Source organism: Amblyomma maculatum, chromosome 5, assembly GCF_055883805.1.
Source record: "Amblyomma maculatum isolate TAMU_Amacu chromosome 5, ASM5588380v1, whole genome shotgun sequence".
Classification (NCBI taxonomy): Eukaryota; Metazoa; Arthropoda; class Arachnida; order Ixodida; family Ixodidae; genus Amblyomma; species Amblyomma maculatum.
This window is the reverse complement of record NC_139348.1, coordinates 46,753,336-46,897,165: the sequence shown is the minus strand read 5'-3', so window position 1 is coordinate 46,897,165 and position 143,830 is coordinate 46,753,336. Positions and strand designations below refer to the sequence as shown.

The following is a 143,830-nucleotide window of genomic DNA, read 5'->3' as shown; positions in this document are numbered from 1 at the left end:
GAGACAGCCTGGTCATTATTGGCCACCCAGCTACAATGGTATGCCAATATCTCCCACACCATGGTATAACCTGGTAAATATTGTCCGGTCAATAACAACGCTTCTCAATATTGAATATATCTAGACATACAGTGGTCAATAATGTCCAACCAACTTTGGCGGCTTCCTAACATTGTAATATCTTGGTTTCTACTGCTCGATATTGTGTAATGAGCCTTGATGGCTGACCAGCATTGCACATATCATGGCATAGGTAGGGCAATAATGTTTTGCCAATATGGCTGTCTTGTCAACATTGAATATATGTTGGCATGCATTGGACAATATTGTTCTGACAGTCATGGTGGCCTGCCAACAATGTATACAGATCGGCTTATAGTGGTCAATATTGTTTGATGGACTGTGATGGCTGACCAGCATTGGACATATCATGGCATAGCTTGGTTAATATTGTCCGGCCATTATGGTTGTCTTGATAACATTGAATATATCTTGGCATGCATTGGTCAATATTGCCCCACCAGCTTTGGTGGCATACCAACATTGCATGTATCTTGGTTTATAGGGGTCAATATTGTCTAATGAGCTTTGATGGCTGGCCAGGATTGCACATATAATGGCATAAATTGGTTAATATTGTCCGGCCATTATGGCTGTCTTGTCAGCTACAAATAAAGCTTGGCATTATTGGTCAATAGTGACCCGCCTGTCATGGCGGCCTGCCAACAATGTATACATATTGCATTTTATATTGTTCAATATTGTTCGATGGACTCGGATGGCTAGCCAGCATTGCATCCTAATGACATAGGTTGGGCAATAATGTTCTGCCATATGGATGGCTTGTCTACATGGAATATATATTGACATAGATTGGTCAATAGTGTCCCATCAGATTTGGTGGCATCCCAATATTGTATATATCGTGGTTTCTAGTAGTCGATATTGTCTAACGAGCTTTGATGGCTGGTCACCATTGCACATTTCAGGCTGCGGCGGCGCTAAAAAAACAGTAGAAGCAGCTCTGACTGACACAGACATTTTTCAATGTGCATGTATCCTAATATGACAGTGTTTTGGGGCTAATTTCGTCCCAACTAGATTTTTCGCTGGCCTGGACATCAGTTTACGTTCACCTGTAGAAGATATTTATACGCCATACGTAATTTGGGCTACCATATATATAAAGGTTTTGGGGATTAATGTACAGATTATCTTAAAATTGTTTGACTGAGCTGACCACACAAAATGCACAGAAGCACCCATCACGGAAAATGTAGGATATATTTTTTGAATATATTTTCCGTGATTTACTAATTGTTACGGATGACCTGCGATTACATTTGACGATTTTGGTAGAGTACTCTTTTATTTACGATTTTTGGCACAATTAATTGTTATGTAAAATTCTGCATATAATATCTTCGACACAATTCCTGCAGACTAGAGGACCGGATGTCGATCACGCGTGGACGTAGCTAACACAGATAGTGTTCCAAACTTTAGCCAAGTGTTGAAAAAATTCTGACAGCGCATGGAATCTACACTGCAGATATTTGCGAAGGCGAGATTAATGATGCTGCACACGGTGCATCACGTGTCATTATCGTTCTCAACCAAACGCAGCGTCATTACCATTGATACTGTCATCATTGTCATTACCACTAATTGCGGCGTCATTCTTGTCGCTATCATCACGGTAGACAAGGAGAATTATTTATGCTGCTTGTTTCTCGATCCAGGGTTTAGCGCAGTTGGTTAAAGCGCTAGCTAGGCTAGGAGTCCGATTCCCGGTGGAGACGATTTGTTTTTCTGGTCTCGTCAAACCAGGATGATTGAAAGGGATAGACACATCAGTGCGCAGATCCTGAACACATCTCGGCAACAACTCTCGCGCATGGCCTATATATACGCATACGAGTGCACAAGCATACGCACACGCCCGAGCACACATCTGACAAGCAAACGTTTAATAGATGCGTGTCCGCGAAAAAACTCCTGCGCAGTCAAGAAACGCAAGGCACTCAAGTGCAAAGAACGCTACAGAACGTGTGGGTCGCTTGAACAAACACCAGTGGCTACGTTTGGATAGTAAACGCAGAAACGATCGAATATATCCGGTGAATCCACATCCTGTAAACGTTTGCCTATGATTGGAAACATGCACGCGTAGCATCATTATTTCCGTCTTTTTTACGCGTTACAAAGAAACCCTACGTATGTTCAAGCGATAGCAGAGGTGGGAGAGATTGATCGTGCTAGCCAATCGAACACTCACTGCATGATTCGCCATTACGCTAGCTGTTTCCGGCATTCAGCATCAGCACCGACTATACCACGCCTCAGTACTAGTTGTTCTTATAGACAGATATGTCGGGCTGCTTTCAAGGCCTTCGAGATATAATACCTACTAAGAACAAATTTGCATCTTATTCCTGTACTCTTTAGCGCTCGCTGTGAGCTTCAGCAACAGACAGATAAAGACTGAACGACTTTAGCCATCGGTGTAGCAGCGCATAAAATATTTCAGCTCAAAGAAAAAATACAAGTAACATATATTCTACGCTATGTCTAGCTAATTCACTTGACAAGAAAAGAGATCTGAACTGTACTGGAATGGTTCGTATTCTAATGCGACGTAAATCGCACACTGGCAAAACGTTGTGTGCATGTGGAAGATAAAAAAAATCAACAGCACTACATGTGGCAAGGCAAGCGAAAAAAGAAAAATTTAAAACAATTACCTACAGTGCAATGAATGCGCGCTCATGTGTCGCCAGCATATATGGTAACAAAATTGAAATTGCATAATAACGATGCTCTCTATGGAAGTTATTTTTGTTCGAAAGCTGCAATACAGGGCTCATAATGATGCATTTGACTACAGCTTTTGACAGCGTTCTCCTAAGCACTGATCAGAAACTATTCTTCAGGCATTCTATGCCTTATTATCCAACCATATAATCACCGCACCGAAGGCGTTTCCCTCCAGAGAACTAAACAATTCTATTCCATCGTGTCAACCAGGTAGCTAATGGCAATTCATATAAATTAAAAGTAATGCGAGTGCGTTATTTGGACAGTTTTGGGGCATTTTTAGAGAACACCACTCTCGATGAATTTAGCACATGATTGAGGATTAGGTTTCCTCTCTGTCATATTCTGCCGCTTTGACAAGCGCAGCTTCCGCAGGCTGAAAGATGATTTTCCCGCGCAAGTTTCCGAGGACTACACCTTGTCCCAAGTTCGTAGATATAGTTTCAATGTTGACCCCTGCTTTCTTTCTATTCTTTCTTTACTGCCAATTTAGTTCTTCAGATCTTAGCTCGTCGAGTATTTTGTATTTCTTGCTGCTTTATATGCCCACGCTTAGTTCTATGAGGATTTTTTCTTGCTCTAAATGTTGACTTGATTTGAAAAAAATAATTAATAACATGGGAATTTTAACCTTGAAGTACCCGTAGTTATGGTCGTTTTCGGTTTTCTTTTCCTTAATAGGAATACAGCAAGTATACGGGCTTCTGCATCGCTCAGGTGCGCGTCATGATGTTTCAAGAGCACTCCGTCATGAACCTGTGTGCCATCTTTAGTAAAAAAATATGTCCATTTGTGTGAACCGAGAACGATTCCGTGAAAACTGAAGATTGTTTTACGTATGTGATTATTACTGAAACACATAGGTAACGCATATTGCATTAACAAAAAAAAATGTAGCGAAATTATCGTGCCACTGAAAACGTCACCGAGCCAACAGTCGAGGCGACCAAAGAGATACGAACGCACTTCTCGTTGTTTTAGCGAAACCGAGGGCAAAACTTTGCGCATTCCTCCTCACTAGCTTGGCGCCAAGAACATATGGTTTCCATTCTCTCGTCCTTTCGTCGCCTCTCCGCCCGAGGGCCTTGACTAAAGCAATTTTCCAAACAGCTTTCAACTTCACGTCTTGTAGCCTTTTCTCCCCGTGAAGCAGTCATCGCAGAAGGGCAGCGACTTTGACTCCCTTTCTTTCTTCCCGGCTAGGCATGCGTTATTCACAATGCCTCCCACTCTACTCCCCCGCACTCTTCCTTTCCTTCCCGCCAACTCCTTCTTCTAGGATCTGTGGGATATTCTTGAGTGGGGGTGGGGGGGGGGATACCGGACGCGGATTATACAGGCCTAATGTCGTGGTGGCACTCTTGGCGTCCGGGGGAAGGGGAGATGGGACGTGGGGAAGGGTGGGGGGAGCCAACTTTCTTGGCCGGCAGCCTTCTGGGCTCGCGCGGTCCTACGGGTCCTCTTTCATTTCTCTCACCGCCTTTCAAGCTTTATGCCTCCTCTTTCGACAGATCTCAAGCAAAAGAGAGAGAGAGAGAGAGAGAGTGTGAAAAAACAACGACCCTTCTGCCCCCTTCCAACCGTGCCTCGAAACTCGACACAAGCGGCTGATTCAGAGGCGTCTGGCCGGCCACACAATCCCCACCCGCTCGAGCTGCTCGAGCTCCCGCAGCTTTGGACAGAAAAACCGAAAAACCAAGCATTGTGAATGTTCCAATTCGTTTTAATGGCCATGCCTGAAAGAGGATATCTGTGAGTACCACCAGCATTTTAAGTTGTTTGTTCATAACTGAGCTTTCTGAGATTATTTCTTGCTTTGTCTCGTCGTAAGATCGCTACTTTTTCTTACCAGGTTAATAAAGCATCAGATTCCTGGGATGTACTTTGCGTGGCAGCATTCATTTTGGATTGTTGCAACTGAGATCTGGGAATCTGCGCTAGCCGTACGGTAAGATACCTTTTTTGCATGATTTGGTGCTGTATGTTGTCAGCCTTGATCATCATGTCAATAACAGATATGCTTGCGAAAACGGAAAGCCATTTATTTCGACCGCACCACGCCAGTCAATTCTGAACTGTATTTTCAGCGCCCCAGAGTTTATGCATACAATATATTGTATGCATAGACTCTGGTCACAAAGACAAAATTTACGGCGCAGAGGTGGCCAATTTGTATTGCAAAAGAAAAATGTGGCCCTGTAAAACATGATGCATGTTTTGTGTGATTTTCAGGTTACAACTTCATCGCGCGTGTTGTGTGACTGAAGTGATCAATTTCTTTTACATACTTTATTCAAAACTCATGGTTAAGTTGAGCTTTCTGGAACATGATTGTTAGTTGTGAGCGAATATTTAATATTGTAATTTGCCGTTATGAATGCGCGTTTGGAATGGTCTAAACGACGTGTAGCTTATTCACGTGTTTGATCTTTCTCCTGCGCTACTCCCGAGTAGTAGAAGTGCCATAAAATATCCAGCAGGTGCAGTTTTACTATCAATAGTAAAAAACTAAAAGCGTCCGGAAAAAAGATCCGCCGACGCACTTATTCTTATTGCTAAATTTGGTTATTTGCGGAAATAATGGAAAAAAAGTTTTTGTTCAAAAATGCTCTTATCCACAATTATAGATTGTTATATCGCGCAGAAAAAAGGGGCTTGCCTGAAACATGACACTTTTTCTTCTACATGCAAGAGCTTCTACTGTCCGCGCGAAGAACTGTATGAAAAAAAAAATTCTGAAAAGGGAATTCTTATTTACAGTTGCTACCATAGTTCTTATACTTTACCACACGTACAAACTTGTTCCCACAACAAACGTGATGCTAAGCTATGAATTTCTTTATTTTTGAATTTGAGTATATCATATAAACCCCAAAGCATCTGTGTCGTACGTTGTTTTGGCTGCAGCTTTGACAAATTTTAAAATGTTCTGTTTGCAGTGATGATGCGATGTACACTAATTTTAGCAGCCGCGATTGGAGTGCGACTGCCATTTTTGCGTCTCTTTTTTCGTTTGTACTTTCTTTTAGTTCTTGCGGCAATCTATCCTAACGAAAACTATTCAAAGGAAAGCTATTGATTTGAAGCATGCAGTTATGACGAAGTCTTTCTTCTACAGGTGTTCGATCACAAAGGCACTACAAGTAGAAGGGGGCAAGCACTGACTACCGTTTAACGAATCGATAACAGCAAATATTTTGTTTTATGTTTCCAGCATCAACAACACATCCACATGGGAAGCCGTGCACTGCCAAACGTCGCAACCAATGTAACCAAGTTAATATGGCCGGTCTCACCGAGTATGCAGCTTATTTCAACCTGAGTAAACCAGACAAGAAAGTTGTCTGAGGGCCAACAGGTGGTGCTTTATTTTGCATTTTTACTCAACGGTCTAGCGGTACTTCCAATTACCAAAAGTTTTCTCTCCTAATGGGATTTATGAATGTTGCTTTTATTTCCAGGTGCCATCTGCGAAAGGAAATACATTGTTATGCACGCTGCTCAAGTCCATATCTTTAAAGGCTGCTAACAGCTGCTGCCCCTACAACCGACCACAAAAGAAGCTGCGATGAACTCAGCGCCTTCCTCCAACCTGGGACCTGAGAACACCTTGCCAAGGGACGCAAAAACAGGAGGAGCACTGAAGTCTAAAAGTTCTGCCTAAATATTTCCATGCCCTGTAACCCATTCACACCTAATGAATCACCATGCATGAACCTTTCAGCTGTATTATTTTCTGTGCATGGATATTCTCAGCATGCTTTATTTCAATAAAAAGCTACATGAAAAATATCAGCACTGCATACGCATGGGATGGCTTTGTAGTTGCCTATTAGCCATAGCACGAAATAGCAACTAGCCGTAGTACTGATTATTGAAGCATTCAGCACTCTAATGTGCCGGATTGCCAATTGCTGTGGCTGGATGCCGATTATGCAAAACCACTGGGCAAGATTGGATTGGAAATATTGGGTAGCCGATAAATCTGGCTGGATGCCAGTTGTAAATATCCAGTGAATAACCATGGAAACAAGATATTGGATGGCCAGTGAGCTTGGCGGGATAGCCGTGATACAACAACCAGTGAGTGAGCTTGGGTGGAAGATATTGAGTAGCCATTGAGTGCCATTGAATGCCAGTAAATACGGTAGTATGCCAAAACTGGTTTTGATAGGAGAGCCAATCAAATTGGTTGGCATATATCTTGGCTCTTCGTGCGCCCCAATCAGACGCCAATATTGACCAATATTGGGACCAATATATTGCAATATTGCACCAGTGGCGGTCCATTGACGGCGTGCTGCCGGGGGGTAAGATAGATAGGAGCGCCGACTCTGACGCACTGCAACGCATTCGGCGTAGGCCGATTTTGCTACATGAACGCCGAGCCCGCATCCGGCGCTCAGCTTTGGACTACGCTATTCCTCCGCTCCCCTTTCCTCGCCAACGGGGCTTTGGTCACGCTTTCCTCCTCTCCCTATCCTCCTTGCAGAAAGAGACAAATTGGTGGGTGGGCCACCTCTCGAGAGTGTAGCGAAACAAAATACCTCCGAGCTCGATCCAGGCGACCGCGCGAGAACAGATGGAGTGGTAGCTTTGCGCGTCGTTTGCTAGCCTGAAAACGCACAAGTGAAATCGTGGCCCTCGTTGAGCGTACGCCAACCTGTATCTTTATTAAGATAAAACTTTAAGATATAAAGCTCCGCCAGTGTCATTTTTATGTTGACAGGGGCATGCAGACGACAAACCACGCAGTGAGATAAGCAGTACGTGGACGGACGTGGGAGGAGTGCATACTGTGCACCGATGTTTTTATATATGCGGATGGTAGGGTAGGCGATGAAGTGTTTTGTCATTGGTTGTAACTCCGGGTACGGCGAAGAAAACGAAAAAGTCCCCTTGTTTCGGCTGCCATCTAATTCCAAGCTTTTCGAGCTGTGGAAGCGGACCATTTCCAGACTGGCCGAGAATTGACTGAAAAACACAGGGTGTGTGCGTGGCATTTCAAGGATGAATTTCTTTCCCTAAAACACTACAGAAGCTATAAAGTAAATGTATTACTTGATGAAGATAAACTAGTCAAGAGCGCAATTCCCACCGTATTTCACCAAAATCAAGAACTCAAAGCTCTTGTGCACTCAGCATCAAGGGAAAACATGAAATGGCGCTTATAGTGCACAACACAATATTAGTGTCTTAGCTACTCGCTGTTCTTATATGATAGGTGAACGTCAGTGCACACTGCTGTGGCCGGTTTCTTTTTTTATTTCTGGAATAAACAGTGATGGATCTGCATTACAGTACTTTTGCCCCGATGTGTGTTTACATGGCCTTGGCTACATGGTCGAAAGACTGCTCACTCTTATATTACAAGACTTACCTTCAGTCCTTTACAGCCATACTAAGTTGTTTGCTCCGCACTGAACTATAATTCTGCTACAGATGGTGCATCTAGGTACAATGTTGAGGCGCGGGAATTTAATAAACACGCATCTGCAATGTCATTCAAAGCCCTAGGTGGCCGCATTTGTCGAAATTGATCCAGAATCATCCTCTTCGTTCACTGTTCGTCTATGCGGACACACTTTGTAAACTACGTGAACTTGCACATCACGTATCATTTTTCGTATCGTAATACAACGTTTCCATCTGCAAAACGCCAGAGAAAACGAGACGCGAAACACGCTGTCCGCATTGGGATCTTCGCGTCAAGGAAGGAGTCAGCGGAACGCAGCAGCTGACTTGTATGAAGCGGGCGAGCGCAACGCGACTGAACGAGATGTATGCCAGCAATGAAGCAGGCAACAGACGACACCTGACTGCAGATTTAAGATGCAGACAACGCGATTTCAAGGGATCACCCGCGTATCACCCGCGTCAATGCAGGTGATACGCGAGTGCAGCTACAGGAAGCAGACAACAGGCACAGCTGCCGCACAGAACCACCGGAGCGGTGGTTCTACGGCGGCACGTGCCCAGGTAGCACATGCGACCGGCCCGATATTGGAAATTGTTGGCGATGTCTGGTCCACCAGTGGCCTGGCGTTGCAAATGCGCTACCAATGGTGGTACAGCCATGCGATAACATTGACCACTCTTGGACCAGTGATTTACATGTTCCTCCCATGATTGGCATTCGTGGGCTATCATCGGGCAATAATGACCTTGCGTATAGAATTGCTTGCCAACATTGCATACACAATGATATATGATGGCCAATATTACCCAGCCATCAGCAATGTCTTGCCCATAATTCGCGAATCATGGCATACATTGGTAAATGATTTCCTGGCAGTATATATGGCTTGTCGACATTGAATACAGCTTGGCATTCATTGGTCGATATAATCCCGGCGGTCTTACTGGCTTGCCAACATTGTATGCATCTTCAGTTCCAGTGGTCAATATTGCCCGAGTGGCGGCCACTGGCCTACATTGCATTGGTAAATATTATCCAGCCAGCAATGGCGGCTTGTGAACATCGACTATATCTTGGCAAACATTAGTCAATATCCCCTTGCCAATCGTGACGGCTTCCCAACATTGTATATGTTTGCAGATAAAATGGTCGATGATGGCATACAATGGTGAATATTGTCCTGCCAGTTAGCTGGCTTGTCGACATTTATTATAGCTTGACATATATTGGTTAATGTCATCCCTAAGGTTTAAGTGGCTTCCCAACATTTGGTTAAAGTGGGCAATATTGCCCAATAAGCTATGGAAACTGGCCAGTATTGCAGATATGATGGCATACATTAATGAATATTGCAATGCAAGTATTGATTCCTTGTCAGCATCGAATTTATCATGGCATACGATGTTGCCTGACGAAGTGTAATGGCTTTCCAAAATACCATACATCTTTACTAAGGTTAATATTTCTTGCCATCATTGATGGGGTGTCAACATGATATATTTACTGCCATGTGATTGTCAATATTTTACTACTAGTTGAGATGGTTTCCCAATATTGTATCCATCATGGGTTATAGTGGTCAATATTTTATGGGTAGCTGCGATGGCCTGACAAAATTGCACGCATCATTGTATGCATTAATTAATATGATCCTGTTAGTATAGCTGGCTTATCTACATTGCATACATTTTGGCATACAGTGGTCCATGCGGCCGCGCAAGTTTTGGGGTCTTCACAACAATGAATATGACTGGGTTATAGTGGTCAATATTGTCCACTGAGTTTTGACGGCTGGAAAAACATTGCACATAACATGACGTGCTGGCCGGAATTGGCTTGCAGGTATTGATCTATTCTCAACCTCCCCTGATATATTTTTAACGTCCTGACCAATACTGTCATGGCCTTAGCGATGGCTTTTAGGTATGTTTTATACATCATCAACAATATAGTAACATAACATTTATTCAAGAAAAATTGCTTAGGCGGTAAGGCATGGTTGGTATAGGGTCCTCCCCCATTGCTCTGGTGGCTTACCCCTGCCAGCGTAAGGCTTCAGTTTCTTGACAAACCCATGCCATGAGATAAAGACAGAGATTCTTTAGCCAAAACATTTAGAAAGCCCCGAAACGATTGATTGGTTGCACTACGCATGCAAGCAGGGCATGCTTCGTGCAATGTTGCCATCGAGTCGGACGCATGGCTTATGCCGTCTACGAAGCGCTTAGAAATGCCCGATTGTTGCGCTGTTCTCAACTGTGAAGACGTTTAGTACAGAGGTGGAACGCGCAGCAGTTACAGGCTCTACCATTCCTTCTATACGTCTTCAGTGTGATGCGTGAGGACACTCATACGTAAATTGTAAGAATACTTCGTCGCCCTCTTCGATAACATCGCAACAAAACAGACGCATATTTTTTTTAAGCTGACAACGGTCGCTGCCTATGTATAGAAACACAATACGGCGCAGTATACAAGCACATACACTTCTGCAATATGCAGTAGGCCAGTAAGACGTAGCACCTTCGAAATCATATATACTATAGGTTGTTAGCCCGGCTTAATTTGCTGCGATGAGGTTTTACATCCATATCCTGAAAACTTTTGTCCATAACTGGAAATAGACACAAATGTTTATTAATGCACTATTTCATTTGCGTGGTGAAAGAAAAGATCAAATTCTGGAAAACAGAGGTCGAAGAGATTGTGCTAGTGAAGGCAAATGCCTCACCGCACCGCTGACTCCTCAACAAGGCGCCAGCACCGACTGTATTCCGCCGTAGGTGGTTTTGTAAGCACAGAAGATGGGCTAGCTGAAGCATATTTTGTGTTGTAATTTACATCAGCCGTAAACTTGCACTTGATTCCTATATACCGGTGTGCTCTGCTTTGAGTGCTTCAGCAAGAGAATGATAAACAAACCCTCTAGGCTGTTGATGCTGCATAGATTATAGTCAAAAGGTACATCCGCCCACATAAAAAATAAAAGTATTATTTTCTATACGTTCTCTACCTTCTCCTCGCACAGAAAAAAATCTAGCTTTCTCAGATGTTCTGGAATGATGCGTATTTAAATTCAATAGCATTGCATGCTGCCCAACTTTTTACTACAATTTGTGTACTTGCTGTGGCAGCTGCTAACTAGTTCGGATTTAACATTTCCCGGTAAAGACTTAAAAAGAACATGTTGAAGAAGCTTGAAGCATAGCAACCCCACAATTGGAGACTGGAAATAAGTGTCAATGAATATTTTTGTTTTACAGAAACAAAAAAGAAACATGACTGCGTGCTCACCACCGAAATATTTGTCATACAATTATTGTTGCCTGGTCATGCTGCTCTTCAAGAAAACTAGTTTGTCCGAAAGCTGTATAAGCGCGTGTATAACTCTTATGACCTGCCTTGGAATATTTTCGCAAAGTCGGCTTACCGTCACGCGTTTAAATGTTTGTTTCTAGCGGGAAGATTCTCCATGCTTTTTAGGAATATTATCAAAACACATTGCAACCAGACCGAGGGTATTTCAATCTAGAAATTACGTTCGTTCACTCTTCACGTCTTCCCCAGGACGGGACGAGCAGGCTGTATCTGGAGATGTACCCTAAGGCATCGGGCCTTGCGTGCACGTGCTTTTTCGGCGCTCGGCAGTTCTACCGTAGTTTTTATTTTCTACTCAATGCGTCGAAATGAGCGGTGACTTGTGACGGTGCAGTGCGCGGAATAACAGCCATAGCTGAGCAAGCTCCGCAGCGCGTGCTGTTCGGGGGATTTCGGGCGATCGAGAATGTTGAGACTTAATTTAAGAATAACTGCTTGGTGCACGCTCAGAAACTGTACGAAGCCAGCACGTGTATGGAGTGCGCGGGGAACTTCCCAGTGCAGAAGGGCCCTCGGATATCTTCAGAAAATGCGCTGCCGAAATGAAAACCACCTTCTACAACGTCAGCTTGGAGGTAAGTTTTATTCGGCCCTTTCGGCGTCTCCTCGCCACTTATGTAATTCGTTTTCTTTTTATGTAGTTGTTGGCAAACCCACGCAATATCACGGATGCCAGTTGCATCTGCAAGGCCGGGTGCCACTGTTAAAGATGCGACACATCGCTCTCGTATGATTTTTTAAGGAAACCGCAAAAAAAAAAAAACTTGATTTTCGATTGCTGCCAGACGGTTTCATTTTATAGCTATTATGACACCCATAAACACAGCAGCATATCGAGATATTAGTTTAAAAGGACGTTTTCTCTTTGTGGGGAGCCATGAACGCGTGGCAAGTCAGAAAGCGCGCACTCCTACAATGTGCTTCGCTCTCCATGTCGTGCTTCTACGTCAGGCTAGCTTCCTAAAAGCGAGCGCCGAGAACAGCTGGAAACTATCATTAGGAAGTCGTTAAAAAAAAAAAAATCCTGCTGGGCAGGAAGGCTCCGCGCTCTCTACAGCACAGGCCATGTTTGAAAATCTGCCGAGTGCTGGTTACAACAACTTTAGGAGCTCGAGTTGGGTCCAGAAGTAAAAAAAAAAAAAAGAAACCCGTTTTTTCTGTGCGTTTTTCACGTGCAGTGCACTCGATACAAACAAGCGATCGCTCGTGCATGCTTGAAAGAAACCTAGCGTGAAGTACTGTACAAAATAAAAAGAAAACGTGGGAAATGTGCAGCCGAAATGAAAAGCAATGGGTGCGATATGAGATTCGAAACGACTAAGTAAGTACAGGCCCTTGTTTCAGTCGGCGTTTATTTTTTTATTCTTACGGGGAACGAAGAAGAAATCGGAACACAGCGTCAGCGCTACTCACGGTATAGTGCTCTAGAAAGAGCACTATACCCACGGTTGCAGATCCAGACAGCCGCCTTTTAGAGCGGCGCCTCCCAGACGGCGCCACATGTTCGGCCGCTGCAGTGGCTGCAGCTCACCAGGCCCATAGGAAGGGGAGCTGCGTGATACGTATCCCCGATGGAAGTTACGTGTAGGCGGTCAAGTATAAGGCGACCATACCTGGTGCGTGAGAGGCGATGAATTTGGGCAATTTTATGTGCTTCGATGAGTTCTGCAAAAGTTTTATAGACACCCAGGTGCAGCAGTTGCTGTGTACTAGCATAGTGGGGCTGCCTTATACGCGGAACGGATTATGCTGTCCACTGATTCCACATCCTTCTGGCGTAGGTGGTAGTAAGAGAAGGAATAAACAATGCGGCTAATTAGAAAAGCCTGGGTTATTCTTCATAGTTCCTCCTCTTTCATGCCTAGGCGGCGAGTGGCAATGCGCCGAATGAGGCCGTTAATCTGATGGGCTGTAGCACGGAGACGTTTGATAGCCTCCGTGTTTTGGGTGTTATTCTGCACCATCACACCGAGGGCACGGATGGTCGGGACTGAAGGTATGGGAATCTTAGCCAGGTGGAGCGCGATCGGTTCAAGTCTTGGACGGGCCGGCGCACCCTCCTGTCTCTGCTTATCTGTAATTTTGATTTCGTGGATGAGCAAGAAGGACCATTGGCTTGGACAAAGGCCTGGACAGGGTCAATTGCCATTTGAAGAGATGTCCATATGTCCCCGTCCGATCCGGAGTTTGTCCAGATGGTAATATCGTCTGCATACAGCGAGTGTTTGACATGTGGTATTTCATCGAGGCGCGGTGGGAGGCCTCGCATTGTTGTATTGAAGAGGAATGGGGATAATACTGCTCCCTGCGGTGTACTACGAGTGCATCGTGATTTTATCGCTACGGAGGTCTCCAATATGAAGCTCAGCAGTGCAATTGTGGACAAAATTCGCAATGTAATTATTGGTGCGGGTGCCGACATTCATTTCTGAGAGGTTGATTAATATGGATGCATGTGACACGTTGTCGAACGCTTTGCTTCGCTGACGTCGAGGCCTAAGATGGTGCGTGTAGGTACCCGATGCTCATCAGCCAAGTAATAATAATAATAATAATAATAATAATAATAATAATAATAATAATAATAATAATTGGTTCACTGGAAGGGAATTAAGGCGCAGTATCTGTCATACTTGCTCTGTGGAGACCTGAACCGCGCCGTAAGGGAAGCGAGGAAGGTGGTAGTGAAACTGGAAATAGAGAAAGGGGAGCCGTAGCGGAGGGCTACGGAGTAATTTCGACTACCTGGGAATCTTCAACGTGCGCTGACATCGCACAGCACACGGACGCCACTTCGTTTCGCCCCCATCGAAACGCAGCCGCCGTGGTCGGGTTCGAACCCGAGAACTCCAGCACAGTAGTCAGGCGTGGGGTTCGAACCCGTTCATTCATTCATTCATTCATAAACCTTTATTCATGAGGATGACCTGAGGCCTAGAGGGGAAGGGGGTGGGTTAGGTGAGGTTGAGGGCGCCAGACTCCGACATGAAGTCTAGCAGGGCACTAAGCTTGCGCTTGGCGTTGGTATTGGGGGCTGTCCAGTCTTCGTAGCTCTGAATGTGGTGAGCAGATGTGTAGCGTGCGCGGAGGCCAGCCGTGCCAGGACAGGTCCAGACCAAGTGCTGCAGGTCAACGGAGTCAGCAGGGCAGTTGGGGCAGCTGATCTTGGTTCGGCGCCATTGACTCAGGATGTCCGGTGTGTACGCTGCACCGGCTCGCGCCTTGTGAGTTAGAACTTGGGCTGGACGAGAGAGGCCGGAAGGGATCGGAGGATTAATACCGGGGACAAGGTCCCGCAACAAACCCCTCCGCTCATGTTTAAGCCGCGTGATGACAGAGTCCGGTATGATGAAGGAGACGGGAGAACAGTAAGGGTGGTCCGAGTTGGACGGGCCCACATCAAGGCTATGCCGGCGGTCTTCCTCTAGCTGCGCGCCAGCGGCCTCATGGGCCATTCTGTCCCCAGTTCCTTGTGCGTGATGTCCAGGTGTCCAATGTATTCGTACCGAGACTTGTGAGGTCTCTCGCAGGTATCGGCAGCGCTCTTTGATGCTGTGTTGTACCGAGGTCTTGTAAGAACGGGCTTTCAGGGTTTTTATAGCCTATTGACTGTCGGTGTAGATGTGGATGAAACGATCTGTTCCTTTGGTGCAGTGTTGAAGGGCCTCGTCGATGGCTGTTAATTCGAGTTCAGTTGCGGACCAGTACCTGCGACCACTGTGGCTAGTGGCGTGCAGCTGTGAACCCTCTTGGTAGTAAGCAGTGGTTGCAAACGTGATGGCGGTGTCATCGTCATGATATAGGGCGGCGTCGGTATAAATGCGGAGACCGATGTGCTGGTCTTGTGTATCAATTATGTGGCGTTGTCGGTGATCTCTTCCTGGTCCTTTGGTGTTGGTTGGAATGGGTTTTGGATCTGTTACCAATGTTTCTGTCCATGGTGCTGTAAGGTGGTCCAATATGGGCAAGTGTAGGTTAGCTTCGTCAAAGATTCGAGTGAGGAGGCGATGCCCGTTGGGTGTGTGACGCAGGCGAGTTTCATGATTGGCTCGATGCGTAGCAATAAGTGCATCCACTGGTGGGAGCTGAGCGAATCTGTGGAGCTCCGTGATGCGCGTGTGTACGGGTAGACCAGTTATAACCCTCAAGGCAGAGTTATAAAGTAAGCCAAGTGTCTTGTAATTGGCTGCGGCCAAGTGAAAGTAAGGGGCACCGTAGCGGAACTTAGCGAGCAGAATAGCGACGGTGAGGCGACGCGCTACCTCCGTCCCTGCGCCCCCACTCTTGCTGCTGAGCCGTTTGATTAAGTGGAGCGTTGGCCTCCATTGAGATTTTAGCTGAAGGATCCAATCCTTAGCAGTACCATGCTGATTAATGGGAACGCCAAGTATCCGGAGATAACTTTCGGGGGGTTGTGCGATGTTTTGACCGCCGAAGTGAAGGTTGACGTCCACGCCGCCAGGCGGTGGATGTATGACCAGAAATTTAGTTTTTTCTGGGGATGGACGCATGCCTGTAGAATGAAGTTCAATCTCGATTGTATCTAGTGCTAGTTGCAGCGTCTCCGTCTGTTGTCGAGCCGTATTACGGTACGTGGTCAAGAGCGTGATGTCGTCCGCATATATTGTGAACCATAGGCCATCGATTTTGTCTAGTTGCCATGCGATTTTCGCCATGACGATGGTAAATAAGGTGGGGGAAATGACTGAGCCCTGAGGCACACCCGTGCGGTTTGTAAAATGTTGTGCCGTGTGATTGGTATCGATTTGAATTTCATAGGTTCTATTACTCAGGAAGGATTTCACAAAGTTGATGACGCGGGCTCCAACTCCAGTGTGGATTAGCGCGTCGACAATGGCTTGATGGCTGATGGTATCGAACGCCTTGTGTAAATCGACAGCTACGAGTATGTCAGGACGGTCTTTGCACCATCGGCGTGCTCTGTTCAGGTTGGTGTGTATAAGAGCTGTCCTGTGTTCCTAGCTGAGAGCGGAAGCCAGTCTGGAACGGGTGAAAGTAATTTGAGGTCTCAAGGTAATGTGTAAGTCGATTGGTGACCATGCGTTCCATTAGCTTACAGACGGTTGATGTTAGAGAGATCGGTCGCAAGTTGGCAAGTTGCGTGGGGTGTTTTCCAGGCTTGGGAATGGGGACGACTACCGAGTGTTTCCAATGTGGTGGTAGGCAGCCCGTATCCCAGTGCTGGTTGATGAGGTCAAGCAATTTTTCCTTAGTAGGTGTGCTGAGGGTTCCGGAGCATGCTCCAAGTGATGCCATCTTTGCCGGGAGCGCTGTTCTTTTTAACTTGTGAAAGAGCATATTCGAATTCAAATGTGTTAAAGGGGGCGTTAATGCCAGTAGAGTCTGTGGATGGAACAGGTGCATAGGTGTCAGGTGGGGGTGGTGAGGCGGGTTGCGGAAAGAAAGTGCGGGCTGCCTTCTGTTCACGAGTACCCCGGCACAGTAGTTGGGCATCTTACCACTGCAGCACCCTGGCGGAGCGAGCCACCTCCGCTTAAAGTCCCTTGATAATTTGAAAGTAGCCACACTCTCCTCCGCGCCGCGCTTTCCTCCTCGATTCTCCTCGCGCGGCGGCGGCAAGCGCTGCGCACGACACGCTTTTTCTCCTTGTCACCCGCCGGCCGGCCGCAGCAGTGAGTGATGTGGTGGTGGTGACAAACGTTTATTGATCCAAAAGGGGTGGATGTATACATCCGCCGGATCTATGAACATCCAGCCCTTACAGATACTGGATGGGGTCCCTAATACTGGACCTCAGTGGCATCGGCCGCTGCCCGGGCGCGCTCGACCAAGGCCTTTTGGGCCTGCAGGTCATAGCAGCCGAGCAGGGTCGCCTCCCAGTCCTCCCGAGTGGGGTTGGGGTGAGGAGGAACAGCTGGGTTGGATGGGCAAGCCCACACCATGTGGGAGATGTCCGAAGACTTCTCCGCACAGTGCGGACAACTGCCCGTGAAGGAGGGATTAAAATGTTTTAGTGCTGCCGGGCACAGCAGAGTGTTGGTATAAAGACGGAGTAGAAGCCGCTCCTCCGTCTTAGACCTTTACTCGGGCGAGGGTAAAGGCTATGACAAGATTGATAATAAAGAACAATGTCTTTAAAAGCGCGAGCTTTTGGGCCAGGTCTGCGCTCCAGGAGTGCACAAAATATTTGAAAAATTGCGAGCAAAGCATTGAGAATGCCGAAAGTAAAGTTCACGAATTGATTGGTTTCTTCTTTGAACTGTTTGAATGGGGAATACTGATAAACAAAGTTTTCGGGCGAGTTCTGTGCTGCAGACACTTTTTAAGTCACATGATAAGGTTTTACTTTGTGCACCTAATCTAGTACTGCCTCTGACTTTGTGTTTTTTTAGAGCGTGAAATCTTTCACGGCGGTAAAACGATCCAGGCTGGTGCTTTGAACTTCAAGATCAGAGAAGGTCAAAGCAGGACTTAGTCTATTTCGCTACTGTCAAGCTATCTCTCTAAGCATAGTATATGTCACGTGATTAACCATGAAATTTGATTATTGGTTAATTGTACATGTATTTTGATCAATTATTGGACCAAATTAATTGATATTTAGTAAATTGCAATTGAAATCTAAATTTTAGCTGCAACATCGAACCACATACCGTTGGCAAGCTTAGACCAAGTGTAATGGCACTGGGCTAGTTAGCGATCCACGATAATCTGCGTTAATTAGTTAATTTTGTATAAAACCAAATTTTGAGCTGTTCCTTGCCGCTTCGAGGTAAGGAACAGGTTTGCCACGGCAGTCTTGATATGATGCTGATGTAGGAATTAAATAATTTTATGAGTACGCGGCCACTCACTGATTTCGCGTGTGGTTAAAAGACAGCAGGGTGCACTGGGAGAAGTGGTGGGCCCTATTGCCGACACACTGAACTTCTGGGGCAAGCATGTTGCGGCCTCATGCGCTATGTAAAAGAGCGTGATTTCATTGAACGCAACAATAAAAAAAATTACAGGGTGTACATAGGTCTTCAACATGCGGAAATGAGAAAGCATATAACTGCCAATTCATTAACTATCGCTATCCTATCTATCACTATATCTACTAATGCCAGTGACCTATCGTAACTGTCACTATCCGCAACAAACACTATCACCTCACTATCCGGGCCTATTACTATCATTTACTATTATTATCCGTAACAGCCACCATCATTACCTATCACTATTCATAACCATCACTATTTAATCTGATGCCGTCCCATGACCCATTGATATACTTCCATTTTCATTGACTTACGTTGTCAGTCATATCTCTATTATCTCATAATATCTGACTAGACAACTATACATTGACTTTTAATTCTTATACTTTCTTGTTTTCTCATAAATGGAGGTGGGAAAAGAACAAGCCACTGAAATAACTGACTACTATCAGCGCGAGGTTCATGTCTCTGTCGAGGAGGCTTCCTTTACTTCAGGACAGGTCGGTGAGGGAAAATTGATGGAACTGCGTTGGGCCTCAGTTTTTTTTCGAGTTCGTGTAATATTGGCGACTCAAACTGGTCTTCAGTGAAATGTAGCTAGAACATAGAGAGCGATGAGTTAATCACTCAGGCAAGGTGAAAAAAAATCTTCTTGCATACAATTGAAATGAGTAATATGTTACAGTGCTATGAAATTGTTGCTCGCAAAATGTTGCCCTATTTTTTACATCATAACTATAATCATTATTGATTGTTTAAATTTCGTGAATATAGAAAATTGATGCAATGATTCCGGCTTATTTGACATCAATGGGAAAACTTTTCTCGCAGTAAATGAATACGCGGAATCGCGGTTTTAGAGCTCCAGCTTTCAAAGCGAAGCTAACCTGCCAACGCCTAGTAGTCATGGTTAAAGTAAAGTGTGTGTGATCATGTGAACACCTCCTGAACATTGGCCGTATCCCTGATAAAACGAACGCATACTTTTTAACCCACGCGTGCGTCGAAGCATGGTAAGACACATTCAAGAATTGAAAAAAAAAATGCCGTACGACGTAACTAGTGCAGATTACCCGCAATACCTCGGGTTTACTTGCCAAAGAGTTTTTCAGGGCCAGCATTCATTGCTCCCGAGTAACCGACGCACACTACTAGTACAAGCTGGAAAGACTAGCTCCTCTACAAGCCCGAATTTTGATTTTTAGTGAAAGAGGTCAGGGATCCTAGCATAATCGCGACAAATGCAATCGTGAGACTAATTTTCCAGTTATCTCTGACAGCAAAAAGCAGATTATAGTGCCCTATTTCTGACTGTACTGAAGTCGACAGCGTGTTAAAGGATGTAGCCTTGGAGCCTCGCAGAATATTCAGCATGCTGCAGAGGACAACCTTATTTTTATACAATGAACACGTTGCCGCCGCAAAAATATTGAGGAGCAAGCAGGAATAAAAAACGCAGCGTCAGGTGACGCGTTATTACGGGGAGTGAGAAAGGCACCTTATGTCGCAAACAACTCTGTTCTTTCTACGAATAAACTTCTTTCGACTAATCTTGTGAATCCATTGACTCGTGCGCAAGCCGTCATGCTTGCCTTGAGGTATCATGAATACCGCATAACCATCTTCAGGCCGCTTGCTGCAGTTGTACGCGCAACAGCACGGTATTCGCCGCGAGATCGACCTAGAGGTGGCGCCACCGTCACTCCGGTAGTGTGGATTGGCAGCCGGCGGCACTAGCAGAAACGCACGCTGCGTAGGTCTGCTTCCGAGTTTACGGCGGGTTTGTTGGCGATGAAAACGTGTCTTCTGCAGTATTTCTGCAATATTGCAGAAAACGATCCAATGATTTCGCCAATGCAGCAGAAGAAGAGCGGATTTTAGGAAAACAAAGCACGCAACCATCAGACTTCAGGATTTACTTTGCACGTTTCTTGCGCTGTACCGCGCTCACGCGCCTAATGCTTGGGCCTGCCTAATGACAGCTTTGTTTTTCTTATCGACTTTTAAACAGTTTGCGCGTGTCTCATGCGAGTGAGACAGGCAAATTTAGTGTCAAGCCCACGCAGATACCTGCAATACTTTAGATTGAATTGAGAAAGCCTGGTTCATATTATATCGTACTTGACTCGAGGATTAAGCGGGTTAAATATAGCATTGGCAGCGCACTGCATGGCGAGTTGCTTTAGACTGAGTGCACATTAACTATGGCCCCAGACAACCACGCACAAGTATTCCCAAAAAATGAGATCACGCCGACACTCCACAGGAAACCTCGCCGCACAGGAAAGCTGATTGTTCACGTGTACAGCGCTGAGTGGATTGAATTTACCGAGATGCTTTTTGCGGCCACTGTCATAGAAGGTGATAGTGTATTACTGCATGCGTCAATAACTGTAAATGATTTCCTGAAACCGAGGAAAGTATAAGGGATTTCTGATATGTGTGATGTTAATATATAACGGTAAATTAGTAGTGTAACTATTTTGTTTTGCAATGCCAATAAATTTCACCGTGTGAGAGAACTTTTACACACTTGACAAAATTTACAATAATCAGCGATTAATTTTCGGTAACGTTAAAGTACAAGCTACGAATTACTCGCTGCGAAGACATCCTTATAAACTGCGCATGGGCACTGTCATGTTCTAGGAAGCAATTATACAGGCTGAAAATTTCTTTATCACTAATTATTTAGCAGTGACTAAATCTTATGCGAAGTAAAATATTAGGGTTGCTTCCAAAACAGATGTCAGATATTCCGAAAGAAATAGAGGTCATCTTATCATGCGACTATAAAGATGTATTTATTCCCGAACTAAACACTGATATTTAAGCCCGCATGAAGCTGTTTTACTCCCCTTGTCAGAAACGACGAGTTTGCTCGGAAGACAGCACTTGGACGAAAAGTGATTATAATGATTATAATAGGCTACCAGTAAAGTACATTAATCTAGGTGTATTATGTAATATTTAGGGTAACAATTAGGTGCAGGGAATATGTTTCTCGAACGTTCGAGCATTTCTCTAAAGCAAAATGCGCTCACTAAAACTTTTACGGATGCACAGAAGCCTTCAACAACAACAAAAAAAGAAAAGAAATATTGGCCCGCGTTTAACGCATAGCGGCATCAGCTATGACGGATGATTAAATTAAATTGGTTCACAGGAAGGGAAAGGCGCAGTAACTGTCACACTTGCTCTGTGGACACCCGAACCGCGCCGTAAGGGAAGGGAGGAAGGTGGGAATGAAAGTGGAAAGAGAGAAAGAGGAGTCGTAGTGGAGGGCTACGGAGTAATTTCGACCACCTGGGGATCTTTAACGTGCGCTGACATCGCACAGCACACGGACGCCACTTCGTTTCGCCTCCATCGAAACGCAGCCGCCGAGGTCGGGTTCGAACCCGGGAACTCCGGCACAGTAGTCGGGCGTCTTACCACTGCACCACCCCGGCGGGGCGACGGATGATTGCAGAGGCTGGTTTTGGTGTCGTTTGTTCTTTTTACATTATTAACACCACATTTACCACGTGGGATTGTTTATTGTGCAGTCAAATCTCGCAGCAGAGGAGCGCCTTTCGAAACGGTTGTGATTGAATCCCCCGTTCTCGAAACCAGCAGTTGAGCGGCCTAACCATTGAGACACCGCGACAGAAATTTAAAAGAAAAAAAAAAAGTACTCACACAACTCTATCGTGAATACAGAAGGCATAGTAGACATAGAGTGGTCTGTTCAAACTGCATTCTGCTATATGAAGCAGTCTGTGGTTGCATATGTTTCAGTAGCTGCGGTATTCCAAACAGAAACGGGAATATGCGATTTCTGAGCGTTTGCATTAATTTTTATTGACGGCAGCGACCTGTTTTGCTTTGACACGGCGGTAACGACAGTACCACTTCGTTTGAGACATTGCATGTCAAAGGATCTCAAGCGCCGAAGACCGCGATGGATGATGTCCTTATCCAAGCATGACATGCTCGATACGGACAAATATTTTTTTTTAATGAAGCGTGGGGTTATAGAGTGTTCATATTTATTTTGCAAGATGCATATAGGTAAGCAAAAGCTCACAGGAACTGCGAAACAAACAAAAACACTCCTGTACACGCCGCACGCGCGCGTAAATCACTGCGGGCTAGCACGCGACGCGAAAACGCATCCACACTGAGTAGGTTTTGCCGCTGAGCCGCAAGGTGGCGACTCTGCTCGATCTCGAGGCCAATAGAGCTTGCACGCTGCAATAAAAGCACAGCGCGCAATATTCGCTCGCCGAGAATAGGAGAAAAATAGCGCAAAGGAAAAAGAAAACAGAAGGAAAACGCCGGACGCGCGTTGGTTTCCAAGGGCAACGGCAGTGACACCAATCGTCGCTCAGGAAATCGGGCGGAGAGCCGGCCTTCAGCGAAGGGGCGCGCAAGGGGCGAGGAGGTAGCGCGGCGGCGGCAAAGTTCAATCGTTGGCGTAACTTTCAAAGTATCAAGGGGTTTTACCTCCGCTGCCTCGTGCGGACAGAAGAGAAAATGGAAAAGAAAGAAAAAGAAGAGGGGGGGAAAGACGCGCGCCGCGACGACAGCCGTCGTCCACCACCGAAGCAGTGGCGGGTGCAATGACGACCTACAACAGATAAAATTCGGTGGCAGGCTAGCCCCCGCCACAAGCGGTGGTGACCTACCTGTCCCAGCCCCATCAGGTCCAGGATCAGCAACCCTTCACCACCTCCCTCAAGAGGAAAATGGCGAAAGCCTACCCTTCCTAACCTATAATTTACCTCCCATCGTTAGCCTCTTGTCGGCATTCGTTGCAGTGCTACATATAATTGGTTTACAGGAAAGGAAAGGCGCAGTATCTGTCACACTATCTCCGGCAAGTGTGAGTATTTAAAAATTGGTTCACAGGAAGGGAAAGGCGCAGTAACTGTCACACTTGCTCTGTGGACACCCGAACCGCGCCGTAAGGGAAGGGAGGAAGGTGGGAGTGAAAGTGGATAGAGAGAAAGAGGAGCCGTAGTGGAGGGCTACGGAGTAATTTCGACCACCTGGGGATCTTTAACGTGCGCTGACATCGCACAGCACACGGACGCCTCTTCGTTTCGCCTCCATCGAAACGCGGCCGCCGCGGTCGGGTTCGAACCCGGGAACTCCGGCACAGTAGTCGGGCGTCTTACCACTGCACCACCCCGGCGGGGCATTGTGAGTTTAGACCGTATTAATAATTAATAATTGGTTCACTGGAAGGGAAAGGCGCGGTAACTGTCTCACTCGTTTTCTGTGGACACCTGAACCGCGCCATGAGGGTAGGGAGGAAGGTGGGAGTTAAAGTGGAAAGAGAAAGAGGAGCCGTAGTGGAGGGCTACGGAGTAATTTCGACCACCTGGGGATCTTTAACGTGCGCTGACATCGCACAGCACACGGACGCCTCTTGTTTCGCCTCCATCAAAACGCAGCCGCCGAGGTCGGATTAGTTTAGACCGTAATATTCGATATTCGATGCGCGTACAAGAAGAGAGTGAGAAGTTTGGGCTTAAACTGAACATTAAAAAGACAAAGATCATGGCGTCTTGCCCTATCAAGTCCTGGAGCATCAATGGACAAGAAGTGGAAGCTGTGACAGATTTTCTCTTCTTGGGCTCCAAGATTACCTCAGAAGGAGACTGCAGCCATGAAATTAGGAGACGCATGCTTCTGGGAAAGAGAGCAATTGTTAGCCTTGACCGCCTAGTAAAGAGCAGAGACATTAGTCTGCCAACCAAGATCCGTATAACTCGTGCTATGGTCTTTCCAGTTGTGATGTATGGATGCGAGAGTTGGACTGTGAAAAAGGCTGACCCCCGAAGAATTGACGCGTTTGAATTGTGGTGCTGGCGAAGACTCTTGAGAGTTTCTTGGACTGCCAGAAGATCAAATCAGTCGATATTGTTACGATACGGCAAGCCGATGAAGACAGGAGACAGAACATGACCGATGACGATGGTAGATGACGTTTCATGAATGTTCGCGGGCCTAGCGCGAGCGCTCCTGCCCGCGCCACTGCCCGCTTCTTCTTCCTTATCGTCCGTAACATGACCCGGGGCAACCGAGCGATCGTCCCGATCGTGGACGAGGAAGTTTAGCGATGTTAATGATTTTATGGCATGATGATGGGCGTGTCTGGATGCTCTAAAAAGAAGAGGAAGAAGGAAGAATAGAACTGCTTGCCGATACGATGTCTGATGCGTGGGTGATCCTCCTCCCTTGGAGCTGTCAACCATCTGTCACTAGAGTCCATGGGACCGATGGCTCGAGGTCACGTCGGGCAGCTTGGGCGGGGGTTGCGTGTTCGTGTCCATCGGTTCCTTCGGCTCTTTCGGGTCCGTCATCTCGGTTCTGATTGGTATGTCTGTACTCCTTGTCTTCAGGTCCGGGCTGGGGGCTGGGCGGTGGTAGTTGTTCAGGTCTGGGCTTGAAGGGCTGGGGTGAAGCTGCTCGGCGATGTCCCTGGGCCCTCGGTGATGGCCCCGGCTTGAAGATGGCGTCGATGCTCCAAGGTGAGGATGGGGATGCCGTACGCCGCACCTCCAACCAAATGTTACGAAGCGGCAAGCCGATGAAGATAGGAGACAGAACATGACCGATGACGATGGTAGATGATGTTTAATGAATGTTCGCGGGCCTAGCGCGAGCGCTCCTGCCCGCGCCACTGCCCGCTTCTTCTTCCTTGTCGTCCGTAACAATATTGTCGACCATAAACCCTGGCTGCTCATTGGAGGGTCAAATTCTAAAGTTAAAGCTCAGCTGCTTTGGTCATCTGATGAGAAGAGAGGAGTCGCTGGAGAACGATTTGATGTTGGGAAAAGTTGAGGGTCGCCGGAGAAGGGGTAGGCAGCGAACGCGATAGTTAGATGGCATCCTCGAGGCACTGCAGATGAAGTTATGCAATGTTAGGAAGATAGTGAGAGACCGGAAAGCGTGGCGTGACATGGTCCATAGGGTCACGAAGAGTCGGACACGACTGAACGACTGAACTGAACTATTCTTGCATCATGGTTTAGGCTATAGTCGAATATTGTTCTAGTGGCGCGAACAGAGAGGTGCAGGCGTGACCTTGGCGTAGAAACCACGAGATGGCGCCACTGCAATTTCTTCTAGCGACTGCTTCAGACACTTGTGCGTGTTTCTCTGTGTCGTTGCCCCATTGTGGTGCATTTATGCTTCTTTAGTAAATAATCCTGCATGCCGCTGTATTAACTAGCTTCAGTGTAATCATGTAAGCATTTTTTTTCGTACCTTGCCTTTCTGAGCAGTTTAGCAGTGGTGAAAAATTGCGTCGTTTAGGGTTGTCTGCTGCCATGAAGGGGCGGTACGAAATGCTTGATTTGTTGCTGGATGTCAGTTATCATGCACCTCTCAGGCTAAATTTGTCTACCTGCGGATAATATTCTAATTCAGTATACCTGCGTATATGGTGAGCTATATGATTCATCTGTCCGTGCACCTACGCTCATGTACATATACAGATTTTTTTTTCTGAAACGGCTCAGCGGCCTCTGAAGCGCATTTGATTCAATTTTACCCAGGATTGAAAATAACAATAATAATAATAATAATAATAATAATAATAATAATAATAATAATAATAATAATAATAATAATAATAATAATAATAATAATAATAATAATAATAATAATAATAATAATAATAATAATTGGTGCACAGGAAGGGAAAGGCGCAGTATGTCATACTTGTTTCTGTGGACACCTGAACCACGCTGTAAGGGAAGGGAGGAAAGAGGGAGTGAAAGTGGATAGAGTGTTCTCAATTTTCAGCAAGTCAAACTTGCCGCGTGTGCGTGACGTTACCAGGCTAACAAATCCATATGGAGACGAGGAATTTCTTTTTTTTATTTTAAGATATAAGAAATTCAAAGTGGAACATTAAACCTAATCTTGGTTTCAAAACAGGTAGATTTTTGGTGTAACAATTGCTTAAATATGGTAATATGAAAGTTTCATGCATTGAAACAATGATGGGGCTCTAGCCACCCAAACAATGCGCTTTGCAAATCTAAGCGTGTCCTCAGGCCGAGTCCGCAAGCAGGCCGCGTCTGCAGACCACGCCTAGCCACCCTGAAACGCAGTGGCCGCCATGGCCGTCCGAAGTACGCGGTCCCAGAGCCGTTCCGACTGCCCTCAGGCCATTTTCTTCCTCCATGCTTCAGGCCCTCAGCAACACGGAGGCAGCGGTACTGTAGCAGCGGTGCGGGGCTAGTAAAAGGCGCGGCAGCACCCCCTGCAGGAGGCGAGCCGTTTTGCTTCAGCCGTATTGCTGGCGCGCGCCTCGGTTCGCGCCACTAGATAAGTATTCTAGTTCACTATAGTTTAGACAGTACACCATTGCTCCTGTCGCGTGGCGTTCGTTGGCGCGCGTTCAAGTGTGGCATTGCAGATGGTAACACATCCCGCCTCGGCCAATCAGAACGCCGCAAAAGCGGGACACAGTTTGTTCACAACAGCATGAGCCGTTAAAGGCTTTCGCCTTAATAATAATAATAATGATAATTGGTTCACAGGAAGGGAAAGACGCAGTATCTGTCACATTTGCTTTGTGGACACATGACCCGCGCCGTAAGGGAAGGGAGAAAGGGGGGAGGGAAAGTGGAAAGAGAGAAAGGGGGGTCGTACGTGTGGGGCTACGGTGCAATTTCGACCATCTGGGGATCGGGGGGGTAGGGTGGCTGGCCCCGGCCCTGATGGGTCTAGGATAGGTACGTCACCGCCGCTTGCGGCGGGGGCTAGCCTGCCACCAATTTTTATCCGTTTTAGACCGTCATTGCACCGTGGACGACGGCTGTTGCGGCGCGCGTCTTTCTCTCACTCTTCTTTTTCTTTTCTATTTTCTCTTCTGTCCGCACGAGGCTGCAGAGGTGGCTCAGCTACAGAGCTAGTAGTAGGCCCGTGCATTTTTTCCTTCTTCCTACAGCTACAACAACGCTGACATCGCACAGCACATGGACGCCACTTCGTCTCCATCGAAACTCAGCCGCCGCGGTCGGGATCGAACCCGGGAACTCCGGCGCAGTAGTCGGGTGTCTTACCGCTGCACCACCGCGGCGGGGCGCACCTGAACAGCACCATAAGGAAATGGAGGGAGGCGAGAGTGAAAGCGAAAAGAGAGGAGGGCTCCGGAGATTACATATGATTCGACCACCCGGAGATCATTATCGTACACTCACATCGCGCAGCACACGGGAGTGAAACAAAAAGCCGTCCATATGCTGTACGATGCCAATGCACGTTAAAAGATCCCTAGGTGATCAAAATTGCTCTGGGTTACTCCAATATGGCACTAAAGCCCCTTTAGTATGACACACCTTTCTCTGTTTTCCCAAATTTCACTCTCATCTTTCTCTCTCCCCTTACGGCGCGGCTCAGTTATCTCCCCTTTCTCTCTTTCCACTTTAACTCCTACTTTCCTCCCTTCGATTACGGCGCGGTTCAGGTGTCCACAGAGCAAGTGTGACAGATACTGCGCCTTTCCCTTCCTGTGAGCCAGTCCTCAGCAATGCCCCGCCGGGGTGGTGCAGTGGTAGGTGGTACAAACTTTATTCAGTGAAGGCCAAAAAAAAATAAAAAAGTAAAATTATGTTGCCGTCGTTCCGTGGGTGGCCCTCCGGCTGCTGGTCGTGGCCTCCAGGTCACGCCTGGCGGCGACTTCCGCTGCCCAGGTCGTAAGCCACTGTTGAATATGCGGCTCCGAGCTGGCCAAAGCAGCCTCCCACAGCTGCGGGCTGTTTATATGCCAGAAGACGGGGGGAAAGTGCGCCGGACAAGAGTAAAGAATGTGAGCATAGTCTGTTCGGGGAGAGCTCCAAAGCGTGCATTGGGGCGAGAAGGCACCGGGGTGAATAAGGGCAAGGCGTGCAGGGAAGAGGAAAGTGTGGGCCTGTAAATGGCGCCACGTATTCTGTTCGATTTTAGATAGGGACTTGTGAGGGGGAGGGAGGGATAATCGGGAGTTGCGGTAGTGGACGGTGTTGTCATGGAAGGTGAGGAGGGAGTCACGCGTGTCCATCCCGGGGTGGTGGGGGTCAGCTCGGTCGGTCATTTCGCGAGCGATAGAATTTGCCACCTCATTTCCAGGGTGCCCCGCGTGAGCCGGAACCCAAAACAGTTGGATAATCGGGAAGGGGGGGAGGTGTACTTAAGGATATTGAGCGCAGAGGAAGAGATTCTACCCTTTGCAAAGTTGCGGACTGCGGTCTTAGAGTCGCTAAATATGAAAAGGGCTGGTGTGCTGGCAATGGCGAGGGCGATGACTGCTTCCTCTGCGGCAGTGGAAGTGAGAGCATGGATAGCGGCGACGGAGAGGGGGGCTCGTGTATTTGAGACAGTGGCCCGGGCATAGGCGCGATGCGAGAGGTAGGGTGCCGCATCAACATACACGGCGTCAGACCGTGTACCGTACCGGCACCAGAGGGTGGAGGCGCGGGCAGATCGGCGAGCGGCATGATGCTCAGGGTGCATGTTCTTGGGAAGACGCTTGACAGTGAGCATGGAGAAGAGGGAGCTGGGCAAGGGATGGGTGACACAGATAGGGGAGACAGGGGTCAAGCGAAGGGAAGTAAGAAGGGCTCTGCCAGGGGTGGTGCGAGATCGATCGAGTTGTGCCACGCGATGGGCCTCCACAAGTTCTGAAAGAGTATTGTGGACGCCCATCGCCAGTAGACGAGAAGTGGGGGTGGAAGTGGGAAGCCCGAGAGCCGATTTATAGGTTTGGCGGATGAGACAGTTGATCTTGTCTTCCTCGGTACGAGACAGAAAGAGGTAGGGGAGGGAGTAAACAAGGCGGCTTAGCACAAAGGCCTGAACAAGACGACGGAGGACGTGCTCGCGCGTGCCGTAGTGTCGATTAGCGACCCACCAGGTAAGCCGTACCGTCTGCTAGAAGGACAGCAGTGTGTTTGCCATTGGATTGGAGAAAGAGACCGAGAATACTAATGCAAGAAACAGAAGGGATGGGATGTCCGTCGATAGTGACGTTAAGGTTAGATGAGGTTGGAATTATGCCTCGAGCCAGGAGGAGCAGAAGCTCCGACTTGGACGGGGAACAAGCTAGCCCGACCGTGCGAGCATAATCGGCGACCGTTTTAGCGCCCGCCTGGAGAGCGGCTTCCATCTCACCAAGATTACCGGTAGTCACCCAGAGGGTGATATCAGCGTAGAAAGCATGGGAGAGGTTAGGAATGCCAGCTAGAGCACGTGCCATAGGAAAAAGGGTGATGTTGAAGAGAAGGGGAGAGAGAACAGAACCCTGGAGGGTGCCTCGATTTCCAAGAGGGAAAGCGGGAGAGGAGAGGGCGCCGAATGAGATCTCAGCCGTGCGATGGGCAAGAAAAGCCTTGATGTAACTATGGATCCGGGAACCCACGTTAAGGGTAGAAAGGGCGTCTAGGATGGCGGTATGGAAGACATTATCAAATGCTTTCGTCAAGTCCAGTGCCATGATCGCGCGAGTGTGCTTGGCGTGAACAGGGTGAAGGACCTCTTCGGATAGCTGGAGCATGACATCCTGTGTAGAGAGGGATGGCCGAAAGCAGAACATCGAATCGGGGAAAAGATGGTTGTCCTGGAGGAAGCTCTGTAAGCGGTCTAGAACGACGTGCTCAAAGAGCTTACCGAGACAAGAGGTGAGGGAAATAGGACGGAGATTCTGAATGTCTATGGGTTTGCCGGGCTTGGGGATGAAGGTCACCTTAGCGTGGGTCCACTCAGAAGGCAGAGTGCCTTCGTGCCAATGTTTGTTAAAGAGGTCCGTAATGGCCTCTAGGGATGATGTGTCCAGGTTACGGAGGGTCTTGTTAGAAATTTGGTCTGCTCCTGGTGCGGAAGTGGTGCGGAGCTTATGTAGCGCCGCACAAACCTCCCCCAAAGTGATATCTGCGTCAAGCGCAGAATTAGGTGCCGATGTAAGGGAGGGGGGACGGAGGGGAAGTGCAGAGATAGCGATCTCGGAGTGCAAGAAGGAAATCGGAATCGGATAGCGGTGAGGATTGTAGGAGGCGCGTCACATCCCTGCGTTGCATGGCCTTGGTATGCGACGGGTCAAGGGGGACACGTAGGAGCGCCCACGTATCCCTCAGCCTGAGGTTACCGACCATGCGGTCGCATGTCTGGCCCCACTGCTGCCTGGTGAGGTATGAGCAGTGCTCCTCAATTTCCATACCCAGGCGGGCAAGGCGGAGGCGTAGTGAGCGATTGTGTTTTTGTGAAAGCCAGCGGCGGTGCAGGGAATGATGCGCCTCCCATAGGTGAAGGATGCGGCTGTCAGCCGTGGAGGAGTGAGGAGGGGTAGGGACGGTAGAGGTGGCGGATGAAACATCTTTGAGCAAAGTGGCAGTCCATTGAGAAAGGTCTGAGATGGAGGTGGGGGCATGTTGCCGTGAGTGGCGAAACCGATCCCAGTCGACTACCTGGCTCAGACGCTGGCGGGAGGATAGGCTAGGAAGAGAGAGAGAGAGATGGACAGGATATAGTGGTCGCTGCCGAGAAAGAGCCAGGTGTTCGACCACGCTACGTCGACGACGTTTTTGCAGATGGAAAGGTCCGGATTAGTGTTGCGTTGGACGCTGGAACCGATGCGGGTTGGGTCAGAAAATCATTAGGGACGGATAACTTCGTTCTGGATGAATGTCCACAGCGCGAGACCTTTCCTACTGTTGCCGGGATAACCCCAGCTGACGTGATGTGCATTGAAATCCCCAAGAATGAGGAGCGCGTTGCGATGTGCGCGAGAAAGGGCTTTGCATAGAAGGAGGAGGAGAGGAGCTGAAGGTGTGCGAGGAGGGCTGTAGACATTAAGAACAAAGAGACTGGCATCCTGTCGCCGCCGGGGGAGGAGTTCTAGGAAAAGGTGCGTGCACTCTGGAACATCGAGAGGAGGCTCTATCGCCGTGTAGTTGCGGTGAACCAGAGTGGCAATGTTCAGGGGGGATGCGGAAGGAGGATGGAAAGCAGTGAAGTCGCGCAGCTTAACTGGGGAGAAAGTTTCTTGGAGGGCGATTAAAGCGGGGAGCTCAGAGGGAGGGATGCTCTGGAGGTGGAGCTGCAGCGCGTTCCGCTTTCTGCGGAAACCACGGCAGTTTCACTGCCAGAAATTAAGGCGTGAGGGGTGTCTGGCCATCACGAGGCCTGGGTGCCCCTGCTGGTGCAGGGGGATTGGGAGATGAGGAGGAGCTGTGAGGAGGGATGACACCATTAGGGTCGTCTGGGCAAGTTCGGCTTCGTGGGCACCCTGGCGGGCCTCAATTCTGGCTACGCGTTCGTTAATTTGTTCCATCCATTTCTGTGTGTCGGTACGCAGCGTAGAAATTGCGGCCATGAGGCGTTGTTCATGGGCATCAAGAAACGAGGCTGTGTGGCTGATGACGGCCTCCACCTCCGGGGTGGATGTGGGCTGGTTGGTGGATCGCCTCTTTCCTGGAGGGGTGCGGGATGGGGAGGTGGCGCAGGAGGAAGCATTGGAGGAGATGGACATGGGGGCGGGTAGGGGCGGCTGGGGCTTTTGAGTGACAGGTGGTGGGGGGCATTGTGGAGAAGGGCTGGGGAGTTGTGGGTGCCCCAACAACGCCTGCAACTGTTGTTTTAGCAGGGTAATCTCCCTGTTTTGGGCAGCGACTTGAGCTTTGGGCTCTTCTTTTTCGGGGTCGGGGGTGGGAGGCTGCAAAGGCCGGCTCACCTGGGAAGAAGTCGATGAGGTGTCTTGACTCGGCAGTGGCGGAAAAGAGACGGAGCGGCGGCGGGGGCTGCGTTCTTGGCGGGTCCGAGAGTTGGACCGCTGGCGGGGTCTAGATGGGCGGGAGTCTTCGGTGGAAGGTTTTGATTGCGGTGGGGTGGATGACGTTGACTTAAGGCTGGAGTGGGTTGGAGAGGGACCGGTCCGCGCGTAGCGAAGTTCACATGGGCGGGATCCCGTGACATGTGTGCCTTGGCACAAGATGCATTTAGGTGTGCATTCGGGGGGGCTCCCGAATCTCGTGCACGGCTCCGCAGCGAGTGCAGCGTCCGGATCTGGGCTGGGTGCATACGTCGGAGCGATGGCCGCATACTCCAACAATTGGTGCAGGCTTCGGCCTTGCGGCGGAAAGGGTGGCAGATAAAAAGTCCGCAGTTGAATATCACGGTGCGGGGTAGTTCTTTTGTGCCGACGAAGGTGATCAGGATGGACCGCGTACGTCCCATCTGTTTTGCATCGGCAATGGCGTAGGTGTTGAGCTTGAAGGTCTGCTATGATCTCCTCTTGGCTCTGTTTGTCCACGGCGTTGTAGATTACGCCGCGGAGAGCGTTGTCAGGAGCGGCAACATACCCAGTCAAAAAAAGTCAATGGGTCCAATTGGGAATTTCCCAATTGAAATGAATGGGTCAAAAACCAATTGTGTTTTCGCCACCCATTGGGCCTGACCATTTGATATGAATTGGTGCTCCCAATTGAAAATAATAGGTCACCCATGAAGACCAAATGGTTCATCATTGAACTCAAATGGCATACCCATTGAACCCAAATGGTTTGAACTCACATAGCTGAAAAAAAAAGAATGGAAATGCAATTTCAATGTTTTGTGTCCAGAAGTTATAGGGGAGCCGACTTCTATACAAGTGGAATGAAATTACAATTTTTTACAGAAATCATATATGAGACAAGCAAGCATTACACACACATGGAACTAATACAGATTCAATGTATATGTCCACAGGTTGCAGACTTATATACTCCATTCTTTGAACAGTGCTGCTGGGACCAGTGACACATTTTTGTTATTCCGAGTTAACTTATTTAATTATGCCTGCACTTAGAGTGAACATGAAATAATCAATTAATAAGATTAAGCGGCATATACTTTTTATAAGAACTTAAATTTTTCACTGTTGTCTTTTAATAGAGGTATGTATATCTGTGCACATCTCAGTCAAGGATATCACTGACTTGACTTTCCCAATTGGGAATGTTTGCTTAGGACCAATTAGAACCAATGGGAAGCCCAATTCGTTTCAAATGGGCATCCCAATTGGGAGCAAAGGAATCCCAATTGGGATTGAAGTAACCCATTGGGCTTCCCAATGGGTTTATTCAATCCCAATTGGGACCCCCAAATGATTTCTTCATTCCCAATTGGGAGTCATGAAACCAACTGGGCGTCCCAATTGGGAGTGAGGAAACCAACCGGGCTTCCCAATTGGGAGTGGAGAAACCATTTGTGTTGGACAGTACCCATTGGACAAACCATTTGGGATTAGCAGAACCAATTCAATCTGACTGGTCTTCCCAATTGGACCCATTGATTTTTTTTTTTTTACTGGGTAAGCGCGCAAGAGGTACGAATTGGTTGCGAGACGCAGCTCAGGGGTTCGGACATATAACCGGGTGCGTTGATCTGAGGGTGAACTATACAGTGACTGAGTTGTATGGGTTGATACGTACGCGATCCTTGGCACGGGTGGTGGCATAGTCAACTTTGGCGGTGGCACAAAGTGAGGTCAGGAGGGCCCCATTGGTAGTGGTGCGGAGGTCGAGGCCGCCGCCGGGGCGGTTGGTTGGTTGGTTCATAGGAAGGGAAAGGCGCAGTATCTGTCACACTTGCTCTGTGGACACCTGAACCGCGCCGTAAGGGAAGGGATGAAGGTGGGATTGAAAGTGGATAGAGAGAAAGGGGGGCCGTAGTGGAGGGCTACGGAGTAATTTCGACCACCTGGGGATCTTTAACGTGCGCTGACATCGCACAGCACACGGACGCCACTTCGTTTCGCCTCCATCTAAACGCAGCCGCCGAGGCCGGGATTCGATCCCGGGAACTCCGGCACAGTAGTCGGGCGTCTTACCACTGCACCACCCCGGCGGGCGGAACACGATCTTGTAGTCTTCTTGTGGAAGTCGAGGTAGAGGAACATGGTGACGTAATCTGGGAGTCTTCAGTGATGGCGGGAGTGCTATGGCGGACTTGAGGGGGTCGCTTTGAGGAGTAGCGTCTCCTCTAGGGTAGGCCGAACGCTGGGCCTTAATTGGGGTCCAGCGGGGGTCGTCGTCAAATTCTTCTGGAGTGATGGGCGTACCGTCGACTTGGTTCTCCATGTCGACGTCTTCGAGGCTACAGCAGCTGCGGCGATGGCTCAGCGGCCGCAGGGGCGGCGTGAGACGCAGCTCTGCGCTGCGGACGAAGCGGTGCCACGCCGAGCGTTAGGCTTAGCTCGGTTGCTTCGTGGCGGGTCAAAGATTAGGTCCTAGTCAACCGGCGGCCGGTCGAATGAAGGCAAATAAGGTGTCAGGTGAATCCTTACACATTGACGGGCTTGCTCACAAAAATGGGTGAGTATCCGAGGCGAAATATGAAATGCAGGCGCTGAAAAATACGGATCCCATGCGAGACACGTTCGCACGCGTTCCGAGCTGTCACGTGATCGGTGCAGTGGTAAGACGCCCGGGTTCGAACCCGCCCTCGGCGGCTGCGTTTCGATGTAGGCGAAACGAAGAGGCGTCCGTGTGCTGTGCGATGTCAGCGCACGTTAATCCCCAGGTGGTCGAAATTACTCCGCAGCCCTCCACTACGGCTCCTCTTTCTCTCTTTCCACTTTCACTCCCACCTTACTCCCTTCCCTTACGGCGTGGTTGAGGTGTCCACAGAGAACAAGTGAGACAGTTACCGCGCCTTTCCCTTCCTATAAATCAATCAGTTCATAGCAAGTGGCTGCGTTTCGATGGAGGCGAAACGAAGAGGCGTCCGTGTGCTGTGCGATGTCAGCGTTAAAGATCACCAGGTGGTCGAAATTACTCCGCAGCCCTCCACTACGGCTCCTCTTTCTGTCTTTCCACTTTCACTCCCACCTTCCTCCCTTCCCTTGCGCCGTCCACAGAAAACAAGTGAGACAGTTACCGCGCCTTTCCTTTCCTATAAATGAATCAGTCCACAGCAAGTGTGGCATATCACGCCTGTAATTACCTGCAAAGCACATTATTATGAAATAGACAATTTGGGTTCATATTTTATCATTTTTAATGGGGCATAAGACATCGCTGTACATGGATCACGACGTGACATTTGCCTAAGATCGCTGAACAATTTATAGTGGAATTTCTTCTAATAATAATAATTGGTTCACAGGAAGGGAAAGACACAGCATCTGTCACACTTGTGTCTGTGGACATCTGAACCGCGCCGTAAGGGAAGGGAGGAAGGTGGCAGTGAAAGGGGAGAGAAAGATGAGCTGTAGTGGAGGACTACGGAGTAATTTTGACCACCTGGGGATCTTAAATGTGCTGGCATGAATCTAAGAAAGAATGCCAAATAAATCATGACATGAATGCCACGGGCTCAGTGTATGATGTTCACCCTAACCCGTAGAAAAAGATATATGGGTCAGACAGGCCGGTGCATGAATACTCGCATAAGTGAGCACAATGCTTCTTTGGATGGGGCCCCTTCCTCTAACTTGGCTTTGCACTACAGGAAATGCCGCCGTAACCCTCCTAGTTCTAACTCAGATCCATGAAGTCCGCTCTTTAATGATACCAGGATTCTTTACAAACACCATGATAAATTACCCAGGGAAATCAGAAAGGCATTTCACATTCATAAAAACCACGACACGTGTTAGCACCCCATCTGTTTTCATTCCTGATTGTGAACTGCGCTATCTTGATTGTTAAGTGTCACGTTTTCAGGTATCAGTGCTGTTCTGCCCATGTGTGCTCTTGGTTGTGAATGGAGTATATATTTGTGTTCTTTTCAATAAAATCTTCAGTTGCTAGTCAGCGATGGTCCCGTCTTCTTTCTACTCTCTTGACTCCGTTGTTGCGCTGTTTTTTGCTTAATTTTGTACAAACTCGCTCAACTTGCCGTTTTAGTGAAGTTTATACAAAATTATTTGCATATTTCTGCTCAGTGCTTTAGCACTAACACATTAAAAATCTCTCATGTGACATCCGCCACTAAGTGTTGAGGAAGAATGTCCTTAATAGTGAGTCAGTTACAGAACATCCGTAACAGTATCTTAACTACTTTAGGATTATGTAGTGTAGCATTGTGGTTCACTATTAGCACTGTGCATAAGCCATACTCTGACATGTTTCCACAGCAGCAAAAAAAGCGAAACTGAAGAGGACCACAATGCATAGCGTAATTTGCCTCATCAACTCTGCTTTGGGCTGAATATAGAATTTCCTAAAAGCCTGCCAGCAACAATGTAGCAAACCAGGGCTTCTTCCCTAGCACAAAGGCTGGCCATTACACAAAAGCCTGGAGTGACTTGTGCTACAGAATTTCAAGCAAGACAGACCATGAGCACAAAATTGCAAGGCAACGTAAACTTTATTCTCAACACACAAGCACTGCCTTCACATCAGAGCAAACACATCTGTACACAGCGGCAGTAATGCTGCAACTTGGCAAATGTTCATGCCTGGCAGTAATAAGGGGCCGCTTCCTAGCATGTTACGAGCACCAAGGAACAACATTCCAGCAATTCTAGTGGCCTGGGAAAACGACACAAGCCTCTCTTACCGTTCATGCACAAAACAGAAGACGAGTATCGTATCAAAACTTCCACATAAAACTCTGCATTCACTTCATTCGATAATTGGGGCCATTGCATTCTAGTTAGACATTTTACCAAGAACAGCAATTCAGGCATTGATTGCTGCCTACTCCTGTGAAGGTAACAGTGTGAAGTTCAAAGCCCTTCTTTCTTACTCAACACCGACCCATGCAACATTTTTTGCGCAAACATTACACCACAGTGGCGACATTTGAAAAACTACCTAAACAGATGTATGATGTTTCAGGTATTTACTTCAAATCAACATTCATTTTAAAGGCGTGATTATGCCAGCCACTGGAAGACTTAATTTTCACATGCAATCCTCCCGCACTTCTCGTCTTGTAGCTTTGTCTTTGGTTAAGAGGCTCCAGCAGGAGCATTTTACACGACACTTTTTTACATCGAAGTGTTATGAAAGCATCAACTCGACCACCAAGTAACACACAAAATCTGGCATTGCACATTGTAGTTCACACATCATGCCACTGAAACTACCTCCAAGGGCATCCCATACTTTTCTGTCGCTCTTCTCATGACTGCTCCCCAACTTCATCCCTCTATTCAATTTATCATTATTTGAAATCTAGCCTCCACCTTTCTTTTTATCCTCTGTATGGCAGCTTCATAAGACGGACCGAATAGCAACTCTAGTAGGCTGACTGCATATTGTGTGACAAGGTGAACTCAAAATGTGTAGCCCTGTATGCATGTGGAACATCGGTACATGAAAGTCATGTGACCGGCACCGACACCGCACGCTGTGGTTGGCTGAGTTGCAGCAGTTCAGTCATGCACAGAACAGGTTCTATGCCACAACTACAGGTACGCTGCATAGACAAACGACGTGGAGTTGACGGCACAAATCGCAGCTTGCCGCAGAGTGGTACAGCACGGTGCTGTGGGTGCCCTTGGATGGAGGCTTGTTGGCTACTATGAGACGGCCACTTGGAGCAGGGGCCCCTCTAGGTACTCAACCAGGGCTCGGGCCTTGGCACGCAGTAGTCCCTGACCAACGCTGGTCTTGGCGTGAAGGCACAAAAGAAGGTTGGCAACCTGGGTGATGGCCACCTGGCCGTCCTGGGCGAAGTGTGCGCAAAGAGCAATCTTTATTATAAATTTATGAACTACTTTATTATTATGAATTTGCGTGTCTGCACTTGAGAGAGAGAGAAACGAATCACCTCCTTTAAGAAGCACAGGCACCAAATTTTTGCTCGCGTGTTTTCTTCATTAGAATGATGCGCAAGACAGGTTCGTACGAGAATCACCCAGCAATATTTGCCTAAAGCAAAAAAGATTATTAGTATTGAATTTCTTCTTTCATTGTTGAAATTTCAAAAGCTGAATGGGGTGGGAGTGATGAAATTAACTGTGGTTGCAATGTGGTATAGAAGCACTGCAAAATTGACCCTTTCTCATTTTCATTTGTTGCTACCCTTGTACACTCTGTTAAAAATATACAGCCCAAAGGGCTTCATTCTAAGTTCCGTAACGTGCCTCTTGGACGCATTCAAGGCATACAAGAGCCTCCTGCAAGGCTGCTTTGCTCAGGAGTGACAGCAGGCTACTCTGTACCAAGAGCCTCGAGGTGGTAACGACATCCTGCTTTTAAAATACCTTGATAGCAACACAGAATGCGGGGAGAGAGTGCGAGGATTGCGGCTTCGGCGGCCTCCAGACATCGAAATCAAGATTTTGCGTCTAGTTCCGAGATTATTAAACCATTTGTGACATAATTGTGCCACCACGAGCAGGAGTTCTTGCCTCTAGGTAACCACGCTCCGTGGTCCTGGCTACAGTCTGAAAAATAAATTCTAGAAAAGCCCAGCCTACCAAGAAAACAGAGAACACGCTGACGGAATCCAACAACAATAGCCTTTGCTGGCACAGAACCTGAAATCTCGTAACAAGGGTATACAGTCAGCTCTCGATAATCTCAACTAGGTGGGGAATGAAAATCAAATTCATCTGGGGTTCAAAGTAATGGAAGTCTGTAATAAAGGCAATCTGAATAAAAGAAACCTAAAGTTCGGTTTAAGTGACAGTGTTATCCATGGCTACACATTACCTCTTCCTTTCGGTTAGTGAAGCGGAAGGGTACCCAGTCAAGTCAAATTAACAACACAGGAGGTTGAAGGACTTTTTCTTTTTTTTTTTTACCTACATCAGTGTAGTAAAACTCCAATACCTACACTGGAGTTTTTCTACATCGCTATAGCAATGGTCCTCAGCGCTAGAAAGGAAGATGGGCGTGGTACCTCGCACTCCACAATGATGAGCCTCAGCTGACCCTCGTTGATGGCGGCATGGGCATTCTTCTCGTTTGCAAGCCAGATGCTGCTGGCTATGGCGGCCGTCATCTTGGCATCCTTGTCTGCATAGCCAGAGTAGGCCAGCAGTGTGCCCTCACGATTCAATAGCCTGTGAACAGGAAAAAAAATATGATAAGGCCCAAGCTAATTGGACCTCTGTTGACTTTATTCTCTGCGCTAAGCAAGTAGGACAAGGCTACTGGTGCCAATGCCAAGGCTACAAGATGCTGCAATGTTAAAGCTGTCATCACACATCAGGAATTTGACAGAATTTACACCAATGATGCAATTAAGAACCAGCTTGTGAGAATAAGTGGAACCAAAAGGAGATATCGACAACCCTCTGTTGATAAATTTATGCCCAATACAAATGATATGTGCTGGAAGACGCAGTTTCTTTAGAATTTCCTAGACAAATTTTAACATGCATTTTAACATATTTCGCTAGCAAATGTTACGCTTGGTTTGGTTTCTGGGGTTTAACGTCCCAAAGCGAATCAGGCTATGAGAGATGCCACAGTGGAGGGCTCCGGGAATTTCGACCACCTGCGGTTCTTTAACGTACTATGCCATCGCAGAGCACATGGGCGCCTTGCTTTTCGCCTCCATCGAAAAGCAGTCACTGAGACCAGGATTTGATCCTGCATCCTTGGGCACAGTAGTCGAGTGCCCTAACCACTGCGTCACCCAGGCAGGGTAGCAGATGTGTTTTGGCAAACTTTTCTGTACCTCTGAATTGAGTTATGTTTTATCACGGCAGGAAATGTGCCTACCTCTCATTGAGTATTACCTGAATTTCATGAACTCTGTAGCTAGTGTGATAAGAAATGTGCTGATTTCAAGCGCTGTAAAGATGCTCACCGGTGTTCACAAACTTCGTAAAATGCACAAATCTGCCATGCCTTTGCATTTCTTGTGCTCCAATGAAAACTTCACAAAATGTGCCACCGCTGCTGTTGCAACTATAATCTGACACCTTGCAGAAAACCTGCCGTCGAAGTCAGAGTGTTTGCAAAATGCCTCTCACAAGAGCACCATATCTTTTATGCCACATTTACCTTCTCTGCAGTGACGAGGCCAGTATGCTGTGTGATCAGAAGAAACAACACAACTACCCTGCCAACTGAAATCCCCTTCACTATTACTCAACTTGACTCTGCAAAACAAGCCACAAACCCGTAACTGTAAAGTCTGTCTTTAAATTCTCAGCAGTCAGTTATGTGCTTCCCTCCAGTGGCAACAAGCAGAGCTGGTAAATGCACTCTAGAGGGATTATGACCAGATGGCGCTACATGTTTATCAAAAAAAAAAAAACAGCTAGGAGCTGAAACATTATTTAAGACTGAAATGTCTTCATAGATGCTACCCAACGCTTTACTCTAAAATCACCTCTACAATGCTCAGTCAATGACAGCTAAGGGCTTCTACATCTAACATTGCATGCAGATTTCAACAAATGTCTTATACCGGCTGCGTTTAGTGTTTTCATGCGGTGGTGGTAGTAGTAGTAGTAGTAATAGTAGTACTAGTTGTGGTTATTTAATAAAATAATAACAAAAGTAAGTCAAAAGGTTTTTCCCGCCCCGGGATCTGCTATCTCAATTCCTGAAGCACCTAAACTGAGGCAGCGGACATAATGAGATAGCGAAGAGAAAGGGAGAAGAAATGAAAGAGGTCAGTGACGGAGAAAGGACAGGATGGAATAAATATTAGAATATAAAACTATAATACAGTAGGTTGCAGTTTCTGTGTGGCACCATGCAAATGGACCACACTGCAGCCTTGCGATATCGACAAAAATATATGACCATGACTACACCATACCAGCAGCTACTCATTGCAAGTGATAGCAACGTTGACAAATACTTCATTTTATATATATTTGTTTCATCATCATCATCAGCCTGACTATACCCACTGCAGGGCGAAGGCCTCTCTCATATTTCTCCAATTAACCCGGTTCTGTGCTAGCTGCATCCATTTGACCCCTGCGAACTTCTTAACCTCATCTGCCCACTGAACTTTCTACCGCCCCCTGCTACGCTTTCCTTCCCTTGGAATCCAGTTTGTTACCCTAATCGACCATCGGTTATCTTCTCTTCGCACTACATGTCCTGCCCATGCCTATTTCTTCTTCTTAATTTTCACTAGAATGCCAGTAACTTGAGTTTTTTCTCTGACCCACTCTGCACGCTTCCTATCTCTTAATGTTACCCCTACCATTTTTCGCTCCATAGCCCTCTAAGTTGTCCTCAACTTAAGTACAACTTTCTTGGTTAGCCTCCACGTTTCAGCCTCATAGGCTAATACAGGTAAGATGCAACTGTTGTATACTTTCCTCTTGAGCGATACCGGTAAGTTGCCAGTCATAACCTGCGAGTGCTTGCCAAATGCGCTCTATCCCAATCTTATTCTTCTTGTTATTACCTTTTCATAGTCCGGATCTGCGGTTACTACCTGTCCTAAGTAGACATATTCGTCTACTACTTCCAGTGCTTCGCTACTTAACGTAAACTGCTGTTCCTTCCCGAGGCTGTTGAACATTATCTTAGTCTTCTGCATATTGATTTTTAAGCCTACCTTTCTACTTTTCCTGTCTAGGTCATCAATCATTATTTGCAGTTCATCCCCCGAGTTACTTAGCAAGGCAATGTCATCTGCAAATCGCAGATTACTGAGGTATTCTCCATCTACCATTATCCCTAACTGCTCCCATTCCAAGTCTGAATACATCATCTAAGCAAGCTGTGAATAGTACTGGGGAGATTGTGTCTCCTTGCCTAACACCTTTCTTTATGGGAATTTTGTTACTTTCTTTATGCAGAACTATGGTTGCTGTGCAGCCACTATATATATCTTCCAGCACTATCAGGTACAGCTCGTCTACCCCCTGATTTCGCAATGCCTGCATCACCGCCGAGGTTTCAACTGAATCAAATGCTTTTTCGTAATCAATGAATGCTATGTATAAGGGCTGCTTATTTTCCGAGCATTTTTCTATCACCTAGTTGATGGTATGGATATGATCTTGATCCTTTGCTTGATTGCATTCTAAGGTTGTCCTGATTCTATTAGAGATTACCTTAGTAAATACCTGATATGTAACAGACATTAAGCTGATTGGAATATAATTTTTAAGGTCCTTAGGGTCCCATCTAGTTTTTGCCTATGCCCAATTTCTTCTTTACCGCTTTGAGGCTTCCCCCATTCTTTACAGCACGCTCAATTTTCTCCATGTTATACTTCCTTATATCGGCCACCTTGCGCTTATTGATTAGCTTTGATATCTCGGCCAATTCTATCTGGTCTTTTGGATTGGAAGCTTTCATATTCTGATATTTCTTAATCAAATCTTTCGTCTCCTCGGACAGCTTACCGGTATCCTAACTATCCTGCCGCCTACTTTTACAGCGCACTCAGTAATGATATCTCAGAAATTATTGTTCATTGCTTCAAGGGTAATGTCGCCATCCTCGGTTATAGCTGAATACCTATTCTGTAGCGAGATCCTGAACTCTTCTGCCCTCCCTCCCCCTCACCGCTAATTCGTTGATGGGTTTCTTTCTTACTAATCTGTTGCGTTCCTTCCTCAGATTTAGGCTAATTCGGGACCTCACCATCCTGTGGTCACTGCATCGCACTTTCGCGATTACCTCTACATCTTGCACAATGGCTGGGGTTGAACACAGTATGAAGTCAATTTCATTTTTAGTCTCCGCGTTAGGACTTTTCCATGTCCATTTCAGATTCTCCCGTTTGCTGAAGAAGGTATTCATGATTCTTGAGTTAAAGTGCTTTGCAAACTCAGCTAGTCGCTCCCCTCTGCAATTCCTAGAGCCAATGCCATAGTCACCTACTGCCTGGTCTCCTGCCTGCTTTTTCCCTACCTTGGCATTGAAGTCGCCCATTAGTACAGTATACTGCGTCTTTACTTTTCTCATTGCCGATTCTACATCTTCGTAGAAGCTTTCAACTTCCTGGTCATCATAACTACATGTAGGTGCATAGGCCTGTACAACCTTCAGTTTATACCGCTTATTAAGCCTAATTACAATGCCTGCCACCCTCTCATTAATACTATAGAATTCATCTATATTACCCGTTATATACTTATTGACAAGGAAACCTACTCCTAGTTCTCGCCTCTCCGGTAAACCTCGATAACACAGTACATGCTCATCTTTAGTACAGTATATGCCTCATTTGGCCTCCTAACCTCACTAAGCCCTATGACATCCCATTTCAGCTGCTTGTGACTGAGGGCCGGGGTTTTATGGAGTTAATCATGAGTGGCCAACTCCTCTTCTGGTGAGGGAGTGCATTGCTGGAGGTGTTCACCGGCATCAGGTCGCACCCCAAACCTTGTTTATGCAATTCCATCAAGAAGCATTTTTTTTTTTTTATCCGGTGGAGAATTGCGCGGCACCGGGATTTGAACCCCGGTCCTCTTGCATGCAAGGCGGATGTTCTACCGCTATGCCGCCGCTGCTCCCTTATATATTTTAGTGCTGCACAATTGGTTGCGGTTCAAAGACTGCTTTTTCGGTAAGCTTTAAGAGGATCTTGAACAGATCAAACTTAGCAAACAGTTATTAAGTATAAGTTGGCATTATAAATAACCTGTACAAGAAATAGCATATTCTGCGACTGCTCACGAATATAAATCTTGGACTGCAATATAATGAATACAGTACTTCGAGATCGTACCAGACAAGTGTAGCAGGAGTGAGGAATTCAGCAGGGTAGCAAATTAGAATTTCCTTACCAAACAATGACAACTTACAAAAGCTCTAGTAGATGCAGTGCATGAACATGGTAGTGATGGACATGCTAGTGTTTAAATGTCCTACTTCAAAGTTCATGCCCTCCCAAGTGGCTCAAAAAGTTTACCAGACCCAACCTAAAGTGTCAATCTTTTTCATGTGCAGCAAAATAAACAAACTGTGTACTAATCTGACAATAACATACAGGTAAAAAGAAAAGAAATCCCGTCCAGTCACTCTGTATAGTCCCCCCCTATCCAAGTTCTGAATCCCGTCACAATGCATATGTATGTTATCTGATCATGCACTCCTGGTGTCGAGATGCAGTGCCCCATCTGTAAGTTCAGTGCCTTCTGTTTGTTTCGGAATGCATGGTGAGATGGTGAGTGCATACAGTACAGCAGAGTTTGCAACTTGGAAGTGTGTGTGTGTAGGGGGGGGGGGGGGGGGCAGAGCTTCTTTCATTTTTTTTTTTCTGAAGACAGCTCCTTAGATCGTTACAAAATATATATAATATATATATATATATATATATATATATATATATTTTTTTTTTTTTTTGCAGAGACCAAAAATGATTACTGCTTCTTCTCTATCCTCACAGACTCTCCCCCCTGCCATTTAAGAAGTTTAGACACCCCTCTCTAACTGCAATGTATGTGAAATTATTGCATTGAATGTGAAAATGAGATACTGCAGACAAAGGAACATGGTGCGGCTTAGGAGCAGAGGTAGAAGCTTCAATTGCTTAGTTCACCCAAATGCTCTGTCTCAATAATAACTGGCAAGCATGCTTTAATAGGGCAATGGCAACTCCCAAGAATCTAACCATACAGTGCGCAACATGCCACAGCAAGACACATTTTAAATGTGTTTGTGAATAATCATGAAATAAGCAAAGTATGGTCAGTAATACTGCATGATGAATAGCAAAGGAAGCCACCCATCTGGGGTTAAACAGGCGCAATGATGAGTCCCCCTTTTAAAGCTTCTACAGAGCAATGTTGCCTGCTCAGGACCGAAGTACTGATATGTCATGGCAGAGTACGGCTTCATTCAAGCAATTTGCTTTTTCATTTAAAAGGCACCAAAAGACCGGAGGGTGCACAAAGGGAGATATCACCTTTCATGCTGTTTAATTTTTTTGCTTGCTTTAAAGTCAATAATAAATCACAACTATCCAAACAAGTTGTTTTAAGAAAATAATTTCCGTAGCATTTCTCTACGATTTATCACAAGTTGCTAATGGAGCACATCAAACATAGCCCTTAGCTCATGCTACACCTCTACACTTTTTTTTTTTTTTTTTAAATCTTAATCTGGTTTGTAGTAGCTCAATGGAGCAAGTATTTTAGTTGGAGAAAACACTACGAAGTTTTTTCAGCAAATTGGAAAAGTTAAGCTCAGTTTAAGGCGACGATATCTGATGTCAAATAAGCGCGCTAATCGGCTGATGCGAAGCGTAACGAGCGAAAAAAAAAAAAAAAAAATACTCAAACGTGGTCATTCCTTAGCTGCTGCACCAAAGGGCATGTGCACCAGAGTATTAGCTGATAACCCTGATTAACAATTAATATTAGGCGATTGCACCGAAAGTGGTCTTCAAGTCCCCAACAATCGTGAGTAGCACTTAAAAATTCCGATGGCTAACTTGTCGACGGGACTACACGGTACGCGATGAGAAAATGCGACCGAGAGTGACCAAGAGCCCACAACGTCCGTGGTTCACATCGAGGGATAACCGACATCACTGAAAACACCAGTCGCTGACGGTGCGAAGGATTCGAGAACTCCGCAGAGACGTTCGGTTGGAGAGAAGCTTTTTTCCGGCGCAGTTGTTTTCAACTCGGAGGCAGCACAACCACCCACAACTCAACTCACAAGGTGCATAGCACTCCACTGGTGTTGGCCTGGGAGAGAACTTGCGTCAGTGCCCGCGGCTTCAGCATGTTGCACTGTCGCACAATTTGAGAGGTGCAGGAGACACTAACCACCTAATAACTGGCGGCAAATTAATCACCAACGTCAACAAGGAATCATATGACAAGAAATCGTCAGCGGGACTGATTCAGCCTGACGATTTCCAGCGGCCAAAAAGCTGCGATACGGTCGAGCGGAAATCAAGAAGTGACATTCGCCTTTTACCACTGAAAGTAATTTGTTTAAATTATTTCATAAAAAAGCGTTTAACATGACTTTGGTCGCTTCGGCATACATCTATGAATTTACGCTAATCAAAGTGAGGCTGTTTCACAAGTTTCGCATTCGAGTATGGCGGCGGCCAGGCGCGTCGCGGACGACACTGTCCGGTATTATTTGTTTCCCAAGCTCGAAAACCCGACAAAGAAAAAGCTAGAGCTCGAGAAAAAGGCTGAGCTTTACACCGCCAAGCTTCTGCCAGCCATTACCAGCTACATTTGGCAAGACGAACAGTTTAGCCTGTGCGTCGTCGATGCACAAAGAGGTGAGGCTACGTCACTGGAGCGTCAGTTTCGATCGGAAAGGCGCCAAGCAAAGGCGTGTCTCCGGCTCGACTAAATTGCACATTGCTTTGCAGACGGCGTTCCACCACATCTGGAAGGGAGCACATACTTCGGCGACAACGTCGAGGACGAGTGGTTCATTGTGTACTTGCTCTTTGAGCTTACGAAGGAAGACAAAGATCTAGTCATCAAGTAAGAACACGGCACTGATCGACTGCGCCGCTACCTGCTTCCATGTCACGTAATGCAGCCGTGTCACGTACAGCTGCTTGTCTAGCGCGCCCAGATGGCTCTCAGCGAGGTAGCGTCTGTGTCTAGCTTCGTTAGTTTTGTTATGTAGCTTCGTTGCCATAGGAGCAAATTAAGCAACTTACATGCATTAATCGTGCCGTGTAAATGTCTTCTAGCAAGGCGAGAGAGGATGGTAACGGTTAAATAATTTGTTTCCGGGCTGTGGTCACAGAACGCTTCGGTGGCAGCATTCGGCTATGCATTCGTCTTACATCCTGGAGATGTCCTTAAAATGTATTTTCAATTGCGATAGCTGTGTACTCGAGGTGTTACTACATGTTCACACTTTTCCGACTTTGCATCCTCTGAAATCGTCTGGTGACATCTGAGCTATACTCATCAAGTGACAGCCACTTTATATTACAAAACTCTCGTCAAGAATATATGTTGTGAATGCGCTGTTAATAATATACATGCTGAGTTTTTGTGGGTATTCCAGAGCTATGTTATATATTCAAACTGTGGATATCCTAGGGATGGATTGTGTGGGTTATCGGAGGAATAACCTGTGCGGCTGCTCATACACAGTCTTTCTCAATATACAGCCCAAGGTGTTGCAATTCTAAGACTTGTATCGAGGCTCTAGGAAGCACTCCTTGGTACGTATTCTAAGTTTGCATTGTCTTAGAAGTGTCATCATCTCCCCGACCTTGAATCCGACCAAAGTCCTGGCGTTTCCACCAATCGGATGACTCGAGGTCAGGGAGATAATGACACTTCTGAAGACAATGCAAACTCCGCTAAGCTTGAGAACTGTGAGAATGAAATTTCTCGTTACCCGCAGGATTACACAGGCTGGAGGTGCACAAAGAGCTTGGTTACAGGACTCTAAGCAAACCCTTTGCGTGGTATACTTTTAATGTGAAAGTACTCACCTCCTGACCACCACTGATCAAGACTCCTGTCCTCCGATCTTGTTTGTGCCATTGCTCTGATTGCCTAAGCTGTTTCATATGGTCGTGGCCTTGTGCAGTTAATTCACGCCAAGTCCAGTATAGTGCCTGAAATGCGCGTCTCCCCGACAGGTCTTTTAAGTTCTCCAGCCAATGTAGAGAGTGACGGAGTCTAGAACTGACCGATGACTGACCATGACCTTTCCCAGCGCTTTCTCTCTCTCTCTCTCTCTCTCTCTCTCTCTCTCTCTCTCTCTCTCTCTCTCTCTCTCTCTCTCTCTCTCTCTCTCTCTCTCTCTCTCTCTCTCTCTCTCTCTCTCTCTCTCTCTCTCTCTCTCTCACACACACACACACACACACACACACACACACACACACACACACACACACACACACACAATTTTTTACAACAAAGTCTGTACATTTTAATATCGCACAGGGTCACAGCATCACTTGTCTTTAATGTTTGCTTATATTCAGGTTTACCGCGAATCTTTTTTGCTCCCCTAGAAAAAGAATTAGTTGATGGTACTGGAATTGTAGTGACATAAGGTATTGCTTTGTTTCATACCAGATGTTGGCTTGACAGGTGAATGCATCAGCTCTCGTATCAACATTGTGTGCATATTGTCTTTACTAGTTTGATCTCATGCATCTTGAAAACATTTGTTACTGGTTCTGCTATGTAGACATATCTTGGAATTAAAAACAAGAAACAAAAATGAAGCAGAAATTATGCTGATTCCAAGGAGCAGTGTGGAAGGTGCGAGAATTATTGTATAAACTTGCATTTGTTGATGTCAGCATGTTCTCCTTGCCCAGGGTTGAGGACAGCGATGGTGAATTCCTTCTCATTGAAGCTGCTGAGCACCTTCCGAGGTGGCTGAACCCAGAGATAAGCGAGAATCGGGTGAGTTGCCATTCGGGAAAGAGACTATATGGTCTGATCATGCTTGGCTGGCTCTTGTAGCTTTCCTCAGACATTGATAAGGCAGTACTACTTGCTTTTATGATTGCTAAGTTACTCTGGTAACTTTGCATCCTTTGCGTGGCAGTGAGGTCAGGAAAAACTCTTTTGGCAAGGTCAGCCGCTTTTAGAGGGGTCACGGCACCAATTTCGGAATATAAACAGTTTATTGCACCTTATTCCTGATGTGCCAAACGACTAAACCTCAAAGTTTCAGCTGCATCGGAGCTGCGGGTACTTTTAAACCTAGTATTTTCGTTTCTTTGTGAACAGCATACTGATCTGACAACTGGCACAGCCAGGGGCTACATAGGCCGACGCCGTGTCATCTGCTGCATGTTCTGTGCACGAGCAGCGCATCAACCGCAGTTACGTAAAGCCGCGGCAAGCCGATGCGGCGGACCAAACAGCTGTCTTGCTGCTAACAACGGTTACCGCCAACTGAGCTTTTCGATCTCTGCTAGCGCTTTTAATCCAGGAAATAATGACGTCTATGGGTGGGATGCAGGTGCTCGTCGGCACCCGAGTACGAAAGGGGCACGAGCTGGCCTGCTCGAACCATGTACACAATGTACACTGAAACACGTCTAAAAAGCAAAACATAAAATGTGCAGTGTATAGAGTGCCGTCCGACGGTGCTTTAGTACAGTCTTTGAGACCACCCGGCAGCACAGCAGCAGGCTGCTGTATCGAGCCACCCAAAACCCCCTTCCTGTCTGAGGTTTACACTGCTCGTTGTCAGGCCCAAGTCTGGCCCCGGCCCCATCATGAAAGTAGACGATAAGCTCATGAGGCTTACAGCATTGAATGCCCATACTGCAACGGTGCCACCCACAAGCACTGCGGACGACGGCGCTGTGGTCTTGTGCTTCTCCCTAATCATCCCTAGGCCTATATAGATTGCTTTGTATCGAAGCCACTGTCGTGTTAGCCCAGGCAGGGGGGGCGCCGTTGCACCCGCGCCGGAACGCTGCCAGAGAAAGCAGTCCAGACACCGAGCTCCCAAGCGACGAAATGAACCCCCGTTTATTCTCGCACTCCGCTTTTATACACTTGCGCCACAGATACACTAGCGCCACTATCGCAGTCGCAGCTGCCAGCCAAGCCGAGCCAAACCAAAACAGATGATAACAGCACATCCCCCTTTTCAAGCACTATTAACTTTACATGCATACACTTCAAAATAACATTGGAACACACCCAAGAAAGCACGACAGACCACAGTCACTCCAGCATCAGTCGTCCACGCCCAGCCTTATGGGTTTGCGAACAACTCTTCCAAATCTGGTCGTAGTTACAATTCTAGCTTGAGAATCGCCACCGTCAGTCTCCGTCTGAGTTAGAGGCACCAAAGCTTCCGGAGCTTCGTCAAATTGGTTGTCTACTCCAGTTACCAATCCGGCCCTGCTGGGCTGTTCCTGACTATCCGGAAATTCGTAGTTCCCGCTATCTACCCTGTCTTTTGGGAGACGGTTAAGCATTCTCCTGTTTCAACGGACTTCAACCCCGTTTTCCGTTTGCACACGGTATGAACGCGGCTGTGGTGCTGCTCCGAGCACTGTACCTTTGGTACGGAGATCAGTCACCCACACCACATCACCTGCTTCCAGCTTTGGGAGATTTTTAGACCGGTGACGTCGGTCGAAGTGGCGGCTTTGCTCCTTTCTGACTTTACGGTCCTTGGCTGCCGCTTCTTGCAGACAGCATTGTCCCGGATTGCGGTGCAAAGGCAGCATTGGGACTCTCGTCCTAAGCCTTCTACCCATCAGTATCTCCGCTGGGCTGACATTCAGAACACCAGGTGTGGCCCTATAAGCCAGCAAGGCTAAGTAAGGGTCGTCCGATTTTAGAATGAGATTCTTAACCGTCTTTACCATACGTTCGACTTCCCCGTTTCCCTGGGGGTGCCTCGGACTCGAGGTGACATGACGGAAGCCATACAGTTTTGCAAATTTCTCGAACTCGGCACTGACAAATTGGGGACCATTGTCGGTCACCACACACTCGGGAATGCCATGTCTCGCAAAAATGCTTTTCATTCGGCTTATCACGGTAGCAGACTTTGTTGACGGAAGAATGGCAATCTCTGGGTATCGCGAAAGATAGTCTACTACGACAAGATATTGCTGTCCCTGAATTTGAAACAGATCGACCCCTACTCTCTCCCAAGGAAAAGAGAGCGTTGGCGATGCAATCATCGGTTCGATCTGTTCTGGCGCATGCCTCGCGCAAACGCTGCACTGTTTCACGAATGACGCTATCTCAGTGCTAAGTCCCGGCCACCAGACAGAACCTTTAGCCACACTGCGGCATCGCGAGATGCCTTGGTGACCGTCATGCAGTTTGCTTAGCGCTTCCTTGCGAAGGGTCTGAGGAATGATAAGCCTCATACCTTTGAGCAGAAACCCGTTCACCAAAGTAATGCATGCACGTTCCTGCCAGTACGGCAGAAGATAACAGGGAACATTTTGTTTCCTGGGCCCCCCTTTTTTGCACACTGTGCGCAAGCTTCGACACACTTCGTCTTTTGCTTGACCTTCTTTTACTCTTTTCAAGAAATCGTCGCCTGTTTCTAAACCCAGTAAACAAGCTTTCGAGTAAGCGGTTACCTCTGAGACAGTTAAACAGCTTTCCACTTTCGTACGAGCTAACGGCGAATGTGAAAGAGTATCAGCAGTGGTTAGCGATTTGCCTGGTACATATAATACAGAAAAACTGTATCGCATCAGGCGCAGACGAAAACGTTGAATTCTTGGGGGCATAGCGTCGATTGCCATGTGACCCAACAGCGACACCAAGGGCTTGTGGTCAGTTTCAAAAACAACTTCCAGACCACGTATATACTCATCAAACCTTTCCGCTGCCCACGTCAACGCCAGCGCCTCCTTTTCGATCTGGGAGTACCGTTGCTCGGTTTTGGTGAGCGAACGAGAAGCGAATGCAACTGGTCTACGTCGCCCGTCTTTTTGCTTTTGAAACAAAACTGCTCCCAGACCGAAAGACGATGCGTCAGCTGAAAGAGTGGTTTGTAGCGAAGCGTCGTACAAAGCCATGCATTGCGCTGAACAAATGAGCTCTTTGAGTTCTTGGAACGCTTTTTCCTGTTTGCTGTCCCAGACCCAGTCCCTATCCTTGTGCAAAAGAACACGCATGGGAGCAGTCACTTGGGCTAAATGTGGCAGGAAGCGGCCCAAATGATTCGCCATGCCCAAAATGCTTCTAAGCTCAGTAACGTTTCTGGGTGCTCTCAAATCTTTTATAGCACTGACCTTCGCTGGATCAGGATGAATACCTTCCTCATTCAAAATGTGACCCAAAAAACGCACTTGCCTAACCCCGAATAAGCATTTCTTTTTGTTTAATGTCACATTTGCCCTTGCTAGGCGTGTGATCACGTTATTTAAACGCTCATCGTGTTGAGCTTTGCTTTCGCCAAACACTAGGACATCGTCCATGAAATTAACGACCCCCGGCAGGCCACCTAGTATCTCAGACATTCTCTTTTGGAAGTATTCCGGAGCGGAGGTAATTCCAAAGGGTAGTCGCGTGAAACAGTATCTACCGAAGGGTGTTAAGAACGTGGTTAGCTCTTCCGAGTCTTTACTGAGTCGCACCTGGTGGAAGCCTGAGTTGGCATCGAGCTTTGAAAACCATTTCGCTCCCGACAGTGACCCTAGAGCTTGATCCACAGTTGGTAACGTAAATCGCTCTCGAACTACGCATTTGTTCAATTTAGTGAGGTCTACGCAAACTCTCAGGTCGCCTGAGGGTTTCACTACCGGAACTATTCCGGCGCACCATTCGGTGGGCCCATCGACTTTCCTGATTATGCCTAACCGCTCCATTTTATCTATTTCGCGCTTCAGGGACTCCCTCAGGGGAATTGGTACCCTGCGTGGAGCGCTTATGGCATGCGGGATAGCGCCAGCTTGTAGCCTGATGGTGTACTGCCCTGGCATCGTACCTAGACCGCGGAACATTTCTGGAAAACGCGTCTCGTACTGCAGGTTTCCCGACTCGACCGCGTCTGCAAATTTCACGATACCTAAGACCTCAAGTGCAGGTAATCCTAGAAGGACGTCGCGTAACGGACTGACAACGTAGCATGTTTGATACACAGTTTTCTCTTTCCATGCGATCTCTGCTACGAATTTGCCTAGTACGTTAAGCTTACTGCCTCCTGCACCTAGCAAGATTTCATCGGTTTTTACCAGTCGGGACGGTAATCCCGGAAACGTTGCTGGTAATACTGACACTTCAGCACCTGAGTCAACCTTTGCAAAAATGGGCACAGAATTAATGCACACCTGAACGAATCGCGCTTTTCTGCATGCAACTATTGATCCCACGAAAGTCTCTCCAGTTTCCTGGTTGACCGCTGAGACGCGTACCTTTCGTTGAGCGGAAGCCGTTGCTTTCTTCAAGCAGGCCTTTGCGAAATGTCCCTTCTTGCCACAGTGAAGACACTTGGCAGCTCTGGCTGGGCACATTGTCCTGGGGTGGGCGTCGCCACTGCAGAAAGGACACCGCACCTCCGGCGTTCGTTGCCCATGCAGACGTCCCTTGTGCCTCTGTTGAACCACCGCGTCCACATTGGGGTCCTGGTCACGAATTTCCGATGACTGATGGCTGTGCTGTCCTCGTAGAGTACTTTGCTGCTGTTGGACGCTTTTCTTTAAGCGAGCCTTCGACAACGCCGAAGCCAGCGTGAGCTGAGAATCCATTTGCAAAGCTTCCGAGAGCTTTGCGTCGCGGAGCCCGACAACCAGTCTGTCTCGGATCATTCGTTCTTTTAGTTCACCGTAGTCGCAACGTTCCACCAAGCCGTGTAGCGCAGTGACGAACTGGTCTACCGACTCTCCTGGCATTTGTACGCGTCTGTGAAAACAGGCGCTTTCGTACACGATGTTCCTCTCTTTTACAAAGTGCCCGTCGAACTTTTTCTTTACGGTTTCATAGTTCTTGGCGTCTTCGTCAGATAGTGAAAACGTCTTGAATATGTCACGAGCTCGCCTCCCCATTGTGTACAACAGCGTTCGTACCTGAGCCTCCCCGGAGCATTCGTTGAGTCCCGTTGCATATCGGAAGTCGTCGGAATGTTCGATCCACGCCGGCCACTCTGACGTGCGGTCAAAGTCCAGCGGTGGCGGTTGCTGCAGTCCATGCAGCCGTATTGAAGGCGTCTTCGACATCGTGGATGGAAGGTGCCTGGCTCAGTGCGAAGATTCTTGACCATCTGACACCATGTCGTAGACGGCCACTTCTGACACCATGTCGTGTTAGCCCAGGCAGGGGGGGCGCCGTTGCACCCGCGCCGGAACGCTGCCAGAGAAAGCAGTCCAGACACCGAGCTCCCAAGCGACGAAATGAACCCCCGTTTATTCTCGCACTCCGCTTTTATACACTTGCGCCACACTTGCGCCACAGATACACTAGCGCCACTATCGCAGTCGCAGCTGCCAGCCAAGCCGAGCCAAACCAAAACAGATGATAACAGCACAGCCACAGCAGATGGCATTTTGTAATTGATCATTGATGCGTTGTAGTAAATGGGCCACTCGATCATGAAACTTCCTTACTCTCAACCCCACTGCTTCGTAGTAAAATGAGTATTTTTTGTGACGTTTAAGCAGCGGAACTAGCATACTAGAACATGTGCATCGCACCGGTGGAAGCTGCTATGCAGTTGTGAGCAAAAACACCTACCGTATGGGCCAGCATCTCTCAAAAAGCATTCATGTTTGAAATTATTTTTGTCCAGAGCCTATTATGATTAAAAAAACAAATTTTAGCAGCATTTCTGACTCTGCCTCAAGGCATCTGGCGTCAGCGAGGGTGGATATGTGGGCAAGATCCTAAATTGCACTTCCCTGCAATCTGCGTTCTGTTTTCAAAAACATGCAAAGTACACCCATTGGGAGTCATGCTGGTCTTTGAGCTAATACGAACATAGTGCAGCGTGTTGACAGCTTATCGGCGTCGGCACAGCAGCAGATGACACGGTGGCCAGCGTCAGTCTATGACATCACCAAGCGTTTCAACATGGCGGTTGCTGTTAGTGGGAGAAGCTTCGTGGTCTCAACTTAAGTCACTTATTTCAGAATAAAGAATGTGTCTAGGGCACTCACATTTCGAAAATAAAACACGGTCCAGTATTATCAGCCAGACTGCAAACTAATATATTGGATGACCATGGCATGACTCCTTTAAAGGTGTTTAGCACATTGAGGGACTTGAGCTCAACTTGCGTTGCCCAGTATAGGTGTATAATAAAACCCTGTCGAACAAGGTTACCAATATATTGAGTAAACTTGTTTTTGATGTGTGCAGCATAGAGTTAATACAATTAAGACTAGAGTGAAAGCAACGGAGGCCAGTGTTGTCACCTCTGTTGTCTAGCAAACTAGTCTCAAAATCCGCTAAATATTTAAAAAAACCCACCAAAATAACAGCTAATATGTACTGCGGTGCCGGATGTAAAAATATCTGCACTACAACCTCTGCATGGCTTGAAAATGAAAGGAAATTTATCATTCGATATCACAGCCTTCAACAGAATATAGGTTAAGCAAAAATGAAACCACAATTTCGAGTTCCGTCGGAAGTAGCCTCTGCTCGTGCATGCTTCATAAGCAGCCTCAAGCAGAAAAGGGGGCAAATCGTATCCCATATATCTGTGGCTGATATAAGAGAACGGTTTCTTCGAGTGTTCATTCGCACTATTTTAGCACATCATTCACTGCCAGTGTGTAGGGCAGTTCACACTACACAGTACTGTTCGTGCCTTTCGACGAGCATTCTTCCCTGTAATTTAGTTATCATGCAAGAAAAACTGGCAAAAATAGGCCGTCAGGCAATTCTACTGTTCTTAAGCATAGCGCGAAATAAATTGTTTAAAAGAGCAGTGGACAATATTTTACATATTTATTTTAAGCATTCAGAAATAGCAATTACAAGAATACTGATCACACTGCTAGGTAACTGCAGCAAGTTAATCAGCTGGCTAAACAATCAACTTCGGTGTAGAGTCGCCTAGCTATTGCCGCGCGCCTCGTAGGTTCGACGGACGGGCCAGTAGATGGATTATTTGACACCCTAGAGCAGCCACGTACAGAACGGCACCAGCTGTGAAATCACCGTGGTCAGTACCTCATATTGTATCATATATATAACTGTCCGCACCAACGCCAACGCAATTAACCGCATCGTGGACGACCAGATGGCTGTCTCTGTGTGAGATCACCCCCACAATTCTTTGCACATAACCTGCAGTCATCTTTTGAGCAGAGATGAATGGCAGAACTTAATATCCACTAAAAAAACCTGAAATCCACCATAACAACGGGGCCCGCCAAATGAAGATTCGTAATCCGCTGAAAAAACCGCTAGCCGCAAATTTTTCCCGTTAAAACATAAAAAAAGCCGCTAAGTTTAGCGGGAAATCCGCTAAAATGACAGCACTGACGGCGGCACTCCCATGTAAACCCTCTTCACTCCTTTGCTAATGATGTTCGCAGCCATCATGGTACTTTTCGTATACTACAGCTGCATACAGCCTTGCGCCCTCTAGTTCAGTGTACAGCAGACGAGATGGTACGAAACCATCGTAAGTGCGCTTTTATCAGCCTTTATATCACCTAAATTTCACAACTGTATGCAAATAAAATGTAAAAACATTTTTTGTGAACTTTAATGCTGTATAGACCTACTTTTTAGAGTTTTTTGTGCGAGTAAAGCAAAGATAAATAATGGGAGTACCATCATGGCGCTACACGAGTGTAGCACGACCTCCTTGCTGCGCTTTACCCCCCTGGTGTGCAGTGCTCATGTGGACATCTTTTTTTTCTGGCATACAGTGCTGTTAGCACTTATAGGACTTGTGAACATACTCAGTCGAGCACAACTGTGTGCCGTGCTTGGGCATAAATGTTAAAAATTGGTATGGTGAAAAAAATCGTGTAAAAGGAAATTTTCGCAATTTTTTTTCATCATGAGTCAACTTTCGGCGCTGCCTAAAGGTGACACCTTGAATCTCATGTGTGCAAGCAGTCAACTGCATCTATGCAGACACCTTTTAAGTCAGAAATATGAAGTTGCTACTCTTGGGCAAGAGATGCTGTGCACAGGGAATTCGTAATATATTGTTATTCAGCATTGGTGTCTCCATGTTGGCCCTCCCCTTCTGAACTCTCTCCCGTGGTTTCTATGCCCTCTTTGTGCAGGTGTACATATATCGCAACAGTCTGCACATTGTCCCCCTGGAGAATGGGAAGGCTGCAGAGAATGCCCAGCTGCTGAAAGTCACAGATGCCATCGCACAGATCAGGTCTCCCATCGCAAAGACCAAGTAAGGGCCACATTTTTCTTACAAGGGAAAAAACTATTTGTCATCATGAGGTCAACCATACGGTTCTAAGTGCTCTGAACAGGGCTTGGTCATAAAAAAATGCTGGTTGTATGCAAGGTCTCCACTGTTGTGGTCTAGGAACTGACCACATTGCACTCGTCCTCAGAATTAATGGCATCTTGAAAGTTTCTGAAATGAGAGCTGATAGCAGCCTCGTGATTTGAGACTAGGTGATTGTCATGTCAGTGCATTAAGCATTGAGGCTGGCATGTCTTTTTTTCACTACTAGCCGCAATCACAGATTTCGCCAATGTCTGTCCGAAGCCGCTCACTCTCTCTCTTTATGAACTTGAAATGGAGAAAGAAAAATTGGCGACAGCCGCGTCGCGCGGCTCGGCATTGAGGAGGCAGAGTGAATCTGGCCTCTCTCTCTCTCTCTCTCTGTCTCGCCGTGAACTTAAGGGAAAGAGAATGTGGCAACGCCCGCATTATGCAACTTAACAGTGAGGGGGCGGAGCAGCCACACAGATCCAACCAGTGAAAGAGTGGGGCGTGTCACAGTTGCGGACTTTGCGGCCTTCACCGGGCAATGTACAAGCGTGTGTTACTCCGAAGTGAGCAGTCGTGTGTCGTTCGCGCATCCTCAAATTCGGCATCTCTCCTCTCGCATCAGTCACTCCTCAGCCTTCACGGGCAGCAAACGTGCACGCGCGGTGCTCCCTAGTGCACGGCTCCTAGCCGCTCACCACGTCGTGAAGCAGCTTCTACTTACCTCCTCACCTTCGAGCGCATTTCCCTGCTCTTGGATTACCTTCCTTCGTCCTGGAGACCTTCCTTCATGCTCGGAATGTGTTGATGCAGAAACTCTGGAGCATCAGTCTTGCTCATTCCCTACATTCTCTTCAAATCTCTCTTTCTCTTCCCCTTTGATCCCACCCCAGACCTTTAAGGCTCAGAGTAGTGCATTCCAAAGAGGGACTACATTGTGCTTATTTTTGCTCGTTTGTAATAAGAACCACTGAACATGGTGTAAGGAAAGCGGAGGACGCGGCTGCGTCGTGCGTTTGCTTCGTGTCGCAATGGATAAAGCCGGGCCATCTGGCACTGTGGTGCAGGTTTGCCATGCTCGACGTGCTGAAGTACAACGGTTACGAAGACTGCGGAAACGCGACTCTACTGATTCTGATATTGCAGCTAAACGGCACAAGAAACTAAACGCAAAAATAATGAGGAAACGTGCCGAGCGTGCTCATGCAAAATGAAGCATAAGAAAGGGTAAAATGCATGAAAAATATAGCAGAGACAAGCAGTGCTACGCACCTACTTCGCATTTGATTAACTATACAAATCGGGTGTAACTTTTTTCCTCCTTGTCGCATTCAAAGCAGGCCCTCAGTTTTCCTTTTGCCTTACGTTTAGAATTTTGGCAGCGTAGTGTACATAGTTGTAGCCACTGCCAAACGGATGTGTTTCAGTGATTTCTCTTCATAAGTAAGAGCAAAGACTTGTAAACATAAGAAAGCACTGAAGCCTGAAAACATGGTGACTGAATGCAGTGCAAGATGACAGGTGAAGGGCATACACATCGTAAATACGTCGTGTGTGTGTTCATTTTCCTGCGTCCTTTGTCTTATTACCTTGCACTGCATTCACTAGCCACTTTAAACATGCCTAGTTGGTTGCCTCAGCTCAGAATATAAGATTTGTTTTCTTTTCCATTATAATTTTGTGTGAGCAATGTTTTGTGCCACGACTGAACAGGAAGTGAATAAAAAACAAACTTGTTCATTGATTTATTTGTTTGAAACTTGTGGTGGAGTTGCAATTGGTCTTCACTCAAAATTCGACCTGTGCTTCGTGCAGTTGGGCACTAAAGCAGCATAGAAAGGGGGACTTGGGTACAGGGAATTACTAATAGTTTTTTTATTTAAAATGTTTTCTTTCGCAAAAAGACAGTGAGGGCCATTTGTATGCAGGGCAGCACCAGCTGTGCAAACATCACTAGCATCCAAGTGCACAGCGTGTTCGCCGTAGTCCTCAGACGTATCCATCGCAGTAGCAAAAATTATAAATTGTTTTATAGGAAATGAAAGGTGTAATCATTCATCTCGGCAGATACCTAAACCGTGTCATGAGGGTTCCGGAGGAAGGTAGAAGGGGGACTTGGGTACAGTGAATTACTAATAGTTTTTTTATTTAAAATGTTTTCTTTCGCAAAAAGACAGTGAGGGCCATTTGTATGCAGGGCAGCACCAGCTGTGCAAAAGTCACTAGCAGCTCGCTACCACGACGCGCCAGCGCGGCATCGCGCCAACCATCATCGAGCGCACTGCTACCTGCCGGCAGCAGCGGTGGCTCTGCTGCAGCAAGACCCCAGCCTGCTGGGTCCAGCCGTGGGTGCATTCGTGTCCCGTGACCCCCTCGACGTGAGAGTCCTGAGGGCCATGAGGTGTGTGTGTGTGTGGAGGGCTGCTGTCTTTGGGACGACTTCTTTGGAGATGCTTGGATGCCTGCTTGTAGAAAGTGCCTTTGTGACCCACTACTACTGTCAGCTTACAGCCTGGTGTGAAATCATGAAGGATGTTGAGTAAAGGAACTCATCACTGCATCTAGTACATCGCAGTGACCACATCACTTCTAGGCACTACATATGCTATTTCGTGCCTAGCGTACCCTCAGCTGTTTCTCAGAGTAGTGATTTCTTAGTTTCACAGTAATTTACTACTCATAATATCACAACAGGAGTGCTCCTTCATGCCAGGTATCATTCCTTTCTGGCTGAAACATTTAGAGAGTCATATTCGTTATCTGAAACGGGTGGTAAAGGTAACATTGACTTTGGCTGTGTGCTGTTTCCTTTGTGGCGCTGGTTAATGCAGACTTTGACATCACCTGTGTTAGTTACTTTCTGTGTGTAAGTATTTTTTTCCTTGCAGCTGCACAAAACTACAGCTTTTTTTGTTGGACTCTGTTGGCGTGACCAGCCAAAGTGTCATTGGTAAGTTCTTGGTGCAGGCTGAGCCAGCACCGAAGCAGGCAGGTGGCCCCTGTCACGCTGAACTCCTCCTCCTAGCTTTCCTGCATGGTGGATGCTAGCTTAATGGGGGACAGGGCTCTTTGAACATTATTCTTTATTTCTGAGCTAAATGCAGTAAAAATCTTAACTAGCTTTCTGTGCTGATTTCAAATGTGTAATTATTTTTTTGATTGTCAGTTAGTTTTGACATTATTTGACATTTTCACTCCTGAGTTTATAGAAACAATGGGCAATAATCCAGTGATCAGAAATGTATTGTTAACATGTGGCTAGAAGGAATAGAATGTAGGAAAAAAATTTTTTTGATCAAGGCAATATTAGTCATTTTACAGTTTGCTGAAGTTCGATGTATGAAAAAGCGGTTGGCGAGCCATTTAAATTTGAGCACGGAAAAAAATTCACATGCATAAAATGAGAAACATGTTCCCAACATGGTATACTATAGTCACTTAGGAACATGCTGCAATAATAATTACTCCTTTATCTGCTCTTGACGCAAAGATGGCCTCCTTTTAAACTAACAAACCATCAGAAATTTGTGTTTTGAAAAAACGAGAAAAAATGAATGGATGTTGGATTTATATATGGCTCATCTGCACCTTTTAAAGGGGAATTAATGACTCGGAGAATGAATAAATTGGTTTGTATGTAGGAGGTGGGCTGTAGATTTGCAAAATGTAATTTACAAAAAGTTGCTTTTTTGTGATTTTTGGTCCTTCAAGAGCGCAGTGCCCTCTTAAATATTTTCGAAGTGCCATGAGTGGTAAAATTGAGGAAGACATCACCAGTTATGCTTAGAGTGCGAGCAGGACTGGCAACCACACTCCGGTGGCGCTTCACATGAACAGGATGCAAAGAGAGAGACCCTGAATTCCAGCTTCTGGTTGTGGCTAGACAGGAAGGTGCCTTTTTTTAGAAAAGCATTGGACGAGCGACGTGCAACGAGATCACGGGCAGAGTGGCGTTTGAAAGGGGTTGCCCGCAAGCCAATGTCTCAACACGGAAACTCTGCGATTGGAAGAGAAACTTCTCATGGTTTTGAATGTAATGCATTTTTATGTGCCGAAGAAACACTGGTGGCTTTTTAGGCACACTGTAGTAAACAGCCCCATAGTTATTTTGGCTGCCTAGGGTATATTATTGTGTGCAGAAATCTTTCAAAGTGGCTTGTTGGGCGAGTTGGTTGGGCATAGCTACATGCTGGTTTTAACAGAAATCTTGGTTCAGTGGTGGTTCAGAGAGCAGGATGGTACTAGCTCTTGGCAACTGTGACGGAAAATGTGCGGGCCTACTTGCATCCCTGATGGGCCGTGAATAGTAGGTCTTAATTTTTCAAGACGTTCACAAATTTTTCAAGCCTGTTTCAAGACGTTAACAGAGCTTGGTGTCACTGTATGAAAGTTCAGAAAAAAACACCAAACGCATTCTACTCCAGCCCTGCGTTAGCTCCTCCAGGAAATAGGGGCTATCTGGGGATTGTTCAGGACTGCAGGACAAGGATTACCATATTTGTTCATTGTAGCACAATGGCAGTTGTTAAGCAGTGACAGTGGTAAAGCAGTCACAACTGTTTACACTTAGGTTGGCTTCATTTGGCTCGGAGCAGGAAAAAATTAACCCAGGTACCTAATGATGTTGACAGGGTGTACAGTCGAGTCCACTTATAACGATACCGGTTTGAACATTATATCGGTTTCACCGTCCACTTTTGTATGATTTCTATGGTAAAATAACTCGCTTACTACAATGATCCCATGGCGCATTGTTGGTTATAACAATGAGGTCTGGCTCCTGAGTGCTCGTGTCAAAAAGTAGTGGAATGCAAAATTCTTGAAAAGAAAAAAAAAAAAAAACAAATTCCGGCCACTGCACCCTCCCCGCTGCACGCTCATACAATAGAACCTGTTTTCTGGCCTTCTCCGCATTGCCAGCTTCGCACACCTTTCACCCGCCGTCCTTCCACCTCTCCGAACACAAATGGGCTGCGTCCATAGCTATACGCCGCGCCACCTTTCGAAACAAAGTGCTGATCTGCTCGCTCGCCCCTCATTCTGAGCAGTTCTGCTGGTTCTGCCAATGGATTTGGTTGTTTGTGCAAGTTGATTGTGTCGAAGTTGCTTCTGGCCACGTGATTTCTCAGTCTCGTTTAAATCGCCACCGAAACGGAAGATGGCTGATCCGCCCGCTGATTATCGGATGACGTTGCCGGTGAAAAAGTGCACGGCTATCGATTTGGAGATAAAGTGCAGTAGCGTGAAGGACTACAAAGAGGGTAAGAAAAATTGTGACTTGGTTAAGACGTAGGCACTATCGCAACCGACGGCGTTGGTGATCATCCGCTGCGTTGAGTAGTTCAACAAAGAAAAGTCCTCGCTTGACAGTGGGCGCAAACGCATTCGACAAGGTGCCTATAAAGAGGCGGAGGAGGCCCTCTACGAGTGGTTTCTTGGTGCCTGTGCCCAGAACTTGCCTATCACCAGGCCGATTCTGGCCGCAAGGCGAAGCAGTTTGCCCTGCTAATTAACAACGTGTACTTCAAGCCAGGTGGTGGCTTTTAAATAAAGGTTTTGTCTCTCTTTTCACCCCAGCGTTACTTCGGGATTTCTTAAGCTGAGAGGCGGCCATGGCAACCTTCTCGTATTTTTTACAACGCCCCTTTCGGGGCCGCCAATATGATGCCTCGGCGGAGCTCGCGTGTCACTTGCCGTCCATGACCCCTCTTTGCAGTTGTTATGCTTTTTTCGTGCAAACCGTTTATAACAATTATCGGTTATAACAATGGAATTTTCGTGGCACTTGAATACAGTCGAACCCGGATATATCGAACTCGAAGGGGATCGCGAAATAGTTCGATATATTTATTATTTGATATACATTAATCGGCTTTTGTCGGCACTTACGATGCGAAAAAATGATACCGTATTTGTCATGTTATCAACCCACTCCATAATGAACCCATCCTCCACTTTTGCACCTGAGAATTTTGAAAAAAAAAAAAAAAAAAAGCGTTAAGGTCAGCTCGCTCACATGCAAGCGATTGAGCGATCTCAGCGACGAGCGGCAGCGACAGAGCGAGAAATTTCAAACTTGTTGGAACTGCGTCCCTCTCGCCGCTCGAGCGACCGCGGCAGCTCAAAACAAGGTTTCTGTGTCGCCGCGGCAGAAACCGCGAGTGTTTTCGCTTGCATGTCGATGGCACGCGTCACTCCCGTTTCGGTGGTCTCATCCATAGCTCATTTCTTGGCAGCGTGTTAAGGTGCTGCGCAGTGATAACGCCGGGGCGCGTTTATCTTTTGATAGCTCCTGCGATAGCAGGGAGCAAACTTGGCAGGCACTTGCCCGTGATGGCTTGATTGCACAAGCCTTGTTCGATTTATCATGCCGCACTTGAGGCGGGCGTCATGATCGCAGCAACTGACCACATGCTTTTGTTGATTCATACACGCAAGGATAAACAACTTCAGCAAAAAAAAAAAACAAACCTGCTGCTTCTTAACGTTCGCAGCCGCCGTATCTTACGTTACACCGTGTGTACAGCAGAACGATAAAAATGGATGACTCTCACAAAAAAAAAAAAAGAGAGAGGGAGAGAGAGAGGAGATCTGCCGCTTCCTACGTCTGCATGCGCCATAGCCATGTCAGCCGCCGCGCGCAGAGGGTTCGCAACACGCTGGAGAAAACGTAGGTGGTGTTGGCTGAGCTGGCTTGGCGCATGCGTAGTGCGTGCTGGAGGAGAGATAGCTCGGCAAAAGAATGGGCACACCCACGCACATGGCTTGCAAACGTCATGTGCTGGTGTGCGGGGAACGATAACTGCAGATGTGCGCCCCTTTGGGGAATGGGCACGGTGCTGCCCAGACCAGCCGTCGCCGAACTGTCCCCTCTCATTCCTTCCGCGCGTAGCTTGAAAACGTCACGCGGCAAACGGCCAAGGGTGTTACGATCGTTTTGGGGAAGGCACACTTTCCAGTGCATAGTGCAGAGTTCAACGACCCGTGAAATTGAGTTCGATATATGACGCGGCTTTCCTATACTTTTACATGGGTTTTTCAAAGGGATATTCCGTAAGTTCGATATAACCTAAATTCGATATCTCGGGTTCGATATAACCGGGTTTGACTGCATTGTTATAAGTGGACTCGACTGTATATGCGTCCTTGAAACTCTTGAATTTGAAAGTTCCATTTTCTGGGCTCTTGAAAGTACTTGGTATTTTTTAAATCCTTAAAAGTAATTCGAAAATCTTGCTCTATAAATGGAAATTACAGTTTGCTCTCAGAAAATTTGATGCAATTCTTGAATGGAAAGTTATTCTCTTTGTGCATAATTGTACTCATTGGGTAAACATTTTTCGTCAAAGTTTTTGTATGTTTTGTGTGTGCATGTGAGGCGGCTGGCCATGTTGAAGCCATGGTTGTTTTTGATTGTTTAAAGCCCATAAAATTTGGTACTGGCTGCTGCCATCTTGTCATGCCGTGGCACATGTGCATTGGCACTTGACGTGACGTGCAATTGTGCTGCAGTGGTAGAGAATGACGGAGAGTAAATTTCCGAGTGCGTGGTTTGGCAACAGTGATTACAAGGATTGGGTGGCACTGCACGCTATAAATACGCATTAGGGCCGATGCAAAATGTGTGTTCGGTGCAATGACCTTGCTGTGCTGTGCTGGGCTAGTCTGCTTAAAAACTTTGTGAAAAAATGAAAACAAAAACAAAATGCCAATGCGCTGCAGGTTAGATGAGTGTCTTGCAGGCCGTAAGGAGTTGTTAATGTGCTCATTGCTGCAGGAACGTTGACTAACTGATAGTGAGACACTGCAGTTACGGAGTGCATGCCCCTTTCTTCCGCTTCTTCCAGTCAGGCTGTGTTGTACACTGTGGTGTTATCGGTCATTGATTTGTGCCAACTTGCCCGGTTCTCCTTTGTCCAGTCTGTGAACAGGCATCATTGGAGGAACGTACCTTCAGCGGTAATGTTTTGAGAAATGTACCAGGCCAAGCATGCTTCTTTCTTTAGTGAGCCTTAGCAGGGCTGTGGAAAATGATAAAAATCATTGCTTCTTCTCCTGGGCCATGAACAGTGAGTAAACAAAGGAGGATTCTGTACAAGAGGACACTTCAGGGTTCAGTCTTAGTAGACTACACAGACTGGCTTTGAACAAAAATAGTATACTTCTACTTCTGTGTGGAAGCTGGCCTGGCGACAATTTCGATATAACAAGCTCCGCAGCAGATCCTTAATTATAATCTCGAATGGCCTTGGAAGTCCTTGCTAATCCTTTAATTTCTTTCATTGCCTGTACAAACCCTGCATTGCTAAGTCAGAATGCGAGGGGCAACTTCTTTCCTGTATTTACAATTAAAGACACTCAGATTACGCTTCAGTAAACGTAGTCTGTTCAGGGCCAGAAAAAAAAAAAATTAAAGAGGAATAGAAGGCCCACCCATGTGACATGGGCCTAGTGAAGATCAGGGATTAGAGTGCTTGATCTCAAGGCAACTGAGAGGATGCTGGTGATAATTGTGGACATGTGGCACTGTTTCTTTTTTTTTTTTTTTTTTCCACTTTGTGAATTGATTTCTCACTCAGTTTACTTCCTTCTGGCACAACCAGGGGGTACTGTAGCCGTGCTGAACAGGTAAGGTCTCACCTGTCCGTTTCCACCTATTGCTGTTGATTGCAGGCACTTCCCTCCCGAGACGTGTGTGATGGCGGAAGTGCGCTTCACCCGCTGCCTGTATGCGCAGCTGAGGCAGCAGCGCTTCGTTCCCGACCGCTGTGTTGGCTGGCGTCTTCCACCACCGCACGCTCCCGAATTTGTGGCCCACGACGTTGGACTGAAGCTGGTAAGCTTGGAAACGGACACCAAAGTGGACAACTTACAGTTTTAGCTGTTGTTGTGGTGTTGGTTGACATTAACAGCTTTGTGACTATGTCTCAGCTGAAAAAGATGTTCTTGTGGCTCAGAAAATTGGATTTAAAGAGGGAGCCTTTTATTTATTTATTTTTTGGTCATTTGATGTGAACTCATGGCACCAGTGGCGAAATGAACTCCATGATTGCCTGTTAGGAAGTGCACGGCCTCAGATATCTTTATCGCTTTTGGAAATCTTTAACCAGTTAAGCTGGTTTATGGAGCAGTCACTATTGGGTCCCACTTGGAATGAAACCAGTGGGCACACCAGGTGCGTTCATCCCATCTGATTTCAGCAAGAACTGACTGGAAATTGTTCCCAAAAACTGTCCCTTTTTCGGAACTAAACCATAGACAGTTGCTCAATGAGGGTTTTTGATGCGCTCGCGAACCCAAATTTTCTTGTATTGGAGCACGTGTCTTGGCAGATAGTAAGGCAACTGTAGTTTTGGTTTTTTTATTTGGTTCACATTTTACCTGTAGGCAGCAACATAGGAGAAACATTTATTCGGAGTGGAGTAGTCTCAAGTGCCGACAAAAATGGCATCATACTCGCTTCAAAACATGCTATGAATTTGGTGCTATTCTCGTGATTCCGCTACTTCTACACAGGATTTTTGGATGACAGCAGTATTGAAGGGTCCGAAGAGGACTACACGAGCTGTGACCAGCTCGGATGTTAAATCGGGAAAATATTCGCTGGCAATTCAACCAAGGCCCCAAGGAAGCATACTTTCCACTTTAGCTCCCTCTTGAGCAGTTGCACATCCTCACTCTGCGTGCCTGAAACTATTTCCACTCGTTAGTGGGTCTGATATGATTTCAGCGACAAAGAACGCTCAAGCTCATGAGGGGGCTCAGCCAGAACCTCAGCAAGTGTGAAGCTCTCTCAACAGCATTAAGGAGGTTTGAGTAAGGGGGGACGCGACCTTTGAAAACCGAAAAATCGCTAAACAATCGATTTTTGGAAGAATATATATGCCGGTAGTATGTCTTATAAACTACCATTTCTGTAATTATCAATGGCCAACTCGCCGTAGGAATACTCGAAATTAATTATATAACAAGCGGCGGCAGCCGCGGAGCAGTGAGCAAGCGCCGAAAATTCCCAAACTTCGCGCGCGTGCCATTCCTCTCCCGCTGAACTGAGCTTCGCAATCTTTGTCTTGTTTTGTTTGTGAATTCTTGCGCTTTCTTCTGCCACCCTCGACGACGGTGGCGCGGTCGAGGCGTGGCTTGCTTCCGATTGGGAGCCTCGTGGTGGCTTTCGAGTTTCCGCACTCAAATTCAATGCTGCGATTGGGCAAAGCGCGTGCTCCTCGAGAATGCGGGGGATCGGGTGACTATTATTGGCTGCTGCGGCCGCTGACGCGTTGGTCTCCGCCGACTACCTCCCCGCGTCGTCTGCTCCGGCTCTTTGCTTGCTGTCGTTGTTGGCTGTCTTTGTACTTCGTGCGTTCTGTTCGCCTTTGGCCCGTTTCACATGATGCGATTTTTTCTCTGCGACGCTGCGATTCTCGTCGATCTAGCCGCAGAGCGAGCGTCGCTCCAGCCGCAGAGGCGTTTCCAGCAGGTTGGAATTCAGTCGCAGCGTCGGCGCGGTCATTCTGTGACTGACCAATGAGGAGCTGAGGAGCGTCGCGATGTCATGTGACATACGGTGACGTGAAACGGGCTGGCACTCCCAGTATTGAAGGAGAGCGCGCGCCCCTGTAAAACGCGTTTTCACGTCCGAGTGGTTTCATTCGGCGCAGCTAGGCGCTTTTTGTACGCTAAAAGACTGCACATTTTTATAAATACGCTCCTCGTTCCTCCCATAAAGAAAGAGATTGGTAAAGAGTGGACACTCCCATAGGGTCCAGCGGCCCATTTGACTGTAGCACACCAAGCGGCCGGCAACTACTTCCGGTCTTGCTGAAAGGCGCGCGATTTGAATGCTAGCATGCGCTGCGCCCTTCCCTGCCCTTTAGGCGCATTATTTTGGTTTTACATGGTATGCTAGTGTTCGTATTTATTTTCAGCATGCATAACAACAGGAAAAATAGATTTCCAATTATCTAAACTGGCCATCAACGTAGCTGCGCCACAGCATTTGCAAAACACTGTTGCAGAAAAGATGCCAAATGCTTTGTCAGATGAACATTTATTATGCTGCATATAAAACACATAAGCGATGCAACAGATATAGACGGATGCATTGACAACATTTGGCACTCATTAGGTGATGTGCACAGTACAGAAAAATAAAAATGCACAAGGCAAGAAACAGCACTTAGGTAGAGACAAAAAATAGCATAATGTTTATTTTCGAATTATGTCAAATGATATGTAACAAAACAGGCATTATACATAAACTACACAGTCCCATTCGCGGCTACCTTAGCAAGGGTAACGTATTGTTCAGGGCAGAGAGGAGTACTGACGCTTGGGGGAAGGCCACATCGTTCACTCGTCGCATCTGCCGTACTTGGCTGCAGTCCGTGGGTCCGTGCAGTGCTGTTGGAAAAGGAATGAACATGATGCAGAAGGTTGCAATGAAATTTAAGGCCATTGCACCGCGCACACATCTGTGCACGTGGGTGCGTACTGAAGACTTGGTGAGCAGCAGTTATGGTCCAGAACAGAAAAGCTGTCATTCGTAAAATTGATACAAAAGCTACTCTTGCAACGTAGAGGTCAGGAAATGCAGGCTAACCCAACCTATCTGAAAATGCATTTCTACAGTGAGTGAAATAACAACCGCTAAACTAACAATATTCCTCAAAAGCACTGAACAGCTGAAGGAATGAAGCTTGCAGCATAATAAAACATTTTTCACTTTAACATTGTCCCGTTAAATGCAACGCGACACCACGTAAAACTAGCCGTTCGCAAAACCGTGGCCTGGCCTCACCACGGCTGGCGAGCACGCCTTGTTGGCTTGCCCTTCATATGCGACTTTGTGAAGTGCAGACCACCGTGCTGAGCTAAACTGCCCGAAATGCCTCGCAGTTTGACAAGCATAAAACATTTCTCACCTTGCGGTTGCCCTGTTAAACGCAACACCATGCAAAACTAGCCATACGCAAAACCGCCTCACTCCATGTTACGTCACTGCGGCGGCCAGCACCCCTTGTCATGCCTATTAGCTTGCCCTTCATACGCAACTTTGTGAAGCGCAGTCGCCGCCGTACTGAGCTAAACTGCCTGAAATACTACGCAGTTTGACAAGAAATTCAAGAATGCAGCATTTCTCACTTTACTGTTGCCCTGTTAAACGCGACACTTAGGAAAACCAGCCGTTCGGCAAACCGCGTCAGGCCTGGCTGCACCGGCCGGCTAATACGCCATGTTGGCGCAACGGCGTGCCTTGGTGCCTTCACATGCCACTTTGTGCAGCGTGCTGAGATAAACTGTTCGAAATGCAGCTCAGTTTCGCAGGAACACATTATATTAAACCTCACCGCGGTTGGAAACTGCCGGAGCGTCACGAACTGCGCCTGAACTTCTCTATGCCGGCGCGTTGTTCACGAGCTGCGAAATCTAATTGGCACCGGCCGGCGGGGTCATGGTAAACTGCTTCAAATGCAGCGTAGTTCAGCAAAAAACGTTGCTCACCTTGACGTCGTTCCAAACCACAGTTGTTCCGCGTAGCAGCCCACGAGAGATAAAAATATGCGGTCTGTGCCGCACAGGCGCGGCGAGGCACGAGCAGACAACCGCTCGCTCTTTTCGATAACTTCCTGTCGTCTGCTCCGGTGGGCTACCGCTGCAGCGAGTGCTGTCGCGCGCGCGTCCGCGCATGTCCGCGCTGGTGCCGCCATCCATCAATCGGCGGCAGCGCAACAAGTCGCGCATCATTTCCTGGGGCCAGCTTTCGCCGAGTGTCCGCTCTTTACCAAACTCTTTCTCTATGTTCCTCCGGCGAGATGCCGCGAGAGATAAGCTGGGAAGCCGCTTGCTGCGTCTGCGCCGCCCATCATGCCTCGGGCAAAATGCCGCGGGGGAATCTCGAATGCTGATTGTCGCTGCTTGCAGAGCACAGGATCGACGAACCTCAGCATGTGGAAAGTGGTCTGCGGCACCAAGGCGTTCGCTGTAGCCGATCGGCTAGTCGCACAGGTGCTCGTAGTAGCCGAGACAGAGTGCTATGCTATTTTTCAGCAAGAAAATTTAGAAAAAGGGCTTTGTCTTGCCCTGAGGAACCTATCTAGGAATCAGCATGACGAATTGCACATGCCAGTGCCTTTCGCAATTCCTCCAGGCCCGATATAAAGGACCTATTCGAGTCAATTTGATATGCTTCTGTAACTTGAGAACTAGCATGCACAATTTTATGAAACTTGGTGGTTTTTGATTTGTTAATGTCATGAGCCTGTCCTGAAAATTTCATCATGATAACTTGAGAAACAAACAAGTTATTGTTTTCAACCTTTGAGAGCTGTTTTCTCAGAATAAATTTTTTGCATGGTGTGGCTGCTAGGGAAAGTCATATCTCAAGATCCGCTCACTGGATTATCATGAGGTTTTTTTTGTTACATACCTAAGTAAATTTCTGAGGGCAAGACAATTCGTTTTTTTTTTTTTTTTTCCAAAATATTTTATGTGTAATTAGGGACAGTCATTTAAAATATCAAGTCAAGTGTAAATTTTAACTCTAAATTTGGGGCTGTACTAAAATTTTTCAGAGAGGAAATTTGGAAAAAGGGAATTGTCTTGCCCTGGGGAAACTATCCAGGAATGACCATAAAAAAGTTTACACTGCTAGCGCATTTTACAAATTCTCCAGGCCTGCCCCTAGGGACCCATGTAAACAATCTTGATATACTCCTCTAATGTGAGAACCGATGAGCCCAGCTCCATGAAACTTGGTAGTTCTTCAAATGTGTGTACTATGAGCATACCCTGAACATTTCATTCAAATATCTCAAGAAATAAAAATGTTGGTGTTCAAGGGTTTAGGGGGGACCCTGGTCTTAACACAATATTTTTTATTTACTGGTAGATTTTGATGAAAATTGCACCATTTATGCAGCTTTTTGTCTGATTTCAAATATGCACATTAATTTTATGTAAGCCATTTAGTTCTGAAGATATTGAGCAATTTATGTTATTTGTTTGGAGGTGAGCTGGTCAGTAAAACTACAGGAGTTATAATAAAAACTGATGTGTATAATCTCATTACAACAGACCTTGAAAGTGATGAAGATTTTGGTCTGTTGTAAAAGAAGTATGTAGTAAGAGACTTTTATGTAGACGCTAAATGAGTCTGTTATAACCAGAGTGAATTACAAGCGACAAATATAGTCAAAGAATAGATTTATTTGTCTCTAAGCCTTCTTAAAAAAGCTAGTCACCTTTGACTGTACTGTACATTTAACAGCTTTGGACACTATACGTGTCTCCATCATCACAAGGCTGTTAACTTCATCTGCCGCCATACCCTCTTGCTCAGAATATTTCTCCAGGCATTGGATGGGATTCCAAGGCTTGAGAAGTTGTTATTTTCTCAGCTGCAACTCCTCCGCTACCTTCCTCCTCTTCATCTTCTATGTCAAGATCTGCAGTGGGCACTCTGCGGACTTGAGCGACAATTTCTTCATCTGTTAATTGTTCCGTGTTCACCAGGTCATCATCTGCAGTTACATAGTCCGAGAATTGTTGGTTCCCGAAGGCCTCTTCAGCAGCTGCCCAGAGACCTGGATCTGGTTGGTCTTCCTGCGGCAATATGGGGTCTGAACAGTCACTGTCACTGACTGGAAAACCTGCTTTCCTAAAGCAGTTTTATATTATAGTTGGCTGAATCTGCGCCCACACAGAAGAAAGAACCTGGACTGCAAATCTCAGGTCAATTACTGAGTCTCGCTTGTCTTGCATGTCAAAAAGCAAACGCTCAGCAAGGCGTGTGCAGTACCTGGACTTCACTGAGTGCACAATGCCCTGGTAGGCTGCGCTTTTGACGTTGTGTAGGGTGGAAAATACGCCACCTTTGTGGCCTGAAGCTGTGGAAGCTGCATGTGGCTTGAGCAATTAACGAGGAAGAGCAGCACATTCCTCTTCTGCTTCTGCATTTTACTGTCAAAATCCAGCAGCCACCTGTTGAATATGCTTTGCGTCATCCAGGCGCTTTTATTATAATCCCAGTCAACGGGAAGGTGCACATTCCGCATGCATAGCGGTCTTCGAGACTTGCCTATTACCAGCAGCCTCTCTTTTGGCTCCCGTCCATGTTGCAGCAGAAGAGAACACTAACCCGCTCCTTCGACTTCTTGCCGCCATGGCACGCGTCTCCGGAAAAACAGAGCGTCTTTCCTGGCCTCAACTTATAAAATATGCCGCTTTCGTCGGCATTGAAAATGTCGCGTGGTGCGTAGCCTTCGAGGTACGTTGGGAGGACCTCGGCTTTCCAATCAGCCACAACAGTGTAGTCAACGCTGGCCGACTCGCCGGAGAGGCACTTGAAGGCGATTCCATGTCTTACTTTAAATCGGTTGAACCAACCTTCACTGCACTTGTCTTCCCGGTTGAGAACAACAGCTAGTTGCTCTGCACGTTTCTACAGAAGCACGCCGTTCACGGGTATGTTTCGCGAACGGGCGTCGCAAAGCCACACCAGCAGGGCCTCCTCGACGTCGGGGGATAAAGCCTCGCGGAGTCGAAACCTCTTGGGCTGCAAGTCACCCGAGACTTTCTTTGCCAGGATTGCCTCCTTGGTGCTCATGATAGAGTTCACAGTTCGCTTCGATAAGCCGAAAGCCATGGCAAAGTCCACCTGCTTCTTGCCTTTCTCGACCTGCTTGATGATGTCAAGCTTGTCCTTCAGGGAAATCTGCTTGCGCTTCGTCGTTTCTGGTGGTTTAGAATGCACGGCACTGGCTGATGCAATCGGCTCCATCACGCTAACGTCCCGACGCACAGGCTGGCAGAATAAACTAAGCACACGCCGCGCTGAAAAACGTTGGCGCTGAACGTAACGTCCGCACGCACAGGGGCTGACAGGACAAAGAAAACGACAGGACGACAGGCCGCTCAGAACAAACGTTGCCAGTGGGAGTCATCCGTTAACATGGCGCTGAACGTAAACGCCGCAAAACATTTTATTCCGAGAGGGGACGCTATCAAACGACATTTTTTTTTTCTGAACAGTATTTTGGAATTATAAGTTCTAAGTAATCGTTGCCATAGAGCTAATACACATCATGGCAAATCATCCCTCCTTCTATCAAAAACATGATCAAAAATGGTCAAAGCCAGTCCAATTTCAATCCGGCCGAATCCAAGCCAAGTACGGCCGCATCATAATGGCCGCCAGCTGTGTTGATCCTGCTGGCCATGGAGGCTGCTGGCGCTGTTCCCCCCCGAAAGTTTCCCAAGCGATGTTTGAAGTTGGAAGGCATTGAATTTGAAATATCCGCGAGTAACGAAGTCCGCTGTAAAAATTGTATAGGAGGGAAATTATACCCAAAATTTAGTCTATTGTATCCGAATGTCCGCTGTAGCCGAGTCTGCAGTAAGCGAAGTTTAGTCAATTGAATAGATAGGAAAACCAACCAAACATCGCAAATCGGTGTGTTATAACCGAATATCCATTGAAACCGGATCCGTTGTAACGAGATTATACTGTACAGTCGAACCCGGATATATTGAACCCAGATACATCGAATTTTGGTTATATCTAACTCACGAAATATCCCCTTGAAAATCTCATGTGAAAGTATAGGAAAGCCGCGTCATATATCGAACTCGATTTCACCGGTCGTTCGATATATCGAACTCTGCACCACGCACTGGAAAGTGTGCCTTTTCCAAAGACGATTGCATCACCCTTGGCCGTTTTCCGCGTGACGTTTTCAAGCCACGCGCGGAAGTAATGAGAGGGGACAGCAGCGCCGCGCCCATTCCCTAAATACGCGCACACTTGCAGTTATCGTTTCCCACGCGCCAGCAAGTGACGTTTGCAAGCCATGTGTGTGAATGAACCAGAGAACCGGTGGGAACGAGAGGGGAAAAACGCAACAGAGCGAAGCGCAAGGGTGTGCCCATAGTGTGCCCATTCTTTTGCCGAGCTTTTTTTTTTTTTTTGCAAGAGTCTTCTATTTTTATCGTGCTGTACGCGTTGTGCTGTAGATATGGCGTTACTAAGCGGCTTTTCTTCTTCTTTTTTTTTTTTTTTTTGTGCGAGAGTCGTTTATCTTTGCATGTATGAATCAACTAAAGCATGCGGTCAGCTGCGATCATGACACTGGCTTTTAGCATTTTTCGCTTCAAACAGCATTTGCAGCTACTGTATCACGCTTTCCAATGATTTTGTGGCAGTAGACTACGCCCGCCCCAAGCGCGGCGTGATAAATCGAACCAGGCTTGTGCAATCAAGCCATCACAGGCAGTCTGCCAAGTTCGCTCCCCGCGGCGCAGGAGCTATCAAAAGATAAACACGCCGCGACGTTATAGCTGCGCAGCATCTTGGCACGCTGCCAAGAAATGAGCAGTGGATGAGACGACCCAAACGGAGTGCGACATGCAAGCGAAAACGCTGGTGATTTCTGGATTTCTGCCGGCGACACAGAAACCTTGTTTTGAGCTGCCGCAGTGGCTCGAAGGGCAGAGGGACGCAGTTCCAACAAGTTGGAAATTTTTTGCTCTGTGCTGCTTCTCGTCGCTGAGATCACTTAATCGCTTGCATGTGAGCGAGCTGGCTTTATCGCTTTTTTTTTTCTTTTTTTCCAAATTCTTGAGTGCAAAAGTGGAGGGTAGGTTCATTATGCGAGTGAGTTGATTACGCGACAAATACGGTATCGTTTTTTCGCATCGTAAGTGCCTGCCCAAGCCGATTTCTGTATATCGAATTATCAATATATCGAACTATTTCGCGATCCCCTTCGAGTTCGATATATCCGGGTTCGACTGTATCGAACGACCGGTGAAATTGAGTTCGATATATGATGCAGTTTTCCTATACTTTTACATGGGATTTCCAAGGGGATATTGTGTGAGTTCGATATAACCAAAGTTAGAATATCTGGGTTCGATATACTCGGGTTCGACTGTATTCATGTGTAAGAAGGTTAAACAGCTGCAGTTCACTATACAGTAGAACCCCGTTCATATGTTTTTCACCGGTACGAGAAAAAAAAACGTAACAGCCGGGAAAACGCAACAGTGAGGAAGGGTCCGAAAAGGAACAAGAACGGTGCAGCTTTCACTTCAAACAATTTATTTCCGCAAAGTGACGTTTGGACTTAAAAAAATTAAGAATAGTGGACTGCCATTTCTTTCGCTCGCAAGAAAACACCAGGCGCTTCTCAATAGCCTGGAAAGCCGCATTGCTGTGTGCGTCGCTTTGAGGTGCGACATACCTACGGAGGAGGTCCAGAGCCGCGACCGCTTCTCCAAAACTCGGATCTAACAAATCCTCGGAATCGTGTGGCTCTAGCTCGTCATCACAATCTGCGGCTTCACTCGCGACCGAGCTCGCAACAATATCACCGATACTCTGGCACTCCGATGTCACGACGGCAGCATCCACTGTGACGTAGTCGTCGTATGTGAGTCCCGTGGCACCCAGTGCATCCATCGCCTCAGTGAGCTCTTGATTGCAAGAGGCTGCTTCCGACTCCCCAGCGTCTGTGCCAGGAAATTCTCTTTTCCGTCTGTGCGAAGGCCACACTGTGCGAAGCAGTGCTGTGCATTTGATGCGGCCACTGCAGCCCACGCTGAAGCGACATAGTGCATAGCGTCAAGCACCGAAATGGTCATAGGCTGCTGTCCACGATCAATACACGCAAGACAACGCTTCACAACACACTTTCGGTAGGAATGCTTCAGGTTATTTATGACGCCGGCATCCAGCGGCTGCAGATGGCTTGTAGTGTTCGGTGGGAAGAACATAAGTTTGACGTTCCGAAGAAACTGCGGGTCTCCTGGGTGGGCAGCACAATTGTCTAGAAAAAGGAGAACACTAATGCACTGGGATCCCATCTTGTTGTTGAAGTAGCGAAGAAATTATTCGAACAACGAACACGTCATCCACGCATGACTGTTACTTCTGTAGCAACATGGCAGCAGGCGAGTGTTCTTCAAGCACCGCGGGTTCCGATATTTGCCGATTACCCATGGCGTTAACTTATCGGAACCTCCATGTTGCACCAAAGGAGCACCGTCAATCGCTCTTTGCTGTTTTTGCCGCTGTGACACGCTTCTCCTTTCAGGCTTAGGGACTTCGACGGCTGCACCCGAAGAAAAGGCCTGTTTCATCGGCGTTGTAGATGTCACGAGGTGCATAGCCCTCAATTAGTATAGCAGATAGTGTGGCCTTCCAATCGTCGACTGTTGCCAAGTTCACACTTGCTGATTCACCGCTTACTGTCTTGTATGCGATGCCGTGCCTCTTCGGGAAACGGTCGATCCAGCCATTCGACGCTGCAAAGTCCGTGATGCCCAGTTTGTCGGCGATGTCCACTGCCTTTTCGCGCAACATGCTGCCATCAAAGTTGACGCCGGCAGCGCGAGCTTGCTTGAACCAGGTCAGAAGAGCCTCGTCGAGGTTTCTATACTTGGCCCCACGAGCCTGCTTAGCTTTCGGGCTGAAAAGCGCTGCATTGCCTTCAATCTCTGCAGGCTTTGAGACAATGCTGTTAAGCGTCGATGGTGGCAGACCAAGGTCTTTGGCAATATCAATTCTTTTCCGCGCTGGCTGCCTGTCGACAGCGTTGAGTGCATCCAGCTTTTCCTGGAGGGAAAGCGCCTTCCGCTTGCGCGACGCTATCGAAGAATGTCAAATCACGATCGTCGGATACAAAGGACAAGGGTTAGTTCGACAGGTTCCCGTCCTGCTTTGTCGTGGACTGGTTCGACGGATGGATGGATGGATGAAGCTAAACCCTTTGAATTGGGCGGTGGCGGTGCACGCCTCCTAGCCGACGTTCACTAGGCAGATGGCCATCTAGTGGCGGCCTCTGCAACTTGCATGCGGCTTCTTGAAGTTAGTTCCATAGCCAAGCCTAGTCAAGACTCTTCAAAAGTCAAAATGGTGGTCGGCGCGCGTTGCCTCAGGCGGGTTTGCGGTGACCAGTTGCGACGTATTATGTGGGAACGTTTTCACAGCTACAACGTAACAACGAGGATCCCAATACATTGAATCCTATGGGAGCAGTGCCGGGACAGGATGAAAGTGAGGTAACAGCCGGGAAAACGCAGCAGTGAGGAACGTAATAACGGGGTTCTACTGTACATTGTAAAAACATTTTTCCAGGTACTCTCAAAATCGTTTGTTTTGTGGCTGTCCCGAAAGTGTTACCTGGTCATGGTTTCCACCAGGGTAGCAGAGAAAAGTTGCACAGCTTTATTAATGGTAAACCTGGTATAGCATGTAAAAGCACTAAACTGTTTCTTCTGCCCTTCTCTACAGCGTCCATCTTATCCTGAATAGCTTTGGGATTTTAAATCCCATGAACGAGACTATTTTGTGATTCTCACTTTCCTGTGCAGAATGACAAAGCAGTGTATAGACATGTTGTAATATTAGCAACTGAAGTATTGGTCTGCTGAAGATGTGTGGTTTGGTTTGGTTTGTAGGGTTTAACTTCCAAAGTGACTCAGAGGTGCTCCTCAAATTCAACCACCAGAGGTTCTTTCACGTGCACTGAGAGCGGCCGCCGTGGCCAGGATTCCATCCCGTGTCCTTAGGCCCAGAAGATGAGCGCCCTGACCACTGAGCCACTGTGGCAGGGTGAAGTGTGCTTTCACTGTTGGATTGAATGTGTAAGCAGCCGTCATAAACATCATGTAACACATGACATGTACAGTATAAACCGTATTACAGGTCGAGTGGGAATATAGGTTCACTCCCTTACTTTGAAGTGAAAAATAAAAATAAAGCAAGAAAAAAAGTGGAGAAGTGCATATATTTAAATCAGCTGTGTCTCTGCATCACCGGAGCTACGATCTCACCCCAAACTTCCAAACGATCCAAACGATATCAGCAGCTTTGCAGCTAACCACCTCCGAGAGTGTGTCATCAAGTTCCATCAAGCGTGTTTCTTACGCAGCATTTCTTAAAAGGCTGCATGTGAATAGCTGGTCTTGTCCGCGGCACAGCACGCCGAACCGTCGCTGACAGAGCGGCCATGTTGCCGTTCACTTAGCGAACATCACTTTTTCTGAAAAGCCACTGTAAACTGCCTCCACATGCTGTTATTAATTGCTAAAGAGGCATTTTAGCTTGCCTTTTTTTAGAAAAAATTTCGACCTATATTCTGGTTTATACTGTACGAAAGACAAATAAATCTGAGTCTGTGGTAGTCACTGTCGAGTTGCAGCACCCACGCTACTTCACTGTGTGTTGCAGGCCTGCGGTCTGGAAATCCTGGCTGCCGGATCAGATGGCAAGGCTGCAACCAATGGCGAGCCTGACCTTGCAGAGCTTGGCGGTGATGTGCGATGGAAGCGCTTCCTCAAGAGCCTCACGGCCAAGGGCTACTTTCAGGTGGGGATAGCTGCGGAAACAAAAAGCTGGGTCAATCCTCCAGTTTCATGTTGTGTGCATGCAGTGATGTTTGTGATGTGAATGCTGATAATATAGCTGAACATCTTTTGGTGAAGTCTTCTTCAGTGAAAGTTTTGCAGCAACAGAGTTGTCTCGCTTTGTGATCAATGCTGTATACAGTAGCCTGACGATATTTTGGACTAATAATTCGGACTTGCGCAGTATTTCGGACTTTGTTTGGGAAATGTCACACATCCAGTAGAAACATGTATTGTACTTATTCGCACCTGATATTTTTGGACTCTGTGGAGTCCAAAAGGTGTTAGGCAAGGAGACACGATCTCCCCAGTACTACTACAGTAGAATCTTGGTGATACGAACTCGGCTGATACGAAATTTGGTGTGATACGAATTCATAAAAGTCCCCGGCCGAATTGCATTGCGTTCAGTGGGCAAAAAATCGGATGTTCCGAACACTTTTTCTTTTTGCTACGGGTGATACGAACTTCGGTATCACGACCGGTCGAGGCCCACACACACACGCACAGCGAGAAAAGCGTGCGCAGCGGCACAGCACTGATAGCACGGATCACGCACACGCGCGCGAAAGAAGAAAAAAAAAATACAGCGGGAAAAAACCGGCTTGGCAACCCGCGGCAGCAGCGAAGTTGGCGAAGGAAGGCGGCGATATCTTGCCCCCCCCCCTCCCGCTCTCTTTCTTTCTCACCTCCCCCCCCCCCCCCCCATTTTTTTTTTTTTATCTCGTTGCTTTCTGCTATTGGTGTTGTGCGCACGGCCTAGCGGCCCTCTCCACATTTCTCCGCCGCCCCGCAGGCCACGCTCTTCCGCTTTCCGGAGTCTCCGCTGCAGCGGCAATACGTTGATTCATTTTCTCGTTTGTTGAGGCTGACAGCGTGTTGATAGCGCGTCGTTTGTGATCATCTCGGCAACGCGAAAAGATACATCATACTGCAATGTCACGGAAGAGAAAGGCGCTGACCTTTAAAGACAAATTGAAAATTTTAAATAAGGTGGACAAAGAGCCCAAGAAAAGGCGCACTGACATGGCCAAGGAGCTAGGCCTGCCGCTGTCAACGTTGTCAACGATCGTTGGTCAGCGCGACCAAATTATGCAGAATGTGCAGCACTTCGTGATGAATTCTAAAGAAGCCAAAACTGCCCACCATGTGAAGTTGGAAGAGGTTCTTCTAACGTGGTTCAGAGAGGTCACGGCGGCCGGCGTCAACATCGACGGAAAAGTGCTTCGTCAGAAGGCAGCGGACATCGCACTCACACTTGGAATTGATGACTTTCAGGCCTCCGGTGGATGGATTCACCGGTTCAAGGTGCGTCATAATCTTTCCTACAAGACCGTTTGTGGCGAAGGAAAAAAAGTCGACACCTCCACCGTGGAAGACTGGATGACAACCCCACTGCCGTCTTACATAGCGGGACATGAGGCACGTGATGTTTTTAATGTAGATGAAGCAGGGCTGTTTTACAATCTCCAGCTCGAAAAAAGTTTGTGCTTTAAAGGCGATGCCTGCCGGGGCGGACAAAAGAGCAAACAGCGGATCACAGTTTTGTTTTGTTGCAACGCCGACGGATTGGAAAAGATGCCACTGACAGTCATTGGCAAATGTCAAAAGCCCCGATGCTTTAAGGCAGCCGGTCGATTGCCCTGCGAACAAGGCGAACAAAAAAGCATGGATGATGTCCTCTTTGTTTATGGAATTCGTCACGTACCTCGACCGCAAGATGTCTTGCCACAACAGAAAAATAGTTTTGCTGCTGGACCAGTGCACCGCCCATCCAAAACAAATGACACTACAGAGTGTTAAGGTGGTGTTCCTGCCCCCGAACGCAACAAGTCATTTGCAACCACTGGATGCTGGGATTATAAGGAATGCTAAGCACCATTTCAAAGCTTTGTTGGTGTGCCGCCTCCTCGCGAAGATTGAAAGGAAGGACGCGAATCTCCAGATCACTCTTCTAGACGCTGTGCATTTTCTTGCAATTGCCTGTAATCATGTCGTTCCTACGACCATCGCCAATTGTTTCGCAAAGTGTGGGGTTTTCAAATCCGCTGTGGCTACTGCCTCGCAAGTGCCAGACCCGATTCCCATCGATGTCTGGAATCAACTTGACATCGACTGTTGCGTCGACGATTTCGTCACCGCGGACAACGACTTCGCCACCTGTGGTCTCCGCACGGTTGAAGATATTGCGGAGGAAGCGTCATCACAGCCTGGCATTCCATGCAGTGACGAAGATGACGACGACCAAAGCGTTGATGACCCACCGCCGACGGCAGCAGAAACGATGCACGCCATCGATGTTCTGCGGCGCGCTATGACCTCCGAGTTTGTGTGGGAGAAGACAGCAGCCCAATTTTTCAGTTTTCAAAACTCTCTGTTATCAGATCTCGCGGAAAAGAAGGTGCAGAAGGATATACGCGATTTCTTTCAACGAAAATAAATATTTCGTACCTGTTCGAAGGCTTGAAAACGGATTTTGCTCGTTTTTTGGTGATACGAAATTTCGGGTGTTCGTCTCCCTTTGAATTTCGTATCACCGAGATTCTACTGTATTCAGAGCTTTCTTAGAGGAAGTATTCAGAGACTTGGAATGGGAACAGCTAGGGGTTAGGGTAGATGGAGAATAGCTCAGTAGTCTGTGATTTGCTAATGACATTGCCTTGCTAAGTAGCTCAGGGGATGAACGGCAAACAAGGATCGATGACCTGAACAGGAAAAGTAGAAAGGTAGGCTTGAAAATCCATATGCAGAAGACTAAGGTAATGTTCAACAGTCTTGGGAAGGAACAGCAGTTTACGTTAGGTAGCGAAGCACTGGAAGTAATAGGCGAATATGTCTACTTAGGGCACGTAGTAACTGCAGATCCGGACTAGGAAAGGGGAATAGCAAGGAGAATGAAGATTGGGATGGAGTGCATTTTGCAAGTATTTTCAGATTATGACTAGCAGCCTACTCAAGAGGAGAGTATACAACAGTTGCATCTTACCTGTACTCACCTATGGGGCTGAAACATGAAGGCTAACGAAAAGTTTTCTACTTATGTTGAGGACAACGCAGAGGGCTGTGGAACGAAAAATGGTGTGCAGAGTGGGTCAGAGAAATAGGTCAAGTTACTGACATTCTAGTGGAAACCAAGAAGAAGAAATGGGCATGGGCAGGCCATGTAGTGCGAAGAAAGGACAACCGACGGTCGCTTAGAGTAACAAACTGTATACCAAGGGAAGGAAAGCCTAGCAGGGGGCGGCAGAAAGTTAGGTGGGCGGATGTGGTTAAGAAGTATGCCGGGGTCAAGTGGATGCAGCTAGTACAGGACGGGGTTGATTGGAGAAGTATGGGAGAGGCCTTTGCCCTGCAGGGGACATAGTCAGGCTGATGATGATGATGGTGGTGGTGGAGTCCAAAAGGTCGGACCGAAAAGGTCAGCTATACTGTGGAGATCGTTTTTTGGCAATGAGGTTTTTTTTTTTTTTTTTTGAGTGATATAGACTCAAGCGGCATGCTGTAACCTGTCTTCGTGTCTGTGAAAGGTGCCATCTTGGATTTAAACAGGTACATTCGCATGGACTAGCTTGGCTATTTGTTCATAGTTGTCATTGGAGGTAGCAGCAACAATGATGCACACTTAGTTATCATAGAGGTGGCCTACAAGCAACGCGCGATCGCTTTGAAATTGGAGTAGCTGCAGCGGCTGCTGTGGTTTCGACGCCACCATCTCCTGCAGGGCAAGGAGAGGGATGGGTGAGAGGGTAAAATTTGGAGGTGCTTGCATGTTCCTCTCACTTTCTTCTCGTAAGTTCCAATTTGCTGTCTTCACGACCGTCGTTACCCATGGCATACCTGTCAACTTGATGTAAGTCCACCCCTCATGTAATGCCTCTCGTGGGCCTTTGAGGTACTAATAAATAAAAATAAAAATAAAAACTCTTCCGAATTTTTTGTAAAATGTACGAATATTGACCAGCCTTACGATTTTATGAATCTTGCGGGAAATTTTACGGAAAATGTTTTATTTTCGGAAAAAAAAAAAAGTGCGGACATCTATTAATATCATGGCCTCCGAGATAACACCACACGCGCGGAAGGGTAATCTCGGTGGCCATGTTAACACTGTTATGGTACCTTTGGCAGCCACGAGAGGGCAACACATATTTGTGATATCATCATCAGCAGCTGCAAACGTTGTAGTGACTTCTATCGTCTACTCGGGGGAACATGAATCCATATCCAAAACTCGATACCGCCTCTGCCAGGCTAGTGGCTGTTCCTTTGTTCACGTGTTTGGACAACTTTGGTGTTGGCCTCTGTTTTTGCGTGATCTGCGGCCGCGTCCGACTCAGTGTGACTCTGAAGTTTTAGTAGTAACGGTTTTTCAGTGCAATGGCGCAGTGTAATCTCAATGGTTATGCTGGGCATACTCTCCATTCCCCACAGTAACGCTGAATGTGAGAGAATATTCAGCTCTGTTAACAAAACTCGAATGGAGTTTTGCTCATCTGTTTACTCTAGAAAGTTTACTGATGGTGAAAGGACACCAGAGTGGCACCTGCTTTGAGCAAGCCTACACAGAGAAGTTTTTGAAGCAGGCGAAGTCAGCAACTGCAAGAGTGTTGCAAAAAGAAATCATGACACAATGGAGTTTTCGCTCATTACTCTACGGGACACGAATTTTGCTTGTGGGTGAGTGAGCAAGGGTGTCGCTAAAGATAACCTTGCTCTACGGGACACGAATTTTGCTTGTGGGTGAGTGAGCAAGGGTGTCGCTAAAGATAACCCTTGCTCCCCCCCCCTGGTCGCTGAGGTTTTACGAATTTTAAGATCTTCAGGTTGGCAGGTATGCCATGGAAACAAAGCGTTATAGCTTCGTGTCCTGCGCGCATTCATATGCCCACTTTTTTGGGGCCAATCGGATTGCATTAGTGCATGTGCATGAAGGCAGATCACGGTAGCAGATCATGCTGTCTTGTAACTCTCTATTGTTAGCTTGCAGACAAAATGTGGGAAGCAGTGCAGTTCGGCATTTTTAAAGCCAATTTTTGCAGAAACGTTTATTTCTTAAAGTTCTCAGATTTTTCAGACTGTTCGATTATTCAGACCATTCCCCAAGTCCCACTTTGTCTGAACTATTGGTTGGTGACTGTACAGTCTATGCACAATGCTCCTGATATCAAAAGTTGCCAGCGACTTCTTATGCAGTCACACTGGTACTCACCATGACTCAACAGGGGCGAGACAATGAACACAGGACGGGTACTCACTGTCAACACAAGACAAAAAGCGCGCTGAATATTTTTGTTGTTCACATTTGTTTCTTTTCTGCTGCGTTCCTGAAGCTCATGCTAACAGAAGAATGGCTAACACAGTGCAGTTGTTCAGTTCAGCTGGATGCATTAGCTGAGCCATTCGACGGAGACAGGTAGACACACAAGTGCTGATCTTCCAACTGACGTTTATTGGGTGTAACTTCGTATTGAAATGGCAATTTTGAAACGTCAGAAGCACAAATTTTGTGGCGAATCATTTCTTCAAAAACTGCAACTCTGTACTTGTCAGAGCAAACGAAGGCACACCAATACATTTGTTATGTAGCTTAGCTATCTCGATGGCTGTTGATTGTAGGCAGAAGTTTCACTCAATAAATGTCGATTGGACGTTGGGCGCGTGAGTGTCTACCTGTCTTCGTTGTGTGTTTTGCTTGCTGCACTGGTATGTGTCATCAACACTTTAGCAATCTTGGAGAAAATAAGCACACCATTCAATCATACCACCCTGAACTCTTCTTCGCCCCATCCATTTGTCCCCGAGCAAAATTCAGCTGTCCATCATCTGTACTCCAACTAAGGCACGTGTGTACCATCAGTGGGCCTCAAGCTGCTCGGTAAAGTGTATTCCCTGGCACACGCAGTTAAACATTTTGCTAAGGTGTATCTTTGTCCAGTGTCGCACTTCTGTATGGTTTTTGCTACTCAAAAGCAAGTGTCAGCCCTTACCAATTGTATAAGTGTAGTTCTGGCAGCCATTTTGAAAGCACTTTGCTCTCTACGCATGCACCTGACCAGCATGAGTTGCCATGTTGACATTGATAGAATTCCTCGAGTTCCTCATTGTGTTGCTTGTCACTACATCCAGGGGGCACGCACGAGATGAAATATTTCAAAGGGGGCAGCTACTTCTAAATGTGCTGCCTTTTCATTGCACATGCCGGTTTTAACTTTTCTTTTTTTTTCTCTCTTTAGGGTGAACTGGAAGGATCCAAGCTGTACCAGAGCCTGCTTCAGCGTGCCCAAGAGCACTTTGTGCAGACGGTCTTGGCAGCAGGGGGCGATGGCGAGAGCCGGGAAAGGCATTCGGCCAGCGTGCGGGTTGCTAGATTGCTGCGAGGCCTCGATGTCAACGTCGAGAAACTGCGCGAGGAGGCCAAGAAGCTTGGGGAGCCCGACGGTGAGTGCTGGCCCTCGTCTGTGCTGCTCGCTGGTGATGTGGTACTAATCAGGGGGCACTATAATAACAATAATGGTTAGTAATAGACTTTTAACATATTTATTTGATCATTCTTATCTCTTTTGTTGCACTTGAGCATGTTGGGCTTTTGGATAAGGAGTTGAGTCAGCAGAGAGAAGGACCACATGTTCCAGTTGCCAGGTTGCTGTCTTCAACATTCATCTGAATAACTTGATTTGTAGCTCTTCGGTAATTGCAAATTGAGTTGAAACCGGTCTTGAAATATGTCTTTCTCTGCCAGGATCACCCCAATCTACGCTTTGAGTAGGGCTTACGTCTCGCAAAGGAGCCGTTTTTCTGCCGATGGCTGTGTAGCTAACCAGCGCTTTGTAAGCCAGTTTTACCTGTATTGGTGAAGTGACGGTGGTGTGTTACTTGATACGTTGGCTGACAGGACAAAATCCAAAAAGCGTGGTGAAGGTGGCAGCCGTATTGCGTGATTTATCTTCTTAAGTTTTTTCCTGTAGAATTCCACTGTTAGGTTTGTCACGGTGCCACAAAAAAGAACTTGCTAACCAGGAAACGTAGTTACGAAACGTATGTGAAAAAATAAAGGCATCGCTGGCTGCCATTTTTTTTGGTTTGTTTTACTTGTACGTTTTACTTCCAGTATGGGCAGCATGCCTCTTCTGTGCAATTTGCAAGCTGTTTTAGATTCCGCTATTGTTTGCACGTGCAGAAAGCCCAAAATTTTTTGTGATAACTTTCCCACGGCCTGAGCAGACGTTGGTGGATGGAAGGCTGCAGTGAAGAGAAGGGGCGCACGGAGTGGACAATGTTCAGGCTTAACGATCCCATTTTTTGTACTGCGTTTATGGCAGCGGCCTTAACCTAAACAGTCCTCATCTATTGGGATTTTTAAGCTGCAGACGATGGGGAAAATTTGGACAGCAGAAACATGCCTTCGAGTCAACCCATGTTGAGTCTGAACTGTACAGTCTGTGTTGCCAACACTTATGCTTTGGCCGGTGTGTTGATGCCATATCGCCATGGAAACATGGGAAATCAGTGTTGCCAGAACTGCTTCCCTCTATGTGCTACGTTGCTTGAGCTGATTGGGGGGAAGTCAAGCACAAGAGGCATAAGGTGACACTTGTTTCATATCAGATTAGGGCAGATTTAAAGGACACTTCATTTTTGAGTTCGTGTTGTATCTTCTGTAATGATGCGTAAGACATTACTGTACATGAATTGTTTCATGACATTAGCCTATAACCACTGAATAATTTATAATCGAATTTCTTTGTCACTAGTTTTGGTTTCGATTTCAACAGTCGAGCGACGACTGACATCAAAGTCAAGTCTAGGTCTCGTGAGGGATGTAATATAATCCTTCCTGTGTTGTTTTAATTCACCAGAACACCAAAGTCAGCCTGCCTCAAAGACAAGAATTACAAAAGCTGTAGAGTCACTGATTATATCGCTGTTTCTTCATGCCGCGCTTGACCTAGACTTGATTGTGACATCACAGCCATCTCTCTGCTGCTGAAACCGAAGCCGTAACTGGTGAGAAAAGAAAATTCAATTACAAATTACTTAGCAGTCGAAGGCAAAGACCGAGTGGCGATCCATATATAGGAATGGGTTACGCATCATTGCCGAAAAGAAAAATGACAACAAAATTTGGTGTCTATAGTCCTTTAAGGGGCGACACGGAAATCAAATTGCGAAAAAGCAGATTTTAGAAATCAGATTCGGAATCTGAAAAGCCTGTTCGACCACATTACGAAAAAAACACGAAGGCCTTGAAGAGCCACTTGTAGGCGCTGATTGGTTGCGCCAGTCACGTGTCGCTCAGCACGCTCTCCGAGTGGCTGCTGGAAAGCGCGCCAATGTTCGCGGTCTGCGTCGCACACGCTTTTGTCAACTGCTCGGTAGTTTGTGAGTCCGCGGCTGCCGTTCTGCATTTTTCGTCACCCCCGCTGTTATGCGAGGCTTCGTCTGTGTGCCAGTGATGCAGTGGCGCGCGGTGCATAAGTATAGGACGAAGTATGCGTGCGGGAAGCACGAACGCAAGCCTCCTATCCAGAAAATGAAGCGATCGGCGGCAAATCGGACAAAGCGAGGAACGGGTCGGCAAAAACGCTTCTTGAAAAGTATCAACGCACCGTGCGGTCCGTCCGAAAGGCAAAGAAACGGAGGTGGTGGTGAAAGCGACAAGGATATCGCACTTATGTTTCGACGTGGTACGGCGCCAATGAACGGAAGTCTCCAGACGTGCGGCAAGCTCGGCTGATGCAACCGCGCAGCGGCACGGATATGCCCCGACGCACTCGACGGAGATATGTCGCGAAAGGCCGACCTGCCCTTGGAATCAATGCTAGGAAGTGAACCCGAAGACCCGGCGCCGTCAACCAATGTCGCAGTGCAGTGCCGACACGGGGAAAGTTCCGTTTTCGCGACGGTGGGTGACGTCAATGCGGCGCGAGCTCTCGAGTACGACTGCGAACGTTTGTGCAACCGGAATAGCACCATTCCATGGCGCCTAGGCTCGAAATCGATTCCCAGCAGTTAATCCGAGGTCCCAGCTCCAACGACTAGCCACGACATCGCGATGCGCGATGCAGTTCTGATACGGTTAGACTTCCGTTTTTTTTTTGTTGCGAGTGATGCGCTGCCAGGCTTACGGCAAAATTTTGCCTAATCCAATTCGCGCCATTCAGGTGCCTGGAACCGCGTTCTGTGCCCTCGGAAACAACCCAGAAGGAAGCGTGCAGCGTAGCGATACAGTATTTCAAGGCAGAGGTGTGTTGATGGGTGAAAAGTAGTTGTGCAACTTTAATTTCAGTTTTCTCAAAAGTGCCTTTTGACCCAATTGTCCTGCTTGCAGAAAGCACGGCAATGGCTTGATGGATTTTCATGAGCTTTGTTGCATTATATTTCTTGGTAATTTCTTTATGCACTGACATTCCCATGTATTCAAATATGGTGTCATTCTTTTATTTTTTAGCTATTTTGAAATGGTGAAAATGAGTGCATTTTGCAAGCATGGAAGTAATGTTCTGTGTAAAAAATATCAAGCTGATAAAAATATTTGAGGAATGTCACTGCATGAACCACTCATATAGCTAAAATATAAGACCAACTATGGGCTTCTACTACGTCTTTTTGTCACGCCAGGCTTTCTGCAAGTTTGGTAAACAATGAAGCAAATATAAATTTCTAATGTCAAACCTACTGGAAATATCTTAATGAAACTTTGTAATTAGCCATTCAGCAGTTTCCAGTAAGCATGCCATGTTTCATTGCTCTACTACAAAAATTAAAGAATTTCACTTCGATCCTCATGTCCCCCCTTAAGGCAAAATGTATGGAGCACATACAGTTCAGGAGGAAACTCTGCAGATTCGTCGCAGAACTGCTGAAACCTAGAAGGCTGGACATTATGGGTCCTCAGAAATCAGTAATTGTATTCTTTAGCCTTTTCTGTTTTTCTTTGGTGGGATTTCTGTCAGATGTGTACGAAATTGAGAGCGAAGTAGTCTAATGCTTCTGTGGTTCCTTGTCCTTCCCTCGTTCATTATGACAGATGAGAAGTGGATGGAGGTCACCCCGCAAGACTTGGACCAGCTGCTCGAGGAGTACTCTTCACGTGGGGCTGGCAACCAGCAGAGAGCAGGGTGCGTATCACTTCCCTGGCAATGCCAGGGGTCACATCATTGTGAGGGATCAATACCGGTCACAGGCAACATCCGGTGATCAAGTATCGCATCTTTCTTTACGAATTCTTTGAGCACACCTGTGTATTTGGCTTGTCTATTGTGCCTTTGTGTTTTCTTTTTTCATGCCATAGTGCTCTTATTGTGCACAAAGAATCCCCGTGACCACTGTAGGTAGAGGTGCCCAATGTAATGTAGAGAAACAGATAATAAGGGGGCCACAGAAGTGCATTTAAAATTTGGTTTCTCAAAACTGTCTTCAGGCAAATCAGATGTGTCGAAAGATTCCAAATGTTGCAAACCGTGCCTACAGGGCTTGCTATTTTTTTTTCCTTAACACTGTGTCACTAAGCTTTCCAACTTCGTCGTCTGCACAGTTCATATTCTTTTCCTGCCGCTGGCAGAAGTCGGCCTGTCGTCATTGTTTTGAACTGTTTTTAATAATACTCTGTTGCTAAGCTTTCCAATTTCAATGTCATCTGCATACTTCATATTCTTTTCCTGGCATTAGCAGAAGTCGCCCTGCCATTGCTCGTTTTACTCGCATATTGGTTGCCATGCATCTGCCCTTAAGGGGAGACACGGGGGTTTGCGGCCGAAAAATGACAAAAAAATTGACTTTTCAAAGTATTTTTTTTCCGAATCTAGATGTTCTGAGGAACCCATACATAAAATATTATAACTGTCAGTTAAGTATTTATTGACTTATTGCTCTTCAAAGTCATCAATGTGACAGTTTTCCTCGCGAAAATGACTGAAAAAACGGTCAAATTCAAAAGCGTGCCATACAAGAACGCCGCTGCGGAGCGCCACCATTTTGGTTTCGTTTGAAGCATGAAGCTCTCTGCTATCCGTTTTTAGTGGGAAACCGTGCATGCGTCTGGCAACAGCAGAGCCACAAGCCAGTAAAAAAATAAAGAATACTCGCACCGCATTGGCGCTTTTGTGTCACGTGCTACGAATCCTGCCTCCCTATTGGACACTGCGAAATCGTCTGCTAAAAAGATACAAAAAAACGGCATCGCGTCCGCCATTTTGGATTGAGCTTTCTCGAACACGCTACAACGCTACGATGGCTGGTGGTAATAGAAAGTTCCGCACTGCGCACGCATTCGGAAAGAAGAAAAAACGACGGCAACCGCGCCCGCAACGGCTGCAGTCACGCGAAATGCTGCCGGATGCACCGACATCGGAGACCGCCGACACTTCGAGCCCTGCTGCGGCGTCGTCTCAAGATGCTGCAACAACCGACGGAGCCGGGAGAGCCGTCCGTGTAGACACGCCTTTTCTGTCCGACGCCGATAGAACAGAACTAGAACATCGCGCGACGGAGGCACAGCGTGAACTTTCGTCAGTTTCAGGCACTCGGCGAAAGCGGTCTCTTTTGGGATCAACGATCGAAGATGCGCCCGCGTCAGGAACGCCGTTCACTGTGCTAACCCTAACCTCCGTGAACGAGCTACTTGAGTGCGTGAAATGCAAAGTGTGCGGCGGTTCCGTAAGCATTGCAAAAGGTGAGCTGGAATTTGGGCTTGCTGTTAAGCTCGCGCTCAATTGTGAAGTCTGTGGGCAGGTGAAAACCACTTGGAGCTCGCCTAGGGTAGGCACGAACGCAACCTGCAAGCCTTTCGAAGTCGACGTTCTCGCCGCGCATGCTGCTGCAAGCACGGGGAACGGGCAGACCGCGTTGAATGACATTTTCTTCGCGCTCAATATTTCGCGGCGTGGTATGCACTGTAAAACATACCAAGACTACTTGAAAGGCAAGTTAAACCCTGCTGCTCTGAACGCTGCCGCACAAGTGATGATTGACTGTGCTGATACTGTGAAACTTACCTACCGAAACCTGAACTTTGGACACACGGGAAATATAGCTGTGTCGTTCGATGGAACGTGGCTCACTCGGGGCCATTCCTCACATGTATGTGTTGGGACTGTAATTGAGCTTTTTACGGGCTATGTTCTCGATTTTGTGGTTTTGTGTAATTTCTGCCTGGGATGCCGCTTTGGTCCTAAGGAGGGCGAACCAAACTTTGAAGCGTGGCAAGCGGGCCACAAATGCCAGAAAAACACCTCCAGCAAGCCAGGTGAGATGGAAGTTGAAGCAGCCAAGATTCTGTTCAGCCGGTCAATTGAAAAGTATGGACTGCGCTATGTAACCATGCTTTGTGATGGTGACAGCCGCGCCTTCAACAGTCTTCAAGACGCGAATGTGTACGGATATGTGCAGATTCAAAAAGAAGACTGCACCAACCACGTCAGCAAGAGGATGGGAACAGCACTTAGAAACCTAGTGCATAAAAGGAAGGGAGAAAATGGACCAAGCCTCAGCGGGAAAGGAAAGTTGACTGGTGAGCTCATTACAAAGCTCACCATGTACTATGGCTGGGCACTGAAAACGCACCAGGGTGACATTGACAAAATGCACAATGCGGTGCTTGCTACATATAGCCATGTGACATCAACGGATGCAGAGCCAAACCATAGTCTCTGCCCTCAAGGGCAAGAATCCTGGTGCAAGTATAACCAGGCTTTGGCTAAAGATGAGCCACCACCAAAGCACCGCTATAATTTGCCAGAGTATGTCGCAGCTGCACTGAGGCCTGTTTTCATCCGCCTCTCCGACAAGAAGTTGCTGCAGCGCTGCCAAAGGGGAAAGACCCAAAACTCAAATGAGTCTCCATTCCATCATTTGGTCCCTGGTGCCCAAGACTAAGCATGCCTCATTGTTTGCAGTGCAATCTGCTGTGGCCGAAGCAGTCATTAGATTCAATGCCGGCAAGGAATGCGCTACCAAAGCCATTTTGCAGCAGCTGAGCGTGAACCATGGCACTATAGCCATTGATAGGTCAGCCGAGAAGGATAGGCGTCGGCTTGCGGCATCTGATGCAAAGCATGCACGCGCAGAAAGCTTCCGCAGCGCAATGAAAAGAAAGCGCACAGTTGTAAAAGACAGTGATTACATGCCTGGTGCATTCTAGAGGTCAGCCCTTTCGTATCCATGGTTGCTTTTGGCCATAATAAAGTTTTATGGTGTTCTAAAACTTATTTTCTTGTTTTCTCAAAATGGACTTTTTTTCCACGCTGACAACCCTTGCCCACAATATCTTGAGATCTACTGGCCCAATTTGCATCATTTTTGTTGCATTTGAAAGCTTATGAGATGCTTTCTGCAATCATACTAATATATTTACATATTTTTGTGCATAAATATAAATAGCAGCCAATTTATCTGTTTCAAGAAAATCTCATTTCCAGACTAGAAATTTCCAAAGTCTGTAACTTTTTTGGGGATTGGTTTAAAATTATGCCTATGCTATGGTTGCATTCCCTGGTCCTTCTAGAGCATGTAAATGCAAAATATAGGCCAGTATTTGCATTGCAAGTTGCCTTAATTTTGGGCAAGGTGGTCCAACATGACACATTGAATATCTTCACATCTATATAAGTTAGGTAAAATCCAATTACATATTTGTTATCAGCAGAAAAATCTACATCAGCAATAAAAATTTCAACCTTGTAACTTAAGAAATAAGGAAAAAAGGTCAAACCCCAGTGTCTCCCCTTAAAGGGGGAGGCTACCTTTGAATACCAACTTTGTTGTTTCTTGAGATAATTGAATGAAATTTTCAGGGTAGACTCATGGCGTAGCCATTTGAATAACTGCAAAGTTTCATGGAGCTGCGCACATTGGTACTCAAATTAGAGAAGTATATCAGAATGGTTCACATGGGTTCCTTGTTCCATGCCTGGTGAACTTGCAAAATGTGTTGGTACTATGAAATTCATTATGAAGGTTCCTGAATAGGTACCACAGGGCAAGACAGAGCCCTTTTTTTTAATTTCCCTGCCGAAAACTTTTAGCAGTGCATTGAAGTTAGTGCCACTAATTGGACTTGCATTAGCCTAATTTTGATTGTTTATTATAAATTCCAGACTCAATAATTTGAAAAAATGAGCTTGTCTTGCCCTCGGAAATTTATTCAGGCACACAATAAAAAAAACCAGGTGGGAATCCGATGAGCGGTTCCAGAAATATTGCGGGAATAAGCAACCATACCATGAAAAAAATTCATTCTGAGAAAATGGCCCTTGAAGTTTAAAACAGCATTTTCAAGTCTAAAGTTTGATTTTCACTGCAGCACGTTGTGCCTCCATCTCCCCGATTCCCTCGGAAAGTGCATTTTCATGCGAACAGCGGACGACGCGTTATCGCTTGCGATGACAGACGCGATACGGGAGGCCGAGATCGCCGAGGTTGATAAGGTCGGTACAGCAGGCACGCTTCAAACGCCGGCTCCTTACGTTGACGCGAAAGATACGCAGTTGGAAGTGGCAGCGCAGTCGGTCTAGTAGTGATGTAGCAGAAGCAGCACTAATAGAAGCGTCTCTGTGCCCGTTGACAACGCTTTTCGCTAACTTCGTGATTCGAACGGCATTCACAGAACAGCGACGTATGCAGTGTTTTGAACTTCTTAGCGCGCATCGTGGCCGACCGTGCAATAATCCACAAAGTGCACATAACCGTTCAAAACACGCCACCAGAATTCGTAACGAGCGATGATCACGGCGATCTCAAAATGGTGAAACGTGGAGCTATTCAGCGAGCGTACAAAGAACGCCAGCTCAGTAGCAAGCCGGAGCAGACGACGCGCCGGGGAGGGGCTACCGCGTCAGCGCGCGCAGCAGCCAATAGCAGTCGCGCGATCCCCCGCGTTCTCACGGAGCGCGCGCTTTGTCCAATCACAGCCCGAATTCGAGACGCGGGAAGCTCAACAATCCCTGTGAGGCCCCCAATCACAAGCGAGCCACGCTTCTGCTACGCCGCGGATGCCGCCGGCAAAGGCAATATGGAAAAGGGCAAGCATTCACAAACAAAACAAGACCAAGATGGCGGCGCTCGGTTCAGCGGCAGAGAAATGGCGCGCGCGCGAAGTTTGGGTACTTTTGCCGTTCGCTCGCGACTCTGGGGCTGCCGCGCCCAGTTGTATATTTAATTTAAAGCAGTTCCACGATGAATTAGGCGTTTATAATTATAGGAAAGGTAGTTTATAACATATACAACCGAGATATGTACTTTTTGAAAAGCCGACTTTTTCGCGATTTTTCGACTTTTAAAGCCCGCGTCCCCCCTTAAGGGGGGACGAGGGTCTTAAAACTAACTTTTTTAGTTATGGCTAGAATCTCACGAAACTTTGCACACAGATGTAGTTTTCTCTCCTGATTTCAAAAATGTAATTATAATTGAGCTGGTGGTCTTAGATCAAAAGTTATCTAACAAAGTCCAGAGCATAATTAGTGAATTTCTTACTCAGCTTTGATGAACTTTCTCATTGCACTTTGTTGCTTTTAATTACATGGATTGATAGCCAAAGTCTTCCCATACCCGATGACATCCTTCGTTTTTCTCAAAAAGGCACGTTATCCTCACATATTATGGTGAGAGTAAAAGGCTGCATTATTTGAAACGAACTCATTAAGCTAATCTCAAATTGACATTTATCCATTGCCTAATCTAAAAAATTAAAAATGTCATCGGGTACTTCATTTCTCTCTGAAGAAAATGGTACCAAAGTTATTTGTGTGAACTAAAAAGAAGTTATCAAAACCCTGCGCAAGACTGTAGAGATCGACCAAAAATATGAAACTGAGAAAACGGCATTTGAAGTTTGACCACATATTATAACTTGAACAATCAGTAGCCTCACTGCGATATTTCTCACCAAAAATGTCATGCTCTTTCCATTTCCAAAACTGTCTTTGGATTTTGAATATGTCAACTAAAACTGAATCTATCACCAGTACTCGTGGCCAAGGTAGTGTATGCCATTAGGAAATCAGCAAAATTTTTGACATGCAATTTTATTTTAATGGCAATTTGAAAAAATCTCGATAGAGTAATGTAAGTGTTGGATCACCCCCTGATCTTTTCAATATGACTGCAGTGATGCTAAATTTGTCATTGTCACTCGGCAACAATGTAGAGAAAAAGCACAGTAAGACTGAGTGCAGTGTCCAGAAACAGCACTGAGAAAAACTTATTTGCTTTTGAGACCTTTAATTTTGCTACACTGCAGCTATGGTAATATAAATGGAATCGTTGTGAGGCTTTGTTTCTTATGAGAAAGGCTATATACTAAACATATAATAGTACCCTCCCCAAATACTGGTAAAAGCTTGCCACAAAGTCTAAATATACCGCCACTAGAACCAGCGTCAGAAGCTTAATTTACCACTTCAAATGCCTGTGGCAGTGCCCTTTAAGGCAAACAAATACTCAAAGTTACGATAAAACAGTCTTGCAATATTAATAAACTTGCACAAAGTTGAAGGCTAGAACACAGCGGCATACTAGAATGACCTAATAAATTGGCTAATGTTCCAGAATGAAACTTTGCTACTTTGCTGTACAGCGCATGCAGGGCCGCACGCGGGGTCCCTTGCTGGAGCTAAAGCTCGAACTTTCACACCCCTTGATCGCAGCGACGCGATTACTTCGGCACTGTACACAAAAAAAAAAAAAGAAAAGAAAAAACGAAACCGTCCGCGGAAGAGGAATGCGGGCGACGGCATGTCAGGCTCGCCTGTCGTCTGAAGCGACGCGATAAAAAAGCAACGAAGTGGTAGCGTTGGTGGGGACCATGAGTATCAGCCGAACAGTTAAATCTATCGATGTTATCTTTGATGCCTCTGAACCGCTCGCACACGATTATATGCCGCCGGACGTGCTGCAGCTAGGTCGAGAACACGACGCGCGACCCTGGCAGCGCAGCCGCCGTACTCGTTCTTCGACGCGCACTCGCTAGGCGCTTCCGTTTTCAATACACTCCTGATACGGCTACGTCCACCAAGCTACGTCTAAAGACCAGCACCGGCTGCGGGAACGACTGATAAGATTGCGAAAGCGCATCATAAACGAGCGAAGCAGCAGCCGCGACGAAGAACGTTAAAAACAAACAAACAAAAAATGGCAGGTCGGTCGCGCTGGCCAATGAGAAGCGCGAGACGAGGGGCTCGCTTCGCGAGCGCGTGCTCCAGCCAATCAGCGGACCGGAAACGGCTTTCGGAAAACCCGTGACAGCGGTCGTTCTGTTTGAGCGACGTCATTTGGAGATGCCGCAAAATGCGCACGAAGAAACAAGCTTCAGAACAAGTCCAAGATGGCGGCGACCTGCCGGCTGCTTCACCCGCGGCGCGCGCGGGAAGTTCGAACAATTTTCACCTCTTTTTGGCCATTTCGAGGCTCCCGTGGCGTTTTAAAAGTCGATTTAATCGTATTTCCCGACCGAATTCAGTGTTGATATTTTGAAGGCTAGTGCTCAAGGGTACAAACATTCCGAAAATGCGTTTTTCTCAAAATCAATTTTTCGCCCATTTTTGACCAGTTTAACGCCCGTATTCACAAATGCGCCTCGACTCGACGCTCCACCTCCACTCCGTGGAGGAGAGATATCAGCCGCTCCTCCACTCAAGAGGCATTTCGGTTTCAAGAACCCCGCTCGGCTTTCACTCCGACGAGGCGCCCTCGAGAAACCATCCTCCACTCCACCTCCATCGAGCTGGCGAAAAGGAAGTATGGAGACGAGATTAAGAGCAAATTTTTTCGTACAAACTGTGTGCTGTCATGTGTAACATGCGCAATTTCTAGCAAGGCGTGCTTCTGAATTAACTTCTGAAGGAAGATCGACGGTTACAATAGAAAAAACGCGCTTTCCGCACTGCGAGTAATGGCGCGGCCGGAAACGCGTTCGCATCTGGCAACACTCGCGCGAACAACATGCGCGAAACATCTGCGAGGGGCCAGCGGCGGATGCGCTGTAAAGTCGTCTGCTGCCAGTGCTTCTCGGCGCTTTGTAATGCTTGGACAAGCAAGCAAGGCATTCAAAGGCGTACTTGCTACGGCGCTTCTTTTCTGCGTACGTCTCAAAAAAAGAAAGAAAGAAAGAAAGAAAGAAAGAAAGAAAGAAAGAAAGAAGAAAAAAAAAAACGCTGGTCGGTCTCGGCCAAGCAGTCGCGACTGCGTTTCATTAGCCGACGCCTTGGGCGGCATGCCCACAGCTCTCGCGCGGCACTTTCGGGGACCAATAAGTCTTCTTCCTATCTGACAAGTTTCTTCATTTTTTAGCGCTGTTTCGTTTCAGAGGTTCGGCTAGCAGCGACTCTGTTGTGAATGGTGAAGCGAAAATAGAAAAACCTAGCAGAGCGTACACTGCTCTGTTACTTTCGGGTGGTCGCTCGTGCAACACTCCGCTGAAGCAAACGCTGCTTGCGTTTGGAAGAACAGCTGGGATCTGTATTCAGCAATGCGCAAAGCATGCCCGGAAACGCAGATTGGGGTTCGAACGCGCACCCTGAGGCGCTGGGCTACGCACTGATATGCGTACGACACAGATGGGCCGCGTACTTGGTCCGCGAGCGCCCACTTTGGTCGTCGTTCGCGCATATGGAATAGCAAAGTGATTGATAGTCTTTTTTCACTGTCCTTTGAACAGAACTGTGAGTGCAAGGAAAAGAGGGGTGCGCGGAAAGATAAGAAAGCAAAAAAAAAAAAAAATTCTACGCCATGCCGCCGAGAACCACAGCCGAAGAGTTTTGCTAGCGTAGTCGATCGCTTCGGACGTCTCTACGTCGGTGCTTTATCGAAATGTCCTCATCAGCCGAGAGCCAAAGTATTCAGCCTTCCCAAGAGGCTGCGCGGTTTATTTACACAAAGGAGGAACGCGAAGTGCTCAGAGCGCTTGTCGGGAAATATACAAGAACCATTGAAAATAAGCGCACAAATAGCGCTTCGATAGAAGCGAAAAACAAGGCATGGGAGAAGTTGTGCCTGGAGTACAACAGCCAGCCCAACATGCGGCCAAGAACTGCGAAGCAGCTGCGCAAACTATGGGATAATGAAAAGTCAAGATGGAAAAAAACTGACTCCAAGGAGAAGCGTGATCTATATGCAACTGGTAAGTACCATTTTTTACACCTTCGTAAATTTTCGACAATTCGATTTCTGTGGCCTGTGCTGAGAAACACGCGCCTGCTTGATTGCAACAATGTATGCATGCTGCATGCAGGATCCTTGACCAGGTCATTTATAATTTCCCAGTGCCGCGAACCCGTTATCATATTTGATGCATGTTTATTTTTTGTTCTATGGAGCTTGGGTAGAATATACTTTGATGCGCCAAAATTTTAAGAAAACTGCCTTCCGCTAAAAATGTTTGGTGTGTAATGGTGTGCGACTTCTGTCAGACAATTCCTAATCTCTCTCTTGTTTTTTTTTAGAATATTTGTGGGCTTAAATACAGGAATATGTATTAAGGCCAACGAATCGTTTTGAGATATTATATGGTCCACACCACTCAGAATGTGAAATATACACACCAGCTTCTCGAAGTTTAATTGCACTAACAGCAATTTTTATTGATGGCTTATTATGTTAAGCTGAAAACTATGCATATTCAAAAGGCATACATGCGGGTTGGCACACTGGGGTAGAAATTATTCCCTTTTGATCCAAACGTTGGGCATAAAGGGTCAGATCTACCCTTTCATTGACTGTGCATACATTAAGTTGTTATACATGCAGGTTTCGCATATGTACCATTTTGATTTCAGGAGGTGGATCACGAGGATGCCGTCCAATGAGCCCATCATTGGAGCTTGTAGGAGCATTGGCATCACATATGTCAACGCGGGCGGAAAATCCATACGACAGCGATGGCATTCACATGGGCGAGCCAGTTTTAGCACTTCCACCGGCTGCCATGCTCAACGCGATGGTGGACCCAGATCTTGACTGGACTGACATGCCTGGTAATTAGCCTTTTTTGTTGTTTCTACAGACTTGCAGCAATTGCTTTCAAGCATCCTTTTGAGAGACGTTGTTTTGTATAGCATGCAGAGTAATCTGTATAAAAGGCTGAAAATATATATTATACAGTTGCTTGTGCATGACAGAGCGACCTTGCGGCTGCATTCTTATGTAGCATCAGTGCAATTTTCAGGGCCATAGATCAAAGCAAAATGGCTGCATGATGACGCCAAAAAGCACCTTCATGTCATTGTTTACCTGGGATACTTGACATGCCGAATGAAATGACTCGTGTGTTCACCCTGGAGTGGCGGCCACCTTTTGCATATTCATCCCTTAATAAGCAAGACAGCATAAAGTGCAGGACGAAGAGACAAACAAAGGGAATTAACAACTCAGCTCTTTATTTCTAAAAACACAGGTGATATCGAAGAATGGATGCATCATTTTGCCTATCTATTGGCCAGTTTTCATTCAAGCTTTAATTTTATCTTTCAGCCAAGAAAAACACTATACCCTAGCATACATGACATTCATTCACTGAACAATGTTTCTATGCAGACGTCCTTAAAGATGTTGAATCAGCTGTGAATATATCCAATGATATTAAGTGATTTCATAAAGTGGTTACATCTTCGCTATTATTTTCAATACCATGTACTCACTAAATTTTTAGCACATGCCTTGCAGCTTCGCTCCTGTGATATATGATTTTGAATATCTGTGGTGTTGCTGATTGCTGCTGCTCTTTTATATTTGTTTATTAATTCATCTTTATTCAACATTTTTCTCTCATGACACAACAGAAAAAAAAATTCTAAATCAACTAACTAAAAATGATGTAAATTCCTAATGAGAACCGTTGTATTCAAAGCACGCAAAACTGCCTGCAAGTGTGAAGCTCTGCTGTGGACTTGTTTATGAGAATTGTTTCATTAACAGCTGCAGAAAGTTTTGCTAAAAAAAAAAAAAGATGCGTGGTGCTAGAGCAATATACCAGATAAGCAAACAGAGCTATCCTGCAATCACATGTCCCTTAAGCAATCTATGTATAGTATCATGCTACGATGACTAAACAGTTGTGCTGTAGCCATTCTCGAAGATCCTGGTAAAGCAATGCCTGATTTATATTCGTTCGCAGGCACAGGTAATCAACTATCAGACAGCATATATTGAATGAACAAACTTATAAAAAAGCTTCCTCTATTTTTTGCTTGCTATGCATTAAGTGAAGCTGGAAATCAGTATTTGTAATGTTTTGAAGTGTTCTTGTACTCACACTTTACTTTTTGTTGATATTTATGTGCAAGTTTGAACTCTTTTATTAGGCCCATCATGCCGAAACAGGACGCCATCCCCTGTGATGCCCATGTCACCAGCTCGAAGGCCGGAAACACCACCTTCTGCCAGTGTGGGGACCACAGGCACCAATGGGGTAACATCTGTAGAAGGCAGTCAAGCTGGGGGCCGGATTGCAGCTATAAAAAGCATGTTAGCTCCCGAGACCGAAGCCCGCTACAAAAGCTTTGAGGAAGCGGAAGAAAGAAAGCGTCAGTTACACACACTCCGAAGGAAACTGCTGCGGGGAAAATTAATAATTCAGACTCGGCAATGGAAACATGAAGATAAAAAAAACAAAATGGATCTAGAATTCGAAAGACAGAAAAGAAAAATGGAACTGGAACACCAAGAAAAAAAGAGCAAATTAGAGATTGAACTGCTCGAAATGGAGAAAAAAGTAAAGGAGCAGAAACTTGCAATGTTAGCATCACGCAGCGATTCGCAACAGCAATAATAGAGGGGCACCTATTTTTTTATGGTTCTGCATAATGATGCAAAATGAGTATTTGGAACCCGCCTTTTGTCAGTGCTCTTGATTGCTTAGGTCTTTCATAATCTTTTTTTAAATCAATGTAAAGGAATTAACATCCAGCTCTTGGATGTAGGCCTCTCTTCCACTCTGAGTGATTATTTTTATACAAATATCTAGATTACTTGCCGTAAGAATCAAGACAGGATAATTTAAATGAATGCTTCTTGTTCCCTTTCATTTCAGTTCCTCTTTGTGCCTTTCATACGTATGTTTTAAAAAGCGCCTGTCGTTTTTCATACTACTGTGTTTTTCATAATCTAATCAATTATGTGACAGATCATGTACAGCCCTTTCCTTTATTATTGTGTGGAAAACTTGATGTAAGGGTGCCACAAAATGATGAATTTGTATTGTGTATTCTAATTATTATTTTTTATATAACATTCTGCTAATAGTTTGTGAAAGTAGATATAGCATGCCAATTGGGTGTTGCAGTTCAGATATTAGCAAGCAGGAACCGTGGTAACGAGAGGAATTACAGAAGCAGCATCGGCATCATAAAAGGACGTGGGGATGGATTGGCAGAGTCTTTAAATTTTCCAAATTTTTTCATTGCATTAGCTTAAAGTAGAAAATCAAAATGTGGGTAGTATAGATTATTCAGGCTATTATTATTGGCATGATGACAGCACGGACGACACAAATGATAAGCACGACAGGGACGCGAAAATGAAGAAGTTACTGAAAGCACCTCGCGATCACACGAGCCCGTGCACGACTGCCATTGATTGTATCAACAGGTGCAGGGTGTGGCAAATGGGGTTGCTGCCTCGTCCTTTGGGGTAGATGGACAGCAGGAATGGGCACAGCAGGTGGGCAAGGTTCGTTCCGCATGCAGGCGATATTATGCAGTGCAGCACAAGCTGTGGTTATAAGTACTGAATGCTCCAACTTGTGCTGCATCCGCATGTCAAGGCATGGGAACCGCCTTTTCCACACACCGAACGCCCGCTCCACTGTATTTCTCGTTTTGATGTGGGCAGTCTGATACCTGCATAAGAAGAACAGGTCTTAAAGACATCTTAAACACAACATATGACACTGATGGATTTGAAACTCAAGAAGTAAGCTTGTTGCTGTATGTTGTTTCACAATTTTACGTACCTCGATTCTGGGCTGTTTGGGGCTCCAGGATTTGCTAGTGGTGTCATCAGGAATGACATGCAGGCATATCCTGCATCTCCGAGCAGCATTCCAGGAAGTCTCTCGGTTTCATATAGGACCCGTGCACGACTATTGTCGAAGATTCGACTGTCATGCACGGAGCCAGGCCAGCCAACAACAACGTCATAAAATTGCAGCTGGGGTCCCGTGATGGCCTAGAAAGAGAGGCAAATTTAAATAGGTTGAATAGATTGCAGCAATGAAAAAAGTAATGAGTGCTGCTAGAAGTTTCTACAAGTGCAGCATGATTGCTCCTTGTAAGAATGCACTTGAGTCATTCCAAAGTATTTCGTAAGTTATTCTTTGGTGAGATCAATTGAATTCGAAAGTGCTGAAATCTGTATAAGCATCAATACATATTGGCAATGGGCAGCAATTGATTGAAGCTGTATTTGAAATAAGAATCTAAAATTGTGATGTGCATAATTACAAACTGAAAACTCGAGTCAAGTATCAAGTATAGTTTTTGTCATTGGTGTCTACATATATAGACGTGCATGCAGAATCCTGGCATGTCAATTTTTGCATGCAGCAGAGTTTTCATGTCAACTGGGAGAATGTGATCTTTTTTCCTACACTTCTGCAATCAATGTATCATGCTGTGTGCTTCGAAATGTTAAAATTTTGGCCACATATTATTTTTCCTTCTAACATTGCCCCACCAATATGTATTTAAATGCTCAGTAAAAGTGTCTTGATGGTTCAATAAAATATGATCCAATAAATTATTGTGCGAATTTGCATGGTCGCGAGCAGCGCGCTTGCTGCTGTCACGGCCTAATATATATACTTTCATTTTATTATATCCTGTTTATTTTAGTACATCATTAATTGCCTAAGCGATGCCAGAAAGCCCGTTATTTCTGGGTCCCATTCAAATCTGACTTCAGTGCCCTAATCGGTACTACTAGTGCTGGCTGTCTGATGTCACATTATATCAACAGCTTGTAAACTGAGAGTGAAGAACGAACGCGGGTTGTAGCGCCCAACGATGAAGTGGAAGAAAAAACTAAATGAAATGCCCCCTCCCCCCCCCCCCCCCCAAAAAAAAAAAAAAAATTTTATGCCGACACATGGTTGGGGTTATTTATCTGCTCTACAGAGGAATTCATTTTTTGTGCCTTGTTCTTGCCAGCATTAACCAAGCAAACTGGCTTACTGCTGTCGCCACCGTCACCACAGAATGCGTAGAAATGCTTTTTTTTTTATTGCACTTTGACCGCCTGCGGGGAAAAAAAATGTTTTCACGCTGTTGGATTTATGCCGAATTGCAATACATATCACTGAATTGAAACTTAAAACTGAAAACAAAATCGCTGTCTGACGCTGTCCAGAATATTATGAGGAGCGGGAAATATAGAAATGAATGAAAATAGAATCAATTTGTGCTGGGGCAGCATTATGGCTGATGGTTAGCGAAATAAACTGTACATTACAAATATCGTGTCGACGCGAATGCACACAATATGCCAAATTTAACACTGCCAATTAAAATTGAACGCTCACCTGCACATTGATAGAGAAGTACCCCTTCCGGTTGCGGTAAACTTCTCCGTTGGAGCCTCCAGGGTTTTTAATGCGCACATGAGTACAGTCAATGCACCCTGTCACTCCCGGAAAGTTTGCAATTTTGTAAAAGTCTTTCATCGCGGCATCGAATTCGGAAGCCGCCTGTGGGAACTTCACCACACGAGCAAACAAGGTGCTCGCTATGAGCTCTGAAATCCGTTTGACAACGCGGCACACGGTGGGTTGTGACACATTCACTAGGTCACCAGCGACCACTTGGAACGTTCCGGCGCCGTAGAACCGGAGCGCGACCAGCAGCTGCAGCATCGGCGAGAGCGGCAGGCCACGATTGTCGGCGCTCGGCGTGAGCGGCAGCCTTGTCAAGAGGTAGGCCACGGTCTCCTTTGTGAACCGGTACCTAGAGAGGAATTCACGGTCGCTAAAATGTTCCAAAGGATTAAGTCGGTCCCGCAGGCGACGTTTTGGCACACGATGAACTTGGATGTTGCCGTGAAAGGTTTCATCAACTCGGAAAATAAAGTCTACGAAGCGCGCAAACGATGCGATGCCCGCCATGTTTACAAGTGAAGTGGCGGTCGAGGAGCGGCCAAGGTAGCGTCGTCGCCGACTCGAGATTCTCGAGAAAACTTGAGTTTTCTCCGCCGCTGGAGGAGCGATTCGAGTGGAGTTTGCTTTCTGAAACGAAAAACAGGCCTCGAGGGCCGCTTGGAGTAGAAGTTCGAGTGAAGGCGTGTTTGTGAATACGGCGGTAAGACCCGCGTCCCCCCTTAACTCCAAGGACCAAAACAAGCCGTGCTTACATGAATGCGACAGCTAGTGCATTGTACCGCACCCGGTTCCTAGCGCATCACATTCATGTAAACAGGTAATGCGCTAGGAAAGCGCATCGCATTAATCCGCCAGGCAGGACTGGATTGAGAGGTGTAAGTCGACTTTCTCCGTGCATGTAAAGCCGGTCGCATCGCATTAAGGGCAAGATGGTGGCGTTCGGCGAAGCGGCGGCCGCTTGCCTTACCACCGATTCGTTGTTGCCGCTCCACTGTGTCTCGCGTTCGCTGCAAACGAATGGTGAACGAAGCTTTTTATTTCTCTGAAGATGCTCACACCACACAATTCTGGCGACAAACCGCCTCAAATTTTAAGATAGCTTCTGGAATCTGGCAGGTGATAGGCTTAGTAAGCGTTGCTGGGCGCCATGAACAGAAAGCATGGGATATTCAAATAGCTTCGAGTTGGATAAACGAAGTCGGCAAAGTATTTAATTTCGCTTCATCCCTGTTTTTTATATTTATTACATCTTTCCTTTTATTCTGGTATGTATGAAATAAATATTAAATAATTTTGAAAGAATTGCCACCCTTGCCACTAATGCTTTCAATATGCGACACCGCGTGCTGCCACCACTGCGCTAAAGATGATGTGCTACATGTAAACGCTGTCGCATCGCATTAGCGTGAGGCGCTACGAAATGCGATGCGCTGCTGTCGCCTTCATGTAAACACGGCTGCAGAGGGAAGTGTAGATGTGGTATTGGTTCACTACCGGACGCATGGTGGAGGTCTTTGCTCCACTGTGGCCTTGGCTGAGGACCTTGAGTGTGAAACCTGTGCGAAAGAAGGGATGTGTGCAGCCTTCGAGTGGTAATCGCAGTTGTACCGGCTGCTTAACGCTTGCTCTTATAGGCACTCAGAATGCATGACTTTCTGCACCAGTGTCCATGGCATTATTTTCCCCTCCTTTTTTTAGCTTGTAGCCAAGCCAGTGCCTTGCCGTGGCTGTGACTCACACGTCGGCATACTCCCACACTTTGGATGGGACGGTTTTGAGGGAACAAGTTGACCTGTATATGCGAGCAAATACAGAACACTTAAGTCTGAGTACAGTGCAGTCCACTTATAACGATACCAGACATAGCGATATATCGCTTATAACGATCAAATTCTTGAGATTTATAATTTTTCCCATTGCCCTATGTAAAAATAAACCAGATATAACGATTGATTATTGGCGGTACATCGGATGCAACGATAGCTTTATCGCCGCCCAGTAGGCGTTTACGACGAAAATTTGACTGAATATTCAATAAAAAATAAAATATTAAAAGACAATGACGTGAAAACGTGACATATGCGGCGAAAACGGAAGAAAATGATCACTATCCATCGCAATTGCAGCCGCGCGAAGGGTGCTGCTGCAGCCGTATCGGCATTGCCATCCCCGATTCTGCGTCCGTGGACGATGGCGGCGACCAGTGACGGACGGCGCGATAGCTCACGAAATGAAATGGCAGATTTATCGGCATTTCGAGCAGGGTTTCAAGGTTGGAAGCTCCGTGAAAAAATATGGACATTCGCACTCTACGATTTTAACGATCATCAAGGTTGGGGATGTCCTTCAGTTAATCCGGTCGCTAATTGGTTTCGTGCACGCAAAAAGGACTGCCGCCAGTGTACACGCTACTGGAAACGATGCTCCCAGCGATTATCAATCTTCAGCTGCTGCTCAAGCGAGCGCGAATTTCCGACTTTTTAAGTATGCTTAAGTTATTTTATGGCTATTGATGTATACTGTAATAAAGTGTTTAGTGCTCTTTACGATGGTTAGCGTTGTTCAACCAGGTTTACTCATCGCTAGTAAGTAGGCAAGCCTGCATGCATAGGGAAATATGTGGGTGTTTTTTTTTCTCTTTCATCTGGTCCAGATATAACGATAATCGATTATAACGATCAGATTTTCAGGTTTTTCTCAATATCGTTATAAGTGGACTGCACTGTAAAACAAAATTGAGAAAGTTACAGCAGTGTTTTGTTACGTGCAGGTTTTCATTGTGCATTTTTCGTGTGAAGCTTGTGAAAAAAGGCAGTGCTGAACGGAAACCAAAATGATAAACTAATGTGACTGAAACCACCTTGTAAATGCTTTTAGTAAACCCTTTGCACGCAGAGGACCATTTCGGGATCATGCCAATTGCAGCGTGAGTCTGTTCTAATTAGCTGATGCAAGAACCATAGAATTTGAACTAGCAAGCTTCCAATGTCATAACCTTACGTGAGCATTGGTCCAGGACAGTGATGGCAGTTCGAATCATCCAGATTTCAGAATTAAGGGTGTCAAATGAATGAGTTTCACTGTAGTACTAAATGGTGCGGAGCAGCAGTGACAGTCTCATGAGCTTTCCTTTTCTTTTGGTGACACCTTTATTTTTTTGCTAGTTCTAATAATTCTTGAAAACAGCAGACATCATGTTGTTTATATTGTGTCACTTTCTGCAGTTTTGTATTATTTTTGCTCACTGGCCAATCCCCTGCCGAAACAGATCCTGTTTCCTGGAACATTGAACATGCCTTGTGAGGAATCCAACTATGTTTGGGAGTGACACTGTGTTGCACTGGCTTTGTTTCTAAAACAGTTTGGTTTGGTTTGTGGGATTTAACTCGGGCTATGAGAGACGCCGTAGTGGAAGGCTCCGGAAATTTCGACCACCTGGGGTTCTTTAACGTGCACTGACATTGCACAGCACACAGACGCCTGGCTTTACGCCTCCATCGAAAAGCGGCCACTGCAGCCGGGATTTGATCCCGCATCTGTGTGGTCCATAGTCGAGCGCCCTAACTACTGAACCAGCACGGCGAGGTTCTTTCACAATTAAAAGGGGGGATTTGGGAGCATCATATTCAGTGATATCTGATTTAATGAGCATACTTATAATTGCATCTGATGGGGTTGGGACAGGTGGGTCACCGCTGCTTGCGGCGGGGGCTAGCCTGCCACCTTGATGTTGCATCAAGGTTGTAGGGTGAAGAGGCACATGGAGGGTATAGCAGCATTTGTACTTGCTGAGCGCACTATCAGTCACTACCTTGTCCGCTCATTTTTACGTTGGAACAGAATATCAAAGGTCACTGGTGTCATCCTAGTTGCCCCAACTGCGCCAAACTGTGACAAACCGAGAAACCTGCTCCATCCTAGTGAAAAGTGGGAAGAGTGCACAAAACTACTCCGAACGCGAATTCGACGACATAGTACCCTGGCAATTCAATGAAACATTTTTTGGCTTACTCTCCTCTTTAAAAAAAAAAATTTGTCTATTGAAGCCAGCTTCAAAATTGCTTCAGATCACATTTATTCTGTGACATCACTTTTTGAACTTTTTCTAGAGCTGTGTTGGTGCCAAACGCCACTAGTTAGCCATTGTCTTTTTACCCATGACGTTGAAATTTCCTCCCTAGCGCCGCGAGGAAGGATGAGGAAACACTTGGTGCTACCATCACGGAGAGCCTGGACCGCTTCGTGCGCCATGTCTCCGACTACAAAGGGGCTGAGGTTCCTTCAAAGGAGAAGAAGTCTCAGCCAAAGCAGCCCAACAGCCAAGCGAGCAGGGGTGACGGAATCGACTTTGAGGCCGACCGTTTTGTTGAGGCACTTGGCGCCATCCTCGGTAAGCTTCTGTAGTGAAGAGGCTCGGTCGCGTCGGTAATTCATCTGAAATTGAGAAGCATAGGGTGGGAACAAAAAAAAGGAAGGAAGACAATGACAGGACAGGGCAAGCACCAACTTTCAATGCAGAGTTTATTGTGATTTGGGAGACTGTGATGTGCATACTGTATGCTCCTGATCCACAATCGAAGTTCGGGGAATGGCCTTTGTCACTACTAAACATTGCGTTAAATGTTAGCACTGGTCCTGTCTTGTCAGTGTATTCCTTTGTTGTTTCTCGAGCCTTGGTAAGCTTGGTCCTTCATAATTTTAAGTTGCAACTGTGAGTTTTGGTATTCAGATAGAAAGGAAAGATTCTTTTATTTCACTTACTGATACTGCAGTCTATGGGATTTTGGCAGGGTAGGAATGTAGCATATATAACATATAAATAAACACAGACAACAACAAAAAAGGGAATATGATAAAGTACACTGCTTAGATTGACTGCTCAAACTGCATTGTTATTCAATAAAATGTGGGACTAAAGAATGGAAAATGGGGTGTATTTGAGCTCGTAACAGAACAGACCAACATTAGCAGCAGAGACAAAGAATGCTGAGTGACTTTTTGTAGTGTTATTCCATTTTGTGGCGGTCGTAGTCAGAAATTAACCTTTAAAATGGTTGGATTTTTTTACGAGGAATGATAGCACTGTTCGCTGGTGCCTCTAGCTGCCTGGCAGTATATCAAGGGGAAAATGCAGTTAGTTACAGTTTACTACCTGATAAATGAATTTTAGTTTGGAAGCTTGATTATAAATTGTCGGTACAGGCAAATGGGGTCTTATTTATATATTCTATTACTCATGCATGGGATAAGCTATTACAAATTGGAGATAACTTGCAATGTTGAACTTATTGGGGTTCCGTAGCTTTTCAGTGCTTCGTATTTCTTTCCTTTTTTTTTTTTCTAGGTTCTTGGTTAATGCACTTGAGCCATATGGGCTGTTGTTATCTGTTGTAACTAGCAATGAGAAATTTGTTTTTATCATGCACCTGGTGCAAGATATTTGCATGCATTCTCACAATATATATAGATTCTGTATTTTCCTGTGCTACTTTTCCCCTGTTTCTGCATTTTGTGGCTGCACGAAAGCCAGTGGCAAAGGCCATTTTGTATTGGTATACAGTCAAACCCGGATATATCGAACCCGGATATATCGAATTTTGGTTATATCGAACTCACGGAATATCCTCTTGAAAATCCCATATAAAAGTATAGGAAAGCCGCGTCATATATCGAACTCAATTTCACCGGTCGTTCGATATATCGAACTCCACGCCACGCACTGGAAAGTGTGCCTTCCCCAAACACGATCGCATCACCCTCGGCCGTTTGCCACGGGATGTTCTCAAGCCACGCGCGGAAGGAATGAGAGGGGACAGTTCGGCGACGGCTGGTCTGGGGCAGCGCCGCGCCCATTCCTCAAAGGCGCGCGCATCTGCGTTATCGTTTCCCGTGCGCCAGCACGTGACGCTTGCAAGCCGTGTGCGTGAATGAACCCGGGAGAGCCGGTGGGAACGAGAGGGGAAAAACGCGATAGAGCGAAGCGCAAGGGTGTGACCATTCCTTTGCCGAGCTATCTCTCCCCTTCCTCTCTTTTTGCCTTCGTTATCAGTAGCACGCACTACGCATGCGCCAAGCCAGCTCAGTCCCTTTTCAGACATAACACGCTTTCTCCAGCGCGTGTTGCGAACCCTCTGCGCACCGCGGCTAACGTGGCTATGGCGCCAATTAGCGGCAGATCTCACTCTCTCTTCTTTTTTTTTTTTTTTTTTGCGAGAGTCGTTCATTCTTATCGTTGTGCTGTACGCGCGGCGTAGCATAAGATATGGCGGCAGCGGAAAGTTAAGAAGCGACAGTTTTTTTTTTTTTTTTCTTGCGGGAGTCGTTTCTTGCATGTATGAGTCAACGAAAGCATGCAGTCTGCTGCGATCATGACACCGGCTTTTAGCATTTAGCTATCACGCTTTCCAATTATTTTGTGGCAGTGGACTATGCCCGCCCCAAGCTCGGCGTGATAAATCGAACCAGGCTTGTGCAATCAGCCATAAGTTCGTTCCCCGCCACCGCAGGAGCTATCAAAAGATAAACACGCTGTGACGTTATCACTGCGCAGCATCTTGGCACGCTGCCAAGAAACGAGCTGTGGATGAGACGACTGAAATGGAGTGACTTGCGCCATCGACATGCAAGCGAAAACGCCTCGCCGCGGCGACACAGAAACCTTGTTTTCAGCGGCCGCGGTGGCTCGAGCGGCGAGAGGAACGCAGCTCCAACAAGTTGGAATTTTTCACTCTGTCGCTGCCGCTCGTCGCTGAGATAGCTCAATCGCTTGTGAGCAAGCTGGCCTTAACGTGTTTTTTCTTTTTTTTTCCAAATTCTCGGGTGCAAAAGTGGAGGGTGGTTTCATTATACGAGTTGGTTGATTACGCGACAAATACGGTATCGTTTTTCGCTTCGTAAGTGCCGTCCCAGGTCGATTTCTGTATATCGAATTATCGATATATCGAACTATTTCGCGATCCCCTTCGAGTTCGATATATCCGGGTTCTCCTGTAGTTTCAAAATGTAGTTTGAATGAAGTTGTGTAGTTACTGTGGATACAAGTTATCACTACACATGAAGCAGAGTGCCCAATGTAATATAGTTGACTCTCAATATCAGTGGCTCCTGGAATTTGTTTGAGTCGTGCGGAGTTCAGTTTGAGGGGTGCTTTGACATTGACAAGACCTCAGCGTTCGCGACCCAGACATTTGGACAAAAAGAGCTTGAGTTAATAGGGGCGCTTTGCAATAGTGTGGCCAATATTTTTTGTTTTTTTCCAGATTTCAAGCTTCCCCCATCAGACGATGAGTCAAGTTCCTCCATGAGCAGCTATGGAGATGAAGTTGACTCTCATGGTAAGGTTGACGAAGGAGCGAGAAAAATTTCACCTGAAGCAGCTTGTTGCCACATAGTTCCTTTGCTGTCTCTGGTTGTAGTGTAATACGCACTGCCCCTAGTTTAGTAAATCTCATAAAATTCTATGTTAAAGGTGCACTGACTAAAGCTCAATCCAAATATTTGACCCCGTAAACATAGTTTCTATGGCTCTGCTTTTGTTAACATTTTTGTGGCAGCAGTAAACACAGTTACGCTTAAGCAATTTGGATTTAAAAATCTTTCCGCCAGTTGAATCAGACTGGATGTAATTACCGAAAAACGGGGGTTGACACATTGTTTTGATGTGAATGCTGGTGTAGCACCTAGGGTCTGTGCAGAAAAGAATAGTCGTAGAAGTGTGCATTGTCGTGATGCCTCTCCTCCTCACCCCACCTCACCCCCTCCCCCCCTTCTACCCACACAGCACCAACCAAGTTTTTCCAATATTTGGTGCATGCTATATGCGAGAAAAGATGGTGTCTGCACATTGGTGCTTTGGAAGGTTGCGCCAAATGAAAATCTGAAGACCTTTATTCGTGGTTCAGCAGATTCAGCAACCAGCAGATTCTTTATTGCCTCTTCACTGCGTCATGTTCAATTGCAGCGAAAGCTACACTGCGGTAGGTTTTCGAGCCGTCGGTCTGGGACCGTGGCACTGTGGAAAACGAAGAAAAAGGAGAAGAAAAAAAGAAGATGCAAAAGAAGAAGCAAAAGAATGAAAAGAAGCAGAAGAAAAAGAAGAAGAGAAGACAGATAACTCAGTACTAGTTGGTAAAAGCGAACGTCAACAGCGAGTTGCTAGGAAGAAGGTTCGTGCAAACGTTGTGATGGTGGTGTGCTCCGGAGTTTGACATAGGGACGATGTCATACCACTATAAGTCTTCTACACACGAATGAGAATGGTCAACGACGAGAGACAAGGGGTGTTCATACGTGAAGTGATTCCCCTATGGCATTAATAAAGCTGAAACCTCTTTGCACTACATGCTCTGCCCATGCCCATTTCTTCTTACTGATTTCTACTTACTTTGACAGGTATTTACCGCGGAATTCTTAAGTTCTATTTGACCATAGCATTGACAGCGCCCTTGGGTGAAAGAGGGGAAGTGAGAGGACGACATTTCTGGCGTATTTTGAAAGGTGAACGAAGGAGTAAATAAGGGAACAAATTAAAAGGGGTTCTCGTGTTGTTTGGCTATGAAGAAATAGGAATTCTGCAGCCACTACCATTCTAATGGTAAACCGGCTCTCATATGTCTGTTTACAGTCTAGTGCCCCATGGTAATGTTTGTCTCCAGAAACGTGGCTGTTCTGTGAGGTAACCTTCTGCACAACTAGGAATCTTTAATGCCTGAATTCAGCAGTCAGTTTCCAAACACTTTGTGCTGGTATATCTATGCCTTATGACAGAAGTTGTGTCTTTACATGTAGGTATGGCTGGGATGTTACTCCGCCAGAAAAATTGTAAATGTCTAGAGTATTTTTCATTTTTAGAAGCAGCCCCGCCGCGGTGGTGCAGTGGTTAGGGTTATGTTCAGGGCGTGGGAGCCCCATGAGCAAGGAACCTCTTAATTCGGTTGCTGGGTAGAGACTGCGTTTATAGTGCCTTTGGGATAGAAGAGAAGAGAATGAAAGAAACGCGAGTTCTTGTAAAGAAAGCATTGCCTTGATCACGCACACGGTCCCAGGATGGTCGAGTTCCAAAGAAACTCGCAGCTCTGGTTTCGTTGACCCTGCTGGTCTCTCCGAAGCAGCCGGCTCACGTGTGCAAGGAGGCATTGCAACTGGAGCGGCCGTGCACATCCATTTGCTAGGCGGCGGTACAGCTGTGCGTCGGTTCGCATACACAACACCCCTTCCTCCTTAGATTGGTTCACTGTATCGGTTGGGTGGACAAAGTTCATGTTGAGGCCTTGGCGGAGCTTGATCTTGCCTGGATTCGCTTTGTTGGTTGTTGCAGGGTTGGGTTGCGCAGTCATTTTGCTGGGCCTCAGCTTCTCCATGTTCGGAGTGGGGGCCGTAGGCAGATCGTCTGCAGGCGAAATTTCTGCTGGTGTCCCGATCACGTAAGGAGCCAGCAGTGTGGATTGTTGCTCGCTTGCTGCTGGTCCGTTGCTTCATTCGTTCAGTGGTTGATCCTCTGTCGGGTAGACTTCAGCTCCTGGCTTTATGTGGTCAAGGTGCTGACGAACCGTTCCGGTTTTTGACTTGATTAACCAAAATCAATGTCCTAGTCTCTTCAGTACGGTTCCTTCTATCCAAACAGGGCTTGCTGTGAAGTTGCGGAAGAAGACCGATTTTCCTACGGCCACTCGTCTCGTAACGCTCTCGTCCGAGGTCGCCTTTTCAGCAGGTCATGGCTGAATACGTATGAGTGCCGTCGAGAGCTCGCGTCCGAAAATGAGTAAGGCTGGTGTTCTGCCTGCTGTTGCCGAAACAGTTGTCTGCTGCTTGAGCAAAAACCGAGCCAGCCCGCAAACGAATGTTCCAGATTGATCCTTGGCCAATGCTTGCTTTGTCTCATACACAGATCTCTCTGCTTGCCCATGCGTGGCCGAATGATAGCGAGCACTTGTAATGTGCGCTACACCGTTCTTCATTAGGAAGTCTTCAATTTCCATAGCTCGGGTTCCTCCTAACCACAAGTCAATTGAATGACCTTCCCCACGAAATTGCAGCCATCATCTGCCCATCCACCTTCCTAGGCAAAGTCACATCGCACTTGTCATCATGAAAATGGTTTATGCACTTATGTTAACCCCACCCCTTATGTAATAACCCCCAAAAAGGGGGTCTCTAAGGAAATAAAAATGAAATGAAATGAATGAATGAAAACTAAGGACGTGCCGTTATTCGTTACCAGCCTTTCTGGAATGCCACAGGTCGCGAACAGGCTACGCAGCTCCTCGATTAGAGTCGGTGACTGTATGTTGCGTATATAGCGCACTTGCGTCTACAACAATTAGCAGCATCCTTCCCTTCACAGGGCCAGCGAAGTCGGCATGGACTGTGTGCCATGGAGCAGTCGCACGCTTCCAATCAGGAGGTGGTGCCTTAGGCGGCGTCCTTTTATGCTGGCAGCAAGTCGCACAATTTTTCACTAGCTGCTCTATGTCGTCGTCGACACCGGGCCACCAAAAGTACCCTCGAGCGCATGCCTTCATGGCTACAATGCCCCCGTGGCCTGCATGTGCCAAGTCTAGTACGGCTTTTTTCGCTTCCGCCGGAACAACCAATCTGGTGCCGCGAATAAGGCAACCTTCCTGTAGCGAGAGCTCAGGTCCCAGCCTTGTGAAAGTAGAAAATTTCTGCCCGGGCAATCTGTGCAGATCTCCACTTGACGCAGCTCTCATTACGTGGGAGTTTTGCGAGTTGATGTGGAGACAGATTGATGCTCGGCGTGGAAACCAGCATGAGCACATCTGCAGGGGGGTGTGGCTCATCTACTTGGGCAGGCAGCTGCAGCCTGCTAAGTGCACCAGCATTTTGGTGCAGACGTCCAGGCCTGCACACCAAATCATAATCGTACGTGACCAACTTCAGACACCATCGGGTCATCCTAGGCGGAGTATCTGCGGTAATTGTCTCTTTTCTTCCATGATACTGGTGGACTGGCTTGCTGTACTCGTCTACAACAATTAGTGTTATGTTCGGGGCATGGGAGACCCGTAAGCGAGGAACCTCTCGATTCGATTGCAGGGTAAAGACTGCGTTTATTGTGCCTTTGGAAGAGGGGAGAAGAGAAAGAAAGGAAGAAACCGCTTTTAAAGAAAGCATTGCTTCTCATACCTTGGTCAGATACACGGTCTGAGGACGGTCGAGTTCCAAAGAAACACACAGCTCGGGTTCGTTGGCCCGCGCGTCGTCGTCGCGGGTAGGGGGGACCCCTGCTGGTCTCTCCGAAGTGGCCGGCTCGTGCTTGCAAGGAGGCATTGCAACTGGAGCGGCTGTGCGTCAGTTCACGTACACTGTGGGATGTTGCCCCCATAGAAACCAAGAAACGTTATTGGAAACCAAGAAAAGGTATTGGAAACAGCATGGAGGAAGGAAACAACTAAGGAGAGGCCCTTGCCGTTTCCAATGCATTGGAGGAAGTGTGGCGGAAGTGACATCAAAATTTAGGGCTAGCCAAGTCGGGTCATTAGCAACGACATCGCTGTTGCTATAAAAACTCTGGCCACTAGCAACAGCGTTGCTAGTGGCCCGAGGTACTTGAGCGTCGCGGAGAAAGAAAATGCGGAGGTTAAAGGGGGAGGAGAGGCATTGCAGCGTCCTGTCACTGTGCGGCGGCGCCGGCTTCAAAAAAGTGACGTCAGGGCCTCTTCTGAGTTGTTTCCTTCCTCCGTGGGAAACAGTGAAAATGGAGCAGAAATCCTGACGTTGGGCCTCTAATAGGTACTAGTACGTATGATGAAAATGTGGATGAAGTGAGGAAGGCAAGATGACTAGGTTATTGCTTACCTTTTTATGCACGAAATGGTATGGTGGAGGGTCACCATAGTGGAGAGCTCCACATTAATTCAGACCACATGGCGTTCTTGCAGTGTGTTCTTGACAGCGCTTAGCGGGCGTGTTTGTGTATTTTCCTCTTGACCTTGGGATCACCATCCGAGTGCCAAAGCAACTGAACCATTGCATTGGGTATCATGCATGAAACGAAAAGCAGGGTGGATGAGAGTTAAGGTAATAGCTGCATCTTCCTAGATTGCAAGGGGAAAGACGGGCAATGGGCTAAGTATTTTGTTGAAACCCTCTGACCCGACCTTTTATCTTACTCACGGTTTTCAGATCGGCTGGCAGATGTTATCAACGGCGGCAGCGAGAGCTATGACAGTGATGATGACCTGGGTGGGTCTGGTCTGGACCCCCCACACCTTGCCATGGACATGAAGAATTACATGGAGCTCATGGACCGGGAACTGGCAGGAACCAATGTTGGACTCAGCTTTGAGCGGCAGCAGCCAGCAGCCAAGTCATCGGCCAGAGACGAAGCCAACACAGACGCCGCGTCACTATCCAAGGTGAGGAGACTGCTTGTTTGTGACCTTGTTCTCTCATGCCGTGCTTTAACCCTTCTTTGTCCAAATAGGCGGCAGTTATGGCAGTCTTAAGTTTGTGTCTGAAAGGAATTATGGTAGGCGCAAATACCGTATACACGCGTGTAATGGCTGCACCCCGAACTTTAGAAAGAAAATTGGGAAAAAAAACTTTTAAAAAATTTCCCGAGTAAAAGCCGCACCATGAGTTTCAGGAAGTTGGGCAGTGCTGTCTACTGTGCGGTGCAAGAAATACGGAACGTTTTGTGGTTACTGCCGCCAGGTGGGGCCCAAAAATCAAGTGAAAGCCAAAATGAAGCGTAAGGTTAGAAGTAGAATTGCCAATAAGAATTAAGAACAAAATATTTGAGGGATAAAAAAGTCGAGCATGGGGGCAGCGGCCACCACCTCCGTTACAAAGGGGGCGCTCCTAGCCGCAGCGATGCCTGCCCGTTACAAAGGGTGAGGCCAGCAAATCCAACCCAATCCAAGTCTGTTGGCTCCTCCGTTTTACAGCCATTTCCTCGATCGCCCGAAGCATATCACGTGCGATCTCGGAATTGGAACGCATCGCTGCCCTGATTTGTTCTGCGCTCGTGAGCTGAAGATTTTCTTTTTCCTCGATGGGAAAATACGTTAGTTATACCGCTCACTTTAAGCTGAAAGTGATTCACTGCGCAAAAGAAGAAGGAAAAAGAGCGGCTGGACGAAAGTTGGCATTGACGAAAAATGTGTACGGCGATGGTGCTCCCAAGAAGATGCCCTCAGGAAAACAAATGTTCAGAGGCGCGCTTTCTGAGGGAAGCGGAGCATGTTTCTGGAAGTTGAAGACTCACTTCTCGAGTATGTGACGGAGACGCGGCGCAACGGCTTTGCTGTTTCGACTGAGATGTTGCGCATGAAAGCACTAGACATTGCACGCAGCAAGGGGATTGCGGCTACCGTGTTTAAAGCCAGCAATGGGTGGATTTCGCGCTCCATGAAGTGAAAAAACCTGTCCATTCGCCGTCGCATGACAATGTGTTAACGTCTACCCGAGGAGTATGGTGAAAAGCTTCTGCAGTTCCACAAGTTTGTTATCAGCAAGCGCAGAGTACATGAGCACCTTCTCTCTCAGATTGGTAACGCCGATCAAACCCCGGTTTGGTTTGACGCACCCCAGAATGTGACAGTCGAGGCGAAAGGGAAGAAGAGTGTGCGTGTGCTTACATCGAGGAGCAAAAGGCAGCGATGCACGGTCATGCTTTGCATCACAGCGGATGGACGAAAACTACCGCCTTACGTAGTTTTTAAGCGGAAATGTCTACCTGCGGAGAAATTTCCTGATGGCATCTTTGTTCGTGCGCAGGACAAAGGATGGATGACGGATGAGCTGGTGACAGACTGGTTGAAGTGTGTTTGGGAGAAGCGACCAGGGGCGAATCTTGCGACGCGTTCTCTACTCGTCTTAGACAGCTTCAGGGGGCACCTGACAGAGAGCATGCGGCAACAGCTCCGCGCATCTAACACGGACTTGGCCGTCATACCTGGAGGCATGACTGGCATGCTTCAGCCGCTGGACGTCTCTGTAAACCGCCCTTTTAAGTGTGGATTTCGTCGTGCGTACAGTGAGTGGATGGCAACGGCCCTCCACCAGAAGACTCCAACCGGCCGACTGAAACGGGCATCGCTTGTGGCCGTTTGCCACTGGATACTCGAAGCGTGGGCCACGGTTTCGTTCGAGACTGTGGAAAAAAGTTTCAAGGTGACAGGGATATCAAACAGGCTGGACGGTACGGAGGATGACCTCATCTGGGACAAGGACGAGTCTGAAGTCCCGATGAGTTCGGAGGAGGAGGAGGACGACAACAAGGAGTGATGTTTTGGACACAGGACGAGCCTGAAATCCTGACGAGTTTAGCGGAGGAGGACGAGGATTTTTTGACAATAATAAAGGCAGGTACCACCGCAAATAATTTTTTTCGCTGTCTTTTTTCTCATGTAATCGCCGCACCCCCTGATTTTCACCCCAATCTCGAAAAAAAAGTGCAGCTATTACACGCGTGTATACGGTTTGTGGTATTTGTGGCATTTTGGCAAGGGTTTCAAACATATGCATGCTTTTCTAACTTTGGTCTTTGATCGCATTCCAGCTTTAAGGGGGGATGCGGGGATCAGATCGCGAAAATCGCGGAAAAAATCGATTTTTGAAAAGTGCGCTTTTCGGAATCTACAACATTATTTCTATGTTGTCCTGAAATATTTCACCAAAAAACAAACTCTAAGTAGTCTAAATAAATATATTTATCGGTGCCGGCGTCGAGATATTCTTCCCGAACCGCGAAAAAGCTGCCAAGTTCACGGCATGACTGCTTGACTTTCCCGCCACGGAGCGCCGCCATTTTGGCATCGTTGGAAAGCCCGACTCTTCAGCTCTTTGTCCCTACCCCTCCCTCCCTTCTCCGCCAGCTAGCAAGCGCACAAAAAAGGAATATCCGCAAGACGGCAGCACGAAGCAGCCAATGAATACCGCGCCCCGATTGGCTCTGCGCCGCGACGTGTTGCTAGGCGCCTCCTCATTGGCTGATGCCGCGGCAATAATTGCAGCCAGCGCAAGGAGCGCCTGCTTTGTCCGCCGCTGGAAAGCAATTCTTTTTCTTGCGTTTCGAGTCTTCGACCACGTGCAATGGATCAGCGAACGTTCGAAAAGAAGTTCCGGACAAAGCATGCTTACGGGAAGCGAAAACGCAAGCCTGTTACAGCAAGGAAGAAGCGGCGATCATCAACAGGTGGTTCTACCGAGCCGAGCGTCCGTTCGGAATCGGCGGAGTACGCGCCCAACGTGCTACGCGATCTCTCTCCCAATGTGCTGTGCGATCTCATGCCGAGTCGGGCACCAGCCAGCGATTGTGAGAACAACCAACAACGTGCTGCGCTGTCGAGGCACGGGTGCAATGTTACTTCACCAGCGACGATCGACATGCCAGTGAGCGTCGCCGCACACGTGCGTCTCGCCGTGCACGGACGTGCCACTGCAAGTTCGTCGGGTGAGGCACCAGCCAGCGAAGGTGAGACGGGCCACGATTTCTCGCCGTTGAGCCGTGGGCGCAACGTTAATTCGCCAGTGAGGATCGACACGCCAGTGAATGTCACCGTATGCGAGCGTCCCGGCACAAGCTCGTCGAGCGAAGTGGTCTTGCAACAGTCATCACCGCCTGACTGCACAGTGGAGACACGTTTCCGCGATGTGTTTTTCAACTCCAAAATGTGTCCACAGCCGACAACCGCGAGTGAAGGCAATCCTATGCCATCGACGAGTTACGGTGCTCGCGGGTGCGCGCTCGCTTTCGCGGACGCGCCGGCGGCCGAGCCATCGACGAGTTACGGCGATCGCGGGTGCACGCTCGCTTCCACGGACTCGCCGGTGGCCGATCATCGCAGTGACGAATATTCATCCAGTGAACGTCGCACTATTCAAGCTCACCTCAGAACACGATTTGTGTCCGCGGAAACGGCAAAGGTGCAAGCATCGAGTGTTTGCGAATCGCTTCGCGCGGTTTCAGCTATGGAGCGCAAGTTTGCGCTGACTGACTCAAGAGAAGATGCCATTTCCGCACCTCCAGAAGAGGAATTTATGCTTGTGCAAGTAGCAGCCTTGAACTCGCTGATTAGTTCCATGCTTTGCCCAATTTGTCATCAGCCTGGCCTAACAGTGCATCGGGAAACTAAATTAGGGCTAGCTGTGAAGATGGTACTTTCGTGTATTTCCTGTGGTGCCCTCCAATCTGAATGGTCTTCACAAAGGCAGAGTGGTTCTAGAGCCTTTGATATCAACATCAGATCAATTCAAGCGATAAAGAGCATTGGTAAGGGACCAACTGCTCTCAATGACTTCTGGGCCACCATGAATGTTTCACATAGAGGATTACATCACAAAACATATGAGGAGCATCTAAAAAAAACTTTCAAGCCTGCTGCAGAAGCAGCTGCAAACAACATCTTTGCAGATGCTGTAGAGGCAGTGAGAAAGGTGTACATAGAAATGGAAACTACCTTTTCGAAGAATATTACAGTCGTGTACGATGGCACGTGGCTGACACGTGGCCACAGTTCTCACACTGGCGTAGGCTGTGTAATTGAGTTTCATACAGGGCTTGTGTTAGACTGTGTGGTTCTCTCGAACTTCTGCCTTGGGTGCAGCAGACAGCCAGCTGAAAGTGACCCCACTTATGCTGAGTGGAAGCAACAGCACCAGTGCCAGAAAAACACTGATGTGAATTCTGGACGAATGGAGGTGGAGGCTGCACTGCAGCTGTTCAGGCGCTCTTTGAGCAAGAATGATCTCCGGTACACAAACATAGTCTGTGATGGGGACAGCCGCATGTTCCGCACTCTGTGTGACGAAGAAGTTTATGGTTTTGTGCAGCTCTCCAAAGAGGACTGCATAAATCACGTGAAAAAACGGATGGGTGCTGCACTTCGCTCCCTGGTCAGCAAGGCTAAAAAAGGAGAGCCACTAGGTGGAAAGGGGGGCCTGACACAACAGCTGATGAAAAAATTGACTGACTACTATGGCCTCGCTCTGCGGAACCACTCAGAAGTTGAAGAAATGCAAAGGGCAGTAATGTCGACCTATTATCATGTGACGTCGACGGATGGTGAGCCCCATCATGAGCTGTGTCCCCCTGGCCCCCTCAGCTGGTGCAAATATCGATCAGCAGAGGCAGAAGGACAACCACCACCCCCTCACAAGTACAAGTTATCACCGAAGGTCGCTGAAGCACTTCTGCCAGTGTACCAGCGCCTCTCAGACCCTCAGTTGCTGGCCCGGTGCAGGGGAAGCAAAACTCAAAATGCGGCTGAGAGCCTCCATTCAGTGATTTGGTCACTATTATCGAAAGACCAGCATGCCTCACTGTTCGCTGTGGAAACAGCAGTGCACGAGGCGATTTTGAAGTACAACTCAGGCAATCTGAGAGCATATTCAAACCTGTGCACAACATTGGGCCTGCGCCCTGGAGCCCTTTCTCTTCAGCGGGCCGCCGAGAAAGACTCTCAGCACATTAAGAAGGCGCACAAAGCCCATCTTTTGAAAGGACAAAGGTCTAAGAAATTGCCTGCTGCCAGAGACATGAAATTTTACAGTGCAGGAGCATTTTAGACAGTGTGTGCCAGTTTGGAACTTTCGAGCTTGTTTTCTGAAAACTTCGTTTTGAACTTACCACCTTGCTTGTGGAAAGCGCAGCATCGCAATGGGTGCATGGATTTTTATCCCGTTTGTCTTGTTGTAATTGCTGAAATGTGCTTTACATCAAGACAGTCTCAGATTTGCTATTTAGGCTCACCATTTTTTTATTACACAGTAATTAGAGCATGATACCTTCTAAACATAAAGAGAAGATGTATAATAAGTCATTTAGGAAAAGAGCAGAGAAGTTTAAAAAAATTTAAGGAGAATCTTGACCTAGACCACACTTCTTAGTAACTATTAAGAACATTTACAGACCCATAGCCCATTTTGCTGTCATGCTAGGCTTTCCACGAGCAAGCAACATGTTACCAACATATAAACAATGGTAAAATAAAAACTACTGAAGCTATCACTTTGAAACTTTATACCTTTCTGTTTGATGCTATTTCAAGCCAGCCTGCCAAATTTCATCCAAAAAATAAAAAAGTTTGCTCCGATCCCCTCATCCCCCCTTAAGCTTGCTGATGTCATCGTTTTGAACAGCAATAAAGAATACAATGCATAATGCCTTCTCAAACTGCCTGCTACCTGCAGAAATAATGCGATGCAATTTAAAATGGTTCTTGTCTGTGTCACTGCTTGCATAGTAGTTATCTGTGAGAACCGAGACAGGTTGTTCATGCAAATGACTGCCAGGAAATTGACTTTTATATAAATGCTCTTTTCTAGGCGTCCTAGAGCAAAATGGTGTTAGCCATTCTGCTGTACACGTAGTGGTGAGGTATACCGTATTTTCTGCTTTATAACGTGCAATTACAAATGCTTACTCGGCCATCGCGTGCTGTATGCCTGAAAAAAAAAAAAAAAGTTGTTACATGAACGTGCAAATGGTAGGAGAAAAAAAGGTAACATTTATGCACGAAAAAACGCTCACTCAGTGAGAGCAGAAACACTTTATTATTACTCAAAGCCTTGAAGGGCTTCATCTCAGTATGCGGTCGCCGATTTCTTGCGACGTCCTCTTTGCGCTCATAATCACGGTGCTGATCGTCGCTGCGCGCGGGCGCTCTGACGCATGCAGCAAAGCACATGCAGGAAGGAGAAAACGCACAAGCAATAGCCACCAAACAATGTTGTAAATCATAACTGGAAAAGAGAGTCGGCTAGATCTGGCTTGTCTTGGCAGCATGGAAAGGGTGAGGAGCATGGATGTCGCCACCTTTTGGCCTTCTGCTAGTGAGATGGCTGTGCAATTCTAGAACACTATGATGACTTTAAATACTGTAATTGCAGGCGTTGCCAATATTACCTTACACAATAAAGTTTGCCTATGAGCATTGCACAAAAAAAAAAATGCTCATAAGATGCACCATTGTATAGGACACATTACCGAAAATATTGCAAAAAAAAAAAAAAACTCGTCTTATACACCGGAAAATATGTTAGTTGTGACTCGTTACCTTGTAGCATTTTTAGACCCTTTCAAGGTCAACTTTTTCTGCCCAGAGAAATGATGCAATTTCTGGATCTGTGCACAGCTATTCCTAATGGCTACCTGATTTCATGTTTTACTCCAGCAGGAAGCTTTCATTTTTTTATTTCTGGTGTTGGAGCTACATGCGCCTCCCTTTGTGTCCCACTCTGGTCCTGGTGCCCTCTTCACATGCAGTGCTGCCTCCTAGTTTACTAATGCTCAGACCAGTTGCAACCCTTTATTTTAGGGGTGTATGGCCCGTTGTCCTGTGTTTTTTGGATTTTCTGTGTTAATGCGACAGTGTTAAGATGCTATCGCACTAATGCGGAAAATTCAAAATTCCGGCATCGACGTTTTGTGAGTGAAAAATCATGGGTGCGCCTCCGGCAGGCTGCTAGACTTGTGATTTTTCGCACGTATGGCAGCATGGCAGGTATGGCAGGAAAAATCACAGGCATGGCAGCCTGCCAAAGGCGCACTCGTGATTTTTCGCTCACAAAACGTCGATGCCGGAATTTTGCATTTTCCACAATAATGCGATAGCGTGCGAGATTACGTGATTTGGCCGAGTTGGCAGCCAACTTGGGTAATTCCTTTATGAGGTTACGCCCCGCCGTTGTGGTGCAGTGCCCAAGGATGCAGGATTGAATCCCGGCTATGGCGGCTGCTTTTTTGATTGAGGCAAAATGTTGCCCGTGTGCTGTGCGATGTGAATGCACGTTAAAGAACCCCAGGTAGTCGAAATTTTTGAAGCCCTATACTATACGGCGTCTCTAATAGCCTGAGTCGGTTTTTATTTATTTATTTATTTACAAATACTGCAGGCAGCAGCGCTGCCCAAGCAGGAGAGGGGTTACATGTTCTGCAATAACAGTTCAGCAAACATATTTTCATTGGTGCATTCAACAATAAAGGTTTGGGACGTTAAACCACATAAAACCAAAACCAAACCTTTGAGACGTTAGGGTGAGATAGGAGCTAATGCTCTGGGACGCTTGGATTCCGTTGTCAGACATGCTGCTCCTGGGTCATGCGGTACATTTGTGTGGCTTGGTTAAAGTGATGATTTATATCTACATCGAGTAACCTTTCACGTAATGGAGTAACCTAGGAGTGCATGCTGATGAGTGTGCGTGAGAGAATGGAGGCACAAATAGAATGATTGGCCACTAATTGAATAGAAAGGCACGCCTACGTGAACAAGGGTCTGTAAAGGGAGCCATTAACATTGTCACATCACAACTTAAAGGAGGAGCTTTAAAACAGAGGCATTTAAATGATAATAGCAGTATTTTAATTCAAGAAAGCCACAGAGGTAGTCTCTGTGACTATTCAAGGCAAAGTTTAAATGTCTGCTTAGAGCCTATAATTTGCAGATAATTTTCAAAGAGTGCTCCTGGCGACCACTCACAACCAATCAGGGTGAGCCACACCGTGCTGGTTCAGTGGTTAGGGCGCTCGACTACTGTGCCCAATGATGCAGAATCGAATCCCAGACACGGTGGCCGCTTTTCAGTAGAGGCGAAAAGCAAGCCGTCCGTGCGATGTCAGTGCCCATTAACCCTTTCGCTGTCGGGCGTTTCTGGCCGTGACGCACCCCCAGTGTCGGCTTGGTTTCATGGAACTAGCATATCAGCGAACGAGCATAGCGATTTATTTTTGATTATGATTGCTATACAAATAACATAGTCAATGGAATATGCACAATTCAGTGTTCTGCAGGTGTTGTTATTAGCATCATCATTATCAGCCTGATTATAAATTAGATAAATGAGGATAATATAAGAAAAAAAAACGCTCATTACTTCTCTAGAGACCGAATCCGAGCTCGACTCATATTTATAATTTAAAGAGCCATCGCTTCAGTACGCAGTTGGAGGTCTCGCGCGGGCAGCTATCTGAAAGTAAGCGCGCGCACGGAGGGCGTACTTTCGGTGGCCTGCACAACGGAGAGAAACGGCACATTGTGAAATCAACATGACAGAGAGAGATGGACAGAGGCTAAAACAGCTTCCTTTGCTGCTGCTAGCCGCATGCAAGAGCGCGGCAAGAGAGAGCGAAAGCAGCGATCTAGTCATGTGTCGAGAGGCAACGGCGCGAGACCCTGAATGTGACGCGTCGTAGCAGACACGCCAACAGAATAAAAATAAAAACCTGTAAACTTGTGGAATATGGCAGAACAACCTATGAACCTGTAACCGCACGCACGCGCCGTGAAACACACGCGCCGCAAGATCAATTAGTGCGATAGAGTAGCGTGCGCGGAGCGACCGCGCCCTCCAGCAAAGAAGGTGGCGGGGGTGGGCGCGGTCGCTCCATACTCTTCAGTATATACGTACCAACATAATGCGGGGCAAAAATACGAACTTGTAGAAAGATTTGACAGATGGCGTAGCCTGTCCAGCACGCCAGCTTCGTGCTCAGGCGCGAAGTTTTGAATGCACGGTAGAGAACGTACCGGTACGTTGGTGACACTGTGGGGGCGAAGCGCGAAAACATACCGGTGCGTTCGTGACAGCAAAAGGGTTAAGGATCATGTACTAAGCCCTCAGTTTTGCATGCTAGCTCCTTAAATTTTTTTATAGTGCAGTTAAACCTTGTTATAACGAACAGTTAAAAAATCGGAAAATAGTTCGCTCTATCCATAATTCATAATATAAAATTTGGTAGAAAATACACGCAAGAGCACCGAAATTCAATCAGAGAAGGCACAGCAACTCGGAGGGTGCCTGCTTGGGTCACGTCCATTTATTTACGCGCAAAGAACTGCATTATCGTGGCCTGCTTTTTTGTGTTGATCGCGTTCCGTATCACGCCCTGTTCCACAGTTTGCAAACACTCAACAAGGGCAAACCCACTGGTCTCAATAGCACTGCAGTGGCAGCGCAGTAAATCCAATGCAGCAAGCGCTTCTTGTGAAGTCGGAATGTTCTGATCATCTGCAGGGTCAGCCTGAGCTTTGTCTGCGGGATGTTCAAAAACTACACAGCGATTTCGGCGTCCGTCAGTACAGCCGTGGTCTCCGCGATGGTCGCCGCCTACAAAGTCCTCTACAGTCATTGTTGCGGGCATGTCACCAATAAAACGCGAAAAATCGTTCCAGGCTCATCGAGCTCGCGGAGCTCTGTTTTTGCTTCGTCGGGATCGTCCCCATCGTCATTTGATGCATGGGCCTCTGCTGGAACATAACCTGCGTGCCGAAAGCAGTTGGCAATCGTTTCGCCTTTCAAACTGTCCGATGCCGCTTCAATGCTCCCAGCAAGTCTATCTTCAAGTCCTGCTTCATAAGAAGCTTCACGAGAAGAGTGTCAATCAGTCTCTTCTTGTAAACTGCCTTGAAGGCCCTTCTTGAGCTTGGTCTGTAACGTCAATGCTGCTCTTTTTTTTACGTTCACCGCCATCACAGCACTGCGCACACCCGCGCACCACACTCGACACGACGACCGACACAGCCTCCGCCGAACGCTACGACGGCCACGCCGCGACGCCGCTGCTAACACTAAAAACGCGAAAGACGCAAAAACCAAAAAGGCAAAAGCAACATTCGATCGCACCGCTGCCGCCGCTGCTGAAGCGGCGCTGTCAGCGATTGTGAGATGCGAATGATTTCTTATGGCTTCCGAGATCACCTTTGGCTGTCAACTCCCAATGCCGTCGTGGCATCTGTGGCGCTGTCAGCGCCTGCGAGGTAGTCCTGAACGTTTGCTGCGCCGCACAACACACATGTAGTGCACCGAAGCCTGCCTCCTGCTAATAAAGTGAGGTAGTGTGTGGCGTCTCAAAGTTTGTAATATACAGTCGAACCTCGATATATCGAACACGGATATATCGAATTATTGATTATATCGAACACTTTCTGTATCACGCGGAAAATCGCATGCATTTTTAATTTTTTATTTCGAACGGCGTCGGTTGCCAAATGGATAAATCGAACTCCGCCACCCCAAACCATGTGCACTCTGTTGACAGGAGGCGAGCTTTCCCTCAACGCCCTCGAAGATAGCGGCGGCGCGATGGGCGTTCCCGACTGCTGCGCACGATCGCTGCATACTTCGGTCGCGCCGAGGGCACCATTTGAACGTAGCGGCGTATGCACGCGGCGGCTTGGCCGGGCTAGGGTGGCTAGCCTGGTTTGTCAACGACTTACCGCGTCTCGGCGCCGCCACTTGTGCTGCGCCAGTCGTTATCGTGTGTGGCCTAGGCAGCCTAGGTGGCCAAGGCCTGTCACGGCGTGGTCGGTGTTGTGATGGCTGCAAACGCGAAGAAGCGGACGACCCTGACGTGCATTGATGACTTCGTTGGCGGTGATGACAGCACCGGAACAGTGGCGGAGTTGACAGATGTAGAGATTGCGGCGGAAGTTACTGCTGAGCGGCCAAACGAAGACGCTGCCGAGGTTGATCCCGTAAGCGCTGCCCCGCTCCCGACTGCAACTGAGGCTGTAGCTGCTTTGGACCTTGTACGCCACTACTGCGGCGCAATAGAAGGCGGTGGACTATCGCTTGTGGACCGTTTAGACTACGTTGAGGATGCCGTGGTTAAGCACGCGGTTGCCAATTTGAAGCAAGCTATGCTGCTACAGTACTTTAAGCCAAAGGAATAAATACTTTGTTTGAAACTTCAAGTGAGTATTTATTGCGCCACTGTGCCACGATTGGTTCATTGATTGATTTGTACTAGTTTTTGACGCGTTTTCTACGTGATTTTGTATATCGAATTCCGGCTATATCGAACTATTTTGCAATCACCGCGCTGTTCGATATATCGAGGTTCGACTGTAATCAGTTTTATGCCGAACCGCGTTCGCTATGGGAAGTTAAAAATACATGTGTTTAACAAAATAATTTCGGAAGAGTTCGATATATTCAATAATTCGTAATATGCGTGTCCGTTATATCGAGGTTTGACTGTTATATACACTACATGCCCTGAACTACATGTCAACACTTTTTCCCCCTTCGTCAGGTTTCCTCTTCTTGCTAGGATTCTTAGGTGGCAGGGGCTCTTCCTTGCTCTCTTCGCTTGACAAACCATTTAGATGAGCTGTGTCATTATTGTCATTTTTATCTGAGTCAGAATTCACCAATAGTTCCTGAGTTAATTCATTCATCAAAGTGCAGACACACCTGACACGCTGACTGACCATAGCGCCGTTGCTGAGGAAACAGCGAAGCAGCATGTGATCATAATGATGAAGCAGATGTAGAGGTATCTGCTCTATCTGTTCTTTAAAATTCGCCCTACAAGTTCTGTGCATTTATTTCGCCTCTCCATAGATGGCGCAACATGCCTGCAATATTACTTTTCACGCGAGTAGTAGTGTCAGGGTCTGAGCTGGAAAGGCAGCACGAGGGGGTGTGCGCGTGTGGTCGGGCTAGTTATCTTCGGAGTGCCAGTGAAAGGGTTAAGCAGCCAGCCCTGCTATCGAAACATCAGGTGCTTCCTTTGGAATTTTTAAAAGGTCTTCCTTTTGATTTTGTCTTTAGCTGACATCCTATTCGCCGCGAGATCGACCTAGAGGTGGCGCCACCGTCGCTCCGGTAGTGTGGATCGGCAGCCGGCGGCACTCGCAGAAACGCACGCGGCGTAGGTCTGCTTCTGAGTTTACGGCGGGTTTGTTGGTTATGAAAACGTGACTTCTGCAGTATTTCTGCAATATTGCAGAAAAAGAATTCAAGGATTTCGCCTATGCAGCAGAAGAAACACGGATTTTAGGAAAACAAGGCACTCAACCACCAGTCTTCTAGATTTACTTTGCACGTTTCTTACGCTGTACCACGCTCACGAGCCTAATACTTGGGCCTGCCTAATGACAGCTTTGTTTTTCTTATCGAATTTTAAACAGTGTGCACGTGTCTCATGCGAGTGAGACAGGCGAATTTAGTGTCAAGCCCACGGATACAAGGTTTGTGCTCTGACCTGCAGTACTTTAGAATGAATCGAGAAAGCCTGGTTCATTATATCGCGCTTGAGTCGAGGATTAAGCAGGTTAAATGTAGCACTGACAGTGTACTGCATGGCGAGTTGCTTTAGACTGAGTGCACATCAACTCTGGCTAGACAAGCACGCACAAGTACTCCCCAAAAATGAGAGCTCACAAAGACGCGGATGCTTTTTGCAGCCACTGTTATAGAATTTGATAGTGTATTACTGCATGCATGCGCCACTAACTGTAAATGATTTTTTGAAACTGAGGAAAATATAAGGGATTTGTGATGTGTGTGATATATAACGGTAAATTAGTAGTAGTGTAATTATTTTGCTTTGCAATGCCAATAAATTTTACCGTGTGAGAGAACTTTTACAGACTTTACAAAATTTGCGATAATCAGCGATTAATTTTCAGAAACGTTAAAGTGCTAGCTACGAATCACTCGCTGCGAAGACATCATCATAAACTGCGCATGGTCACTTTTAAAGGTCGAACATTTCTTTATCACTAATTATTGAGCAATGACTAAATCTTATGCGAAGTAAAGTATTAGGGTTAATTCCAAAACAGATTTCGGATATAAAACTATTCCGAACGAAATGGAAGTCATCTTATCATGCGACTATAAAGATGTATTTATTCCGAACTAAACACTGATATTTAAGCCCGAATGAAGCTGTTTTACTACCCTTGTTAGAAACGATGAGTTTGCTCGGAAGAGCACTAAGACGAAAAGGGATTATATTGATTATAATAGGCTACCAGTAAATGACATTGATCTAGGTGTATTATCTAATATTTAGTGTAACAGGGAAGATGTTTCCTAAAGGATTTCCCTAAAGAAAAATGTGCTCACTACCACTGTTATGGATGCGCAGAAGCCTTCAACAGCAAAAAAAGCATATTGGCACGGGGTTTAACGCATGAAATCGACATCGGCTATTACGGATGATTGCAGAGGCTAGTTTCGGTGTCGTTCTTTTTTTTTCTTTTCATTATTAACACCCCTTCGACCACGTCGTGATTGAATCCTCCGTTCTCGAAATCAGCCGTAGAGCGCCCTTACCACTGAGATGCCGCGACAGAGGTTTAAAGGCAAAAAAAAAAAAAAAAAAAAAAAAGAAAGGACTCTCACAACTCCATCATGCATACAGAAGGCATAGCAGGCATAGAGTGGCCTGTTCAAACTGCATTCTGATGTATGAAGCAGTCTGCAGTGGCATATGTTTTAGTATCTGAGGTATTCCAAACAGAAAGGGGAATATGCGATTTCTGAGCGTTTGCATTAACTTTTGTTGTTCATTGACGGCAGCGACCTATTTTGCTTTGACACGGCGCTAACGACAGTACCACTTCGTTTGAGACACCGCGTGTCAAAGGATCTCAAGCACCGAAGACCACGACGGATGATGTCCTTATCCAGCATGACATACTCGATACCGACAAGTATTTTTGGAGCGTGGGGTAATAGCCTGTTCATTATTCTTTTTGAAGAGGCATATAAGTAAGCAAAAGCACACAGGGACCGCGAAAGAAACAAAAACGCTCCTGTACACGCCACATGCGCGCGCGTGAATCACTGCGGGCTGGCACGCGACACGAAAACGCATCCACACTGAGTAGGTTTCACCGCTGAGCCGCAAGGTGGCGACTCTGCTCGATCTCGAGGCCAATAGTGCTCAGAGTCAGCATGCCCAGCATCGTCTTTTACCATCAAGTATTTTCTCAGGTTCTCACTGTTTTATTGCTATCTTACAATTTTTCTGTTTCCTTTAGTGCCGAGTTCGTGAAACAACTCTGCTACTCAGTTTTCTTTCCTGCTAGTTAAGAGCTTGTGTACTAGCGCTGTCAGCTGTAGAGTAGATTCTTTCATATTTAAGGTGTTCACATCTTCCCAAACAGGCACGGAAGGCGCCACGGGCCACAGCAGAAAGCTTTGACGAACTGGACTCTGACGATGATGAGGAGGCCAGTGGTGACGGATACCGGCCCGTGGATGTCAACCTGACAGCACTGAAGAACATCCTCGAGTCGTACAGCTCTCAAGAAGGGCTGCCCGGCCCCGCCGGAAACTTGCTGTCGGCCATGGGAATCAGTGTCCCACGTGACGAGGACTCTTAGTAACTCCAGCTAGAGCCAGTGACTGCTTGTGCTACGTATGGACACAAGTGGTGCGGCTTCATCCATTGCTTCCTGTCAGAACTGTTGCCTAAGTCATGAAGCGTGCATTTTTTGTATGCTATGAGTGAGAGATATTGCCACAACTGCCGGTAGTCTTTGTGCATGAAGCTAAGTTGTGCCGTGAAGTAATTCTTGCACTTGTTCCAGTGTAAACAGAACCTGCAAGTGCAGGGATGGCTGTGTTCCCGTAGCAATAAAGACGAACTGCTGTGCATTACGGGCTGTTCTATAAACTGGTTACTCACTCGGGATTGAAACTTCTGCATTCTTTTCTATTTTCAATGAAATTAGCTTTGTCCGTATGCAGAGGAAATCGATTTAGTCTCAGCTTCGCCCTTTAAGGGCTTTCAAGTGGTTGAAATTAATGTGGTCCTCTTCACTATGGTATCTGTCAGAGCACACAATCAGATGGGAGATGTCAAAGTGCGTGCCAGTACCAAAGTTATTAAAAAATTTAGCTTGTAATGGCACTCAAATTGTCAAATTTACAATTTAATCTCATGAATTAAGTGCTAGTTTGGCACAAACTGTTGAAATATGCAGGAACATTGCTCGATTTGTTTGCTTTTTACGGAAGCAGCTTGCTGGCAAGAGAGCAAGAATAACAAAGGAAAGGAGGAATTGCAGACTTCTCATCACAACAGTTGCTCGGTGCTGTGCATGTTAAAGGTATGCTGAACAAATATCCAAGAATATTGATAAAGCACCACAGTTGCATTTTTAAGACACTACTACACTAATACAGACACATAATTCGGGTTAGTTTTGAGCGGATGGCTGTATTTTTGACGTTTTCTGAGCGGCCGCCTGGTCAGAGGCAGCGCGCTTCCGACTGTTAGTCGGTGGTTGTGACGTCACAACTACCCTCAGCAACGTCATGGCCCCGCGATCCCAACGCCCCCGCACCTGAAGTTGACCGTCTACACACAGTGTCGGTTCCCCCGCACAATGATGCGAAGTGTGGAATGCTTAACACGAGAGAGGTCGAGGGGGACGCGTACGTAGAGTGCGTATTGCGGACTATTGTCTGCGCGCAGGAGGGAACGATGAATTGTGCGCAGAAGCACGAACAGAAAAAAAAAAAAAAAAAAAAAAAAAAAAAAAGCACAGTCCTTGCGCTTTGCGAGTGCCACGGGGGAAAGGAAAAATGAACGGTGTGACCGGCCGCGATGGGGCTGTTGTGACGTGATATCCGGTTTTGTTAGAGCTTTCATAGAAGCCCGCTAGGTGTGGCGATTTGAGAAATATTCATTAAAATACTTACTTTCTGCTCATAAAGTGGATTGTTTTGGTCACTTCCAATGCGATAGCTACCATCTGCACTGGAAATCTCGGTGGCAATTTTTTTGTTCAGTATACCTTTAAGAGCACGGTATATGCTATTGCTAGTACATCATGGCTTAGCCGTAGTAGAATTGGCATTTGCTTTGTGGTGCCTACGAGTCGAACCGAAGCACATCAATCTTTACTGGCCACTCAAATGAAAATCTGGATGCTTCAACAGCAACTGCATTCCCTTTTCCTATTGTATTGCGGCAAGTTTCTCTTCGCTTCTAAGCTGGTGCTAGTACCGTCATCTGATGAACGGTGACTGCATAAAGCCTACCATGATCAAGATGACAGGTGCCACGGTGTGTTATTTCAGCGTTGTAATGTCTAGCTTTTCTTCAGCACAGCTGTTAGTGAGTGTCCACATGGCATCGAGCACTTGCATAACACATCGCATAACACATTGCATGACCACACATCATGGAGGCACAGAGTGCTTACACGACTTGTACAAAGCTTCTGATTGGATGTAAGGGTTATGACATCATCATGTGACCTCTGTGATGCTTGTGGTTGGCTCTCATACATGGCATCACTTGTGTTACTTCTCAGACACCTTTAATTCTTCAAATTTGCGGCATCGGCCACCTATTGCACATTATGAAGCAGTGTAATTGTCCTGCGAGTATTTCAGACTGCAGAGAAAAGGCACGAACAGCAAATGACAGAGTTTCTATGCTCAAAAGTTGCATTAGAGATATGGGACATACATAGGCTACTCTCGATTAATTTCAACCACTTGGGGTTTTCAGTATGTCGCTGACATACTGCACACAACACGAGCGCCTTGTGCAGCTCGTCTCTATGAAAGCGTGGTCTCTTACGATGTGTTCGGAAGCCAAGTGTCATTCAGACACTTATGGCAAGAGCCGTTTCCAAACTGGGTCCCATGGGGCACATTTTTTGTTCTTTGAGCAACTAGTTTCCTGCTATGTTGCGACCCGCGAGGCACCATGCATGGCAAGCCAGTAAGCTGGTGACGGCAATGACGAACACCGAATGGCAGCCTTTTCTTGGAATGGCAACATTTGTTACCTGGGCCACTGATAGAGCCTGTTAGCATCATCCTTCCCAACACAATCCCTGCTTTCCTTGACACACTGCCATATTAGATGAAAGCCCACCTAACAAATGTAAATCCCCACATTGCCCCACCGGGGTGGAGCAGTGGTTACGGCGCTCGGCTACTGTTCCCAAGGATGCGGAATTGAATCCCGGCCTCGGCGGCCGCTTTTCGGTGGAGGCGAAAAGCAAGGCGCCCGTGTGCTGTGCAATGTCAGTGCACGTTAAAGAACCCCAGGTGGTCGAAATTTCCGGAGTCCTCCACTATGGCGTCTCTCATAGCCTAAGTCGCTTTGGGACGTTAAAATCCACAAACCAACCAACCAAATCCCCACTTTAAGCAAGCTGCACCAACGTGCCTGTGTGGCCTTATAGGGGGCAGAGTGTCAACTAAGAATAAAACAGTCCTCTAGACGTTTTCTAAAGTAAGTGGCCTCTAATGCTCTTGCATGAATACTACAGGATAGCAACTATCCATACCTTGGGTGTTGCTGTGTCCACACCTTTCCCACACATGTACAAAACTACCATCTAGAAGTAGAACAACAGGAAGATGGCTACACAGTATGAGAGAGCATTGAACAAGGGTAGTTCTCAAGCCAGGCCAATGTTTCGACAAGGGAACTTGTTTAAACTTTGGGTTGGCTAGCAAACTGAGGCTCCCCTCAACCCTTGCTCAGTTCTCATTCAAACCATCTACATACAGACTTGCACAGCTACAGGATTCATGCCACATTGAATACACCTGGAGAATGTGCAGTTTTTTTCAGGCGATAAACGGCCTCCAAATTTATCAAACCATATGCTTTTCCAGACTCCTCATACCTTGTGGCAAACAATAATGGAAGCAGTATTGAATGGAATGCTTTTTAATGGTATGATTAAAGTACAAAAAGTAATAACCTGACACCTTGGTTCCAAAATAAAAGCAGATGGTAAGTTGAACACTTCATAACAGTCATAGCAACTCTCTAAGAAAATAAAAGCGACTAGCAGTTAGTTTGATCAATTTATCTGCGAAGCTACCAGCTAAAAGTATTGCATGATGCGATTCCGTCACCTGTACATTTGTGCGTTTCAGAACCAGCAAAAAAAAAAAAGTGTGGCACAAAAAGTGAGAAACCCTTAAATAGGGCAACAACAATATGCCGTACGCACGCATGCATAAGAATTTGATAAGCTCACCACGGTGGTGACAAGAAAAACCAAAACCGCATAATGGACGGCATAGAAGAACCACTTTTTGCAACATGGTTAGCATGTAAAACTTATAAACACAAATACCGGCCTATGTTTAAAATCGCGCTACATGACGTGGCAATATGCGAAATGGCATGTGGGTCAGTTATGCATAAAATATATTTCTCTACAGGAGCAGAACTGTTGAAAAGTAAGAGAAGCTGCAAAAGTGCAAACCACAAAAAATAGTGTTCATGACAATGCTTATAGTGGCACAGTGCATTGTCTGCGTAAGAACCGATAAAAAATTTGAATTTGATGCAAAATTTTGAGTTTGAGTAAGTAATGGAAAAGCCTAGTTTCTCAGCTTGGCCTTGCTAAAAGTACTAAAACTCCAACATGAAAATTTAGAATCTCGAAAGGCAAATGTATCACAGGTCCAGCGGTCCCAAGTGTCGTTCACCCTCGCTAAGGAAAATGTTTAGTGCCTTGTATACGAGGTATGCCCCTAGCTTCCTCCGCTTCTTCTCGGGCCATGACCGGACAATACCATAGACATCTCCTTTTCTCTGATTAGTCAGCCGGCGCAGTCCGATGGCATCAATCAGGCATGCCTCTCGGGTATAGGCTTCAGCTGATAATGTGTTCTGGAAGACATGAAGCGAAACAACACCGTGTCGGGAATCCCAGATCTGGAGGATCTTCCGTGTCTTCTCGACCTCCACCTTCTGCCATGATTTGCTCATACCTTTTCTCACCAGCAAAGCTTCATAGAGGTGACTGAACGGTCGCGACCTCTTGCCCTTGCCGACATAAAAGATGGCCCTGAGGAAATCGGACATGCGTTCCGCCAAGGTCAAGTTGTGTGCCCTCAGGGGAAGGTTTTGGGTCACCCTGGTGTCCAGCAGGAGGTACGTAAAGAAGGCCTTGGCGTTGCCGTCCCTCCAGTAGCCGCTTGGTCGAGGCGTGTCGAAGTCTTGAATCATCGCCATCTCCAAGTCCCGGTAAGCGTCCAAGTTTCCGGCGTTCAGTACTAGGGAGTGCACGTCCGGGGAGACGACGTCGCGGAACTTGTGGAGCGTGGCTACGTTTAACGTCAGCCTGGCCAGGTGGTTCAGGTATGAAATACGAGTCTCGCTGGTAACCGGTCCCGGCGCTTCGCCCAGGCTCTTGAGTCTGGCGAAGATTTGGTCGTTGCTGAGGCGTCCAAGTTCCGGTGGCACGTCGACGGTGTCGTCGGTCCCGCTGCTCACTGCAGTCGTCGCACTGGTCTCTGTGTCCGTCGACGAGTGGTAGTGTTCCTCCTTAAGTACCAGGCCAGACTCGGGGTCCTTGTGAACCACTTCACAACAGTCGCACGCCGGCGCAGTGGACTTGTTCAACAGCCAACCATACGACACTTCGGACGATGCCAGCCTGATGCGCGCTCGCGGTCCCCAGCGGTAGTGCGCCAGCGCGTGGCGGAGGACATTGCGGTTCGAATTTAGCACCGGACCCACGTCGTGGCCACAGCAAGCGGCGAGTTGTTCTCTCAACTCGTCGTCAGTGAGGCGCATCAACTCGTCAGAAAGGTTTGAAGACGCCGAAGTGTCGGTCGTGGCGTCATCGCTAACGTTCAACGAGGACCACGACGACCATGTCGACTCATCCGTGGGAGGGTGTAGGCTGTTTTCAACAGGGCTAGCTCCGCCACTTCGGATAGCGTCATTTCTTTGAGGGCAGCACTTTCGGCTCCGCCTGCCGTCGACATACATTGGTGACAGGTAGTGGTGCGGGAACCTGTAGGCTGTGTTAAGAAGAGACTCTGTATCTGTGCTTACATCTGCTGGACTGGACAGGCATAGCGAAACATCAAGGTCGCCAGCGTCCGCGACGTCGGGTGTGGGAGTTCTCGAGCACGCCTGTTGTGGCGAGCCATCATTGGCTTCGACGGGGTCGCCAGCGTCCGCGACGTCGGGTGTGGGAGTTCTCGAGCACGCCTGTTGTGGCGAGCCATCATTGGCTTCGACGGGGTCGCCAGCGTCCGCGACGTCGGGTGTGGGAGTTCTCGAGCACGCCTGTGGTGGCGAGCTATTTGCTTCGATGGGTGCACTCGGGTCGGCGCAGTTGCCGGTCGGGAGACCCAGCAAACGCTTCACTTTTCGTAGGCAGTCCCAATGTTCGTTGCAGATGAGGAGGTCAAAAACGTTCTTACCGGTGGGGTCTCGGAGCGTAGGATCGCCGCCTCGCTCGACGAGTGGTTCAAGCGCGGCTGCGTTGCCCGATGCCGCGGCTATGTGCAAGGCGGTCACACCGTCCGCATTCGCCGTGTTGGGGTCCGCCCCGTTCTCCAGCAGCCTCTCGAGGAAGTCCACCGAGAATTCATCCACGCTGACGACGAGGTGCAGCAGAGTGGTGCCGTCGTCCGAGTCTGGCAGCACGAAGTTTGAGAGCGCGCCATGTCGCACCAGCTTGTCGAACAGCACCGTGTCTTTCCGTTGCAGTGCTCGAAACACAATGTCGCTTCGCAGAAGTATGCAGCGATCGCCACCGGCTGACTTCGGTGGGTTCATGGCGCCAGGTTATTCTCAAAACGAACTGTTGTCAGAACTTACGGCATGAGATACGAACATTGCAAACATTTTTCAGCTGACTGACATGAGCGAAGTTTTTGTAAAAGGCGGCACTACCATAGCGGCACATAGCTCACGGGCGTTTCACGATTCTCCATCACGTGATGCGCATTTCTCTGCTGTTGGCCGGGTAGCGTCGCGCCAGTCGGCGCCTGAAGAAAAAAAAAAAAGTCGATTTCGATTTCGTTTTCAGGCATTCACAGTAAGCCGACGCAAAAAACACCACGTTAATCTAGTTTGCACAACTTATTACTTATAATAAAGCTGGTCGTAGTCTACACAATAGAACGAGCGCTCGCAACTAGTCTGGCATGAGTTAGTAGCATCCGTTAAGTTGCTTTATGGAATCTGAGAGGATACGATGGATTAAATTTCGCGCGTTCGCCTCTGTCCGACTGTGCATTGTCGCATCTTCCGACAAAAATGTGAATGCATTACCCCTTTATTTAGCTAAAAAATAAACCCTCTGCAGTTTGTCTCTTGTCACTGGCAGTTCTGAGTTTATTATTTATTTTTTTATTGATTCACTAGGCACAGGCACGAGGAGCACTGCAATATGAAAATAACAAAGGTGGTCACATGCGTGGATCTGAACAGAAAGAAGGTAAATAAGATGCAGCAAAAAAAAAAAAAACTGTACTGGGATTTTTCTTTAAGTAGATATTCATTTACATACCTAGTTCACAACAATATAGTATAACATTTTTGGACACCATACACCAGTGAAGGAGGGAGGAACCATTCAAAGCTCTGTTTTTTTTTAGCAGCCGCCGGCATGTAACCTTATCACTGTGATTTTAGCGAGCGGATCGATTACGTATTCCATGTTTGTTCATAATCGTTGCCGCGAGACGTGGTTTTATCATTCCCATTGTTGCGGAAGATCTTCGAACTGTATCTCGAATGATTCTAGCCACGTGCTTGTGTTTCTATAGTTTTCAATGCCGTTCTCGGTTTTATCTAGATGTTTCAGAAGTAGAACGATTTATTTATTTTATCTAGATGTTCCTTTAAATTGAGCGCTGACGTCTCAGCAGACCATGAATATTCAGAGTATGAATCGCAAAGCTGGAGTCGCTAATACGGACGGCCTATAAAACGACACTGGGTCTGCCGAAGACCACATCAACATTGCGCCTCATGTCTCTCAGCATCCACAACACACTCCAAGTAATCTGGGAGGCGCAAAGACTGTCACAGCTCAACCGCCTGACCATCACTCGAACAGGCCAAACACTTCTGAACAAGATACACCTTAAAGTACCTTGCACAGTGGACCAAAGGACGGAACTTCCTCTATCAATCGGCAAGAACACCTATGTACACCAAATACCCCCAAAAAATGCATCTGACAGTTAACGAGGGCGAAGAAACGCCATAGCCGAAAGCCTCGCAAGAAATGGGATGGCCACCTGGACACGCTCTACGTGGATGCAGCTGGTTCATTCCAAGGGCGGATGGCCATCGTCATAATGAATTCCGAGGGCAAATTGATCAACGCGCATCAGTCCGCACGTCCAACCCCACTCACGCAGAGGAGGGAGCCATTGCACTAGCATTAGCTACAAACCCAAACGCTATTGTACTCACAGACTCCTAAAATTCGTGCAAGAATATTACTAGCGGACTAATCCATCTATCATGTCTGACACCATTAGCAAAACACCCTTCTAATCGGGCCTCAATCATATGGCTTCCGGGACACACGGGAGGGAATGACGCCGCCCACCGGCACGCCCGAGCTCTCTTACACCGGGATCCCCTTTAGCCGACGAGGAAAAAGAGCATATTACAAGGCCCATATAATCACCTTTGCTGAACGCCTGCAGGCCTAGAGACAGGCCAGACAGACATACCCACACCTCAAAAAACCCTAGACAAGGCGGAAGAACACGCCCTCCGCCGACTACAAACAGACACACTCTCGTTACACCGTTTAAATCAGGGGGTAGACGAGCCGTACGTGAAAGTGCTCAGATTAAAGCACGACATCATGGACGCTCCCGAGGACGATGCATTATATAGATCCATCCTGGGACTTGATCTCACTAAGGCATTTGATAATGTTGAGCACAGAGCGGTTCTCGAAGGCCTCAACTCGGCTGGAGTGGAAAGCAAGTGCTTCAACTATGTCAAAGATTTCCTCACCTGCAGGAAAACTGACGTTTAGCTTCGTGGGACTTAGGTCCGAGCCCATCAGTACCGGGGGCAGAGGAACTCCCCAGGGATCTGTCCTCTCCCCGGTACTCTTCAATTTTGAAATGAAAGATCTCTAGTCCCATCTTAATAAGATAGAAGGCATCAAACATAGCATCTATGCAGACGATATAACAATCTGGACCGATGGAGGCACCAGCGCCGATATATCACATAGGCTGCAGGAAGCGGCGTATATAGTTGAAAACTACGCCCTAGATAAATGACTATCTTGCTCTCCTCACAAATCTGAACTTTTCTCAATGTGCAGTAAATCACAACTAACCAGAGAATCCCACCTACCGCACCTACACAAACCAGTGGATGTATACGTGGGAGGGAGCAAGGTACCGAGAGTCCGCACCATTAGGATCCTGGGGTATTTCCTACAGCAGAATAGGAAAAACACCACCATCCTGAAAAAGCTGCAGACGTATGTCGACCAGGCAACGGGGATATTCAGGCGAATCTCTCTCAGGAACAAAGGCCTCAGAGAACACTACCTAATAAAACTGCTTTGTGCCTTTGTAATCAGCAGGATAGCTTGCCACCCCCTTTCTCAATCTCACACCTGGTGAAGTAGAGAAGTTAGAGAAAATGATCAAAACGTCATTCAAGAGGGCTTTAGGCGTCCCCCCAACTCGTCGACAGAGAAGCTTCCAGCTATGGCAATGCTTAATACCTGGGAAGAGACTGCTAAAGCGGTCAGGGAGGCCAAGATTTGGCGGCTCAACTCCACTGTAGTGGGCCGTAAATACTGCAAGAACTACAGCTTCAGTCAGGTGAGCCACCCTATGTCGCTGAACTCCTGGAGCTTGAGACGCGGAAACTATTAAAAATTGCACCGATCCCTAAGAATATGCACCCGATTCATGACAAGGAACGAAGACAACATAGAGCAAAATTTATTCAACGCAAATTGTGGTAGACGTGGCCGGTATAACAAGCAAAACTGTTTATTTATACATCAGGTAATGGCGCCCGTTTTCGCTCTGCTTGGCGCGGTCGCCCATGCCGGGGTCACCCGGCGGTCCGCCTGAATGGCTTGCCGCTTGGGGCGCTGTCGTCAGTGGCGCCCACAACACCATAGAGTTTCTTACTCTTACCTAGAGGGAAAGCTGTGCTGCCGTCTATGGGCGTTTACATGGAGTTTCCAGACGGCCAGTTCAGCCACCATGGGCGCTCAAAGCATCATGGGCCGGTGAGCTACCGAGTGCAGAACCACAACTTTTGGCCAAAACTAATGCAAAGGTAAACGTTGTTCTACCGTAAATAATGCCCTAAGATTGAATATTGTGACTATAAATTGTAAAGAGAGAGAGAAACAGCATGTCAGTGTGATATTTATCCAATATAAGCGATGACCCTTTCTCCTATTGGCTTAGTTTTGAGCAGCACAAATACCAATATTTCGCACTTAATATGCAAACTTTGAAATAAAAAAACGTTATAAAAATATTTATGGTTGCGCAATCACTTCAGGAAGTTTTTAGTGGCATTTCGGGAAACAGAAACCATTTATTGGCGACGTCTGCTTTTGCGCCTTCGCTACTATGGCTTTCGCGGTCTATGTACGCACCTTCAAATGATGATGATGACGAAAAAGAAACATCGCAGTAACGCCACTCCACGTACCCGAGAAAAACCGACTGTCCCGCAACAAGTAGCACACCGGCCCATGATTCTTAGCGCACCCATGGTGGCTGAAGTGCAGCGCCCTCAGCTTTCCCTCTAGTTAGTGTAAGGAACTCTATGCACAACACCCCCCTTTCTTGAAAGGTTTGATCTCACAGGTCCAGGCGTTCTGTTCGCTTACAAACACGTCCACTTCTTGTGGTGCTCGTGTCCTGCAACGGTTGCAGGTGTCTTGCTGTACACCTTGCTTGTCCTCTGTCGGTTTGTACAACGTAGGACCTTGGTTCTGATGTTGGCTGTGTTACCACGCCGTGTGATGCAGCTCCAGCGAGGATGCGCACCGCTGTGCCTGGTGGTAAGCGCTCTCGGCTCCGTACCTTGTGCCGGGTGTCGTATGATCGTTTTGCACGAGCTCTGTAGGCTTCATTATTTTGTCTGAATTCGCCGTCGTCCTACTTCGGGGCTAGCAGCTTCGAAGTGGTTGGTACTGTGGTGTTCAGACGACGACCCATTAAGAGTTCTGCTGAAAACCCTTCTACGCTGGGTGTGGCCCTGTAGGCAAGCAGCGCTTCGTGTATGTTGGAAGACTTCCTCAAAAGCTGCTTTGCTGTCTGCACAGCCCTCTCAGCCGTACCGTTGCTCTGCGGGTAGTAAGGGCTTGAGGTTATGTGTGTGGCTCCCCAGCGATGCACTAGTTCTTTGAACTCTGTGGAAGTGAACTGCGGCCCGTTGTCTGTGCGTATTGTCCGTGGAACACCGTACCGTGCAAACATTGGCTCCAAGACTAGGGCTATGTTTTTTGTAGCTGTCCTCGGCAGCTGTTCTAGCTCAAAAAATCGGGAGTAGTAGTCAACTACTACAACATACTCTTTCCCCTCCAGCGTGAAGAGATCCATGCCGACAGTGTCCCAAAAGTGTGCTGGCAACGGGGTTAGAAGCAGGGGTTCTGTTTCTGGCTTTCTGGGCTCTCTGCAAGTTGGACACTTTTCCACGTAGTCTTCAATGTGCTTGCCTATGCCTGGCCACCATATGCATTCTCTTCCCCTCGTTCGGCACCTCGTTGTGCCCAAGTGGCCTGCATGGAGTTTTTCCAGAACCTCTACTCTGATGTCTGGCGGGGTGATTATTCTGTCGCCTTTGAATGGCAGACCATAAACGAGCGAAATCTCACTAGCCACCTCGACGTACCTTTTCAGGTCAGGTGACAGCCCATGCACAGTTGGCCATGATGTAGTGTAGAAGGTAGCCACCCTGAAAAGTGTTTCGTCTGACTGGATGCTTCCCCTGATTCTGTCCAGCATTTGGTTTGAAGCAGGGAGCTGTTCAAGTGCTAATTATTCAAACTCGCGCACTGCACTCTCGAGAGTTCTTTCTTTGTCTGCTGGTTTCCCAGATGGCTTCCGGGACGGAAGGTCAGCTGTGTAGAGGTTTTTGCCGGTAGTGTAGGACATGGTGTAGTCGTACTCCAAAAGGCGCATCCTGAAACGTTGAAGGCGAGGACTCAGCTCGTCAAGTCGTTTAGTCGTCAGCAGCGGTATTAACGGCTTGTGGTCCGTTTCCACGCGAAAGGTTGATCCCAGCAGGTATTTGCGGAAATGTTCGCAAGCCCATGTGATTGCCAGTGCCTCCTTTTCGATTTGGGCATATCTTTGTTCTGTATCCGTAAGAGAGCGTGATGCATATGCCACAGGTAAGAGCTTTTCGTGCGACGGCTGTAGAAGTAAAGCCCCAAGACCGTATGAGGAAGCATCCACAGACACTGAGTGAGGCGACTGAGCATCGTAGTGAGTGAGAATGGCGTCCTACTTAAAGCTTGCTTGAGTTTGTCAAAACTCTGCTGCTGAGCTGGGCCCCAGTGCCAGTCGGCGTCTTGGTGGAGCAGGCCTCTGAGAGGCTTCGTAAAGGCTGCTGGCTTTGGAAGAAATTTCGCTAGGTGGTTTGCAGAGCCCAACAAAGACCTGACTTCTGACACATCACATGGTGGGTCGAGCTGGACTATGGCCCTGAACTTTTCCGGGTCGGCGCTGACTCTTGTTGAGTTTACGACGTGTTCTAAGAATGTTACTTCTGTTTGTAGAAAGGAGCACTTGTCGATGTTGAGGGTAACACCTGCATCTTCCAGCTTCCTCAGCACCAGCGGTAGGTTGGTGTTGTGTTCCTCAGTTGTCTTCCCTGAGACAATGATGTCATCTTGTAGACAACTCACACCATCTAGTCCATCGAGCTCACGGAGCATTTCTCGTTGGTAGAACTCTGGCGCTGTGGAGATTCCGAAGGGAAGCCTCAGGAACTGGAACCTGCCAACTGGTGTGGTGAATGTTGTGTATTCGCGAGAGTTCTTGGACAGTGGCACCTGCCAGTACCCTGCTCGTGCATCTAGGCGGCTAAAAACTGTTGCACCTGCTAATTTTGCAAGACACTCGTCCACCGTAGGCATGAGCACACGTTCGCGTATTATTTGTTGGTTGAGTTGACCATAATCCACGCAGATGCGCAGCTCATTGTTCTTTTTTCGTGAGACAACCATTGGAAAACACCAGTCGGTTGGTCGCTCGATCTTCTGGATGACTCCCAAGTCTTCCATCCTTTCTAGTTCTTTCTTCACAAGTGGAAGCAGTGGAAGAGGCACGCGCCTAGGATAACTGACTGCGTATGGATCAGCATCCTTTTTGACTTTGATGCGGTACTCAGTCTTCATGACTCCAAGCCCAGACGTTAGCTTTGGGTATGACGTCAAGAAGTTGGGGACATCAGTTGATTGTGCGAGGGTTTCGTCTAGCTCAAGATGGCGCTGTAGAATCCCAAGTGATTCTATAGCATGGTCGACTGAGCAGCGGTTCTTTTAATCCTTTGATGATTAAGACTGCTTCTTGGACTTCAGTGTTGCGCCAGGTGACTGTTGCATCGATGTAGCCAACAGTGGCTATCGCTGTCTGGCCTGGGCCTATGAACAGCTGTTGCGTTGACTTGATGGGTCCCATGACGGTTCTGTCGTACTGGTCGTGTGCGATTGCAGTCATATCCGCGCCGGTGTCGACCTTGAAGGTAAAAGGCAAGTTGTTCACGGTAGCAGTAATCCTTCACGGCGTGTTTACTCCCACTTTGATTTCGCCTAAATATACCTCTCCGAGATTTTTTGGTCGTTGTCGGATACTCGAGGTCTCGTCCTTCGGCTTAGACATGCAGACGCGGACGTAGTGGCCTTTTTTCCCACACTGGTTGCACTTCTTGTGTATCGCGGGATACTGTGTCTTCGTGTGGTCACGCACACCACAACACCACTTGCAGCGTTCGTCTCCTATCTTGTGTGTACGTCGAGGGCGCGACTTGAAAGGCCCCTTCGCTTCGTTCCGGCGAGTTTTGACGTTTGTCTGGCCGTGAACGTCTCCCAGGTCGGGAGCAGGCTCTTCGATGGAGCGAATTTCCTTGTGTTGAAGTTTCATGCTC

At 47.0% G+C, this 143,830-nt stretch overlaps 5 protein-coding genes and 1 pseudogene across 5 annotated transcripts; 4 read left to right on the top strand and 2 right to left on the bottom strand.

The window, feature by feature from the left end:
• Positions 1-36,886: 36,886 nt before the first annotated feature.
• Positions 36,887-46,294, bottom strand: Lamtor2 (Late endosomal/lysosomal adaptor, MAPK and MTOR activator 2). The gene is made up of 3 exons (XM_084603700.1): positions 46,092-46,294; positions 39,394-39,556; positions 36,887-38,212 (listed from the first exon to the last, which is right to left on the bottom strand). The coding sequence occupies exons 1-3, from the start codon at positions 46,157-46,159 to the stop codon at positions 38,066-38,068; spliced, it is 378 nt and encodes a 125-aa protein (XP_084459826.1). The 5' UTR covers positions 46,160-46,294; the 3' UTR covers positions 36,887-38,065.
• Positions 46,295-46,457: 163 nt separating this feature from the next.
• On the top strand, positions 46,458-130,584 carry ecd (ecdysoneless cell cycle regulator). Its single transcript, XM_084603699.1, has 13 exons — positions 46,458-46,674; positions 46,768-46,885; positions 48,700-48,787; positions 57,067-57,191; positions 59,437-59,640; positions 65,913-66,075; positions 78,469-78,606; positions 84,878-85,082; positions 88,672-88,762; positions 107,403-107,611; positions 110,481-110,555; positions 115,366-115,598; positions 130,092-130,584. Exons 1-13 carry the CDS (start codon positions 46,482-46,484, stop codon positions 130,308-130,310), a joined length of 2,061 nt encoding a protein of 686 aa, XP_084459825.1. The 5' UTR covers positions 46,458-46,481; the 3' UTR covers positions 130,311-130,584.
• On the top strand, positions 90,494-91,978 carry LOC146188242 (uncharacterized; annotated as a pseudogene).
• Positions 97,446-102,356, top strand: LOC146188241 (uncharacterized). Its single transcript, XM_084603406.1, has 4 exons — positions 97,446-97,755; positions 98,411-98,608; positions 99,935-100,193; positions 100,293-102,356. The coding sequence occupies exons 1-4, from the start codon at positions 97,446-97,448 to the stop codon at positions 100,399-100,401; spliced, it is 876 nt and encodes a 291-aa protein (XP_084459532.1). The 3' UTR covers positions 100,402-102,356.
• On the top strand, positions 118,233-121,239 carry LOC146188240 (uncharacterized). Its single transcript, XM_084603698.1, has one exon. It carries the CDS (start codon positions 118,279-118,281, stop codon positions 120,751-120,753), a length of 2,475 nt encoding a protein of 824 aa, XP_084459824.1. The 5' UTR covers positions 118,233-118,278; the 3' UTR covers positions 120,754-121,239.
• Positions 130,585-133,849: 3,265 nt separating the features above from the next.
• Positions 133,850-136,656, bottom strand: LOC146188238 (uncharacterized). The gene has a single exon (XM_084603697.1). It carries the CDS (start codon positions 136,490-136,492, stop codon positions 134,372-134,374), a length of 2,121 nt encoding a protein of 706 aa, XP_084459823.1. The 5' UTR covers positions 136,493-136,656; the 3' UTR covers positions 133,850-134,371.
• Between the last annotated feature and the right edge of the window lie 7,174 nt (positions 136,657-143,830).

Coding starts and splice junctions, on each gene's coding strand:
- LOC146188238 (XM_084603697.1), bottom strand. CDS start 136,492: ATGAACCCACCGAAGTCAGCCGGTGGCGATCGCTGCATACTTCTGCGA.
- LOC146188240 (XM_084603698.1), top strand. CDS start 118,279: ATGGATCAGCGAACGTTCGAAAAGAAGTTCCGGACAAAGCATGCTTAC.
- LOC146188241 (XM_084603406.1), top strand. CDS start 97,446: ATGTCCTCATCAGCCGAGAGCCAAAGTATTCAGCCTTCCCAAGAGGCT. Junction 97,756..98,410: donor GCGTGATCTATATGCAACTG/GTAAGTACCATT, acceptor TTTTGATTTCAG/GAGGTGGATCACGAGGATGC. Junction 100,194..100,292: donor CGAAGGAAACTGCTGCGGGG/AAAATTAATAAT, acceptor GGAACTGGAACA/CCAAGAAAAAAAGAGCAAAT.
- ecd (XM_084603699.1), top strand. CDS start 46,482: ATGGCGGCGGCCAGGCGCGTCGCGGACGACACTGTCCGGTATTATTTG. Junction 107,612..110,480: donor GGCACTTGGCGCCATCCTCG/GTAAGCTTCTGT, acceptor GTTTTTTTCCAG/ATTTCAAGCTTCCCCCATCA. Junction 115,599..130,091: donor ACGCCGCGTCACTATCCAAG/GTGAGGAGACTG, acceptor CTTCCCAAACAG/GCACGGAAGGCGCCACGGGC.
- Lamtor2 (XM_084603700.1), bottom strand. CDS start 46,159: ATGCTGAAGCCGCGGGCACTGACGCAAGTTCTCTCCCAGGCCAACACC. Junction 39,557..46,091: donor AGTGGAGTGCTATGCACCTT/GTGAGTTGAGTT, acceptor TCCTGTTCACAG/GCTATTGAATCGTGAGGGCA. Junction 38,213..39,393: donor TCATCATTGTGGAGTGCGAG/GTACCACGCCCA, acceptor CACTTCGCCCAG/GACGGCCAGGTGGCCATCAC.